Source organism: Dothidotthia symphoricarpi (assembly GCF_010015815.1).
Source record: "Dothidotthia symphoricarpi CBS 119687 unplaced genomic scaffold P153scaffold_25, whole genome shotgun sequence".
Taxonomy (NCBI): Eukaryota; Fungi; Ascomycota; class Dothideomycetes; order Pleosporales; family Dothidotthiaceae; genus Dothidotthia; species Dothidotthia symphoricarpi.
Genome location: NW_022985032.1, coordinates 1 through 129,013, shown reverse-complemented (window position 1 = coordinate 129,013; position 129,013 = coordinate 1). Strand labels below are relative to the sequence as shown.

The 129,013-nt window shown below is 45.4% G+C and overlaps 47 protein-coding genes across 47 annotated transcripts; 19 read left to right on the top strand and 28 right to left on the bottom strand.

The window, feature by feature from the left end:
• The first annotated feature begins 19,393 nt into the window (after nucleotides 1–19,393).
• P153DRAFT_401441 (peptidase S10, serine carboxypeptidase) lies at nucleotides 19,394–21,218 on the top strand. Its single transcript, XM_033671904.1, has 2 exons — nucleotides 19,394–20,074; nucleotides 20,131–21,218. Exons 1-2 carry the CDS (start codon nucleotides 19,446–19,448, stop codon nucleotides 21,086–21,088), a joined length of 1,587 nt encoding a protein of 528 aa, XP_033518268.1. The 5' UTR covers nucleotides 19,394–19,445; the 3' UTR covers nucleotides 21,089–21,218.
• A 519-nt stretch (nucleotides 21,219–21,737) lies between these two features.
• P153DRAFT_390919 (DUF1212-domain-containing protein) lies at nucleotides 21,738–24,801 on the bottom strand (the record flags this gene model as incomplete). The annotated part of the gene is made up of 4 exons (XM_033670987.1): nucleotides 21,738–22,068; nucleotides 22,191–22,714; nucleotides 22,782–23,481; nucleotides 23,588–24,801. 4 exons carry the CDS (start codon nucleotides 24,799–24,801, stop codon nucleotides 21,738–21,740), a joined length of 2,769 nt encoding a protein of 922 aa, XP_033518267.1.
• A 4,560-nt stretch (nucleotides 24,802–29,361) lies between these two features.
• P153DRAFT_351381 (uncharacterized protein) lies at nucleotides 29,362–31,294 on the bottom strand. The gene is made up of 2 exons (XM_033666339.1): nucleotides 31,179–31,294; nucleotides 29,362–31,130 (listed from the first exon to the last, which is right to left on the bottom strand). Exons 1-2 carry the CDS (start codon nucleotides 31,255–31,257, stop codon nucleotides 29,497–29,499), a joined length of 1,713 nt encoding a protein of 570 aa, XP_033518266.1. The 5' UTR covers nucleotides 31,258–31,294; the 3' UTR covers nucleotides 29,362–29,496.
• A 129-nt stretch (nucleotides 31,295–31,423) lies between these two features.
• Nucleotides 31,424–32,872, top strand: P153DRAFT_327557 (N-terminal nucleophile aminohydrolase). Its single transcript, XM_033665332.1, has 4 exons — nucleotides 31,424–31,527; nucleotides 31,584–31,768; nucleotides 31,819–32,237; nucleotides 32,289–32,872. The coding sequence occupies exons 1-4, from the start codon at nucleotides 31,504–31,506 to the stop codon at nucleotides 32,420–32,422; spliced, it is 762 nt and encodes a 253-aa protein (XP_033518265.1). The 5' UTR covers nucleotides 31,424–31,503; the 3' UTR covers nucleotides 32,423–32,872.
• P153DRAFT_140433 (uncharacterized protein) lies at nucleotides 32,599–34,226 on the top strand. Its single transcript, XM_033662102.1, has 2 exons — nucleotides 32,599–33,456; nucleotides 33,507–34,226. The coding sequence occupies exons 1-2, from the start codon at nucleotides 32,775–32,777 to the stop codon at nucleotides 34,109–34,111; spliced, it is 1,287 nt and encodes a 428-aa protein (XP_033518264.1). The 5' UTR covers nucleotides 32,599–32,774; the 3' UTR covers nucleotides 34,112–34,226.
• Nucleotides 34,227–36,306: 2,080 nt separating this feature from the next.
• Nucleotides 36,307–37,374, bottom strand: P153DRAFT_255290 (uncharacterized protein; the record flags this gene model as incomplete). Its single annotated transcript, XM_033662768.1, has 2 exons — nucleotides 36,307–36,805; nucleotides 37,178–37,374. Coding segments are annotated over 2 exons (696 nt in total), but the record flags the coding sequence as incomplete, so codon positions are not given.
• Nucleotides 37,375–38,040: 666 nt separating this feature from the next.
• P153DRAFT_140394 (uncharacterized protein) lies at nucleotides 38,041–38,803 on the bottom strand. The gene has a single exon (XM_033662101.1). It carries the CDS (start codon nucleotides 38,662–38,664, stop codon nucleotides 38,197–38,199), a length of 468 nt encoding a protein of 155 aa, XP_033518262.1. The 5' UTR covers nucleotides 38,665–38,803; the 3' UTR covers nucleotides 38,041–38,196.
• Nucleotides 38,804–41,971: 3,168 nt separating this feature from the next.
• P153DRAFT_426761 (uncharacterized protein) lies at nucleotides 41,972–45,027 on the bottom strand (the record flags this gene model as incomplete). The annotated part of the gene is made up of 3 exons (XM_033672620.1): nucleotides 44,642–45,027; nucleotides 43,932–44,554; nucleotides 41,972–43,873 (listed from the first exon to the last, which is right to left on the bottom strand). The coding sequence occupies exons 1-3, from the start codon at nucleotides 44,646–44,648 to the stop codon at nucleotides 41,972–41,974; spliced, it is 2,532 nt and encodes an 843-aa protein (XP_033518261.1). The 5' UTR covers nucleotides 44,649–45,027.
• A 156-nt stretch (nucleotides 45,028–45,183) lies between these two features.
• P153DRAFT_371194 (uncharacterized protein) lies at nucleotides 45,184–46,100 on the top strand. The gene has a single exon (XM_033669210.1). The coding sequence runs from the start codon at nucleotides 45,268–45,270 to the stop codon at nucleotides 45,988–45,990; it is 723 nt and encodes a 240-aa protein (XP_033518260.1). The 5' UTR covers nucleotides 45,184–45,267; the 3' UTR covers nucleotides 45,991–46,100.
• Nucleotides 46,101–46,247: 147 nt separating this feature from the next.
• Nucleotides 46,248–48,036, top strand: P153DRAFT_351373 (ArfGap-domain-containing protein; the record flags this gene model as incomplete). Its single annotated transcript, XM_033666338.1, has 3 exons — nucleotides 46,248–46,490; nucleotides 46,541–46,857; nucleotides 46,906–48,036. The coding sequence occupies exons 1-3, from the start codon at nucleotides 46,376–46,378 to the stop codon at nucleotides 48,034–48,036; spliced, it is 1,563 nt and encodes a 520-aa protein (XP_033518259.1). The 5' UTR covers nucleotides 46,248–46,375.
• A 58-nt stretch (nucleotides 48,037–48,094) lies between these two features.
• On the bottom strand, nucleotides 48,095–48,812 carry P153DRAFT_371192 (uncharacterized protein). Its single transcript, XM_033669209.1, has 3 exons — nucleotides 48,673–48,812; nucleotides 48,483–48,591; nucleotides 48,095–48,370 (listed from the first exon to the last, which is right to left on the bottom strand). The coding sequence occupies exons 1-3, from the start codon at nucleotides 48,696–48,698 to the stop codon at nucleotides 48,212–48,214; spliced, it is 294 nt and encodes a 97-aa protein (XP_033518258.1). The 5' UTR covers nucleotides 48,699–48,812; the 3' UTR covers nucleotides 48,095–48,211.
• Nucleotides 48,813–53,194: 4,382 nt separating this feature from the next.
• P153DRAFT_371191 (uncharacterized protein) lies at nucleotides 53,195–53,722 on the bottom strand. Its single transcript, XM_033669208.1, has one exon. The coding sequence runs from the start codon at nucleotides 53,700–53,702 to the stop codon at nucleotides 53,418–53,420; it is 285 nt and encodes a 94-aa protein (XP_033518257.1). The 5' UTR covers nucleotides 53,703–53,722; the 3' UTR covers nucleotides 53,195–53,417.
• An 893-nt stretch (nucleotides 53,723–54,615) lies between these two features.
• On the bottom strand, nucleotides 54,616–55,307 carry P153DRAFT_435511 (uncharacterized protein; the record flags this gene model as incomplete). The annotated part of the gene is made up of 1 exon (XM_033673154.1): nucleotides 54,616–55,307. The coding sequence occupies exon 1, from the start codon at nucleotides 55,249–55,251 to the stop codon at nucleotides 54,616–54,618; it is 636 nt and encodes a 211-aa protein (XP_033518256.1). The 5' UTR covers nucleotides 55,252–55,307.
• Nucleotides 55,308–56,174: 867 nt separating this feature from the next.
• On the top strand, nucleotides 56,175–56,726 carry P153DRAFT_412104 (uncharacterized protein; the record flags this gene model as incomplete). The annotated part of the gene is made up of 1 exon (XM_033672099.1): nucleotides 56,175–56,726. The coding sequence occupies one exon, from the start codon at nucleotides 56,175–56,177 to the stop codon at nucleotides 56,724–56,726; it is 552 nt and encodes a 183-aa protein (XP_033518255.1).
• A 173-nt stretch (nucleotides 56,727–56,899) lies between these two features.
• Nucleotides 56,900–58,877, bottom strand: P153DRAFT_327540 (5'-nucleotidase precursor). Its single transcript, XM_033665331.1, has 3 exons — nucleotides 58,674–58,877; nucleotides 58,130–58,620; nucleotides 56,900–58,077 (listed from the first exon to the last, which is right to left on the bottom strand). Exons 1-3 carry the CDS (start codon nucleotides 58,807–58,809, stop codon nucleotides 56,941–56,943), a joined length of 1,764 nt encoding a protein of 587 aa, XP_033518254.1. The 5' UTR covers nucleotides 58,810–58,877; the 3' UTR covers nucleotides 56,900–56,940.
• Nucleotides 58,878–60,621: 1,744 nt separating this feature from the next.
• On the bottom strand, nucleotides 60,622–63,922 carry P153DRAFT_303056 (cysteine proteinase; the record flags this gene model as incomplete). The annotated part of the gene is made up of 3 exons (XM_033664487.1): nucleotides 60,622–63,212; nucleotides 63,266–63,452; nucleotides 63,503–63,922. The coding sequence occupies 3 exons, from the start codon at nucleotides 63,920–63,922 to the stop codon at nucleotides 60,622–60,624; spliced, it is 3,198 nt and encodes a 1,065-aa protein (XP_033518253.1).
• A 3,160-nt stretch (nucleotides 63,923–67,082) lies between these two features.
• Nucleotides 67,083–69,005, top strand: P153DRAFT_361508 (uncharacterized protein; the record flags this gene model as incomplete). The annotated part of the gene is made up of 1 exon (XM_033666991.1): nucleotides 67,083–69,005. The coding sequence occupies one exon, from the start codon at nucleotides 67,083–67,085 to the stop codon at nucleotides 69,003–69,005; it is 1,923 nt and encodes a 640-aa protein (XP_033518252.1).
• A 349-nt stretch (nucleotides 69,006–69,354) lies between these two features.
• Nucleotides 69,355–70,882, top strand: P153DRAFT_327535 (uncharacterized protein). The gene is made up of 3 exons (XM_033665330.1): nucleotides 69,355–69,739; nucleotides 69,950–70,130; nucleotides 70,183–70,882. Exons 1-3 carry the CDS (start codon nucleotides 69,669–69,671, stop codon nucleotides 70,732–70,734), a joined length of 804 nt encoding a protein of 267 aa, XP_033518251.1. The 5' UTR covers nucleotides 69,355–69,668; the 3' UTR covers nucleotides 70,735–70,882.
• Nucleotides 70,883–71,980: 1,098 nt separating this feature from the next.
• Nucleotides 71,981–72,719, top strand: P153DRAFT_361506 (uncharacterized protein; the record flags this gene model as incomplete). The annotated part of the gene is made up of 2 exons (XM_033666990.1): nucleotides 71,981–72,635; nucleotides 72,682–72,719. The coding sequence occupies 2 exons, from the start codon at nucleotides 71,981–71,983 to the stop codon at nucleotides 72,717–72,719; spliced, it is 693 nt and encodes a 230-aa protein (XP_033518250.1).
• A 151-nt stretch (nucleotides 72,720–72,870) lies between these two features.
• On the bottom strand, nucleotides 72,871–73,718 carry P153DRAFT_361505 (uncharacterized protein; the record flags this gene model as incomplete). Its single annotated transcript, XM_033666989.1, has 2 exons — nucleotides 72,871–73,021; nucleotides 73,108–73,718. The coding sequence occupies 2 exons, from the start codon at nucleotides 73,716–73,718 to the stop codon at nucleotides 72,871–72,873; spliced, it is 762 nt and encodes a 253-aa protein (XP_033518249.1).
• A 1,088-nt stretch (nucleotides 73,719–74,806) lies between these two features.
• P153DRAFT_351354 (uncharacterized protein) lies at nucleotides 74,807–76,139 on the top strand (the record flags this gene model as incomplete). The annotated part of the gene is made up of 3 exons (XM_033666337.1): nucleotides 74,807–75,443; nucleotides 75,503–75,752; nucleotides 75,818–76,139. The coding sequence occupies exons 1-3, from the start codon at nucleotides 75,170–75,172 to the stop codon at nucleotides 76,137–76,139; spliced, it is 846 nt and encodes a 281-aa protein (XP_033518248.1). The 5' UTR covers nucleotides 74,807–75,169.
• P153DRAFT_371186 (kinase-like protein) lies at nucleotides 76,135–77,617 on the bottom strand. Its single transcript, XM_033669207.1, has 2 exons — nucleotides 77,403–77,617; nucleotides 76,135–77,349 (listed from the first exon to the last, which is right to left on the bottom strand). Exon 2 carries the CDS (start codon nucleotides 77,133–77,135, stop codon nucleotides 76,215–76,217), a length of 921 nt encoding a protein of 306 aa, XP_033518247.1. The 5' UTR covers nucleotides 77,136–77,349; nucleotides 77,403–77,617; the 3' UTR covers nucleotides 76,135–76,214.
• Nucleotides 77,618–79,081: 1,464 nt separating this feature from the next.
• On the bottom strand, nucleotides 79,082–80,966 carry P153DRAFT_412094 (FAD-binding domain-containing protein). Its single transcript, XM_033672098.1, has 3 exons — nucleotides 80,817–80,966; nucleotides 79,847–80,772; nucleotides 79,082–79,786 (listed from the first exon to the last, which is right to left on the bottom strand). The coding sequence occupies exons 1-3, from the start codon at nucleotides 80,925–80,927 to the stop codon at nucleotides 79,294–79,296; spliced, it is 1,530 nt and encodes a 509-aa protein (XP_033518246.1). The 5' UTR covers nucleotides 80,928–80,966; the 3' UTR covers nucleotides 79,082–79,293.
• Nucleotides 80,967–81,927: 961 nt separating this feature from the next.
• P153DRAFT_258812 (uncharacterized protein) lies at nucleotides 81,928–83,182 on the top strand (the record flags this gene model as incomplete). Its single annotated transcript, XM_033662807.1, has 7 exons — nucleotides 81,928–82,102; nucleotides 82,155–82,174; nucleotides 82,245–82,278; nucleotides 82,344–82,417; nucleotides 82,474–82,850; nucleotides 82,901–82,996; nucleotides 83,092–83,182. Coding segments are annotated over 7 exons (867 nt in total), but the record flags the coding sequence as incomplete, so codon positions are not given.
• A 1,128-nt stretch (nucleotides 83,183–84,310) lies between these two features.
• On the bottom strand, nucleotides 84,311–84,776 carry P153DRAFT_390899 (uncharacterized protein; the record flags this gene model as incomplete). Its single annotated transcript, XM_033670986.1, has 2 exons — nucleotides 84,311–84,432; nucleotides 84,593–84,776. 2 exons carry the CDS (start codon nucleotides 84,774–84,776, stop codon nucleotides 84,311–84,313), a joined length of 306 nt encoding a protein of 101 aa, XP_033518244.1.
• Nucleotides 84,777–85,572: 796 nt separating this feature from the next.
• On the bottom strand, nucleotides 85,573–87,428 carry P153DRAFT_351347 (phosphoglycerate dehydrogenase; the record flags this gene model as incomplete). Its single annotated transcript, XM_033666336.1, has 3 exons — nucleotides 85,573–86,867; nucleotides 86,917–87,045; nucleotides 87,092–87,428. The coding sequence occupies 3 exons, from the start codon at nucleotides 87,426–87,428 to the stop codon at nucleotides 85,573–85,575; spliced, it is 1,761 nt and encodes a 586-aa protein (XP_033518243.1).
• An 89-nt stretch (nucleotides 87,429–87,517) lies between these two features.
• On the bottom strand, nucleotides 87,518–89,380 carry P153DRAFT_371185 (glyoxylase I). Its single transcript, XM_033669206.1, has 4 exons — nucleotides 89,000–89,380; nucleotides 88,486–88,951; nucleotides 88,043–88,436; nucleotides 87,518–87,989 (listed from the first exon to the last, which is right to left on the bottom strand). Exons 1-4 carry the CDS (start codon nucleotides 89,038–89,040, stop codon nucleotides 87,925–87,927), a joined length of 966 nt encoding a protein of 321 aa, XP_033518242.1. The 5' UTR covers nucleotides 89,041–89,380; the 3' UTR covers nucleotides 87,518–87,924.
• A 286-nt stretch (nucleotides 89,381–89,666) lies between these two features.
• P153DRAFT_140187 (uncharacterized protein) lies at nucleotides 89,667–90,651 on the top strand. The gene is made up of 2 exons (XM_033662100.1): nucleotides 89,667–89,920; nucleotides 89,967–90,651. The coding sequence occupies exons 1-2, from the start codon at nucleotides 89,829–89,831 to the stop codon at nucleotides 90,520–90,522; spliced, it is 648 nt and encodes a 215-aa protein (XP_033518241.1). The 5' UTR covers nucleotides 89,667–89,828; the 3' UTR covers nucleotides 90,523–90,651.
• A 1,004-nt stretch (nucleotides 90,652–91,655) lies between these two features.
• Nucleotides 91,656–93,194, bottom strand: P153DRAFT_303454 (uncharacterized protein; the record flags this gene model as incomplete). The annotated part of the gene is made up of 2 exons (XM_033664515.1): nucleotides 91,656–92,396; nucleotides 92,454–93,194. The coding sequence occupies 2 exons, from the start codon at nucleotides 93,192–93,194 to the stop codon at nucleotides 91,656–91,658; spliced, it is 1,482 nt and encodes a 493-aa protein (XP_033518240.1).
• Nucleotides 93,195–94,027: 833 nt separating this feature from the next.
• Nucleotides 94,028–94,333, bottom strand: P153DRAFT_303226 (uncharacterized protein; the record flags this gene model as incomplete). Its single annotated transcript, XM_033664498.1, has 1 exon — nucleotides 94,028–94,333. The coding sequence occupies one exon, from the start codon at nucleotides 94,331–94,333 to the stop codon at nucleotides 94,028–94,030; it is 306 nt and encodes a 101-aa protein (XP_033518239.1).
• On the bottom strand, nucleotides 94,284–95,967 carry P153DRAFT_140156 (uncharacterized protein). Its single transcript, XM_033662099.1, has one exon. The coding sequence runs from the start codon at nucleotides 95,737–95,739 to the stop codon at nucleotides 94,540–94,542; it is 1,200 nt and encodes a 399-aa protein (XP_033518238.1). The 5' UTR covers nucleotides 95,740–95,967; the 3' UTR covers nucleotides 94,284–94,539.
• Nucleotides 95,849–96,745, bottom strand: P153DRAFT_371182 (uncharacterized protein). Its single transcript, XM_033669205.1, has one exon. The coding sequence runs from the start codon at nucleotides 96,602–96,604 to the stop codon at nucleotides 96,197–96,199; it is 408 nt and encodes a 135-aa protein (XP_033518237.1). The 5' UTR covers nucleotides 96,605–96,745; the 3' UTR covers nucleotides 95,849–96,196.
• A 500-nt stretch (nucleotides 96,746–97,245) lies between these two features.
• Nucleotides 97,246–98,285, top strand: P153DRAFT_401416 (uncharacterized protein; the record flags this gene model as incomplete). Its single annotated transcript, XM_033671903.1, has 2 exons — nucleotides 97,246–97,290; nucleotides 97,421–98,285. The coding sequence occupies 2 exons, from the start codon at nucleotides 97,246–97,248 to the stop codon at nucleotides 97,844–97,846; spliced, it is 471 nt and encodes a 156-aa protein (XP_033518236.1). The 3' UTR covers nucleotides 97,847–98,285.
• Nucleotides 97,977–99,392, bottom strand: P153DRAFT_371180 (NAD dependent epimerase/dehydratase family protein). The gene is made up of 5 exons (XM_033669204.1): nucleotides 99,342–99,392; nucleotides 99,177–99,271; nucleotides 98,934–99,127; nucleotides 98,336–98,871; nucleotides 97,977–98,284 (listed from the first exon to the last, which is right to left on the bottom strand). Exons 2-5 carry the CDS (start codon nucleotides 99,206–99,208, stop codon nucleotides 98,027–98,029), a joined length of 1,020 nt encoding a protein of 339 aa, XP_033518235.1. The 5' UTR covers nucleotides 99,209–99,271; nucleotides 99,342–99,392; the 3' UTR covers nucleotides 97,977–98,026.
• Nucleotides 99,393–99,451: 59 nt separating this feature from the next.
• Nucleotides 99,452–101,822, top strand: P153DRAFT_361492 (uncharacterized protein; the record flags this gene model as incomplete). Its single annotated transcript, XM_033666988.1, has 3 exons — nucleotides 99,452–99,707; nucleotides 99,759–100,657; nucleotides 100,710–101,822. The coding sequence occupies 3 exons, from the start codon at nucleotides 99,452–99,454 to the stop codon at nucleotides 101,820–101,822; spliced, it is 2,268 nt and encodes a 755-aa protein (XP_033518234.1).
• Nucleotides 101,765–103,202, bottom strand: P153DRAFT_351327 (FMN-dependent dehydrogenase; the record flags this gene model as incomplete). Its single annotated transcript, XM_033666335.1, has 4 exons — nucleotides 101,765–102,054; nucleotides 102,103–102,608; nucleotides 102,679–103,016; nucleotides 103,075–103,202. 4 exons carry the CDS (start codon nucleotides 103,200–103,202, stop codon nucleotides 101,902–101,904), a joined length of 1,125 nt encoding a protein of 374 aa, XP_033518233.1. The 3' UTR covers nucleotides 101,765–101,901.
• Nucleotides 103,203–103,747: 545 nt separating this feature from the next.
• P153DRAFT_351323 (dihydrodipicolinate synthase/N-acetylneuraminate lyase) lies at nucleotides 103,748–104,653 on the top strand (the record flags this gene model as incomplete). The annotated part of the gene is made up of 1 exon (XM_033666334.1): nucleotides 103,748–104,653. The coding sequence occupies one exon, from the start codon at nucleotides 103,748–103,750 to the stop codon at nucleotides 104,651–104,653; it is 906 nt and encodes a 301-aa protein (XP_033518232.1).
• A 94-nt stretch (nucleotides 104,654–104,747) lies between these two features.
• On the bottom strand, nucleotides 104,748–106,751 carry P153DRAFT_435491 (aldehyde dehydrogenase). Its single transcript, XM_033673153.1, has 2 exons — nucleotides 106,116–106,751; nucleotides 104,748–106,066 (listed from the first exon to the last, which is right to left on the bottom strand). Exons 1-2 carry the CDS (start codon nucleotides 106,444–106,446, stop codon nucleotides 104,898–104,900), a joined length of 1,500 nt encoding a protein of 499 aa, XP_033518231.1. The 5' UTR covers nucleotides 106,447–106,751; the 3' UTR covers nucleotides 104,748–104,897.
• Nucleotides 106,752–109,714: 2,963 nt separating this feature from the next.
• P153DRAFT_351318 (uncharacterized protein) lies at nucleotides 109,715–111,346 on the bottom strand. The gene is made up of 4 exons (XM_033666333.1): nucleotides 110,959–111,346; nucleotides 110,676–110,885; nucleotides 110,119–110,569; nucleotides 109,715–110,058 (listed from the first exon to the last, which is right to left on the bottom strand). The coding sequence occupies exons 1-4, from the start codon at nucleotides 110,989–110,991 to the stop codon at nucleotides 109,898–109,900; spliced, it is 855 nt and encodes a 284-aa protein (XP_033518230.1). The 5' UTR covers nucleotides 110,992–111,346; the 3' UTR covers nucleotides 109,715–109,897.
• A 1,084-nt stretch (nucleotides 111,347–112,430) lies between these two features.
• Nucleotides 112,431–114,141, bottom strand: P153DRAFT_351315 (uncharacterized protein). Its single transcript, XM_033666332.1, has 5 exons — nucleotides 113,825–114,141; nucleotides 113,521–113,754; nucleotides 113,170–113,464; nucleotides 112,957–113,112; nucleotides 112,431–112,898 (listed from the first exon to the last, which is right to left on the bottom strand). The coding sequence occupies exons 1-5, from the start codon at nucleotides 113,855–113,857 to the stop codon at nucleotides 112,549–112,551; spliced, it is 1,068 nt and encodes a 355-aa protein (XP_033518229.1). The 5' UTR covers nucleotides 113,858–114,141; the 3' UTR covers nucleotides 112,431–112,548.
• Nucleotides 114,142–114,923: 782 nt separating this feature from the next.
• P153DRAFT_327489 (uncharacterized protein) lies at nucleotides 114,924–116,131 on the top strand. The gene has a single exon (XM_033665329.1). The coding sequence runs from the start codon at nucleotides 115,378–115,380 to the stop codon at nucleotides 116,038–116,040; it is 663 nt and encodes a 220-aa protein (XP_033518228.1). The 5' UTR covers nucleotides 114,924–115,377; the 3' UTR covers nucleotides 116,041–116,131.
• Nucleotides 116,132–116,386: 255 nt separating this feature from the next.
• Nucleotides 116,387–117,250, top strand: P153DRAFT_303129 (uncharacterized protein; the record flags this gene model as incomplete). Its single annotated transcript, XM_033664490.1, has 1 exon — nucleotides 116,387–117,250. One exon carries the CDS (start codon nucleotides 116,387–116,389, stop codon nucleotides 117,248–117,250), a length of 864 nt encoding a protein of 287 aa, XP_033518227.1.
• A 35-nt stretch (nucleotides 117,251–117,285) lies between these two features.
• Nucleotides 117,286–117,939, bottom strand: P153DRAFT_401406 (uncharacterized protein). The gene is made up of 2 exons (XM_033671902.1): nucleotides 117,922–117,939; nucleotides 117,286–117,864 (listed from the first exon to the last, which is right to left on the bottom strand). Exon 2 carries the CDS (start codon nucleotides 117,816–117,818, stop codon nucleotides 117,570–117,572), a length of 249 nt encoding a protein of 82 aa, XP_033518226.1. The 5' UTR covers nucleotides 117,819–117,864; nucleotides 117,922–117,939; the 3' UTR covers nucleotides 117,286–117,569.
• A 277-nt stretch (nucleotides 117,940–118,216) lies between these two features.
• On the top strand, nucleotides 118,217–119,721 carry P153DRAFT_401405 (uncharacterized protein; the record flags this gene model as incomplete). The annotated part of the gene is made up of 2 exons (XM_033671901.1): nucleotides 118,217–119,017; nucleotides 119,104–119,721. 2 exons carry the CDS (start codon nucleotides 118,217–118,219, stop codon nucleotides 119,674–119,676), a joined length of 1,374 nt encoding a protein of 457 aa, XP_033518225.1. The 3' UTR covers nucleotides 119,677–119,721.
• Nucleotides 119,722–120,160: 439 nt separating this feature from the next.
• On the top strand, nucleotides 120,161–121,818 carry P153DRAFT_303483 (cytochrome P450; the record flags this gene model as incomplete). The annotated part of the gene is made up of 4 exons (XM_033664518.1): nucleotides 120,161–120,442; nucleotides 120,516–121,212; nucleotides 121,314–121,551; nucleotides 121,629–121,818. 4 exons carry the CDS (start codon nucleotides 120,161–120,163, stop codon nucleotides 121,816–121,818), a joined length of 1,407 nt encoding a protein of 468 aa, XP_033518224.1.
• A 1,254-nt stretch (nucleotides 121,819–123,072) lies between these two features.
• Nucleotides 123,073–123,948, bottom strand: P153DRAFT_361483 (GroES-like protein; the record flags this gene model as incomplete). Its single annotated transcript, XM_033666987.1, has 3 exons — nucleotides 123,073–123,080; nucleotides 123,123–123,699; nucleotides 123,757–123,948. 3 exons carry the CDS (start codon nucleotides 123,946–123,948, stop codon nucleotides 123,073–123,075), a joined length of 777 nt encoding a protein of 258 aa, XP_033518223.1.
• A 487-nt stretch (nucleotides 123,949–124,435) lies between these two features.
• Nucleotides 124,436–125,351, bottom strand: P153DRAFT_351308 (uncharacterized protein; the record flags this gene model as incomplete). The annotated part of the gene is made up of 2 exons (XM_033666331.1): nucleotides 124,436–125,009; nucleotides 125,068–125,351. 2 exons carry the CDS (start codon nucleotides 125,349–125,351, stop codon nucleotides 124,436–124,438), a joined length of 858 nt encoding a protein of 285 aa, XP_033518222.1.
• Nucleotides 125,352–129,013: the final 3,662 nt, after the last annotated feature.

Sequence of the window (129,013 nt, the reverse complement as noted above, 5' to 3'; positions counted from 1 at the left end):
ATATTACTACTAGGTAGATAAACTATATACTTCTATTTTTAAATTTTTCTAGATATTTATAATAACTCTATTTATTTAGTTTTACTAACTTTTAGTTTAGAGTAGTTACTAAGGTAAGTAGTACTTATTATATAAAATAAAATACCTATATAGTACTATTACTACTTTAAAGTAGTTTACTATATACTTTAAAATATTTATAACTTAACTAATCTATTTAGTAGCCTTTTTATTATTACTAGTAGTAATTTTATATAAATTCTTTTAATTATTTACTAAAGTTAGTAGCCTACTATTATTAATATATATCTTTAATAATTAACTATTATATAGCTATATTTAACTATTTTATATTTTTATTAGAATATATAAGTACTTCTTAGTCTTAAAAATACTTATTTTATAGACTAAATATATATATTAGCTACTTTATAAACTAACAGTCTAGTTCTATTACTTACTTAAATAAAAGTATTTTATAGTTTAAATAAGTTTTTATTTTATATATACTTTTTATAAATAGTTATAGCTACTATTACTAACTATTAGGCTTTAAGTAGTTAAGCTATTTTAGCTATATAAAATAATAAAATAGCTACTATTAATAGTTTAATACTTATAGCTTTTTTTAATAACTTTATTAAGCTAATTATAATAGATTCTATAGCTATAAAAGATAATACTATATAAGATATACCTTTTATAAAAGTTTTATAGTTTTTTAAGCCTTTAAGTTTACTACCTTTATACCTATTACTAAAAGTTAGTATTCTAGTTATACTTTTATAAAACTTATACCTTAAGTAAAATCTTTATAATAGTACTTACTTAACTATTATATATATTAATACTTAGGTAGTTAAAGTATATATTCTCTTAAGTAAATTTATAAGTTAACTTTAATTAATATTATATATTAAACTTATATTTATAAATAGTAAGCTACTATTTATTATTATATAAGTCTAGTTTCTAACCAATTTTCCTTTTATAATTACTATTAATAAGTTTTAAAGATGATTACTATTTATTATAAGTATAGTACTCTATTATATAGTCTTTATATATAGTTAGCTTTATATTACTTTATTTTATATAACTACTATTATAGGTTTCTTTATTCTATTATCTTTTATATTTATAATTATAAGAAAGACTTACTTTATTATAAATATTATATATCTAAAGGTCTTACTAGCGTAAATTAACTAAATATTATCTATTTTTAGTTTTTTTATTACTTATTTTTTTATTTATATATAGTTACTGCCTTTATTATTTACTTACTTTACTTACTTACTATAACTTACTTTTACTTTAAGTTTTTAGCGCCTTTTATAGCTTAGTAGCTTACTTATATAAAAGCTACTTTTTTTTTAAACTTTTTTATTCTTCTTTTATTAACCTACTTATTAGCTTACTTACTAGTACTACTAGTATTACTACTAGTAAGTTACTACTCTATCTTTAGTTTCTTATAGGCTTTTATTAATTAATTTATAGTATTTACTTTTACTTATATATTTATAATAATAAGTTTTATAGTCTATTTTATAGTTTTTATTCTTTTTTTTAGCTATTACTAACTTATTTATAGTTTATAACTAGTAGTAATAGCTTTAAAGCTAATTTTAACCTTTTTTTTAATAAAAATAGTAGCTATAATATAAACTATAGTAGTAATAATTTTTTACTTACTCTAAAAAAAAAACTTATTAGGCCTATATTTAAGCTTCTAAAGCTAAAAACTACTAAAACTAATACTAGTAAACTTACTATAGTTTATAAATATAATACTTACTAAATTAATAAACTTTATAAAATACTAATTAAATAGGCTATTATCTTTTACTTAAAAGCTTTTTATAACTTTATTAGTTAGTTTTTATACTTATTATAGGCCTTAATAGTCTAGTTTACTAACTATAATACTTATAGCTTAAGACTAAAATATTAAAGCTACTTTAATTTAGACTATAAAAAAGGTTTATAAAACTAGCTATTTTTTTTATAATAAAGGTTTTAGTTTATTTATAGCTTATACTTCTATTAAAGATACTTATAAAAAAAAGTATAGAAATTATTATTATAGTAGTAAAAGTATCTACTATAGCTTCTAAAGTCTATTTACTATTTTATTTAAGCTTATTTACTAGTATTTACTAACTATTTTATAGATAACTATAATATAAAGTACCTATTAAAGAAAGTAAAAATAAAAAAGATAACTAAAAAAAAAAAGAAATAAACTACTAAAAGTATAAAAAGTAGTTAAAGTAAAAAGGCTATAGCTTATAAATAAGTAGTTATTAATAAAGTTAATAATTCTAATAATAAGTTTAAAAAGTTTAGTAATAAGTCTAAAGAGTTTTTATTTATAAAAAAGCTAAAACTATTTATAAAAAAGACTAAAAAGCTTATTAAAGGTAGTAAGACTTTTAGTTATAAAACTTTAACTAGTATATATTAAGTAAGTGTAGAGTAATAGGCAGTTTACGTACTATTACACTAGCTCTAGCCTCTTAGCTTATACATACAGATAAAAGTACCTTATAAAGAAATATAGGTCTCTTAGTAATTTATCTTATTATATATTAAATACTATTCTTTTATCTTTACTATACTATATTACTACTATAACTAAGTCTTATATTTAAATTACTCCTAATATATAGTAGCCTAGAATAGTAAGAATATTAGGTAAATTATCTACTTATAGGTTTAGATGTAATATAAGGACTTCTATACCTTAATTAAAACAGGATATACTACTATAATTTCTAATTAGTAGTAATAACCTATAGTAATAGAGTACTCCCTCTATTAAAGGTTAAGAATACCTAATTAGGCTAATTATAGATAACTTAATTCTACTACCTATAATTAAGAAATAAATATAATAGAAGCTGTAAGCTCTACTTATATAAAAGAAAACCTAAGTAGATAAGCTATAAATTAGGTAGCTATAGAATCTTAAAGCTAGATATAAGGCTAAAGATCTTATAGTAGTATTAGAGTTACTTTCTAATATAGGTATAATACTATATACTATAGCAGTGCTAAGAGTAAACCTACTAAGGCCTAAACTACTATATATATTTAATAAAGATAATAAGTAGAGCTATAATAGATAAAAGAAAGACTATAAAAGCTATTACTTTTATAACTCTACTAAGTTTACTATAGAAGTAGGAAAGGTAGACTTTAAAGTAATATATATATTAAAGATATATAAAATAATCTAGAAATCTTATATAAAGAAATAGAAGTATAATTATCTTTTATAAGAGCTAACTTAGGCTAATTTAAAGCTTAAGATACTTAATACTCTTAGAATACCTAATAAATACTATTAAAATACCTATAATATAGTAAAGAACTATAAGTAATACTATAGATAGAGCTTTACAGAACTATTAAACTACCTATATTTATTATAGGTAGAATTAGCTACTTTACTCTTAATATAGATACTAAAGTTTACTATATCTCTAGAGAAATAGATCTAGTATAACCTACTACTTTTACCTATAGATAGATATAATAACTTAGTATTAATTAAAAAATATACTAATACTATCTACTAGCGCCTAAGACTAGATAAGAAGACCTATAAACTTAAGAAAAGTAGAAATAAAAGACTTTTATTAAAGAATAATTAAAGAGATTTACCTCTTCTTAAAAAGAGTAATATAACTCCTTCTACTTATAAAAAGAAGAAGAAACCCTCTAATAAGGTAAAGGTAGGAAAATTCTCTAATAAAAAGAAGATTACTTATTACTACTATAATAAGCTAAGCTACTATATAAATAAATACTAGAAAAAGGCTAATAATAAGTCTAAGGAGATTATTAAGGAAAATTTAGAAAAAAGAAAAAGTTAATAGAAGTAAGCTCTCTTCTAGTAGCTTATATATAAGCTCTTAAAAAGTATAAGAAGCTAGAAATACTAAAGTCCTACTTCTTCTTTAAACTAGCTTAACTCCTTACTATATAAGCTAAATTAGGCTAATTAGAGGCTATAAAAGCCTTTTTAGATAGAGGTATATAACTTAACTTTATTAATATAAAGTTAGCTAAGAAATAAGACTTAGAGGTTATTCTACTTCTAAGTTTAATTATAGAAGCTATAAATAGTAGTAAAATTACACTATATAGTATAATAATTATAGGTATTACTATAATAGACTTAAGAGAGAAAGAATAGTACTATAATATACTATTTATTATAGCTAACCTAAAAAGGTACCTAATCTACCTTAGTTTTTTTTAGATTAATATATATAATCTAAAGCTAAGGTATCTTAGTAGGCGTATATATTTTTATAGTATAAAAGCTAAGTATATAATACTATATACTTATATTATACTTAAAAAGGTAGATAAGTTTAATTATACTATAAGGAGTCTAAAGATAGATATCTATATATATATAGTAAATTTTATAGAAAAAGTAGTCTTTATTATAGTCTAAAATACTTTACTACCTTTATAATATATAGATCTAGCTAATACTATATTAAAATTAGTAGTAGATATTCTACTAAACTATAGCTTCTAAGATCTTACTATAGATATAGAAGAAGAAGCTATAGTATCTTTAAGGCTACTATATAACTTTTTAGTATATAAACTAGAAGTATTAAAAAAATATATTATAAATTACTTTAAAAAGGGCTAGATTAGAAGGTCTAAGTTACTAGTAGGTATACCTATTCTTTTTAGAAAGAAAAAGAATAGGACCTTACAGCTCTATATAGACTATAGAGGCCTTAATAAGGTTACTATTAAGAATAGATACTCTTTACTTTTTATTTTAGAATTATTAGATAAATTAGCTAAGGCTAAGTTTTATATAAAACTAGATATTAAGAATACTTACTATAAAATTAGGATAAAAGAAGAAAATAAATAAAAGACTATATTTTAAATAAAATATAGTTATTTTAAGTATACTATTATACTCTTTAGCTTTATAAATACGCCTATATAGTTCTAAGCTTATATTAACTAAGCTCTTAAAGAGCTAGTAGATAAATTATATATAGTATATCTTAATAATATCTTAATCTTCTTAGATACTAAAGAGGAATATAAAGTATATATTTATAAAGTATTAAAAAGATTATATAAAGCTAAGCTATTTATAAAGCTAAGTAAGTATAAATAGTATAAAAGAGAAACTAAATTCCTAAAGTATATAGTATACCTATAAGAAGTAAAAGTTAATATTAGTAAAGTATAAACTATTTAAGAGTAGCTACTTTTATAAATAGTATATAATATTTATATTTTTATTAGCTTTATAAACTACTATTAGAGGTTTATTAAAAGATTCTTATAGGTAGTACTCTTTTTAATAAAATTAAGTTAAAAAGGCCTAAATATAGCTAAGAAAGGCTATACGTAATAAAAAAAGAAGAGTTAAAGTCTTAATATTAAAGATAATAGTTAAAAAGCCTTTTAAGAGCTTAAGAATACCTTTTTTAAAGTACTAATTCTAACCTACTTTAAGTAGAACTAACTTATATATATAAAGGTTAATATATTTAGTAAAGTAGTATCTAGAATACTAAGCTAGTTATCTACCTAAAAGAGAGGTAACTTAGTTTAGAAACTAGTAGACTTTTTCTTAAAAAAGTTAAACTAAACTAAGTTTAGATATAATACTTATAATAAAAAACTACTAGTAATAGTAGTAAGTTTAGAATACTAAAGGTATTACTTATAAAGTATATTCTTTAAACTTCTAATAGACTACTATAACTTTAAATAGTTTATAGATACTATTATAGGTATTTCTATCTAAGCTCCTGTTAGCCTACCTTTAGTAGACCTCTAGGCTAAGGGCGTAAGGCCCTTAAAGCTCTAGTATATAGTACTTATAAATCCCTAGGGCTTATACCCTAAGGATTTATCTAATCTTTTAATAAATACTTATTTATTCTATATCTTAATTACCTATTTACAGTACCTTTATAATTTAAATTCTTTATACTCCTCCTTAGAAAGAGTAGTTAATTTAAGATAAATAAGAGCTATTTTCTTTAATAGAAAAATAATACCTTCTTAAAAAAAATAAAATATTATACCTAAAAAAGGCCTAATAGTATCCTTATCTAGAACTAAAAGCAATCTAGCCCTAAAGTAAGGCTTAGCTGCCTATATTAAAGATATAGAGAGCCTAGATAAAGAAGAAGAAACTTTTAAGTAAAAAGTAACTTACTTTTTAATAAAGAACTAGCTACTTAAGGAGATACGTAAAAGCCCTTTAAGATAACTCTTAATTAAGGAAATAAGCTATACACTTTCTTCTAGAATATAGCTAAGAAGTAGTATTAATAAAGTTTTAGAAGTAATTTACTAGTTTAGTATTTTATAACCTTCTTAAGAATTACTTTTAAAGGTCTATATATAAGTAGCCCTACTAAGTAGTAAGTAGTATATTTAATTAATTTTAGATAGGCTTCTAAAAGAATAACTTTAAGGTACTAGCTTAGAATATATTATAATTCTAGAAAGATACCTCTAAGTTACTTTATAATACTTAGGCTTAAGATACTCTACTACCTTAGTAAAGCCTTTCTAGTTAGTATCTAACATAGTAGGAAAGCTAATTAGAGTACTTAATATAATAAACCCTAAGCCTAAATTAGGTATAGAATCCTATATCTCTACTCTCTAATAAGTAGATTAGTAGGTTAAAAATATAGATATAGTATTTAAGTATACTTAGGTACTAAAGGACTCTATAACTAGAACTTACTAGGTAATAGGTACTATCTAATATAAAGTATACTAAGAATTAATTTAATAAAAAATTAATAAGAAGGTAATTTATACCTAGGCTAACGTCTATATAGAGGAGTAAAAGCTAGTATAAGACCTAGTTCTTATATAGTATAAAAACTACTTAAAGTTTTAAAACTTTAAGTAGTATACTAATAACTTAGTTAATATATTTTTACTATACCTAAACTATAAAGAATTTCTACTTTATTAAAGCTTCTTTAAGCTTATAAATAGTAGTATAAATAATAAGTTAAAGATCTCTTTAGTATAAGTAAAGGCCTCTAAGGCTTACTAATAAAAGATTTAGTATAATAGAGTATTAGAAACTATTACTAAATAATTAAAGTTTAAGTAGGCTCTCTGTAATATAGAAACTGCTATAGGTATAAAGATAGAGTTAAAACTATTAAACTTTATAAAGCCTAAATAAATAGCTACCTTCCTAACTTAAGGTAGCTATAAGAAAAGATATAACTCTAAACTCTTAAAATAGTACTAGAACTAATCTACTAATATCTTACTCTAGGCCTAGAACTAGAGTAGTAAGTAAGTAGTAAATACTAGTAATAATTAAAATAATAAAGAAAAGAGTTAGCAGAAACTAAATTAAAAAACTAATACTAACTAACTCTAAGACTTAAAGAGCTAAGGCCTAAAAAAAGAAAAGCTCTAATTATAAATCTTTCCTAATTATAGCTAAGGCTAAAGTTAAAAGGGAAATAAACCTATATTAAAGTTACTATAATTCTATAAGGGTCTAATAAGTCTATAATACTCCTTTATATACTATATAACTTAGGTATAGAAATTAATATTATTAACTAATATATAGTTAAGGAGAAGAATCTCCTCTATAGTTTATTTTATTAGAAGCTAGTAGTTAGCTTTATTAATAGTAACTATTTAAATATTCTTAAACTATATAAACTTATACTCTTATATAGTAATATAAGAAGAACTACTAAAGAAGTAGGCCCTTAGATATTTTAGGTAGTAAACTTTATAGGTTATAACTTTATACTAAGGTACCTTTAGCTATAAGAGGTAGATCTAAAGATCTACTTCTTAATAAGTAAGTTTAAATAGTAGGTAGATAATACTAATAGAATTTAGTTACTTTCTATAAAATAACTACTAGATAATATAAGTTTAGAAGAAAGAGTATATATTCTCTATCCTAATAATCTAGCGTATAAGCTTCTACCTAGTAGCTAGAAAGCCCTATATAAGAAACTTCTATAGAGAGACCTTAGAACGCCTATACCTATAGGTAGAGTATAACTAGGAGAGAATATAGTTTAAGATATAGAGTACTATTACTAAAAAAGAATTCTCTAGTTAAAGAATAAGTTCTTAAAGATTATTAATTATCTTTATTACTATATATAGAACTATCTAGACTTAGCCTAGCTACTAGAAATAGTAGCCTATTAAATAGTTACTAGTATATATAATAAGAACCCTAATTAGGCTAGACTACCTCTAGGCATAGCCTATATCCTAACTAATAATATTAAGATAAATACTCTATATCTAGTAGTTAAAGATAATATACCTAATTTAAATAAATTAAAATTTATACTAAAAAAGCTATACTATAAGTAGCTTATATTTAGTAAGTATTAAGTAGGTATACTTTAACCTAATAAGAAGTATAATTACTTTATTAACTTAAAGCTAGAAACTAAAGTCCTAAATCTCCTTATCTATAACCTCTTTAGCTATAAGCTAAAAATCCTATAGAACTACCTTAATATAGCTTAGAAAAAGAGATAGATCTATTCTAGTAAATTACTTATAGGTACTCTAATCCTCTTTATACTAAAAGCTAATAAAATAATAAGACTTTACATAGACTATTATAAACTAAATAAAGTTATAATTAAGAATTAATACTCTATTTTACTTATAGGTAAGATATTAGATTAATTATTAAAGGTAGCTATCTTCTTTAAGCTTAACCTCTATAAAGCCTATTATAGGCTATAAGTTAGAAAGAGTAATAAGTAGAAGATAGCTTTTAAAATAAGATATAGCTATTTTAAGTACCTAGTTATACCTTTTAGATTAGTAAATGTACTAGTAATATTCTAATCCTATATCTATAAAGCCTTAGGTAGCCTAGTAGATTATACCTATATAGTATATCTAGATAATATCTTAATCTACTTTAAGAATAAGGAAGATTATAATACCTATATTAAGAAAATCCTTAATAGGCTTATTAAGTAGAGCTTATACTATAAGGTAAGTAAATATATCTTTTTAATAAAATCTATAAAGTTTCTAGGCTTTATAGTTACTTCTAGTAGTATAGTTATAGACCTAGTAAGGGTATAAACTATTAGAGAGTAGCTAGAGCCTAAAAGATATAAAAATATCTAAGTATTTTTAGGTTTTATAAACTTTTATAGAAGATTTATCTATAACTACTTTAGTATTATATATTTACTAGTAGACTATATAATAGCTGCCTAGTTTCTAGTACTAGCCTCTATAGGAGCTAGCGCAGATAGAAAAGAAAAGAAAAACCTAAAGAAAACTTAAAAGAGTCTAATAAAATAGTATTAACTATAAAGTTAGCCTAATAAGGTTTATAAGGCCTTTTTCTTTATCTAATTAAAGTTTATAGAAGCCTCTATACTCTAGTACTTTAATTTAGTAAAGCTAGTAATAGTTTTAACTAATATATTAGACTTTACTATAGTAGTAATCTTACTTTAGCCCTAAATATCTAAGCTAGTAACTAACTTTTATTAAAAGCTAGTAGCGTTCTAGAGCTATAAGTTTACTAGCCTATTAATTTAATAGTATATATATAATAAGGAACTTTCTATAATTATAGAATTATTTAGGTAGATAAAATACTACCTTAAATACGCTCTATTAATAATTTAAGTCCTCTCTAATTATAATAACCTTTAGTACTTTATAACTATAAAGGAACTCTCCTCTAAATAAGTATATTAGGTAGAAAAGCTAGCTTAATTTAACTTTAAAGTTAAATATAAGTTAGGACTAAAGAACTTAGCTAATAGTTCCTTAAGATACCCTAACTATATATAAGGCTTTATAGTTAGAGAATAATAGGTACTTTATAATATAATATTACCTATACTTTAATAAAAGCTTTAAATATAAACTTTTTAAAAGTCTAAGGCTTAACTAATTAATTAGGTAATTTTAGTAAAAGACTACTTTAGAGGTAGGCTAGTATAGCTTTATTAACCCTTTAAAACAGTCTCTAAATAGAAATTTCTTAATAGTAGTTTAGCTACTAGTAGTATACTACCCTTAGCTCTTAATAGCCCTTTTATAAGCTATAATAGTTAGGGTTAATCTAAATTATTTAAAGCTTAAGAGTAGAACTTTAATATAGCTATAGTATTAGACTATATACTTAATAATTAGGTTCTAGCCTTTATATACCTTATAAATAAAGCTGTATAAAGAGAAAATACTTATATACTAGAAATTCTAGAATAGCTCTTTAATTTTATTAAATAGGTTTAAGAATAAGATAAGGCCTATCCTATAAATAAAGCGCTAGTAATATAGAGAAATAGTAGAGTAATTAAGAGTACTACCTTATAGAAAGTTAATCCTAGTAGTATCCTACGTAGAAGTAAGAAAGTATAAATTCCTAATAATATTACTCTATGCTAAAATATACTTATAAGGAACTATAATAATCCTATAAAGAGTTACTATAGAGTTAAAAAGACTAGAGATCTCCTTATAAGAAAGTATTACTAGCTATACTTTAAACTAGATATCTATAAATATATTAAAAGGTATACTACTTACTAGTTAAATAAGATTTAATAGTATAAGCTATAAAGGATACTAATACTTCTTTCTATACCTAATATAGTATAGTAATATTACTTCTTAGACTTTATTACTAACTTACCTAAGTTAAAAGATAACTTAAAGAATATATATAATTTAATTCTAGTATTAGTAGATAGGTTTAGTAAGTATATTTACTACCTCTTTATAACTAAAATAATCTTATTCTAGAGAGTAGCTAAACTACTTCTTAAATAAGTATTCTTAAAATAAGGACTTTTAGATACCTTACTATTAAATTATAGCTTAGTATTTACTAGTTAATTCTAGTTAGATATATACTACTACTTTAAAATTAATTATTACCTAAGTATAGTATTCTACCCCTAGACTAATAGTTAGACTAAAAGGCTAAACTAGAAACTTAAAATATACCTATATATCTATATAAACTATAAGTAGGATTACTAGGTTCTATTATTACTATATACTAAATATATATATAACTTTAAAGTGTACTCTATATATAAAGAATACCCTATTAAGGTAGTATTTAAGTTAAACCTAAAAGGCTTTAATAAAATTTTAAATAAGTACTAGTTAAGGTAACCTCCTAAAGTTTAAAATAAGGATATAAAGGTACTAGAGCTCTACTAGTAAGTTACTAAGAAACTTACTTAATAGTAAGAAATATAGAAAGAGGTAAAGTAGAGCCTTAAGTATACTTAGAAAGGTATAATAAAATAGTATAATACTAAGTACTTTAAGAAATACTATACTAAAGGTAAGTAAGTACTTCTTTAAGTAAAAAATATTACTACTAGGCAGCCTTTAAAGAAATTTAATGCTAGGTACCTTAGGCTCTTTATAATTATAAAGTATATTAGGAAATTAGCCTATAAACTAGTACTACTACCTTTTATAGAGTATATATATTTAGTATTTAATATATTATTACTTAAACTATAGTAGGAACCTTTTACTAAGAAAGGCTTCTAGCTAAAGCCTATATAACTTCTAAAGAATACTTTACCTAAAGATAGGTATAAAGTTAAAGAAATTATAAAATACTATAATACTACTACTTAAAAGTAAAAGTATAGAGTAAAGTAGCTAGGTTAGTCTAATAAAAATACTACCTAGAAACTACTTAAGAATCTTAATTACTATAATAAGATTTTTTAAGACTATCTAGTAAACCTATAAGATACATCTTAGAGTATCTATAGGCTACCTAGAAAATATAGGTAGAAGGTAAAGGCCCTACTAGATCTAGAAGTTAATAATCTACTAAGGTAGAAATAAGGATATTCTAGAAAGAATGTTTAAAAGAAAGAAAAAGAAGAAAGCTAGAGCTATAGTATAGTAATTACCTTTAAAACTAAAATTATAAACTAGTATAGAATAATATAGGCCTTAGTAAAGATAGAAAATTATAATTATTATTTCTTATACTATCTAAAGAAACTAAAATATATATCTACTAAAGAAACTTTTATAGTTACCTATTAGAATACTATAAAGTTAGAACTAATACTACTAAAGTTATACTTAGCTATTAAAAAACTAGAGGAGCTAGTAGTAAAAGCTTTTCTAGAAGTACTACTAGCTACCTTTTAACTAGAAGTATAGGGAGCTATTAAATAAAGATACTTCTAAAGTAATAGTAAGAATAAGATCTTCTTCTTCTTAGTATTAAGAATATTAGTACTATAGTAGTAAAAGTGCTAGTTAATATTCTTAAAAGTACTATTATATAGGAAGTAAGCCTTTATAAAAGTGTAAATAATAATATTATTAGAATAACGTAGGCTAGTAGTACTAAGACCTAACTAAAATAGATTAGTAATAGAAAGATACTAAAATAATAGTAAATTAACCTTATATTACTTTAAGTTATACTAAGTAGAAACTTAATAAGCCTAACTAAAAGCTATAGTAGAGAGACTACTATTAGTAATAGTATAGTACTTAGTATAATTATACTTAAGAAAACTCTTATAATAAGCCTTAGTATAGGTATAAGTATTTACTTAGTTAACCTATACCTAGTTATCTATAAAAAGTATATTAGAGTTAGTAGTAGATATAAAGCTAGTAAACTTCTAAGTCTTACGTAAGGTATACTTAAGGTAGTAGTTAAGGACATTAATAGTATAATAAAACTTAGGTAAGATCTATTAAGGTTAGTAATAAATAAGGTATAAATAAAATAAAATAAAAAACTTACCTTAGTATAACCTTTAGTTTTAGTATTAGAATAACTGCTATAAATACCCTAACTAGCCTTATATTTATAGTATAGCTTATTACCCTACTATAGCTTAAAAAATAATATAATAGTACTATTAGAAAGGCACTTTTAGAAGGTAGTAGTAAGAAAGTTAATATAGCTTATATACTAAAAGTAAGTAAGAGTAGGCTAAGAGGCTATACTAGTAAAGAGCTAGTAGATCTACTTAGGTAAAGGCGTATTACTAATATAAAAAGGTAGAAGCATAGTAAGTTAATAAAAAGAAGGTTATTATAGTAATATTAAAGTTATAAGGTAATATATAGGTATTTTATACCTATCTAGTATATGCGTATAGGCCCTTTAGAACTACTGTAATACTATACTACTTTACCTTACTTTATATATACTAATAACTATAAAAAGTTATTATAATATAAATAAATAATAAATACTACTTAAAATACTAAGACTATACCTAGTAAACTACTTATAAAGAGCTAATAGACTTTTATAAAAGAACTATAGTTATAAACCTTATAAAGAGTATAATAAGTACTAATATTAAAGTAAGTACTACCTATATAGAATAAACCTTTAAGGAGGCTACTAGTAATATACCTTATAAGAATAATACTAGCCTATAAATAATTACGTAAGTTAGTATAAATACTAACTATAATAATAAAGTAAGTAAATAATAAATTATTATAAGTAAACTTTATATTAAGCTCTTACTTTATATAATTATGTATTATAAAGCTCCTAAAATAGGGCTAGAAAAGTAATAGAGCCTAATAAACTATCTATATAGTTAATAGGTACCTAATAAGGTAAAACTTATAAACGTAAAGTTACTAATAATAATAAATAGTAAGTATAACTATACTTCTAAGAATTATAATTTAGGAATAATAGTAAATAGGACTCTTTATAGAGGCCTAGTAGTTACCTATAATAAACTAGGCTATACTTACTAAAGTTATAAAGACTTAGTAATAAGGACGTAGGCCTAGCGTAGTAGGCCCTTAGGCTAGATCTAAAGACTAGCCTAAGAAAAACTTAAATAATTTAGTACTAAATTTCTTCTAAACTATTTTTCCTTTATAGAAGGTTTTTATAAAGTTTAATTAAGGTAACTATATAAATTAAATACCTATTTATTTACTTTAAAAATTCTAGCAGTTTAAAATAAACTATAAGAAGAAGGAGAGCTTTATTATAGGTATTTCTATCTAAGCTCCTGTTAGCTTACCTTTAGTAAACCTCTAGGCTAAGAGTATAAGGCCTTTAAAGCTCTAGTATATAGTACTTATAAATCCCTAGGGCTTATACCCTAAGAATTTATCTAATCTCTTAATAAATACCTATTTGTCCTATATCTTAATTACCTATTTATAGTGCCCTTACAGATACTAAGGTTTTAAACTAAAAATAGATTTACTTCTACTAAAAGCTAATAGAATATAACTTTATTATTAAATATTAACTAAGAGTAATAAACCTAGCTAATAAACTATTAAGAAGGCTAGACTATATAGTAGTAACTTAAGATCTAGACTAGAAATATAATAAAGCCTTTATAGATCTAATAAAGAACTTATTAACTAGAGTAGAAATTAATAGACTCTTATTAATCTACTCTATTACTATATAAAGCTAATATATTAGAAAGAACTATTAAGAACTTTAATATATAAATAGGTTAGTAAGATAGAATAGTAGGCCTAGACTAAAGCTCTAATTAATAAAATCTAATTTAGAAGGTTTAAATTTAGAATCTTCTAACTTATCTAATAATTTAGATACTAAAGTAGCCTAAATTAGTATATAAGAGCTAGAATTAGAACTAGAAAAGGTTATAATCCTTATAATACTAGAATTAAAGTTATTAGTACTAAAAGAATATTATAATAATCTAATAGTAGGCTATTTTAGCTAGAAGAAGATACTAAAGAAGCTTTAGTATAAGTACTAGTAAATAAATATATTAAAAGATATAGTAAACTACTATATAAACTATAACTACTATAAGAGGTTAGTTATACTAAAATACTAACTATATAAGCTTCTTTAACCTCTAAAACTACTTTTAGAACTATAGAAAGATATAATAATAGACTTTATTATAAAACTACCTACTAGTAAATATCTAAGGTAGGTATATAACTTAATTCTAGTAGTTATATATAAACTTACTAAGATATCCTACTATATTCTAGTAAGAGTAGATTAGACTAAAGTAGACCTAGCCTATATATAAGTAAAGAAAATTATTTAACTTTATAAAGTACCTAAGACTATAATTTCTAACTAAGGTTCTTTAATAAATTTAAAGTTATAAGATATATTTAACTACTACCTAAACTTTAAAAAGATCTTAACCTTTACTTATTACTTATAAATAAATAGTTAGATAAAAAGGTAGAACTAAATACTAAAGTAGTACCTTTAGTACTTCTATTATCTAAAATAAAATAATTAAGTACTATAAATCCTAATTATAGTATTTACTTATAATAATAGTATATATATAATAATTAGAGTTACTCTATTCTAAGCCTACTATAGGGTATACCTAAGAGCCCCTAATTAGCCTAATTAACTCTTTAAAGAAGGTAAAGCTCCTCTAAAGAATAAATTAGTAGTAAAAGTAATAGTACTATAAGTAAAGTATAAAAAGAAAATTCTAGTTTTAAATAAATACTAGAAAAAATATACTAATAAAAAAAGACTTTACTATAAATTTAAAGTAGAAAATAAAGTTTTTATATCTAATTAATATATAAAGTCTACTAGACTAAAAAAGAAGCTTAATTAAAAGATATTAGAACTTAGAAAGATTATAGGCTAAATTAGCTCTACTATATTTAAAGTTAATCTTTTAGAAGTAAATAATACTTATCTAGTATACTATATATCTCTATTAGAATTCTATATAAGAAGAGAGATAATTTTATATAATAAACTCCTACTTATAAATATACTTTATAAAATAAAAGATAATATCTATAATATAAAGAAAGTAGTTAATAGAAGATAAAATAGTATAGGTATATAGAAATATCTAGTAAAGTAGAATAGCTACTTAGAAAATAAGAACTCTTAGAAACTTAAAATAAATCTAAGTAAAGAAATACTTATAGTATTCTAGAATAAGGTTAAAGTAGTCCTAAGATATATTAAAAGAAAGAATAGGCTATTATAAGTATAATTTTAAGATAAACTTCTTAAAAGAAGAAAGATAGAACTATAAAAAAATAGCTATATAGCTACTTTTTTCTATTTTTATCTACTTAGTAGGATTTTTATAAAGTTTAATAGTACTATACCTAGTAGTTAGAATTCTTAGGAAAAAGTCTAAGAAAATAACTTTAAAAGTAAATATAAAAAATTACTAAGTTAATTAAAATACTCTAAGTTACTATATAATATTAAAATATAGGTAAGAAATTAGAATAAATTAGTATAAGTTAACTATAATTATTATTTATAAAGCCTATATAAGGCTAAAAAGTAACTCTTTTAGTATATAATACTAGAAATATATATATAGCTATATCTTAGCTCTACTACTACTAATCTAAGTTAATTTATACTAATTAGTACCTAAGTATACTTATTCTTATTCTTATTCTTTTTATAGGTCTTAGTAGCTTTCTTAGTAGATATAAAGTACTTATTAGTAGTAGTAAAATCTACCTTAGTAGTTTAAAAAGTAATAGTAGCTATAGTAGCCTTTTTCTTCTCTTTAGTAACTACTTTAACTAAAGTCTTACTAAAACTATATATACTAAACTAATTCTAGATAGTTAGTACTAATTTATACTAATAAAGCTTATAAGTAGCTACTTACCTTTTTATAAAGAGTAAGATCTAGGTCTTTATTATTAGAGGCCTTAAAAGCTTACTTTTTAGCTATAGCCTTTTTTTAAAAGCTAGCTTTAAACTAATTATAACTCTTAATATAAATACTAGACTTAGTAGACTTATTAATCTTAGTTATACCTATATAGACTATAAGAGACTTATAATAAAGAGAGTACTTACTATTATAAATAATTAAATACTATTAGAGCTAATTATTACTAATTTTAACTACTTACTTATAAATTAAGCTAATAATCTTATTAGTAAGATTAATAACCTTTACCTTAAATATAATATATAAAGAGAGTATATATAGAATATAATTATACTATATAAGCTTACCTTCTTCTATAGCTTCTATAACTATATCTTTACTAGATAAGTAGTAAGTAAGTTACTTTTTAAGCTTAATAAAGTACTTATAGTAAGTATTAAAGAGCTAGAAGAGTTAATTAGTTATAACTTATACTAATTAAAGCTAATAAATATACTCTAAAATAGTTCTAGCTAAGTTAGGTATAATAATAATACTATATACCTTAATAGTTACTATTATAGAACTTACTTTATAAATTAATATTAGTACTAAAGAAGTAGATTAAATTATTTATAGTAAAGTTACTATTAGCTAAAAGGTTTAGGTAGTATATATAAAGAACTTTAGTTTAGTAACTAGTATCTTTATAGTCTTTAAGGTACTAAGCTTTTATTAAAGTAACTATCTTAATTATATTAAAAGTAAAGTAAGTTAGGTAGTTATTAAAAGAGTTTTACTAAGATAGTTAACTAATATCTAATACTTACTAAGCCTATTAAACCTAAATTCTACTAATTAGTACTAATTAGAGCTAATTAATACTTTCTACCTTTCTACTAAAAATATACCTAGAGCTTAGAAACTTCTAAAAATTAGAAGTAAAAAGGAGGTAGAGTATAGAAAACTAAAAAAGAGCCTTTATTATATACTTAGGTAAGGCCCTTAGAGCTTAGGCTACCTTCTAAGTAAGTAAATAGTAAAAGAAGTAAAAATAAGTACCTATTTCTTTTACTCTAAACTAAGATTTTAGTTATAATATACTTTAGAAGTATCTTAATTAGGCTAAATTAGCTTAATTTAGCTATCTACCTAAATAGTTACTCTAATATACCTATAATATACTTAATATTACTAAATATAAGTAATAGAAGATATAGTCTACTAGATTAAGATAATTATACCTAAAAAGAGGGATATTATTAAGTAAGTATAAAGTAATAAGTAGTTTATATACTATTATACTAGCTCTAGCCTCTTAGCTTATATATATAGATAAAAGTACCTTATAAAGGGATATAAGTTCCTTAGTAATTTATCTTATTATATATTTAATACTATTCTTCTATCTTTACTATACTATATTACTACTATAACTAAGTCTTATAGTATATTTTACTTATTTACTACTTATAAATAGTTTATTAACTTTTATAGAACTTTATAAAATAGTTTATAAACTTTACTATTTTATTTTAAAAATTAAGCTATAGCTAAATAAGATTAAGTTAAAGTAGTTTATAAGTATAAAGTTATAGTTTAGTTAATTCTTTATATAGTTTATAAGTATAAAATATAGTTTATCTAGCTTATTATATAAGTATTAGGCTTTAATACTTAGTTTTATAGGCTATTATAGCTTTTTAGAATAAAATTTTATTTTATAAAATTTAATTTATAGGCTAATTTATATACTTACGTAATTTTTACTACTAATTATTAATTTATATTTACCTTCTACCCTGTTTTTCTGCTAATATATACCTGTAGACTTTGCTTTGCTAGCCTATATATTAGTATCCTGCAACAGCAACTGTTTTTGTAGCATTATTTCTGCCTATTTTATCTTCGTTGTTGATTGCTTAAGAGATCTGGCATGCATGCATGTCGGATGGTTGATGACGTCATCTTAGGACAATGCTTGTAGGTGCATGTTTACGCTGGAAAGGAAGCCGCTTTCACCATTGTGCCGGGGATTTGCTAAAGTTATTGACAAGTCTCCCATACATCTCCGTCAGCGAAAGGATCAAGATCCGTCGGGATCGTTTATTGACAGCCAATTCTGGATGAAGATCGCAATGAAGTTGGTACGTTATACGAAACATGACAACCTTGAAGACTTTCAAAGACACCTTCCTGTAAAGGTTAGTGGTAAAATGTCGGCATCCTTCCGTGCACAACAGTTACACCTCCCGGTCTTACATGTTTTACAGGACGTTCACCATATTTCAACCCTGTGTTGCTGCTGATCCTGAGAGTTTCGGCTTCCAAATCAAAGCGATGCCTGAGTCTTATCTTCTTGATGTTGCACGCACACCAATTCCTGTCCATGTTACAAGAAGGTGCTACTCAACGAAAACATCTCCATGCTACCCAACACTTCTTATCGCGAGTCTTCCCCGTCTCGAACCGTTACTCGTACAACGGTCGGGGATATAGCGAGTCAAGCCCAGACGATCCTAGCATCTTGATTTCATGCATGGCCTTGTCACTGGTGACTGAATTACCGAGTGCTGTGTTTCGTTTGGACGGGTAACGCAGCTGCCTGATTAGGTATAGACACTGCAGAAGTTGAGTGGTTGAGCGACATACCGATGCTGAAGCGGACAAGAATGACGACCGATGTGCAGATCGAACCGCTGATATTCTTATAAAGCGTCAAACAGCGAACCCGAGAGGATTGGCAAGCATTTTTCTTCCTCTTATTCACATAAGCTTTCTGTCATGGCGCGTCTCGCTCGTCTTGTGGCTGTCTTGGCAGCCATCTCTCTCAGCAGTGCACGCAGGACAGCTCCTATGCGGCGTGGACCTCCCGCATACCCCACAAATGTCACGACCATAACCTCACCGCAGGGCGCAAAGATCACATATAAGCAGCCTGGAAAGCAGGGGATCTGCGAAACAAAGGAGGGCGTCGACGACTATGCAGGGTACATCAGTCTCAGCCCTACGCAAAACATGTTCTTCTGGTTCTTCGAGGCACGAGAGAACCCTTCCGAGAAACCACTCACATTATGGCTCAACGGCGGCCCTGGAAGCGATTCCATGATTGGGCTGTTGCAAGAACATGGGCCATGCAATGTCACGGAGGACCTGAAGACGCAATGGAATCCGTACTCATGGAATGAGCATAGCAACATGCTATATTTGAGTCAGCCAGTTGGTGTTGGCTTCTCGTACGAGACGCTGGAAGAGGATGCAGACGGAAGATACTCACTCGTTAGCCCCAACACCACAAACACAACAGAAGCTGCTGCCATCGGTGCATGGCATATCCTGCAAGCGTTCCTGGACCTTTCACCGCAGCTTGATCCTGATATCCAGAACTTCACATTCAATTTGTGGACCGAGAGGTGAGTACTCCGTTTTTACTTATTTTCAGAGCCCATTCGCTGATACGAAGGAACAGCTACGGTGGGCATTACGGCCCCGGCTTCTACAACTATTTCTACAAGCAGAATGAGGCCATTCGTAACAGCTCAGTCAAAGGTGTGGAGCTTCAGATGGACACTCTTGGCATCATCAACGGCATCGTCGACGAACAAATCCAGGCACCGTACTATCCCGAGTTCGCTGTGAACAACACATACGGAATCAAGGCTGTCAACGACTCCACTTATGAAATGATGAAGGAGGCTTACTACGGTCCCAACGGTTGCCGTGATCAAGTCCAAGCTTGCAAAGAAGCTGATCGATCTACTGCCGCTGGAAAGGCCGTCTGCAGAGCAGCAACTAGCGTATGCCGCGGCGACGTCGAAGGCCCATACTACTCCGAGGACGGCAGAGGCGTCTACGATGTCCGCCATCCATACGACGACCCCACCCCACCACCATATTTCAGTGCTTTTCTCAACCTGGCTTCCACACAGGAGGCTCTTGGCGTCAGTGTCAATTACACGTCAAGCAGCTCCCTTGACGTCTATTATGGGTTCGAGTCGACTGGTGACTTTGTCTATCCCAATTTCAAGGAAGACCTCGAGGAAATTCTGGGCTACGGTGTTCGTGTTGCACTGATATACGGAGATGCTGACTACATCTGCAACTGGTTCGGAGGCGAAGCGGTCTCCCTCGCTCTCGACTATGCCAACAGTGACAAGTTCCGGGCTGCTGGCTACACTCCCTTCCTGGTCGATGGCGTGGAGTATGGTGAGGTTCGCGAGTATGGCAACCTTAGCTTCACGAGGGTCTACGAAGCGGGTCATGAGGTGCCGTACTACCAGCCTGTGGCGAGTCTAGAGCTTTTCAAGCGTGTGCTTGACCATGTCACCATTGCAGATGGAAGCATGGTTGTCACGGGTAACTACAGCACGAATGGCACTGCGAAGGCCACGCACACAGAGTCGTACGTAGCGCTTCCTACCAAGTAGAGTTCGATTGTTCGTTGGGAGTAGAGGTCGAACGTGAAATGTGCTGTGGCTAGAGTTTAGATAGTTCTTGGTTCTGTATCGGCAGCGTTCTTGTTCCCTCTACATCTATGATTCTGCAAGACTTTCTGCGACGTTTTTCGTAACAATTATAAGTAAACGGCATGCGTATAAAAAATTTCAAATCACCAGGTGTGAGGTCAATATACGTGTCACTGACTTAAGGCATGACTTGGGATGTGCGTGTCGCTAATCGTATCCAATCACAAACTGGTATATCCAATGGTGGTGAGAATTCAAAATGAGCGAGACCTTCTGCCTCAGAGTCCCCCAGGACACAATGTCATTATCCACATGACGCGACTACTATCAAAACATCGTTGCTTCCTACAAAGCTTTCCCAACGCCCGAAAATGCTTGATCCCAAACTCCGCGCAATGCATGTCTATCCTTTGCTCTCCCATGTCAATAAAGAGCTGTGTATCCATGACTCAGTTCCTTCAAATGCAAACCCTGTCCTGGTATCCTCAAGATTTCCCAGGGATCCCAGCGCAGAGCGCAACCGCCCCAGCAAAGATCGCTGAAAATCTCTAGGATGCCTGATGATATCGCAATCCACTACCCTAAGCGCCCGCACACATGTAAAATCTATCTAGAAGCTGAACAACCCAGACCTCCTCTTCCCCAGAGGGTAAACTAGTAGCGCAGCTAAGAACAATCCCACTGTGATACCTATGGCGATCTGCACAACCGAGAATCCGACATTCAGTGCAATGGAATTGAGACTGTTACTAGTGGTGGAATCCACTGTGCTGATAACTGTGGCATTGCCCGTGCTGTTGCGTGTAATCGAATCGGCGGAAGCGAGGCCAGATACAAGGGAGCCCTGTACACTGAGACCCGATGGGACCTGGACGAAGATCGCTGGTAGCATAGCGGCTGCGGCGAGACCGTAGCCGATTTTGCGTGCATGTGGTGTGAAGCTAGTAGATATTAGTAAGGCTCACGTGAGGTGGTGTGATAGTAGTTCGAGGCTTCCAAAGTGCCAGCTGGTCTGCATAACACAGTGGGGTTCTCTAGGTTCTATCATGGAATTTTCACTTACTCGCTGATCGAACTGGCTGAGGAGCCTGGATGGCTGCCATTGTGGGTACTGCTGTACTCGGAGCGCTCGAGCTTCGAGGCTGAACGCTGGGATCCGTGGCGGTTTCGCCTCCACATCTTCTGGAACTTGATGAAGTGAGGGCGCAGCGTGTTCTCCCAGGTATCTAGGCACCAGTTCTCCACATAACGACCGAACCGAGCGTGTACATTAGCTGCAATGCCGATTGCCAGAGCGCCAACGGTGTTACTGATCTGCGCGTTGTTCTTGAAGTACTTGGAACTGTGGAAGTTGACGACCCATCCAATGAAAGCAATGACAGTCATGGAGGGCATTTGTTTGTACTTGGCTTGGTTGACGATCTGGAGGCAGATGGCGAAAGCGGGAACGAAAAGGTAGTAGTAATTTGATGACATCGGCTCATGACATGTCGTTCTTGACGTGGCGTTGCTGTCCATCATGCCGTACAATACGGTACCTATGGTGATTCCGAAGCCAAGGATTAGGGAATAGATGATGGCATATACCTGAAGAGTGTAAGCGGGGAACAAGATATAAGAATCTAGAGCTCATGAGACTCTGATCAGTGCTTACCATGCGTACAGAGCCGGCTACGATATGCCTGCTCTGAAGCTCAAGCGACGCGCAGAGAACCATGAAACCAGGTAGGATGAGCGCAATACTGGCCTGTGCCATCGCACTAAAACACAACAATTCCGTGCCGTTATGCCTGATCGATCCTAGAGCACGTGCGATGAAGCTCGTGATGACAGCAGCGGCGATCTCGAATACGTTACTGATCAAGTCATTTCCAGGGGCCACAACAAGTTGCAGCCACCCAATGATGCAACCTAGCAGAAAGCAGAACGGCAAATCGATCCATCGAGCATTGAAAGCGAATGGAGCAACAGTAGCGGATGCTAGTCCGTATACCGGGACTCTCAACCAGCGGTTGTACTTGTCTTTGCGTGTCATGATGGCGTCCAGCCGAGGTGTCGCTTCTTCGACGCCAACGCGATCATGTACGACTTCTTTGTAGATCTCATGCACATCGCGCAGCTTACCAAGGTCGACACCCTGATTTGTCCGGACGAGCTTAACCTCACTGGTGTGGACCGAAGAGTCGTCAAAAGCGATGATCATGCATCCTGGCATGTATAGAAATTGTGCTTCGATCTCCAGTACGCGAGCCGACATGTTCATGTACTCTTCCAGTCGATGTGTGGGCGCTCCGTACATCATCAGGGCCTTGCAGAGCTTGCGAAGGTAGTTCTGCCTTGCCAATGTGCCAGCACTATGGTGATAAGTCAGTCTGGTGTACTTCCAAATACTGGTGAATGGCTCTTGACATCGCCACAGCAACCCAGACTATCCGAGCACTATCATGAGGGTTGACTTACAGGTGGATCTTGATCTTCATGTCATGCTCGCGGCGTTTGCTGGCCTTCTTGAACCCCAAGACCGATTCGTCAGACTTTGCTCGCTTGCCCATACCCGGACGAGCTTTTTTGTACTGCTCTTCGAATTCATTGCCCAACTCTCGTTGCGCAGGTCGCGCGAGAGAGTTAGCAGATGATCCAACCAGCTGTCCAATGGAAGAGGCAGAGTTACTGCTTTGGAGGCGACCAAACCAGGGTTTTCCGGGTGTGCGGGGAGTTGAGTAACCTGATGCTGGAGGTGACGAGCTGGGTGTATTACCAACCGTTGATGCGCCGCTGAAGGTGCCATTGCTGAAGTTTCGAATGTGACTAGGCCGTGTGGGAGCTTGGGCGGCGTTGTTTACTTGTAGAAGCGTTCCGAGCACGCCTGTTCGATACTTGATGGGTCTTGTGACGTGCTCATCTTCAACCTCAAGGTCACGAGGTGTCACCTGTCCAGAGCGGAGTGGCGCTTCGGTGTGATAAAAGTCTTCAGGGTTGAGTGTGGGGGCCGTATGGGCGTGAACTGTATGCTGGCGAAGAATCATAGACGCGCGCTTCATGAACTGCGGATCATCGTCTGCATCGTCGACGGGCTTCGCTTCGGCTTTGTAGTGCGGTATATTCTGTAGTTCAATCGATGGTGACATTGGTGACGTTGGTGACATCGGGGACATGATTTCTTGTGAGTTGCGACGAGATATTGGAGCTGAGTAGGTGCCAACCGACTTGGATAGCTTTGCTGCTCGTCGCTGAGCTTCAAGCCCAGACCTCTCCTTAGCATGGGCTCCAACGGATGGCGTGCTGGACATCTCATCGTCGAAAGGGTTAGGCTCATCGTTCAGAAAGAACTCCGGGGGTGTGCGTCCAGCTTTCCGTATTGCAGGCCGAGGTTTCTGAACATCGCGTAACGGCACAACGGGTGGTTGAGGGCTTTGAGGGTACTCATCACCGAGTGCTAGTCGAATGGACTCTCCTAACCGATGAAGCTCATCCTGTGATACGTCCGATCTTTGGAGGGGAGTGTTGTGGCCATTCGAGCCTGTATCCTGCTGCTCAGGAGAATGCACATTTACAGGTCGGGTTACTGGTGCTTCTGCAGTAAAACCAACGCGTTTTCGTCCTGGAGTGGAAGACATGAGGTCGTCGTGGTGGGCTTGCAATCCGGACGGAGCGGGATCTTGAAAGGGGTCCATGTCGGTATTATACCGTCTGGCAACTACCAGATAGCTCAGTATGTGTGTGGGAAAGCCTCTTGGCAGCCAGAAACCGGAATCGTAGGATGTCAACGGACCACTCTAGAACGAAGGCGTCCGTGACTCGCAGGACCAGACACTGCACGTGGATCGTGGCAGGAACGCCTCAATGTGGATGAAAAGTCTCAAGATGGTTTGACTTCAGTCGTTCCCGGCACCTAGCGTCAGACCTCCGTTGGTGGTAGGGATGCAAGGGGCAATCCGTGAGCTGCGTTCGGGTATCAATGGATCCTTTGGGCGCGTGAACAGGAAATTAGATGAATTCTACTGGCCAACTGATAAGTAAAATTGTTGTTGAGGGAGGTGATGGAGTCAGAATAGAGCGTCTCGCGAGTGATAAGTCGCAGTTTTCAAGGTAATGACGGAATTCGTAGTGATGTTACAGGAGCTTCCTTGCGTGCTCGCGCGGGATTGATAAGGTGACGCTAGCGCGGGAGTACTGCATGCGATCCGAATAAACGAACAAAAAGATCAAGGGGGGTTGTTGTCAAAGTCTGCGGTAGAGCTACGTGCCCCGGTTTTTGAGTGCGGGTATCAGTGGCCAGAAGGTTCGATAAGTTGTTCTTCAGCTTGAACAAAGAGAGAGTGGAGAACCAAGACACGGAGCATGTAGGCAAACGAACGTCAGAAAAATTCGACAGGCACCAAATGAGAGACGCTTTGGCTCGGGAAGCGCGCGGGAGTGGCGTCGAGTAGTATTCTTAGATCCGCGACGGCCGAAATCGAAGAGCCGCAAGTGTGCCGAAGATGCTGGAACGAGCTGGCCGTAAGTTTGCCGGTGCCAGAGAAGTATAGGAATTTTGCAACCAACGAACAGCATATGGTCACCTATAAAATGCCTTGGAACACCGGTTATACGAAATCCTTGTCTGGCGATACACTCAGGAGAGGGAGGTCCATGATGGGCGGGATTTGCATATTGCGTACACCTATTCCATGCGCGGTAGTCAGAGCGCAAGAAAAGTGGACAAGTCGTGCCAGAGGAATGGCACATCTGGTTATGGAAATCCGAGATAAGCAGATAGTGGGTATAACTGGGTCAACCAAGCCTCCTACCTACGCGTCCTCCAATAATGGCCAAGAACAGCGGGAACATGTCGCAATGAATCATGATAAGGATCGTGTGGACCTGTGTAGTAGTGTTACCATGACATGATAAAGACCGTGAACGCCACATTGCCATGGCATTGTCCTGAGTCGAAAAGGCAAGCGGTGAGAGTTCTTCTCTGCGCATGTAGTGATAGGCAGGTTACTCGGGTGATAAAAAAAACGGCTTTGCCGTAGTTGATCGTGGCGATGTTGCGGCTGAAAACCCTGAAAAGCTTGTTCGACGCTAGTCGGTGGATTGGCCCGAGCGTGCCTGTGCATCCGACGCACATTCCCAACAGGCGCAACACGAGCTGGCGACTGTTTCGCGTCGCTCTCACATGTTTGTGCCGTGTGGGGGTCAGTGGATATGTTGTCTCTGCGTGACGTAGTGTCAGTGGTCCTATTTTCTAAGAGGGGCACGCGTTGCTACGACAGTGCGAGAAGTCAAACTCAAGACGCGTCGTCCATATCCACCTTGTTGCTATACTTACAGCGAGCAGCGTCAACCACTCGCCAATGTATTTCGATCATCGTCGATCTCCTTTTATTATTACACTGACACTCATAGGACGAGCTCAACAGTCCGAAACACAAAACATAGCGAAGATCAACAAGGATAATCAGTGCTCAGGAACATCATCAGGATACGACCGGAAACAGAATTTCTGACTCGCGGCATACGTCATATCCTGGTCGCCTGTCACTTTGTTGTTCCCACTTCCTTCACTAACATCATGGCGTGCAGCAAGATCCGCTGCAAATGTGGGCCATGTATGAGCTGTCCCCGCGCTGCTGCAAGGAAGGAATTCTGCCAAAATCAGTCTGGAGAGCGATACCCGCCCCCGAGGGGAGATGTCATGGAGCCCCACCCTCGATCGATCACACCTGGAGAATGAGGAGGGGAAAGTCGATCCAAGATCGACCGGAGTCGTCGAAGAGTATGAAAAGTTGGAAATCGAAGAGAGAGCAGCGATGGGAGAACAAGGACGAACTCGAAACGGTCTGTCTGACTATTCGTTGAGAGCAAGTACACAGGTATCAAGAGCATGTCGCAGACACCCATGAGGACAACAGCTTCCCCTCCTGTAGTTCAGACAAAGACAAAAAACCATCGCCACGGATTGGCCTTAGACTAGAGGCCTGTATTACACTACTCTATCACGCAGAAAGAGCAAGGACGATCACTGCCAAACATCATACCCTCACCAAGACACTATCAAAGTAGTCTGGACGCTAAAAAGCAATCATATTTAGCACATGGCATGGATGCGATAACCAAGCACCTTTTGTCGGACTAAGCTAATAACCCTCCGTACGAGGACAAATCGGCCCGCTCATAGAACAATAACGAGAAAACATGCACTTATATCAGTACAAGACAAGCCAACTTCACCCCTCAGTTTGAGTAAACAAACGCTCGGAGGAGAATATAACAGAGCAGCTTAAATGGTTGAGGCACATCTCTAATACTGAGGTAGATATGCATGCAGGAGCATGGCGGACAGGTATGAGTGGATATTCACTCATAAATGCTTCGAGACAAGCCGACATTTCTAGACAGTGCTTTTTATCCAAGGTAGTCAGTACTAGTATTGACAAAACAGAGCGCCTCTTGACAACTAGCGAGTCGACTTAGCAACACAAGTACACGCGAATAAAAATTTTGGTCCTCCTATTTTCGACCATGGAAACTCGTCAACCGGCTCTCGATATCGAGCTGTAAGTACACAACTACGAGGTATAATAGCACGATCTCATTTCTGTCTCTTGTCAAGTTCTTGCAAAATCAAACTCATCTAATCGCAAAACATTTCACATTCATTCCTATCTCTTCATACTCTCACAATTCTACACCCACCTACTCCCTCTCCTTCTCCCCATCTCCGTCTCCGTATCCCACATCGTCCCTTTCCCTTCAACCACACCCACACCCACGTCCCCCTTCCTCCCAACCCTCACAGGCACAACCCCCGCCAAAATCAGCGCACCAAGCACCACGCCCGCCAAACTCAAAAAAAGTACCACGCCCATAACGATGCGACAAGTTCGCGTGCGCAGGAGGGGGCGTCGGAGACGGACGGGCAGGTCCGCAGAGGGTTTCGGCTGCGGGGGGTGTAGATTAATTTCTGTCAGGGTATGGATGGGGATTTGGGGGTGGTGGGGGGGCATTGCTTCGTCTGGGTTCGTGTATGTGAGATTTGAGGTGGAGATGTGCTGTGCTGTGCTGTGCTATGCTATGTATGTTGTGCTGTGTTGAACAGGGGGGTAGGTTATATCAAGGGGGTTTTATCAACGGGGAAGAGTTGTGAAGACGATGGGTGGACAAAGAAAGTTGTACGCATGGGGATACAATGTCTTGTCTTGAGGGTTGAGACAAGCGTAATGTGTACTTTTGGTTGTTTGGGCTGACTGGCTGGGACTGAGAAACGGTGCCTTGGGGGTACGTGGATGAACAGGAGAGGCTGATACACAGCTCAATACTAAATGATGCTACTGTGCTACACATGAAGCAGCAGTAAAGGGGGAGTCGTAAGCCAATTCCACACTCACCTCTAATTCCTTACGCCAAAGCACGAACAGCACACCCCCACACTTGGTACTCCACCTCTCCACCGTTCATACAGCCTCGCATTTCCCCCTCATTACCCACCATCCGGAGACAAGACACCCCCTTCCTTTGATATCCCTACCCCAATCACTACTGTCATATCCAGACGTCTCCCCACACTCCCAATCCCGTGACAAGTTTTCGTATCCGCGTCCCGCTTCCCCAACACGCCCGCGACCACCAGGATAACAGCCATTAGTGCGATTAGTATGCCAATGTTATGCAGAACTCGTTTGTGTAGGAGGAGCGGTTTGGGGGATGGGTTTCGATGTCGGGCATTGAGGAGGGGCGCACGGGCAGATTTGCTGGCTGTAAGACGGGGGGAGGGGGATGCATTGGGATGGAAGTAAGTGATGATGGGATGGTGGTGTGGTAGATGGTGGTGAGATTGTACATATACACAGTTCTCATTTCGATGTGTGGGAGTGAAGTGAAGTGAGGGGCTTACTGGCTTTGGTGGTTGTGGTGTGGAATGTGTTTACTGGGGAGTGCTGCCGGGTCAGGTCAGACTCGATCGGATTTGTTGGGTATGCGGTGGAATGAAATGGAAAGGATCGAGAGGGCGGGTGAGGCGTTTATCGCAGGCGGATCATGAAGAAGCGAGGATCGTGCGTTGGGGAAGTAGAATGAACGGTAGGATATGAGATACGGCAGATCATATGTAGACACTGAGCTTCTTTCCCTCGGATCTCATGGCATTGGACGGGAGTGGGTGTGAGTTCGGGAATGGACGTGGCGGAACTGAGCGAAGTAAACATAGTAGAACAGAACAAGGGCGTTGGATAGGCAAGTAAATTGATTTACGCCTATCAGTCAGCAAAATGACACACTAATGTCTAGCTTTGCGTGTATTACAAACGGGTATCGTTCACTTCCACGTCCCCTGAAACCCCTCAATTTTCATCCATACCACAACTCATATTAGCGAATAATTACATCTACGCATTCAAATGCCCCCGCAGCCCCTCTTTCCCCACTCTCATCGCGCGCTCAATCTCCGCTTCTTCTTCGCGCAGTCGCCCCTTGCCAAACGCCAGGTCCCGCTCCTGCCGCCTCTTCTCCTCCTGCACACGGCGCTCACGGTCCGCGAGCGCTTTTTCTCTGCGTTCCCTTTCTGCACGCTTCTTCGCGCGCTCGGCTTCTTCTTCCGCGGACAACGCCGCGCCCTCGGGGGCTGGGGGCAGGGTCGAGATGTACGTCTCGATGAGGGAGTCGCGGGTCGAAGGTGGGAGGGAGATGTATTTCAGGTCGGTGAGGATAGACGAGGGGAGGGTGTCGATCGTGGTTGAGCGATGGAGAGCGGCGAGGGGTTGGGCTTTGAGGAGGGCGGACAGATCGGATTTGAGGTCCGAGTGGCGCATGCCCAGTCGTTTGATGTGGTCGCGGTACAGCTTTTCCTTGTCTTTATCGGAGAGCTTGCCGTCTTTCATCTCAGGCTCCTTTTTGAATTTGCGGCGGAACTCGGGCCAGTAGAGCTTTGGTGTTGCGTGCTTGTCGAGGAGGGCGAGGTATGGTATCCGTGGGTCGCGCTTTTGCTGTGTGGCTTTTTCTTCTTTGAGGAATTGCACTTTGTCACGCGCCCATTCATTGAAACAGTCTTTGCGCGCGTTCATGTTTGGCAGGGCTTTGTAGCGTTCGTCGTCGTATAGGACGCCTTGGTCTAGGATCTTGTCCCAAGGCGTGAAGGGACTTGTTCGTGTGTCGTCTAGCAGCTCTTTGAACAAGGCTTTGCAGTCTTCTTCGGTCAATGCAGGGACTTCGTCGTCGTATTCCTCTTCATATTCGTCGCCCATTTCCATCTCTTCCATCTGCGCGAGCTGCCATGCTAGATCGTCGTCTTCTTCTTGGGTAGGGTTTCCAGTCGGTTCCTCCGTTCGTTGGCGCTTAGATGCGTTCTCTGCTCCTTCTCCCTCATCATCTGTGACCTCAACTTCCTCATACTCCTCATCATTCTCCATGCCCTCCTCGCCATCAACCTCGACTATCTCGACCTCCTCTTCGGCCGCCGCAAGTTCTGCCTCGATGTCTGCCATGGCGGTGTCCTCTTCGACGTCGCTTGGCTCCCCTCGTTCCTTGCGTTCCTTCTTCTCGCGCTCTCTTCGATCAAACTCGACCACAGCCTTCATCACGTTGGGCGGGAACTTCCAGAAACTCTCGTTCGTGTCCTTGTTCCACACAAACCTCCTTCCCAGCTTCGTTTTGACCAGCACCCAGGGCGCGCAGTTTGGTATGTCCTGGCGGTGCTTTGGCCTGTCTTCCTGCGGTCGCTTTCTCTCGACATAGTTGTTGTGCCCTCCACGAAAACCTCCACGATGTCCGCCTCGTCCCTGGTGCTGGGGTCCGCTATGTTGAAAAGCTTGTCTTGGCGCGCTCCCAAATATGAGGTTCTGCATCTGCTGCTGTGGATTGAAAGCATTTTGGGCAGGCTGAGCGTTGTGGATGTTGTAGTTGGGTGTCGCATCGAACGTGGACGGTGCTGATGGTGGAGGATGGTTGTAAAACTGCGGTGTTTCGGCTACAGGGCGAGTATACGTGGATTTCTTCGTCTCCTTGTTGTAGAAGTACGTGTGTCCTGTGATGTCTTAGCATTGGGTGTGATGTAGATGTGAGCTATAGCTACCTGAAGGTGCCTTGTGCTCGGTCCAGCCCGCAGGAAGCGGCGGTGCTGGCGCGGGCGGTCGCGTGGGTATATCCGACATTGTAAAGCTCGAAACGCGTCCTAAGACCAGAGTAGGCGCGAAGGATGATGCAAAGTTGAGGCTGCTGGGTCAATGTCCAAAAGTCATCGGGGCTTGGCATGTGGAATCGCCGACATACGCGTTGGAAGCTTGCCTGAAGCTCCATCAACACCAACCCACGCCCCAGTTCCCCCGCCATAGTCTGTTACTGTCGCCTCTCCAATCACCCTCGTCGACTGCTCTGACTACCTCGAACAAACCGCCACCATGTCCCGGAGATATGATTCTCGGGCAAGCGCCCCGCCCCAACTGCTCCCCACGGCTTCACCACTAACACATGTTTGCAGACGACCATCTTCTCGCCCGAAGGACGTCTTTACCAGGTCGAATACGCCCTCGAGGCCATCTCCCACGCAGGAACAGCACTCGGCATACTGGCCCAGGATGGCATTGTCTTGGCAGCAGAGCGCAAGGTCACCAGCAAGTTGTTGGAGCAGGACACATCGGCCGAGAAGCTGTACATCCTGAACGAGTGTGTCCCGCCTCCACCCAGCCATTCTTGGTGATGCTGATGATTCGTAGCAACATGATCTGCGCCGTCGCGGGCATGACGGCCGACGCTAACATCCTCATCAACTACGCCCGTCAAGCCGCCCAGCGCTACCTCCTGACCTACAACGAAGACATTCCCTGCGAGCAGCTCGTGCGTCGTCTGTGCGATCTCAAGCAGGGCTACACGCAACACGGTGGTCTGCGACCTTTTGGCGTGTCCTTCATCTACGCAGGCTGGGACCCGCAGCGCCAGTTCCAGCTCTACCAGAGCAACCCCAGTGGCAACTATGGCGGCTGGAAGGCGACGAGCGTCGGTGCAAACAACGCCTCTGCCCAGAGCTTGTTGAAGCAGGACTATAAGGAGGACTGCGACTTGAAGGAGGCATGTGGGTTGGCCGTCAAGGTGCTCAGCAAGACTATGGACTCGACCAAGTTGAGCAGTGAGAAGAGTGCGCATCACCAGAGTCATCCCATCCATGTCACGTGCTAACATTTTGCAGTCGAATTCGCAACAGTAGGAAAGACCAAGAGCGGCAAGATCTACCACCACCTTTGGAGCGCGGATGAGATCGATGCTCTGCTCAAGGAGCATGGGCTGGCCAAGCCAGAGGACACTGAGATGTCCGAGACATGAGACCACGACGACTGAATGACACGATCTGACTTGGTGTAACGAACGAGTCTGCAAAATGATAGACCAGGTTCGTAGTATGCCCTATAGGTGAGAACCACGCGACATTTGATAGCCAATTCCACCTCATGATGACGATTCGTTTTTTTGTGTCTGTTTGACTGCTCGTTCCTTCCTGATTTGTCCCCCACACCTCATACTTTTGACGCAACTGCACCTTCCTCACCCACGTCATATCTTTTTCGCGTAGCGCCAATCTCATCATTTCCTCGCCCCTCTCCTCCAACATCTCGCCAGACTCTATGCTCTACTGCATTGCTTATACTGCATCGTTGCTTGAGCATTTCTTACCAGTATGACCACTCCCCTGCGTCCGTCAAACGACGCCTATCTCACCAACAATGGCCCACCGGGGTCTTTCCTCCAACACCTGCTCGACGAGATCAATGGCGCGACTACTCCTACTGTCCTTCGTAATAGAGGCACCTCGAAGAGCACTCCGCAATCTCAGCCTAGTACCAGCAGGCCGTCGTCTTCAGTCTGGGTCGGTGGCTCTTCCGCTGCTCAAGACGCCCGCGACAAGTTACGAGCGGCCGATGAAGCACGTGTTTGTAGGAAACTTCTTAGTACCGTTGACGGCGCGTCAGGAAGCCATGCACCGCCGTTGTGTCTGCGTGTCTCACCTCATACACAGCCTCCCTCACCCGACGTCAGCTCGAGCGGGGATAACTGGACATGCACCGACACATCAAATCACAACCTGACTACAGGCTACATGACGACCAGTAGCGTACGATCTACTGTGGGCGGTTTGCGCCTGGCTACTTCTTCCCTCGACTTACACCCACCCTTTCCCTGCAACGACGTCGCACAATATCACTCACCACTCATCTTCAGCGACGTGAATTTGAACGACATCTTCTCGAGTTCTTCCCCGACCGAGGCACCCACATCGGCGGGAACCGACGTACCGACCTCATTGACGAGCATGACACTTGAGCAGCGTACAACGCCCAGTGATCCTGGGAGTGTCAGCTGTATGTTGAACTTTACTGCAGGCTCTCCGATACTGACATGATATTGATAGCTGGCAAAAGAGAGCTCAGCCCTTCACCCTCGCCCGAGAAGATGTCCAAGAGAACACGTACAGAGGCTCTATCAGAACCACAATGCCGCTTCCTCTTCCAAACGGACACAGATCCTTTTCAAGCATTCGGAGGCGCCGGCAGTGACAACAATTGTCTATCTCGAACGTCGACCTTCACCGAGAGAGGTCCAGATGTATGCAACCGCGCAGCGCGCCACTCCATCCCCTCACTCTCCTCCTTCAGACCCGAATCCGCAAACTCTCAAGGCCAGCCTCAGCCCCAACTCCGGTCCCAGCCCTCCACTCCAGTCCGAACTGCAGCACGTACATCTTCCTCGCGCCGCCAGCGCGCAAGTCCCGCTCAGTCAGAGACACCGCCATGGGCGCGATCAATGCATCTGGTCGACACCGACGACAACTACCTGTCAATCTACAAGAACGTGCATGGAGACGAGCAAACGGACTCGCCGCTTTGCCTGTACTGTTTTCGCCACAAGGGCAGCTTCAATCGGGTGCGGACGCATGGCTATGAGGTGTGCGGACGCGAGGAGGCGCTGCGGAGTCATTACTGGGAATTGAATGTTCCATCGTGGGTGGATCGGTGAGTATTTCGGGGTTGGGACTGAGATGTTGTTTTGGAATGTGGTTGTTTTGAAACAGTGGGGTATTGCTAGGCTTTTTTGTTTTGTGTTCTCGTTTCTTTGTTTCTTGTCTAGATTGGAGTTCCTTTTTTCTGCATCCTTGTTGGGGGACTCGTTGTCTTGTTTTCTGTGCTGGTGGGAGTTATTTCTTTGGACGTCTTTGTCGTATTGTATTATAGGTGTTTTAGTGCTTGCTATCCTGTTATTTCCACTGCTTGGCAAGTTTTTGTCCTATAGATGGGTTGAATTTGATCCTGTCTTTTCTGACCGCTTGTATGTGCTTTACGCCTGATTCGCCGTACATGAGACAGAACTGAGACTGAGACGCAACTGGAAGTTTTATCAAAACTGCATTGAATCCCATCTCAAGTCAACACAGGAATATCGCCACTAAAGCCATGAGTTCCCCTTCTCCATGTCATCCACATACCTCACCATCACGTCACTTCTCACAATCGCATCGAGCAGTCTCAACTCGTGTGATACGATTTCCTTTACATCGAGATATATCGAGCAACGTCAAGAGTGCGTGCTTTGTGAAGTCTTGTCTTGTTGTTGTGAGATGTTGGGATATTGGATTTGTTTCGAGTTTGGGACTTCTGGGATGGGAGAGTTGAGTAACGAGGTGGGGTCGATAGATAGATAGATAGATAGATAGTGAGTGGTTGGTTCGACACGAAAGGACATGAAGAGATAGGATTTAGTAACACAATCAATCAATCCTGGGAAATCGGATTTCAATGACTGACCTGGAAAATTCAAACTAATCCATAACTATCACATAATTGTACTCATGGTCAGATATCAGTCATGGCAAACAAGACAAGTCACGTGTAGATCAAGTTTGAAGCATGTAGCACATGAGATTTATATTAAGGAAATCCGATTACACACTAGGAAATATATACAAGAAGAGGAACACAAAGAAACTCGACATATCCCAGATCATCATAACAACCCTCAACTCTCTACAACATCATAGCCGCGAAAGCAGCAACGACAATAGCACCACCAGCAGACAGGGCGTTGGCCGCACCAGTGAACTGGGGAACATTGTAGCCGGTCTGGGAAGGCACCGAACCAGTGCTGAAGGACAGGGTGCTGTTGGCCTTGGGGGACTGGGGCACACCTGTGCCGACGGCAGGAGTGGCCATGGACTTCTTGTCGTCACCGCAGCCGTAGCCGTTGCAAGCAGACTGGGTGCTGGCAAGGGTCTGGACGAGCGGTGTGCCGACCATGGCGGTCTCGCTGGCGGGGTAGGCCATGCTGGGGGTGCCGACCATGGCGGTGTCAGGGACGGGGACCTTGGTGTAGGTCACAACCTTGGTCTGGTAGACGGAGGTGGCGGTGTTCTCGCAGTCGTAGCCGTTGCAGGCGGGCTTGGAGCTGGCAATGGTCTGGACGAGAGGAGTGCCAACAACAGCGGTCTCGCTGGATGGGTATTGGATCAGGGGAGTTCCGACCATGGCGGTGGCAGAGGACTTGTTGTCGTCACCGCAGTCGTAGCCGTTGCAGGCAGGCTTCATGGAGCTGGCGGGCATCATAGAGCTGGCGGGGTATTGGATCAATGGTGTTCCAACCATCGCGGTCTCGCTGGCTGGGTACTGGATCAAGGGAGTTCCAACCATGGCGGTGGCGGATGACTTGCACTCCCAACCGTTGCAGAGGAGCTTCATGGAGCTGGCGGGGTACTGAATCAAGGGTGTGCCGACCATAGCAGTCTCGCTGGCAGGGTACTGGATGAGGGGTGTTCCAACCATGGCAGTCTCCTTGCCGGGGTACTGGATCAGGGGAGTTCCAACCATGGCAGTAGCAGAAGACATCTTGCTGTCGTCGTTGCAGTCGTAACCGTTGCAGGCGGGCTTCATGGAGCTGGCGGGCATCATGGAGCTGGCAGGGTACTGGTTGAGGGGAGTTCCAACCATGGCGGTCTCCTTGGTTGGGTACTGGCTGAGAGGAGTACCGACCATGGCAGTAGCGGAGGACATCTTACCACCCTCGTGGCAGTCGTATCCGTTGCATGCGGGCTTGGAGCTAGCGGGGTGGCCAACAGATGGTGTTCCGACGGGGTATCCAGCGGAGGGAGTACCAACGGGGTAGCCAGCTGAGGGAGTACCGACGGGGTATCCAGCTGATGGCTTAGCAGAGGACTTCATGCCCTCGCCATGGCAGTCGTATCCATTGCATGCGGGCTTGGAGCTAGCAGGGTAGCCGACCGATGGCGTACCAACAGGGTATCCAGCTGAGGACGAGCCAACTGGGTAACCGACGGATGAAGTGCCAACGGGGTAGCCGACGGAAGGAGTGCCAACGGGGTAGCCGGCGGAAGGAGTGCCAACGGGGTAGCCGGCGGAAGGAGTAGCAGAGGACTTCTTGCCCTCGTCGTGGCAATCGTAACCATTGCAAGCTGACTTAGAGCTGGCAGGGTACCCTACGGATGGGGTGCCAACAGGGTAACCGACAGACGATGTGCCGACTGGGTAACCGACTGAGGGTGTACCGACTGGGTAGCCAGCGGAGGGTGTACCGACGGGGTAGCCAGCTGAAGACGAACCGACGGGGTAACCGACAGAAGGCGTACCGACGGGGTAGCCGACGGAGGACTTCTTGCCATCGTCGTGGCAATGGTCTCCAACGCAAGCAGACTTAGTGGGGTAGCTGGGCACATCGGTCGTCTTGTGGGGGATGGTCACAGTGACGGTCATGGGGTAGTCGCCGCAGCCCTTGTTGCACGCCTTGGTGGTGGTGTCGTAGCTTGGGGGAGGAACCGTGGTGTACTCCTCTGGGCAGTAGGTAGTGGAGTACATCTCGGTCTTGGTCGTGTAGCCGTTCTCGCAAACATCGACGTAGGTCACGGGGTAGGTTGTGGTGATGTACTTCTTGGGTGTCTCGTATGACTTGATCGAAGCAGCCGGAGTTGTGGCTGGGTAGGCGGGCACAGTGCTGTAGCCGCTGTTCATGCCCTTGCTGTGCTCGTACTCCTCGTCATCGCCGCCAGTCTTGTAGCCACCATCCTGCTTGCCGCTGTACGGGGTCGCGGAGGGCTTGCTTGGGTAGCCACCGTCGTGCTTGGCACCGTACGGGGTAGCAGAAGACTGGCTGGGGTAGCCACCGTCATGCTCACCGGCATAAGGGGTAGCAGAGGACTTGGTTGGGTAGCCGCCATCGTGCTTGCCGTCGTAGGGAGTGGCAGTGGAGTGGCTTGGGTAGCCGCTAGTCTTGACGCCCTCCTCAGTGCAGGACGACGTAGCAGAGCTGGCGCTGTACTCGCCACCGTGGGGGTAGGTGTTGGTGTAAGCAGCCGGGGTGGAGGAAGACTTGCTGTCGTATCCGTAGCCGTGGTCACCACCGTTGGGGTAGGTCTTGGTGTTCACGGAAGGAACAGACGAAGACTTTCCGTAGCCGTAGCCGTTTCCGTTGTCGTGAACGGGAGTGGCGGCAGGGTACTTGGACTCGACAGCAGCAGACGAAGCCGGGTACTTGTTGTCATAGGCGGCAGACGAGGCTGGGTACTTGTTCTCGTACACAGCAGATGAAGCTGGGTACCCGGTGTCGTAGACGGGAGTCTTGACAGTCTTGGTGTCGTAAGACGGAACCGAAGACGAAGACGAACCATAACCGTAACCGTTGTCACCGTCGTAGTTCACGCTGGAACCAGTGTCGTACGAGCCGTAGTTGACGGCCGCAGCGAAAGCAGTAGGGGTCAGAGTGGACAAAAGTCCGACTCCGAGAAAGATGGATGAGGAAGGCATGATGAGTATTAAGTTTAAAGAATGGCTAGCCCTATAAGAGCAAACGGAGATAAAAGAGAGGCTGTAGAAAAAGATCTACCGGTTGAACTGACAAGCTGAGAGATGTTGATGAGAAAATATTGAGAGGCTCTTGACCTGCTATCTATACTTGTCCTGCCATGCCCCTGAAATGGGCTTCGACCTACGCCTAGCTGAGGTACCTGTAGATCGCTGGCCAGTTCGTCAAGCCAAAGACAGAAGCTTCTGCAGGAACGCGCCCTGTGTATTTGCTTTACTATTGAACTTGGCTGGACAAAGTTAGCATGGGCGGTTTATTTTTCGACTATCCACCGCGGCGTCGTGTCCGGACGTAGGCGCAACCGTCGCGCGGTCCATTATCTGGCTGGGTTGTGGGTGGCTTTGCGCCGCGAACTCGAGTGTGGATGTTAGTAGTCGATTTCGACTAAGCCTTTTTGTGCCAAGCGTCCGTGGCGTTGTGTCAGGGGTAGGTAGATCCATAATACTAGGTGAAAAGCGAGCAACTAAGTCCGGGCCTGGGGCCCCCCGCAGTTTATATTTGGCGCACAATAGCGTAAAGAATGACTGTTTCGAAGTTTGTGCTGACGATCTTGAATGCAATACTCCAAGGCTGGCTAACAGCTTGCAGTACATAGAATCGCCGTAAGGGCCATAGGAGAAAGAGCCGTGTCGCAGTGATGCGTGTTGATTTTCCCGACCGATCCGGACACGGGGTCCAAAAAAGGAGATATAGATATATCGGGCCATCGGTCGATCGGCTAGCTCGATTGGACGGTAGGTACCAGCTGCTGCCACTGTCACGAGAAAAACAGTACTTACCCTTATGAACGGCGATACAACACGACAGAAGGGTCTGGAGAGTTGTCAGTTCATCGTTTTCCATGCTGCAACGTTTGGATGTCGGTGTTGGAGATGAGGATCCTCAGCCTTAGACGCTCGATCTCATCAGCCGTATACGGAGGTCTAATTCTGGGACACGACCTTTCAGCAACCCAAGTCCAACCGGACCCTTACGCGTTATCAGCATGCCCTCTCGAAATCAGACCCAACCCGCTCAATCCACACTGGCGAAGCATCCGTCCAGCACCCGACTCTTAGACATGGCATTAGTGCACCTAGGACTCCGGCACAGATTGCGCGATACGAACGCTGAGACTTATCGAGGGCTATTCTGGTCTCGGTGAGGCGAGGTGAGGTCACAAAAGAGTCATTGGCTGACTAACAAACTGGCCGATCCACAACAACATCCGACACCGGTCCATCGGCGAGTATGACCGCTCGCCTAGACTTCATTCTCGTCGGATGCATTCATTTTCTCACGGCATACACCTTGTGCATTGAGTGTTGTCAATTCTTCAAATCGTTTGGTTGCAAACATTAACCACACCCATCCTCGACACGTTTGGACGTTCTGCGCGAAAGACGTGACAAATGTGACCTGCATGTCAATTCCAAACACGATACTCTTTTCAATCTGCGGAACGCGATCCTAAAAGACTGGAATAGTAAAGTCACACTTGTGCTTCTTACTGTTGTCATGCAGACCGTAAGACGGATATTATAACTTCAGCCCGACATACCCCTTTTACATCTGCTTGAACTTTCCTCTGTCCTGCCCCCGACAGCAAACAGAATTTAGACAAAAGTATTCAACAGAACTCGACTTCCATTATCCCTTTCCTTCCCACTCCACACCACGATCAACTACCTCCACCGCGAAACAAACCTAAACTATCTCGCCCCACGTACCTCCAGATCATGATACTGTGGTATCCAGGGTAAGTTTTAGCACTTTGCCACCCTAAGGATACGTGGTCTAGTAAACCTCTGCAAAAGTGGCGAAGTGCTAAAACTTACCCTGAATACCACAGTGAGCCTGAACTCCAGCGTCCCATCGCGCCACGTAGTATACTCTGTTTCCGAACAAACCCACCAACGCACTCACTCAACAGACGTCCTGATTCCCGTTAATATCGCGGTACACTCAAACCCAACACAGACGTAACCAGACACTTCCCAATATTATCAAATCTCATCATCACAGAGCAATAAAGGCACCACAACACAAGCTCTTCGCATACAACGATACTTACATCGGTCTGAGTATGCAGTGTCGGCGGTGTGCGTTCTGACTACACTACACTGCGCTTTTCCATCTCCATCTCCCTGTCGAAACGCGATGGATACCGTGTAGATAGCTGGATTGTAATACTCGCATAAATCAGTGTATTGCACATCAGGCCGCTGGGGATGGACACTATGGTATATACCGACGTGTCTACTGATAGCCCGCGTCTGTTATGTCTTTAAAACACATCTTCATTTTCATCTGCATCTTCATTGTCTAGTCTCAGCTATCCATCCAGTATGGGCCAAGTAAACGTACAACACTAACTTTAAAATTAACTGTAACTCTCAACGCGCACGTGCATGTATCTCAATCTCCGCAGCGAAGCAATAACCCATAACCCATCCTATACAGAGCGTAAGGAAACAAGACTATCCGCCCCCCGGCCACCATCAACATATTAACCAGCTGTTTCTCTATCTATCCATCCCGATCTAGTCTAACTAACTTAAGTACTCCGTACGATGTAGCAGATTTTCCCGGACATACCAATGCTAGGTAGGTAGGTAGGTTGCCAAGTCACTAAGTTTCCAAAAACACTGCACGTACATCCCTTCCAGAACGTCTAGTCCTCTTTGTGTTCTGCTTAATAGGTAGGGGTTTTTTATATAGTGGCTTTGAGATTGAAAAGGAGTGGAATGAAATCAATGCTGGGGTACGATTCGTTTAGTGACGTGTAGAGAAACGTTAAGTTGTATGTAAGGATTCTTGATGTTGGGATATATATGTGAATGCTGTTTTTGGTTTTTGTTATTGTTGTAAGGAATTGCGGAACCGTGGAATTAGCTGGGTAATAGGTACGCACAGCGGTTTGAGTGGGAATTAAGGTTTATTATTTGGATTGGTAGATAGGTATATTCTGTACATTTCTACTTCTAGTCTTGATTTGGTGGGAGAGAAGGACTGATGGAGAAGATACGCATGGGGGATGGATGTGAGGCAAGACATTTACATCTATAGCAGTACACGTACTCTCAATTCGCATTCATTGGATGAGAAACAGATAATAGTCATCGTAGTAATTGTATAACAAATGCAATAAGGGGAACGAAATGAAATGAAATATGAGCGGAATATGTATACTGATAACTTGGAGCATATGTTTGCAGAACACAAAACACCTCATCTCTACGTCAACACTCCTAGAGTGCAGAGTATTGTATATTTTACTTTCTGATAATTATAACAAACCTACTCCCCACCATTGCTACGAAGCTAAACCAAGTCAATCCATTATTTACAAACCCCCAGTCCAAGCTAAACATGAATTCAGTACACACAACCTAACGTACTATAAAACAGAGTGGAATGTAACGAGCACTGCCTAACAAAAATTTGGATACATCAACAGAGTAAGCTCCATCTCTACTGAGCTTTTTCTAAGCCGCTGCCGGGGTGCTGAGGGGATATGCATCTCTATCTACATCTCCCTCTCCTGTCTCCAGATCGTTCCGAGGTGAAGCGTAATATAACATCCCAAAAATTACAATCTGAAGTAATTCCTCTACTGTACTTTACTCTACTCCACTCTACTCCGCACAACTAAAATAAAAAAGCAGGCATTACTCTTTCATCGCGTTAGTAAATCTGATAGTCAGTCTGGATCCTTTCAGATAGCATGTGTGGGGACTACATAATAGCACGCTTAGTCCAAAACACAGCACAGTACAACACAGAACAAAACAAAGTACGAGATGGAGACGAACAAGATGAAGACAAGCACACAACTGAAAATATGCGACACGAACATCTACCCCAGCCCACCCTGCCCTAACCCACCCTACGCAAAAACGATCCAGAACCCCCACAAAGAAGACTGCAAAAAAAAAAAAAAAAACAGCACATAACCACCAGCGCAAAGACACAAAAAGCCCCCCCCATCCCCTCCCCACCCCCCATCCCCCCCCCTCTCCCCCCCTATCTCACTCACTCCCCCCTCCCCCTCAAATGCCCACTAAGCACCCCAACATCCGCCCTCGCCTCCGGAACCTTCTCAAGAATATGCCTTAAATTCTCCATTTGAGTAACACTAACCGCTTGATTAAGCGCTATACTATTCCCCAAGATCTGGATAATAACCGGCGCGTCGATGAACGGGCCTAGGATCTCTCTGGCTTGGGGGATCAGGTGGTGTGGTGGTGGCGGGGGAGAGAGTTGGGGGAGCATGGAGGGCGCGGGGGCGGCGCCGCTGTTTGTCGCGAAGGGGTTTCCGTAGGCGCCTTGCTGCTGTTGTGGTGTGTTTGTATTAGTGTGGGGGTTGGGAGCGAACATGGGACTATACTGCATAGCCGCGACGGGACTCGGACTCGGAGCATTAGCAGGCAGCATCTGCGCGACCGGCATATCGAAGTGCATTGTCTGCGCTATCAGCGGTGGTTTATCCTCCGGCAGCTTAGCAACCAAAACGAGCAGCATGAGGTGTTCCTTGCGCGGAGTCTCAATGGTGCAGTAATCCAGCATATCGATAAACGAGGGCAGATTGCTTGGGCCGGCCTCGACAGGGATGACGTAAAGATCACGCATGACGTCGTTTCCGAGGTTATCGACGGGGACGACGCCCCATTTCGCGCGCTCGTGGAAGTACGTGTAGAGGTTGTCCATTTTGTCGCGGGCGTCGGGGGTGGTGGGGCTGACGGCTAGGATGGCGACGTCGTGGCTTTCCGAGGTGCCGATTGTGCGGATGTAGTCGTTTCCCTTGACGCCTTCGATGCGGCCTTGGATGGAGAGGGATTTGGATATGAGTTTCTCCCAGGGGATTACTTGGCCGAAGTCGCCGCCTGCGACGAAGCGCGCGACGGCGTCGAAGGCTTCTGCTGATTGGGATTGCATGCCGATGGTGCCCTGCCAGCAGACTGTGGGATCGGCCGAGTACCCTGACATTTCGACATCGTTGTCTTCGTCTTTTAGCAGGCGATCGACATCTGCATCGTCGACGGGACCCTGCGGTTTCTCCTGCCGCATCGAGCTTCGGCGGCGGTGCAGGAAGGAATGCTGGTCGTTTTGAGGTGAGCGCACCTTGTCGAAAACAGAGTTGATGTCGAAGTTCGTCGATGGCCGTCGTACGAGATCAGGCTGGGCATTGGACATGTCGACGGAACCCGCATCCGCCGGGCTGTCTGCAGGGCGATCGTATGGCAGGGGTGGCAGGGGATGGTCGTCTGATATGCTCTCCCTCTCTCGTAGTTGGGGCTGTCTGAACTCGGTGTTGTCGTTGGCATTGTCGTCGTCGACCACCTCCTCGCCCTTGTGGGTTTTGCGCAGACGGGGTCCGGTTTCCTCGGTCAAGATCATCTGCTTCTCGGCGGCCTCTCTCATGGCGGCGTACTGGCGTTGGGCGTCTTCGCTCGCCATCTCCTCGGTGGGCATTGTCGCGAGCTCCTGTGCCTTTAGACTTCCAGAGAGTAGGCGGTCCACAAGGAGGGAGTTTTTCTTGACGTTGAACATGATAGCGCGGAAGCGATCCGAGTACGGCGAGGCTGCTCCCGTCGGCTCGCCAAACTGCTCCAGGCTGGCCAGGGCGATGTGCAGGGAGAAGCGCGCGGCGAGTGATGTTGCCGTCTCGCCGTCGGGGATGCGATAGCCCCTGGCGTCAGAGGCAGATTTAATCAGCGGAATGAGGATGTCGCGCAGCTTCCCTGCCAGCGTCTTCTGCATCTCGGGGAGCGCGTCGATATCGACAATCTCTGAAGGCTGCGCTGTGGTCTTGTCCTGGTGCTGGGACGACCTCCTGCGCTTCTTGCTCGCATTGGCCTTTTCGGCCGTGTCGTCATGACGCCGTTTCTCGCCCACGGGCGACTGGGGCTGACTCTTGGGCGCCTCCTTCTTGATCTGCTGGCGGGGTCAGTCGGGGTGCAGTGGGTGGGGTGAGTGAAGTGGGAGCACGCACCTTTGGCTCGCTGTGGCCGTTGCGGACTTCAGCGGTGACGGGTGCAGGCGAGGGAGACGGCGCCTCGACGGGGGTTGGGTCAGCAGCGAGGGGCGGCGACTGCTGGGGCGTCTTGGTCTTCTCGGGGGCAGAGTCCTGCCTGACGTCGCTGGGACGGGCCTTTGGCTTGGAGCCCTTCTTGCGCGCCCACGGCTTCTCGCCGCGGCTCATGGCGGCCAGCAGCTCGCCGTGGTCCTCGGGACGGCACACCTCGCAGTGGTAGGTGGCGTCTTCGGCGTCCCAGTGGTCGCCCTCCTGCAGTCCCAAACACTTGACGTGCTGCCAGGCCTCGCACTGGTCGCAGCAGATCATCTGGCGGCCGCGGATGTCGCGCTGGTCGCCGCACACGCAGCGGATGATGGCATCGTCCTCGCCGTCCTGGTCGCCCGACTGCTCGGAGCCGGCGCGCGACTCGTCCTGCGTCTGCGTCTGCGTCTGGGCGGGCGCCGGGGCCTGCGACTGGGCCTTCTTGTCGCCCTTGGGCTTGGTCGTCTTGGACTTGGTGGCCACAACGGGCTCGTCGAGGGCGTCCTGCGTCTTGGAGTGGTGGCCCTTGTTGGCGCGGCCGGAGCGGCGTATGTCCTCTGCCATGGCATCGTCAGCGCTGGTAGCAATGCGTCGTGTTGTGGCTCTGGACACATCGCTGGGCGCATGGGATGGAGTGTGCTTACCGGCCATGGTGTGTCACGGAGAGATGGGCTCAATACAGAGGTACACGGCTTATGCTACGGGCTCAAAGGGTTCAAAAATCTCTACAGATAGCCCCGGGCTGATGACAGCCGACGGCGGACAAAGAACAACGACAGAGACGACCTTCTAACTAGAAAACCAGCGCGACCGATCCCTCGCGTCACTTGCGCAGGCAGCCGAAACAATGCGATGCGCAACCGTCGCAACTTCCTCTTGCGCGTCGGGCCTTGTCTAGCTCAGTAGTTGTCGGGGGCGGGATATGAAGAGACGTCAGCGGGTGCGCGCAGCTTGAGTGCGAACCTGCACGTCTTGTGAAGATGGCGGGCGGGCGTGGCGTGTGAGTGTGCGTGGGAGTGGGAGTGCTCGTGTGGGAGTGAAGTGAGGAGAAGGTAGGAGCTCTGGCCCATCGTTTTGCCGATGGGAATGGTGCCTTGGCGCTATGCTGCTTCGGGGCCTTTGCGCATTCCATCCAGAAGCATCCAGCATCTAAACATCCAACATTCACCATCTCGCAAATACTCAACAATCACCATCTCGCAATACACGACACTGTTCGCTTCATATATACACCCACGCGTCACGCCTTACACCTCCAACCCCACACACCATGGCAGACGTACGGTCGATGCTCCGGCAGCAGCGCGCAGCCCGTCAACAAGCCTCGCGGCCCCAGAAGACGTCGGCAGCTCCCTCGACAGCCCCGACGTCGAAGAAGCGCAAGGCAGCCGACATCTCCGTCGAGGAGGAGCGCAAGCGAACACGCACAGAAGAGGATGCAGGCGTCCCAGCCGGTTTCTTCGACGCCGGGGCCACCAACGAGGAGGTCGAGGAAGCCCCACAACCTGCAGTGCCAGCCCAGGACAGCGAACCCCAACCAGAGCCTGCCAAGGTCGCGCCCCCGCCCGTCGACGCAGCAGAGGAGGCAGAACTCGATGCGTTCCTGAATGAGATGAAGCAGGAGCGCCCACCCGCACAGCCCACACGATACTCTGGCGCCGTCATAGAAGCAGCCCCCATGACGGCTGCCGAGATTGCTGCACAGGCGCGGGAAGATCAGAACGCACAGCGAGCGAGGCGCGACGAGGAGGTCGAGGGCGAGAAGGAGGATGCTGCGCGGGCACTTGAGGATGAATTCGACGAGATGGAGGGACTGGAGGAGAGGGTGAAGAGGTTGCGGGAGCAGAGAGAGGCGGTGCGGTCGATATCGGGGCAGCATATGGCGGTGGAAAGTAATGTGTCAGCAGCTCCGCAGATGGAGGTGGATGAGGAAGATGGGGAGAGCGAGTCGGAGGATGAGGATTGGGATGACTGGAGGTTCCGGCCTGCTTGATTTGTGGATGTCGAGGAGACGTCGTGTACTATATGCAGCCTTTTTGATAGATACCCGCAAGCGTCTGTAGTGATTAATGGAGTCGTAGTAATAGCCACTCGTCTTCACCATAATGTCATAGCAAATTCATATTCACTCTGACGAGTATGTTTGTGGACATGGACCAACTCGCTGACTGGGACGATGATGATAGCGCCAAGCAATGACGGACACTCGGTCGAGGAAACGTCTAAGAACGATTCAGGCACGAGCTAGACTCTCGCAACACAACTCCCACTCCCGTTCCTCGACTCTCTCACACGCCTGCGGCTGCTACCCCTCACACACACACCAACTCACACCGCACCACCGGCGACGTCGTCCCAACACGCACACAACCCCCACCATGTCGCGGCGGCCCAATCCCGCGGCTGATCGCGCAGAGCAGAACCGCACCACGCTCAAGAACCTCGTCAAGCTCGAAGGCAACAAGACATGTTCCGACTGCAAGCGGAACAAGCGTGCGCCCTACCGTCCCCCACACTCCCCCCACTTGTTAATGAGGAAATAGACCCCCGCTGGGCCAGCTGGAACCTGGGCGTCTTCATATGCATCCGCTGCTCGGGCATCCACCGCGGCATGGGCACCCACATCAGCCGCGTCAAGTCGGTCGACCTCGACACGTGGACCGACGAGCAGCTGCAGAGCGTGCTTCGCTGGGGAAACGCCCGCGCCAACAAGTACTGGGAGGCCAAGCTGGCGCCGGGCCATGTCCCGTCCGAGGCCAAGATCGAGAACTTTATCCGCACAAAGTACGAGAGCAAGCGCTGGGTCATGGACGGGCCGCTGCCTGACCCCTCGACACTGGATGTGGATGACGACGATATGGTGCGTGGGTTGGCGAGAAAGTAGTGGAGCAGTGCTGACATGACATAGCCGTTGAAGAAGGTGCAGGAGAAGGTGCAGCTGGAGCGCTCGACGTCGCAACGCCTGGCGGGCGGTTCCACCCAACTCCCTCCCCCGCAAGCCAGGCAGCAGCCGGTTATCGACCTCTTCGGCGACGAGACGCCTGCCCCGCCCCGACCAAACACACAGCCGCCCGTGGGAGTACGATCCACACCGTCCAGGGCAGAAGCAGCACCCCCCAAGCCGACAAACTCGGCGTTGCTGGGCATGGACTTTCTCGGTGGTGCCTCCTCGCAGCCTGCACGCCCCGCCAGCACAGGGCCCGCCTCGGCCGCGTCGTCGAGACCAGACCTCAAGCAGTCTATCCTCTCGCTGTACGCCTCTGCACCCAAACCAGCACAGCCCCAGCAGCAACAACACGCCCGACAGGAGTCTTTTGGCAGTCTCGCGCAGACGTCGCCCCAACAATCCTCCTTTGGCGGCATGAACGACGCTTTTAGCAGTCTATCCTTCGCCGCCCAACCCGCAGCGAAGCCCTCACCCTTCTCCGGCCTCGACAGCTTCTCGAGCACAAAATCCCCCTCCACGACATCGTCCTCGAACATGTTCGGCGGCGGAGGAAACTTTTTCGACGCAAAGCCCAAGTCGCCCCCCGCCACGCAGACCCGGACCATGAGCCCAGGGAACTTCTCGGCCTTCTCCACCCCCGCGCCATCCAAGCCAGCGGCGGCCCCTGTCTCCAACATGATGAACGACCTCCTCGACTTGTCCATGGCCGCACCCCCCGCGCAAAGTGCTGCGGCTTTCAACCTTTCGCCAGCTGCCCCGACGCCCGCCCCGGCCCCCGCTCCAGCGCCCTCCGGTTTCTCCAACTTCTCCAGCATGGACGCTTGGGGTAGTAGCAGTAATGATGTCTGGGGCTCGTCGGCGCCCGCCCAGCCCGCTCACTCAACGAACACAACTAACACCGTGCATGCAGCGCCCAAGAGCCCGGGCTGGGGCGCTCCGGCGGTTGCGCAGGATGATGACTTTGGGGGGTGGAGTAGCGCCGCGCCGACTCATGGCAATACTTCGACGGCGACGGGGGGGAATGCTGGGGCGGCGGGTAAGAGTGGGGGGTTTGGAGGCGGGGATGATTTGTTCTCGAATGTTTGGGAGTAGGGGGTTGGGGGTATAGGGGGGTGGGTAGATATAATGATATGAGTTGATGGATGGTATTTTGTTTGTGACATGCATGATCGTGATGAAATTTGATAAATATGGTACACCGCAACGCCCCCTAGTATATTATGGAACCTCAACCTGAAACATCCCCTCTCAAAATAATAGCCCAACCCTAAAAGAAAAAACTCCCCACCCAATATATCACAACAACCCCCCCTATCAGCATCCCAGCTAACTTCAACACCGCAACCCGGTTCCCAGACGCTGCCATCCGGGTTAATCGCGTTGCGGATCCGCGGAGTGAGGTGCTGAGGGAGGAGAACGTCTCGCTCTGTAACGTTTACATTAGCATCTGCTTTCAATCTTTCGTTCGCTTTCTCCCCTTTTTCTATGGGGGATTTCTATGGGGGATATGGGGATAAGGGCAGGAGCGTTAAACGGACCGTGGAATCAATAACCCCCTGGTCCCTTGCACTATCATAGATATCGATTGTTACGCCGCGTAAAGCGGAGACTTTCGAGGCGAGGTCGGAGAGGTGCGCGTTGTTCTGTCTTTTTATGGGGTGGTTAGTTGGGTGGGAAGACAGGGGGGGTAGATGGGATAAATAGGAAAGGGGGGGGGAATATTTGTACTGTTCGCGCTCGTAGGCTTGGGACATTTTGTCTCTTGGATTTGGTTGGGGTGGGTTTATGATGGGTTCGAGGGCTGGACGGGGGCGCGGAGAAGCTTCGTTTGGTTTGGGTTGGAGCGGGGTTGTTTCGGATGGAGTATTCTGCGTTTGTTCTACGTCGTAGTTGGTAGGTAGACGGGTGCTGTAGGTGGGTCTGTTTACGCGTTTCGAACTGGATGCGCGCGATAGAGGTGTGGAATCAACGGATAGTCTCCGGACAGTACGATTGAAAAGTACAGTTAGAGATTAGATAGAATACTAGATGTAGATTAGCTATTTTTTTTATAAACAACAGTTTTAATTAGAATGTTTAGTACTACTTAACCTATATAAATTATTTACTACTTAACTGTTTAAGTTATCCTAATTATTATAAATTTATATTATTATTATTAATCTCTTACTAAAATATTAAAATTATTGCCTATTATTATCCCTAGTAGTTCTATTAATCTACCTAATCTTAAGCTTAATAAGCTACCTATATATACCCTAATTATTATACCTATAGCTAAACGCCTCTATTAAGCCTATATAAAGTTATATAAATAGCTACCCTAGTACTTAGGCTATAGTATTATAGATACCCCTTATAGCTATAGTATTATAGGTAATACGCTTACCTACTAATTTATCCTATCTTATCTACTACTATTAATACCTATTACTATTACTATTAATAATAATAGCAGTAATATATATTGCCTAATAAGTCTACTTTAGCTTAAATTACTATTACTATTATTATTACCTTTGCTATAGCTATATTAGGTACTAGATTATTACTTATATCCTAATCTTATAGTATATATTAGCTATATAATTAATAAGCTACCTGCAGCTTATTTATATATACCTATAGATAGGAAATAGTTTAATACATTTAATAAGGCCTTTAAGTAGGTATAGAATTATGCGTTTTATTATAGTTTTATTATTATTATTAAGTTATAATTAACGTGTTAAAATAAGAAGAGGGTAATTTTATAGTATAAAATATACTATTAAAGTACTTATAACACTTAAAAGCTTAATCTAATTACTATAATAAAGAGTAATTATACTTATAATATAATAAAAGTATACTAGATAGGCTATAAGTATTCTATACGCGTTGCCTATAAAAAAATAGAGTATTCTAGTACTACGTAAGCTTAGTTTATTAAAGTTAGTTTTTTAGACTATAACTATTAAATAGCTCTAAATCTACTAAGTTTTTTAGCTTACTAGCGCTATATACCTAGGTACTATAAGGTAGTATAAATTGCGTAGGGCTTATAGGTAATATATAAATTATTTACTACTATAAGGAGGTAATTAAATGTATATAAGCTTAAGGTTTTATAGAAGTTCTACTATAACCTTAGCTACAGCTAGCTTAAAATACCTAATAGGATTATTAGCTAAGACTATACTTTAAAAGGCCTTAAATATACCTTCTATAGTACTAGATTTTAGTATAGAAGTTACTATACTTATACTATTAATAAGTCTAGTTAAGCTATTACGTAAAACCTTTAGTAAATTATATTCTAGCTAAAGGAATAATAGGCGTTTATAGAGTAATTTATAGTAGACTTTTTATATTAAATTAATACTATATTTAATATAAATTATAACTAATTACTTCTAAGTATAGTAATAGCTATTTTAAGCACTAGCTAAAGCTTCTCTACTTACTTTATATTTATTAAGAGTAAAAGTAAAAAGGATATAAAGTTCTTTATAAAAGTTAGTATTAATAATATATAGGCAGCTTAGCTAGAACTTATAATTAGGGACTTTAGTAGAGGGCTTAAAGCTGTACTTTATAACCTTATAATCCTACTATAGTACTATTAGTAGTATACTACTAAGGTAATAAAGAAATATATTAATAAAGGTATATAAACTTAAGCTTAGAGTAGTAGTTATACTGCTAATAAGAGGAGCTAGTTAAAAGTATTATAGTAGCCTTACCTTAAAGCTACTAGTACTAATATTCTTAATAAGTATTACGCAGTAATTCTTAACTACCTATATAATATTAATTAAGCTTAGTTCTAGAGTATATATATAACCTATAAGAAGTAGTTAATAGCTATATATATTAGTTAGCTCCCTAACCTTAGTGCTATAGCTACTTAATAAGGGGAAAGTATAAACGCTAGGTTAAAGGCCTTTATATACTACTAAATATTAATTAAGACCTCTATTAGTATAATCTAATTATAGATTAGTATAAAGATAAGAAAGCTTATAGCTAAAGAGGCTACCTCTAAGGCCTTACTACTATATCTAATTATACTTAATTTTATATAGAAATACTTTACTATAATTACTAGTAAAGTAATATACTATACGCTATTATAGATACTCTAGAGTATATAGTTAGCTATTATAATAATACTAAAAAAGACTTAGATTTAGGCTTAAAAATAGTAGTAATATAGTAATTATAGGTATAAAGATCTAGTATAATTTAGGCTACCTTATTACTATATACTAGTATATCTATACTACTAGAAGAAGCTAATTCTGCTTATACTTATATACCTATAATAGCTACTTATAAGAGCTATTAATACCTTAGGTAGCTTATAGAAGCTAAGTTATATAGGTATACTTATATACTCTAATATATAAGATCCTACCTCTAAAATAACTATATAATTATAACTATTATTATTATAGCTAATTTAGTTTATAAAGTCTTTTTTACCTAATAATACAGCTATACTTACCTTACGTATAAAGAGCTTCTTTAAGAGCCTCTATAATAAGGCTTCTTACTACGCTACTATATAATTACTACTATTTACTATATTATTTAAGGTACCTAAAGCCCTTTAGTAGTAGCCTTCTTTAGTTAAAATATATAGTAAAGTAAACTAAAGGAGGCTTATAAGTATAAAAGTAGTAGAATAAGTAGCTAATACTTTACTATATAAGGTTATATAACTATTAAGTAATAAAACTAATAATAGTATATTATTTAGTACAGTATATAATACGCTATAAGGTTTATAAGAGCTTATATATAATAGTAAGGCTATTAAGATAAAGCTACCTAAGTAAGTACTTATACCTAAGCCTATACCTAAGTCTACGCTAAAGCTTATACTAGAGCCTACACCTAAGCTTACTTAGAGCTCTACTTAAGAAATATATAAGTTTATAAAGTAATACTAAAGGCTTTAGTAGAGGCCTTATTAAATATATATAATACTTACTTACAGTAACTTTAATAAGCTTAAGGGGGCTATAAGTAAAGTAGTACTACTAAAGAAGTATAGGTAGCCTACTAAAATACTTAAAATAATACCTCTAGAGTTATTTAAAATACCTACTAAATAGTATATAAAGGGTAAGTAAGTTATATATAAGATTAATAAGGCTATATATAAGTTATATAATAAATAGATAGTAGTTAGGCTAGTAATTATAGTACTAAACTTACTACCTCCTATAGCTATATTATAACTCTTAATAATATAATTTTGCTATTCTAATACTAGAAGGTATTTTAGTATACCTATTTTAGTAATTATATAATATAAAATTCTAATTTTTCTAGTATTATAGTATTAAAGTTTATAAGTAGTAGTTCCTTTAAATTATTCTAAATATCTTATTCTTCTACCTATTTAACTCCTATTTTTACCTTACTATTACTGTAATGCCTATAATACTAGGCTACTCTATATAGCTTATTTAGTATTATTTTATATATACTATATTTAGTAATCTATTTATTAATCTACTAGGTAGTTTATATATATATATATAATAAAGATTACTACTAATTATTATTAAAACTTTAATCTTAATTATATAAAAGTAGTATCTCTAGTAAAGCTAATTAGCTAAAAAGGGTCTCCTTATAGGCTAGAGAGAGAAAAAGTAATAGCTTAAGCTAGGTATTTTACCTATAAGAGAGTTATACTTAGGATAAGAGGTAAGGCTATATATTTTTAGAGTTTTTTTTTATAGGTTAAAAGTTTAAATCTAGGTTAAAGTAATTTATTAATTCTTATTAATTCTTATAAGTTAGTATTAAAAATATAGTATAAAATTAATTTTTAGAGGAGTAAAGGAAGATTTAGTAGTAATAGCCTATATAAATAATTCCTATTACGTAGATTCTTAAGATTACATAGATGTTGCGCTAGTACTTAAAATAGAAGCCTATCTAAACTGTACTTTTTAATTGTACTGTCCGGAGACTATCTAGTGGAATCAAGGGAGTGACGTGACGTTTAGCGCCAAGACTTGCTCTGGACCCTGCATAGTGGGCTAGCGTGGGTCGTAGTGTAGGGCTGAGAGGATCGAGGTGTGGGGAATGGATGACAGGGAATATCATGGACGTTGATTTTCGGTATGGAAGAGGAGGAGATGGGTATATGGCGGTTGGTTCTATGTTGAAATATTACAGAAGTCGGATGGGTTGGAGATTATCTGTTTACATTCATACAGAGTTATTTCGTTACCGTTAAACTGGTTCCGGCATGCTAATAATCTTCGGTTTCTGATTGCTGTGCAGCTGCGCCCGCGTACTCTTTCTCTCTCTCTAAGATTCCCCATAGAAACCTCCGCATAGTCCCCCGCCCGCTGGACTGCACCCTCGCTTCCTCGCCACGCCTTGACTTTCCTCGAGCGTCCCGTCCATAACCGCCCCCAACGCACATTTTCCATCCCAGAAATCTGCGTCGCAACGCGTCAAAGCTACTAAACTTGATGTTGAATTCCGGAGTACGTCGTGGCGAAGTTCGTGCTGTTGGTGTGGTTGTTCACGCTCGGCGTGCCCATTGAGTCTGCACGATTGCGGCGTCGGGCCTGTGCTTTTGTCTTGTGGGGAATGGGATTTGAGTGCTGCGCGGAGTGGGGTGCTTTGTTTGATTGTGTTGTGGGGGTTGAGGCTTCGCGCGGTGGGGACTTGGTGGGCGGTTGCTGAGATGATGAGTGGTGGAGGGCTGAGCTGGTGCTTGCTACGTCGATTTCGAGGGGGGTCATTGTCGATGAAGTGATGGCGTGGTTCTTGGAATGGGTTGGATGTGGATTGATGTGGAATATGTAAGGGCGGTCAGAGCCTGCAAATATATACTTCAGCACTTCTGCGTTGCTTACCAGGCCCTGAGATGGTGGTCTTATGGCTGCCTTGTTTCTGCCTTGCTACGAGGACAGTTTGTTGAGATAGATATGCATCGTACGAAAGGCACAGGTGTCACCAAGTCATGCCAAAAATGTGTTAGATTGGATATGTAGTATTCCGTGTTCGTGTGGTCGCTCCGGGTTTAGCTGCCTTGAAGTAGTATATGGAGATTGGCAGTGTTAGTGATGCGAGTGTTGACAACGCGGGCTCTCCTCAAAACTGCTTGAGCCTTGATGAATGTTGGTGATATTGATCCATTTTACGCAAATTATTGATGTGATGGCATTGTGAGTTGACGGAATCATATAATGAGCTGTCGTGATGGAGGATGTGCTATCATTGTTTTTACATCCACCCAATATCACACACATAGCTTATATCAATCTCGTATTAGTGTTTTGAAATCTGCATTTTTTGTTCGTCTATCAGTCTCCACACGCGATATTGGGAGTGCCTGGACCATGGATAAGGAAGAAGGAGTTGTTGTGTCCTTCATCACTTCATTTTGTTGCTCACAGAGCTTGATATTCAGATACTCAACATACCCCTTTGCGATGAAGTCTCTTTGATGACGATTCATGGCTTTCAAGGATAACGTGTACCCTTAGAGGCTAGGACTCTACGTTACTTACTGCTGGCTCACATCCCTCCAGACTCTTTGAATACACGTGTTGATTGGTAGTCATGCGTCTGAAGCGTCTTAATTCCTAGGATAATCACTCAGGGATGACCGAATCCATAGAGTGATCATCCTCCACAATTATACCCAAGTATTCAACGCCCACCATTCAGCATGTCCCACTTCTCCGAAGCACTCTTGGAGTGTAATGTGGCTATTACACAACCCTTACGAGCCTTCTTGCGACGAGCCCGGTACGCCTTGACTGCCTTCTGAACTTCACTGGGTGCTGCCACCTTCGCCTTCTTGCTTGGACGTTCGACAACTTCCTCCTCATCCACCTCCTGAACCCCATCGAAAACATTGTTTCCATCCACATCCAGTCCAACTTCCTCTCCCGCGTTCTCCACCCCACTCTTCGCCATAACCTCGGCCTCCACTTCCACCCCATACGCCTTCCGAAACTGCTCATCCAACATGCGCTTCACTGCTGCGGGATCGATGTGCATCATCTTGCATGTCGGGAAGATGGCAATTTCAAGCTGCTTGGCGAGCTTTCCGAGCAACCAACTATCCACCATATCGCGTTCAATCTGTGGAGTCTCATTCCGGATTTGTCCGATCAGATTGTGTTGTTCAGAGGTGTTGAGACCCGCACGTTTGTAGTCTTCGTATGTGAAGTCGGTGACGGCGGGTTTGGGTGGGATGGCAGTGGCGGCAGGTGGAGGCGTGAGAGGTGTGGGACGTATAGGCCCGCTGACATGAACTTTCAGTTTCTCGTGGCTTGACATGATAGGGTGCGACTCGTTGGGTGATTTGTTTGTGTCACAGCGGTTGGGCAGAGCAGTTGTGCGGTGTTAGTCAAGTCAAAAGCAAGAGTTGCGAGTGCGTTGTGGAGGGTGCGTTTGTAACTTATTCGTAGCGCGTCATGCATGCTTTCACTGTTGCGGATCGTCGGTCACTCTCGATTGTTGCCTAGGCATTCACTGCTGAACACCATGTAATGCCTCAGCCATCCCAATTACCTTGGGCATATGGTTCGGCCTTATGTCTCGATTACTTGTTCAATCAACCATATCAATCGTTAACTATCGCTCCTCTGAGGCTCTATGCAATATGCATGTCGGAGAATGATTGTGGAAAATTCATGAACCAATTTGTAGATACAGCCTTTTGCAGGGAAACCTTCACCAACTGTACTTACGGCCACGTGTTTTATCTATCCATTTCTACACGATATTACAATACACCTCTCATGACAGCAATTTGATAAACGTACTCCTTGCGTATGAAACAATGCCGCACTCGGCGACAAGATACGTCGTCCAAGTACAGTGACCAAAGCCTAAACAACGAGAAAACCACAAAGCTGCGTCTAGGCTACCACTCCTGACATGTTTCATCCATAGACAACCCATCCATCCGAGTCGTTTTCGCAACACTAGCTACCAACAGTCGAATTCTACACACGGACCACCATGACGGCGAGAAACATCTTGATACTGGATGTTTCAACCTCCGACGCGTCAAATTGATCGAGTCGTGTTTCTATGTATGCTCGAAATCTATAAATATTCTTGAAGTTTTTGATGGCTCACTCAGAGCGACAAAACATCCATCCAATCGAGTAAGTACAGAATTAGACTCAATAGCACAAGCAGACATCCACGAGAAAAAATTCCCAGATCACATACCCTCTACCTCTTAACGAACAATGAACGAGACCATACGCCAAAGCCTCATGACTATGTTCCACTGGGGCGCCACGTGTCCAAAAAGTCGACGCGTCGAACTCTTCATCAGTGAAGAATTGAACAAGATCCAAGTAGCCGTTATGCAAAACTTCAGAAACCAACACCAAGAGGGAATAACTAAGCCATTGCCAGTATACTTCGACGACATCGTTTGCTGGTATCTTCGAGGAATGTTTCTCCTAGGCTCCAGCATCCCAGAGTGCGCGTTTCTCGATCAACGCGTCGCGGCTAGCCTGGAGGGTGTTCTCACTGCCGTTTTGTGGGTGGCACGGAGTCGATCGGCTGAGAAACTTACTACGGCAGATATCTACGGTGATTTGTTTGTAGAGGATGATGCTGAAAGCGGAAAGAAACTGTCAGGGTTTAGCGTTCCCGATGTGTCCGATATACTGTGCTTTGCGAAAGCTGTTATGGAGGTGTTGGTTGAGCTTTCCTGTAGCATGTTGTTGTTCATCGGTAGGCTTTGTATTGTCAGCATTCCGGTGCTGATTCTCTCTCGCTGGCTCGTTTGAGCTCGGAAGAGCCGGTTGATATCATATCAAATCTGTATGTTGGTATTTGAGCATGGCATATAGATGCGGTAAGTAGTCTCAGTCATGTAGATTGGAACATCAAGGCACGCGTTTTGATTAGCCAATACAACTCATAGCAAAAGACTTGCAGGATGATATGTAGGTCGTTCATTCCTCATAATGTACATTTTCATTTCACGTTCGTCATCTCCATTTACAGCATAAACAGACCCGCAAGCACGGCAAAGATGCTAGCACCCGCGATGCCAGATCCCAAACGCGCAGCAGCACCAGTCGACTCTGGAAGAGAGCTACGCGTAGGCGAAGGCGAACTAGTGCCGTTTCCAGTTGTTGCGTTCACCGCCGAGATACGGCCATCCAACTTGATGTTGACAGGCGTTTGAGCCTGGATATATCGAACCAGCACTTCGTCCTGGGTGTCCAGGGAGGCAAACTCATCGATAGGCTCGAAAAAGTTGTCACCACCTCCAGCGAGGAAATCCAACGTGACGACATTGTAGGTCGTGTCGTTGTTCAAAGGCTGCCCGCCAATAGTGACAGAAATAAGCTTCGTGTTGTTTGCGTTTCTGGGGTTGTACTCGATCTTGATTCCCGTGCTGACCTGGGCGAACGAGGTAACAGCCTTACCGTTGTTGACGTTGATGCCGGTGTAGATGCCCTCCAGGGTTTCCCAGATGGTTTTTCCACTGAGCGCAACCTGGACGATGGCGTTGCCGAAGGGGAAGGAAGTGAGAACTTCACCACGGGTGATGTCGCCGCTGTCGATGGTTGCGCGGACACCACCACCGTTGATCAGAGCAAAGTCCACGTTGCTGGTGGCATTCTTGCGGTCAGCAAGCATGGCGTCGGCCATGAAGTCGCCGAGCAAGCACTCTTGCGTTCTGCAGGTGGTCTGGTCGAGCTCTACCTCTGAAGTACCAAGGACCTGGGCGCCGAACTCTTCAAACGGACCGCGCCATTGCTTGATCTGAGCTTGGAGATCAGTATCCTGCCCGGTCGCGTTGGTGAGGTGAATGGGTGCGCCGGTGTACGCGAGGATTTTGCCCTCGGAATCGTAGGTCACGTCGATGTGGCCAACGTACTCGCCCCATCGGTAGGCAGTCACGATGAAGACCTCATCACCATCCTTGTTGTTGACGATGGTGGGGTACTTGCCCTCGGCATTTGCCATGTCGCCGAGAAGGGTATGGCTGTGACCACCCATGATGAGTTGAAGACCACTGACAGCTGCAGCAAGCTTCTGGTCCTCCTCGTAACCAATGTGAGTGATGGCAGCAATCCTGGTGATGTTGGTAGTTGCCTTAATTTCGTCGATGGCGTTTTGTACGGCCTGGTACCAGATGATCAGTCGTTGTTAAGAAAGCATAAATGAGAAAGCTTACCTCAACAACATTTGAGAAGACAGTGGAATCGTCAGGGCTACTGATGCTGGGTACTGTATCCGTGGTAACACCAATCAAAGCCAAGCCCTTGTCCTCGAAAATGGTATACTTCTGAACCGTCTTGTTGATCTTCTCGTTCTGCGTGTGCAAGTTTGCGCAAACAATGGGAAAGGTCAAGTTTTGCAGAAAATCTCCCAGCTTCTCCTCGCCGCCATCGAATTCATGGTTGCCAAGAGTCATGGCATCAAAGCCGACTTGGTTGATGGTCTCAGCGATCTTCTCACCGCCGTAAAAGGTGTAGAACAGTGTGCCTTGGAATTCATCGCCAACGTTCAGCCAAAGACTGTCGTTGACCAGTGCGCGCTGTTCGTCAACGACGTTCTTGATACGAGCGTAGCCTCCAAAGCATCCTCGGGTAGGGTCGGTACAGTCGGCTCCAGAAGATCTGAACTCGTCAAGATGGGCATGGACATCATTGACGTGGAAGAACGCTGCAGTCACGTGAGCCAGCTGTCACCTCTATCACTACTTGAATGTTACTTACAGATGTTGTAGTTGCCATCAGCGTCAATTCCACGCTTCGTCATACGTCGGCTGTGGAGGACATCCTCCGCTTGAGCAACGGCCGACAGCGCCGAGAGCGCAATGAAGGGCGCACTAGCACGCGTCGAGAATTTCATCTTGACTTCTTCCGTGGAGTGACAGGCGAGGAGTCAGAAGGGCACGCGGACGACGACCAACGTCCGTCTCCGGACCCAACAGTTCTTATGCTGTCGTTGTAAGCGGTTTCCGCCGCGGATCCCGTGTTGACTTGGCTTAACGCATTGGCGCCAAGGGCGCCTTTCTTGGAATCTTTTTATAACTGCCTCTTCGAGTCTGGCGACATCCTGTTCCTGATAACAAACCGCCAATCAGAAGCACACGTGTGACAAACGCAGCAAGTTTAAGGGTTCGAGGGCGAACCAGGATGTTGAAGTTCCGCTGCTACGAAAACGTGGAGACATTCACGATGCACATGGGCTTAGTACGAGCGGGTACCTCGTTCGATGAGCGGCCTCGAGAGGACAACTCACAACAACCCATCCGGCTCGTCGGTAGCGAACGCAGCAAATCATACGAGTGAGCCATGAAGGCGTAGGTGGCGCCGAACCTCGGAGGAATCAACCAAGTTTCCCCAGCATCGCTCGGCCAACTTCCACCCTGATGGGAGATAGCACTGAGGTACCGCGTCGGGGTAATTTACACCGGCACTAGGTAATTTACACCAGAGAATTGGGTAAATTTACCCTTTTACACGACAACAAAAAAAAACTGTAATAATAGGTTTTTAAGGTATAAATAAAGATTTCCTACCTTCCTTTATATATCTATATAGAGAGATCAGATTATTTCTTAAGATAGAAATTTTTTATTTTTTTTATTTTAGCGTTTACTGCTAAGCCTCTTTCTTGCTACCCTCCTCCTGCAACAAAACTTTAACGTATCTTTTTTATTATTAGCTAGAACCTGCTAAATAGGCAAAGTTTAGGTAGGAGGAGTATCTCTTGTACTAGGCGTATATATATGTGTATAGGTATATAGGTGCGTACGTAGGTAGTAGAGGGAGTAGACTTAGAGGTTTATCTACTTTAGAAATAAGAAGCTTACGTAAGCTTGTTCTATAATACACTGTATCTTCTATATACGCTAAAGGGCGGTGTAAAACACACAGAAGAAAGACCGTGTTTTACACTGCAACAGGGTGTAAAGTGGCGGGGTAAATTACCTGATTTTGTACCTCAGTGTAGGACAGCTCTGTAATCTAGCCCGCGTTTTGATGCTAGAGTTATAACAAGAGCAAGCCCCGAGCGGAGGTCAGGTCATGAGCCGACACTAATGATGGGTAGCCCCTCCTTGTTCGACGATGCAGGTTTTGGAGATCCTGTGGAGTTGCGAGCGTACCCCAGATTTTGGCCGATCTTTTCCTCAATCGACTTCGTCCCAAAGTTTGGAAGAACAAATCCGTTCCTGATGGACACCACGGTGAGATGAAAGTAGCTGAACACGAACCTTTCGCAAGAATTGGGTAAGCAGACTCTGTATTCATCTGTTCTCACGCGTTGTTTTAATTTTTCGAATCGAGACTCCACCATCATCCGCAAATCGCACCTTGAATAAATGTAGAACTCGTAAGTTTAAAGTTAGCATTGAAACTATCACGGAAGTTCGGAGAGCAATAACATTTCTCACAACCATGCGTCCCAAAACGATGAGATACGATGTAGCAAGCTAGACAGGCTTATGACATACCATCTTTTGAGATCGAGACAACTATTGCAAAGTCTAGAAAGTGAGGAGAATGTACATCCCTTTACCCAGCTCAACCCAGCGCGACAAAAAGCCAAAAACACCATGCTCGCTAAGAATACCTCTATCACAGCAATTTGCCACCACGAATCAGACTGTAAATAACATCATATCTTATCAAACCAACTCCATGAAAGACTCCACACTCAGGACAACGTCCCCTGTCTGTCTCTCTCAACGCCGGCCGGCTGCATGCCAACCTGTGCCACCAGCTTCTCTTCCGCGTCCCTCTTCGCTTTTCCCTTGAGCTCTTCCTCGCCATTACCCCTCGTGCGAAGCGGACTAGTAGCATCTGCCGCGCTATCATCAACGTCGAGTTCCTTCTCTTTCCTCCTGCCACTCCCACCTGCTACACTCTCCCCATCGGTATCTCTCTTCTTCTCACCATCCCCATTCTGCACTTCGATGGTGACATCAGTGTCTTTGGAGAAGACACGCAAGCCGAGGACACACACAGCGTTCCAGGGGTCGCGCTCGAACTCGGATTCGTCGCTAATATGCGGGTAGTGGTGGCTATGGTTGTGCGCGTGATGCAGAAGGTCATGTTCCGCTTCGGAGTCAGAAAGATCGGAGTCCAGAGAGTCTGGGCCGTCGATCTCAGAGTCCCAGGACGAGTCTTCGGATAGCGCGTCGGGGGACTCCATGCCGTGTTGCGCGCGGCGAGAGAATATACTCATACTCCGATTGCGGTGGATTTGGATGCCTGGTCGCACGCCGGGGATAGGCGAGAGGGTTGTGCGACGGGAAGGTGGGTGTGAACGGCGATCTGTACGTGGACTGTAGGGCAGTGAGGCAATGCTGGGGCCAAACTCTTCTAACTGCGGGGTGGGGAGCGGAGTAGGAATCGGAGTAGGAATCGGGGAGTCGGTGATTTGCGTTTCGTTGTATCCATCTCTTCCATTGTATCCGTCCCTACCATTGTATCCGTCTCTCCCATTATACCCATCTCGGCCGTTGTACCCGTCACGACCTTGATAAGTGCCGGGGAGCTCAGCGTTGTAGCCACCCCGGCCCTGGAGCTCACCAGGCATGTTCTGATTGTAACCTCCTCGGCCTTCGAATGCGCCAGGCAAGTTTTGGTTGTACCCGCCACGGCCCTGGTAACCATGTGAGGTCGGAGGGGTCTGGTTGCCTTGATTATACCCACCACGACCCTGCAGTATCAACGATTCAGCGACACCAGGACCATAAGAATCTCGATTATAGCCACCGCGGCCTTGGAGCGCTCCAGGAAGGGCAGCGCTTGCGCCATCGCGAACACGATTGTACCCTCCTCGCCCACCGTATCCACCGCCATTTGGACTAGATGAACGTTCGGCAATTGCTCCGTCGGTCGACGCACGTTTGTGTGTCGGACGAGCTGATTGAACAGGCTTGGACTCATCGTCACCAGATGGACGGTTCTCGTCGTCAACACCAATACCAAGGCCGGGAAGGTTTCGAAGCCTTTTCTCGACTTCCCGCAATTCTCTCGGCGGGTTCATCTTGAGAGTTTCCTTGGCAGCCTTCTTCTGATCACGAAGCTTGGCTTTTCTGCGAAGCTTCTTGCGCTGCTCATGAGAGCGTTTCATATCGGCTTTCTTTCGCTCGACCTTCTCTTCTTGCCTGCGACGTATTTTTTCTTGTTCTTGCTCCCTGAACTGGCCCTTGGCATGAGCGAGATCGTACGACAGACCAATGGACAGAAGTTTCTCGCGTCGCTTCGTGCACGTCGCTCGGATGACATCGTCCGGGGTAGGATTTGGTTGCCTTGTGGCTTTAATCTTCAGGAGAACCGTATAGTTTCCTGCATCCAGAGAAAGTTCGGTCGACACCGAGCGTTTCATGTAGTATGTTCCATTACTGCGTACAATATATTCTTCCTCGTCGTCCTTGTGGAGGCGAAACTGAAGGTTGAACTCATACTGCCCCTCCAGGCCTTGATAGTAACGCTCGTCGAGCTGGCTGAGAACAATGACGACGGGACTGGGTTTCTCAAGGTGTATTTTGAACTTGGTATCCAGATAGTCGACGCTCCAAGGGACATTGACGCTGGTCCATTGCTGAGACACCGTCCATTCTGGTCCAAAGAGCCTGGTTCGGTCGAAGTGCTGGTAGTTTCGTAGCAGATCCCTGTAAGATATCCAGAATACACCGTCATCGCCGAACTTATGGTTCAGTTTGTGCATCCAATCTGGTGTCCACTCCTCAGACCCATCGCTCCACCGGCCGTTCCATTCGGTTCGACCCCAGGGATTGCGTAGCTTGCACAAACGTTCGCCATCGATCTCGCGGGCTTCCATGATGGAGTATGCGTGCTTCTCCTGGATACCTTTACGCTCGCCGTAAGCGCCGCCCATCTGGCCACACCCAAACAGAAACTCCTCGTTGACATGCATGAGCTCTTCTCGCCAGAACTTATCTTTGTCCAAGATGTCGGTTGCAAATATCTCGGAGGTGACACCGCCAGTGAGGTCTTCTATGCCCTCACCAACGAAGCCTCCGTCAATGGCTGAATAGTCGCCATGAGCCTTGGCAAACGCCTTCTCCAGCAGCGGCAGCCACGTCTCATTGGAGTCACTGCACTGTGCGAAATACAGTGCCCTGGAGCCTGTCTGCATGACGGTGCGATATTCCTCCTCCGGGCTCTTACGGTTTTGCAACTCGAGCCACTGGTAGCGCTCAATCTTGGCTTCGTCAAAGTCCTCCTTGATCAGGTACAGCTTGTCGTCGATGACTGCTGATATCCACTCGCCGTCTGTATCATGTCAACACTTGGCTGGGTGCACACACTCATGCTCGTCTGCCTACCTCTGTGAAACACGAAGCCGTACACACCGACCTGCTCGTCGCGCGCAACGCACACTCTCTGTATCAGCCCGTCCTTGTTGCTTATGGTGGCGAGGGCGGCCATGAACCAGCAGTCGCCGTCGTTGCCCTGCCGCACATCGTTTGCACTCGCGCCGTCTATGAAAAATTGTGGGCGGTCGAAAATGTCCTGTCGCATTTGGTCAGCTATGCGCATGGCTCTGAGACCTGGTGCACTACCTCTACTCGCTTCACAGACAAGGGATGGTAGTCGGTCTTTTCCTTATCCAGTCCAATTAGGCAGTCGGGCGGTGTGTCTGCCAAAGCTTGGGCACGCTTGAAGTCCGCTTCAATGTCGAAATGAGGGTCGCGGTACTTCTGGTTCAAGCGTCGGCATTCTTGTACGATTTTCGCCACTTTCTTCCTGCACGACTCGACAGCCTCATCGTAGGACGCGAGTGCGTTGATGCCCGGTATCGATCCTTTTGGCGTGTGTGCTGCAGCTCGCTTTGCATACAGATTGTCGGGCAGGATGGTAAATATCTTGCCAGGGTGCTTGGTGGTGAACTTTTCCCAGAACTCGTCAATGTTCTTTTGTGGCACCCGTTTCCGGATAGGTGGGCGTGGCCCGGCTGCAAGAGCAAAAGTTTCTTGGTTCATGCTGGGGTCTTTTGATTGGGGCAGAGTGACGTTGATGAAGTCGTGGGTTCCCTGGGAATCCATGGTCAATTCTTATCCACGGCGCTAGAGGGCGCGGAACGTTGCTGGAAGGTCATGGCGTCCATTGGGGGCAAAACTGTTCCTAATAAATGCCTGCGTGTGGTCAAGGCGCTTTCAGCCCCAGCCCAGCTCGACAATCTCATGTCTGTGGAGAGTGGTATTTGGGGTGCTGTAAGAAAAGAAGCGGGGCGGGGCCAGCGTCCAGGCGCGTTCGGCAGAGCCAATCAGCCTTTAGCAGACACACCAAACACCAAACACATCGGAGAGGCGTCACGTTCTACAGAGGGATGCGACCTCAGCATGGCCGAGCTGCAGGAGCGTTCACTGACTCACTCTAAGGGCGAATGATACTGACGGAACAGAAGATGCATCGCATTGAGCTTGTCGTTCGTCCGAGGCGTAACGAAGCTGTGCACCATGCTAGATTTGCTTGGGGGCGGTTGACCGAGATACCGATGCCAGGCTGACCGACTTCTCGTCTTCTCGTACCGTTGTGCGAACGTCGACTGGCAGTCGCTTTGGAGGTGAGTGACTCTGGTCGACGACGCATACATGCATCTGCTGCTGGCTGCTGTGTGGTGCCGCTGCAACGCTATCACATCCCATGGTAGGGGTGCCGAGCGCACTAGTTAGTAAACATTGTGCATGTCGAAATGGTGGGCAGCAAAGCTGTCGTCTAACCAATTTGTAGCCGAGAACTACGTCTCACCGCCGAGAGATGACCAGTTCACGCTCCATTCAAGGACACGCTATCATGTGCGTTCAACGTAAACTTTGCAAAGTAGCAAACCGCTGGTGAACAAACGCAGATGATCGTCATGTTCTGGCCCTCTCCATGCGAGCTCAGACGCGGACGTGCAGCTTTGGTGGCGGTTGTGGCTCGCTTGACGCGTCGGTGGCGGACAGGGTTCAATTCTAGGTATTCTCGTGGCTTACCTCAGTGTTAGCCGTCGACCCAGAGGTACCAGAATGTCTCATTCTGCCCAAAGCGCTGGGTACCGGGTCGGTAGGCCGTGGCTGTGGAGTCTATCCCCTTCCGGTCCTGTCCCATTGCCCTGGGTACTCGTACAGGCACTGCCCTGGACCGCAAATAGAGATGCGAAACGCCTCGCCATGTTGGTAGCTTGCCAGGTCGCGACCCAAAGTAGTTGCCGTTGAATAAAGTTGTTGAGCCACGGTCTTCAGCCCTGTGGAATGGTGACTGCAGAAGCATGTGCAATCTTCTAAGCCATCCTCACTTGACATCTCACCGTCCTTCTGCAGCTTTTGACCAGTCGGCATGCTTGGAACGCCAAAGTACTGTGGTAAGAGCCGGTTGCATAATCATTGCCACGAACGACTGAAAAGCGAATAGCAGACTGTGACAGAGCAAGGAGAGCGCACGAATGACGATCATCGAATTGTAAAGAACGATGTTGTCGGCCCAGCCTTGCCCTAAAATCTCACCGACTGTTTTTCGCCCCAAGCTAATCAGGCAGCGAGATGAGCTGACTGTTGGAAGTGATACAGGAGCGCGAAATCATTGGAGAGCAAGCGTCTGAGCAAGGGCCGACCCGAAATAGGGTTGCAGCACATGTGCGCACCCACGCTGACGTTGACTCCCACACGGTAACCAAGCGGCGAAGGCGACCCCCGAACTAAACTTCGGATATGCAAACACTTCCGGCAGGGTCCGTAGGATAGTCCGAGGCCCGTGGGGGAGCATACGGTGAGTGTTTGGTGGATGTAGGCCAGGTCAGCGGGAAAGCACTTTCCTTGTTGAATGCCCATGATGTCACCACAACAACACGTCGCGTTCACGTCGCGATCACATCTTTACCTCCAACACAACGTCAGCCTGTGTGTAACGATCTTACTCATTGCCAATAAGCGATTCCAGGCAGCTATCACATCCGCATATACACCCGGTTCATCATAATGCGATGAGATTGTACACAAATGCGGTATCATGGGTTCAGACGCCCAACGTATCGACAGTCAAAGGGGTGTCATATACTCGCTCATCCAAACCCAGATCTATGTAACGCCGGCCTAGGTTACATATTCATCATCTACGAACAAGAGCACAGAATCTCAGGACCTCTCCACCCACCATTTCCCACTCTTTCATTGTGTCCTTGTTCTCCCATATGATCAATCGTGCCACGGCCTCCCCAATGCTAACAATCCACTCGTTGACCAGACAAACAACCACTGGATTCTTCTGCACAAATACTGTCGCACAGTACAACATGCTAAGTACTACTCGCTGAAGTATTGGTGCCAGAATCAGAATCGCGTGCTCGTATTGCGTGATCGTGAATATGTGGAGGTTGTGAAAAGCTGATAAGAAGTTCGGAAAGTAGTGCGCGATATAGTGTCGTAGCAGATCAAAAGTGATACGGAGGGCAATATGCGTGTGAACCAGGATATTGAGGATCGTCCTGAATGAAGGCTCGTGAAGCAAAATGGCGAGAGTGCCGACAGTGAGGAGGAGCTTTCGGAGCTTGGGGAAGATATGCATTGTTGTGAGTGCTGGACACGGCGTACGTGAGGTTGTGCACCACTGTATCTTTTTTGGATATCGGATTAGAATGGCCAGGGGCTGGAATATCGCTTCGGAGATGCTGAGATTGTGAGTTGCAGTGTGGAAGTTGGTGACGGTGTCTTGGGTCCGCCTGTATGAAGCAGTTGCACGGTGACTGGGTTCCCACTGGCTTTCTTCGAGAAAGACATCATATACGACAGGAAATGCACGAGTTTCTAGTATGCAAACTACTTATATCGTCATTTTCATTGAATTGTCCTCTACGAGATCGATGTCTGGCTGCGCACGAGTATGCAGTATCGTGATATGATGGAGAGTACACAACTCCAATCAAACAAGATACATGTTAATAACCGGGCGTGCACAGTGAAAGACCCTTTGGCCGTGACACGTCATTTTAGTCCCAACATTCAAGCGCTGTGAAAGCTAATGTAAAGAACTTCCACGGAACCAGGCACCAGAGGACCAAGCCGCGTCCAATAAAGCGCTCACTCACATATTTGCATCTTCGCATCACACGCAATCACTGTCAACTTCTAGCAATCAACTAGACCTCGACGAATTACTAAGAAGATGTCTACTCCACCTAGACGCGCTTCAACGGCTCCTATTCGGAGAAGGTTGGATGATCTACCACCACGATACACACCTCAAGCATCAGATTTCTATACACCAATACGTGCGCAGTACACAGACTACGCATCACCACAAGATGCTAGAGAGCAATCCACGTCAATGGTTATACGGTCGTCACCACCGCCCACTTCTTCTGGCGGCAGATATGTACCGTCGCATCGCCGGATCTCATCGCACTCTGGATATCTGAGTTCTGATAAACACTTGGGTCGGTCAGAATATCCGTTTTCCAGTCCTCTACTGCCATCGAGAGCGCTGTCGCGTATAGAAGAGCGTCGTCGTGCCGGTCTGTCATCTTCAGTGACGACCAGCCCATCTACGATCGCGCAACCAAACCCCAACTATGTACCTAGCAAGCGCGCACCTGAGCGAAGTCCCGAAGAGCAGACACCGATCACCAAGGCGCAGAGCTTGCTTACGCCCAATCGTTCAGAGACATCCGGTTCGCACATACCTCGACCTGGACGCAATCGTGCTGAGTCGTGGCGAAGTTCAGGAAGAAAGTCTATCGTCGTTCCAACGGATGAATGGGAGGACGCCGGCACTTCAGAAGTAAACAAGGCGAGCGATACACGAGCGGGGTTTGTGTCAAAGTTCAAGCATGCGCTGAGTTTGAATTCAGAAGAAGCTCCTTCTCAACGTGGATCGGCCGCTTCTTTCGATGCCCCAGAGCCTCTATCTACTGGTCAAATCATATCGCGACGTGATAGTAAGAGAAATGTATCACCTGCAGAGACGGCTCTGCGGAGAAGTCTTGAGAATGATCTTGGCAAGAAGACGCTTAGCCATAGGAAGAGTTTCGCTGGAAGTCTACGGAGACTTTGTCAACCAGAAGTCCTCAGCTATCGAGCAAAACCATCAGTTGTATCCAACGAAAGCGAGTCAGACTTTGGATACATCGAACCGCGTGTCTTACAAGAATTGCCTAGCAATATTCTTGTACGTGTCCGCGCTCGGAAAACTGATAACTCGCCACAATACCAGAACCTTCCCACATGGGAGCCGATCAAGCAGACCGATGATTTCAAGGACAGATACACCAATGAACGTGCCAGCTACGATCGGGTGCCGGCATATCGCATGGAAGTCAGTTCGCCTCTCCAAGGTTCGATGAGTTCGACTCAAGGTTTTTCCAGCCCTACAAATGCCATGATTCCCAATCATCAGTTCAGAAAATGCGCCTCGTTATCCTCATCACCATCATCGTTCGTTGCTCAGAAGCTGGTACGGCTACAGGATGTGACTTCACGGGAGCCAGTGGAGCTAGAGCAAACGAAAACGCTCTCAGCAGTAATCGATCAAGCCTCTGCTGTAGCAATGCCCCCTACACATGTCGCAAATTGCGCGAGTCAGGCTTCGGTGCGTATCGGAAATGGCATCTCGCTCATGCCGCCAACCACCATAGTTGATCAGGAGCCTATGGTGACTTCTCAATCTTTCTCGATCACTTCGCCATCATCTACTTTCACTCATTCTTCAACAGTTCCAAACTACAACCTCGCGCTACAGCCACCGACGGAAGTGTTCTCCCAGCAGCCTATCGGTCAATCTCCACGGCAAGGTCTCATCTTTGCGGAGGCAAGTGCCATCATCTACCTCCTCATCGCTTACGTCGCGGTATGGCTACTCCTCAGCAACTCGGAAGAGACGATGAATACGGTAGATACAGCCAACCAAATGGGTATGACCTTGCTGGCGGGCGCCATTTTGTGCCTCCTTTTGCATTGTGCTATGGGCGGTCGTGTTACACGAGTTCCAAGGAGTGTTTTGCGAGCAATATGGGGCCCTTCGCTATGTTTTGTGGTATTCTGGGGTTATAGATGGTTCGGTGAACGGCAGTCATTCTCGTATCCTGTTTGAGAGCTAGTTCCGGATTGTATCATCCTACTACAATCGCGAGAGTTGGTATTTTCTTGCCTTGCAAGTTTATCCATGCCGGAAAAGGTAGGGAGAGTTTGAGGACACCATGAAGTTTCATTTAGAAAAGTAACGAGAGGGATAAGAAACATGATTGCCTTATCGTAGCGAGACCTATCTGCGTGCTGCCATTTGGTAAATCGAAGAGCAAGTTGGCAAGATGGCAAGACGGAAATCAACATCGTGACCCACTTATGATACGTGTCATCTAGCCAATCAACATTGAGTTAGCCCCGCGTCGCACCTTCTCTAATGGTTCTCCAAAGCTAACCCCACATCTCCACAGCACCAGCGCCAACCTCACGCCATCGTACTTCCTTCTACAAAGTGAATTGCAATACACGCACTCCCTTACTCGGCAACCCAAAGAGTACGCAGCAAAGCGACGGGAAACTATTTCTGAGGGCGCCATATCTCCGATGTCGGCCGCAGATTGCCCAATCAGAACCCAAAGCATATCATTTGTGAACCATACTACATCTATCCACGTGCGTTCGGGCAGTATATAAACGGAAAGCACGACTTGTGTCGTGTTGCATCTTGATATCGCCTCTACGCTGTGCATTACCCATCCCCGTTCGAACGAAAGCAATACACGCACGCACGATGGGTGTGTATTATGAGACCATACCGGATAGCCTGGTGCCGTGGATCCAGAATCAGAAGATGCTTTGGGTGTAGGTCTACGTCTTTGTTCTTCTTGTCTTTCGAGATGGTTTGGTTCTCGTTTGGAACAATTTACGCGTCGTCATTTTGGATAGATGTTCCTATATTATATACCTTTCCGCATCCTATCAGGCTTCCTATAGTCTGTATCTCCTTATATTCCAAACCAGTCCCATCCGTATCTCCTCTGCCATCGCAAGTCGTAATCTAACACACCCCAGCGGCACCGCCCCCCTCTCTCCTACAGGTCACATCAATGTATCCCCGAAAGGTTCTTCCACAGGCGGAACCCCCTTCGGCGTTCTCTCACCCACAAAATTCTGGTACATTGATCTCACCGGCTCGGGCGTTGAAACACATGCCCATCTCCACGAACCAAACAACGGGCGCATATGCGTCATGGTGCGTCCCACGCCAGTTGCATCCTACCACTACCCTAACCAACGCGCTTTAGTTTGCGGCTTTCACGGGCGCCGCGCAGATCGTTCGCATATGGGGTACCGGTACACCCCTCGAAAACGGCACCCCCGAATTCACTTCTTTCGTTGGCGATCATAAAATCACGCTCATCCCCGGCGCTCGCAGTATCATCCTAATCGACGTGCACCAATGCGCCACATCATGCGGCTGGTCTGTCCCCGAATACGAATTTATCAAGCATCGCACTACCCTGAACGATTTTTACGCGAAGAAAGATGCGAAGTTTCAGTCAGGCAAGACAGAAGAAAGCATGGATCGATACTGGGCGTGGAAGAGTCAATTGAGCATTGATGGCTTGCCGGGTATGAAGAGGGGCGTGAAATACGCCAGGGAGAACGGAGTCAAGCCGTTGAAGAAGATGGTGGGAAGATATGCGCCTGGAGCGCCGAGGACGACCGCGGGGGTGGAGCCGTTGCATTTGCTTCTTGTACTGCTGCTGGGAATTATTATAGGGGGTGCGATGGCGGTCAGTTTCATTACGCCAGAGCAATTGGAAAGCTTGAGAAAGGGGAGGGTGATAATCTGAATACACGTCTTGTGTTGCAAGCACAGTTGGGGCTATACGTTGTATCGAGACGGAACCTCGTTCAGATAAATAGATGATGACAGGATTGTAATCTTCGAAGATTGATATGTTTGGTTGTGCGTGTCACCTATCTGGTCCTCGATTTGAGAAGCCGTGAACAGACCAAGATGCTATGATAGACAAACCATTATAGATGATGTGGGAAGCGATGAAGACCCAGCTGTAGAGCCGCGCGAATGATAAGACCTCCAAGACGTGAGGCAGCGTTCAGGCGAAGCATGAATACGAGAAAAAGCTGCACACTGATTGGAGTCTGCAGAAAATGGATTAGCTTAGGCTGAGATGGGAGCGTCGGAGACTGTCCACTGCATGATAATCGTATCGAATGGCGTGACTGGTCGCGCCGCAATGAAGGACAAAACAATCCGTTACAGTAGCATACTAGCAACACGCGTCACATTAGGCCCCTTGTAGTGACGTAATTTCGAAGGATCTGCAACGACTCAGAGTGTCTCTTCAAATCAGAAATTGAGTCCGACCTGAGTTTTACGAACAGCCAAATGTAAATTCTCTGATCTCTTTTACCATCACCCTTATCGTATCATCAAACCCATGCTTCAAGACTGATATTATAAGCCACCGCTTTCACATCTGCGGCCATCTCTATTTCCTACTTATCTGGATAAATTTAGAAGTTGGTAAGTCCAATAGCATCGTCCATTTTCTGCGCCTCAAGACATGCGAAACTTCTACTTATACATGGCTCGAGTGCGATGATATTTTGAGTCATGGAGGGAATCTCAGAGAGTGTCGAACGTTCCGATAGAAGTTTCGATTCAGAACGGTATCGAAAGTACTTCAAATCCTCTGTCACTAGGCGGCGATCCAGAGAAATGTAAACCAACCAATCGTATAACTACGTTTTCTTTTCAATCTTCGCTCTGCGGTACCGGTAACATCAACGTTTCAGGGAAGAGCTAAAACTTGTTAAAAATATAGTCAAGTCCCATAACACAGAGAGAAAAGTAAAGAAGAAAGCTGATGTGATTTAGCGTTACGGAGTGCAAATACAATACGTGTTTTTGTGTGGCTATATTTAGAATGGGCTATATTTAGTAGCATATCTTTTGTAGGCTCCATGTTGTCATCAGCTCGTATTGTGTGACTCAATCTCTCATTCAAATATCTACTATACCTAATCGCTCGTCCCTTGGACGCAACGCACTACGTGTCTTTTCCTGACGACATGTCTGCTAAGACAGACACCCCTCCCACCCCGCGCCTTGCGTATATTCGCACAATTTTGGAACCCGACGAAACTCGCGAATCGATAGATTCCTCACTAAAAATGTTCGTAAGACAGGAAAGTTCCGAGCTTTCCAATAATCGACCTAAGCATCACTTTCTTTTTGGCGCATCCAACACGTCTGACTCACATATTCTTGATATCTTCCTTTCAAATATCCCAACAAACCATATCTACTATGCTTTCCGCTACCTCCAAAAACTCGACCTCGAACTCCGAATCTCTTATGCTCGGGCTGCTACGGGTACCGGCAAGAACATACTCCAACACTGTATCAATGGAGATATTCGAGTTCTCATCAGTGGCAAAGACGACGAGGAATGTGATGAAATTATGCTCCAGGAATGCGACTACATAATTGATTCAAGGACGACGTACCTGGCGGCTTGGTTTTGGAACTCTGCTAGACCCGGTGTACCACAAGACAGTATGCTCACAAATCCGGATTACAACGTCAACCAGCATGATGTCAGCAGTACACGTCTAAGGAACCGATATAATGCCTATGCATGGAGGCCGAGCTCAGGGGGCTTTCATGGGAATTTTAGGGATTGGCGATGTAGAAAATGTGATGGGAAGTGTAAGAGAGGAAGATGTAAGGAAAATCCAGGTGAAGAGAAGGATGTCTATATACATTCAAGGTTGCCCGAAAGAGGCACCAAAGAATGGCTTGGTTTGACTGCTAATGATGTATTGCAATTATATAATTGGCAAAAAGCAGTCGGGAAACGTTTAGTAGAAGAAAGGCTTTTGCAGAGTATCGATACGTTCAGCGCATGATGCCATATTTGCAGCCTCTACTTAGCGGAGTTGATGGTCTTGCCGCGCTTCTACTCTGAGCGAATAGTCTTGCCACGCTTCTCCGCAGAGCGAACAGTCTTGCCGCGCTTCTCAGAGCGAACAGTCTTGCCACGCTTCTCCGCAGAGCGAACAGTCTTGCCGCGCTTCTCAGAGCGAATAGTCTTGCCGCGGGCTTCTACCCTAGAAAACACCCAAGTCAGCTCAGACATGGAATCAGAAGAACGGGCTGAAGTGAGGCGGAAGGCTAATCTAGACAGCAAACTTACTCAACAGATCGGATCGTCTTGCCACGGGCCTCGACGGGCTCTGCACTCCTCACCGTCTTTCCACGAGCCTCGATAGGCTCAGCGCTCCTGATAGTCTTGCCACGAGCATCCAAAGCAGCCCGGACAGTCTTTCCCCTCTTCTCCTCCGAGCGAACGGTCTTACCACGCGCCCTCAACGACCTGCCACGAGCTCGCACAGTCTTGCCACGAGCCCTGATAGTCTTACCACGAGCCCTAATGGTCTTGCCGCGAGCCTCGACGGACTCTGCGCTTCGAACAGTTTTACCACGGGCATCAAGCGCAGCCCTGACAGTCTTTCCACGCTTCTCTGAGCGGATGGTCTTGCCACGGGGCCTCACGGTTTTACCACGAGCCGCAAGGGACTCTGTACTTCGGATAGTCTTGCCCCGGACTTCCAAAGCGGCTTCGGTTGACCGGATAGTCTTGCCCCTGATTTCCAAGGCAGCTTCGGTAGACCGAATAGTCTTGCCTCGCTTAGCAAGGTCGTTGATAGCCAGACCATTTGGCGCGGCCAATGCCTCCCTGGGCATTACAAGAGCCACGGCGCTGCTGGTGGCGAGCAGTGCCGAGAGGAAAAGGTTTAGCTTCATAGTGGCGGTTTGAGAGAGAAATTTAATAAGAGCTTCAATCGCCGAAAAGGTGAAAGGGGTAGTTGAAGATAAAGTGATGAGTGGTTTGAGATGGAGAGATATCTGGCAATCTTGGGAAAGCTCCAGGCTTATATGCCATCTGTAATCGTCCAGGCTATACCCCTTCTCATAACCCTGATCTCTCCAATGCCTATCTCTGCGTGGAGGGAAGTTGATGCCGCGTATCTGCTCATGGACTGAACTTTCCTGCCATCAACGGCACGCGAGCACTTTCCCCCAGTGGGTAGCCACTATCCACAGTGTTTGGTAGTCTTCTAGTGCTGCACACTAACTGAATGCCTTGCAAGAGGCAGCTAAGCACTAGCTGATCCAACAGCTAAGCACTAACTAATCCCACCTTCTACATCTGGTTCCAAAGTCCACAGTATCGTACTGCATGATGTAAGTGTACTTGTTGTGTATCCCATGATCTCGCAGATCTTATCCTAGCTTTGGGCTAGTATAGAGCGAGGACGAAGAGGAGCTCAAATCTCAGCTTATTAGTAGTACATGGCGGCACCAGCCAAGAATGGCCAAACAATCCCGTTGAGAATGCAAGTTTAATCAATTCTCGTTAGCTTGCATGAAACATATTGAAGTCTGAATTCATACACGCGTTCTTTTGTGACTTGCTCCGATCCTTGTGTTCTCATGATGTAGCGTTATAACGCCATTCTATTGGCCAAAATCCGCGAGTTTATTCCACCGGATCATAAAATAGCGATGACTGCGAAATTCTACTAAGTTCTACATTCACTTCTACCCATTCTCATCTAAGACCAAGTCACGAGAGCTAACATTTATGGAGGGTGGTCGAAGCACTATTTCCCTAATTAGATATAGACTAGTAAGCGATTTGTTTCACGAAGCCTATGCGCTGTCTCTACTAACGCCTCTCAACAATCTGGAGGATCTGCATCGAATTATTAGAAACTATTACATATACAAAACTCTGCCTAATGCTTCCCTTAGTAAACCAGTGCTTTTTTGCGTGGCAATCTAGATTACCTTATCGGTTTCAAAAAAGGCTTAACGCGTTCATGTATGTCAGATAATATTGGGGTTCTGGTGGGTCTTATCTAAGATCCGCTAGCAATCTGGATGCGGGGATAACATCTCACACGGGAACCCGGGTGATCCCTTGTACTAGTCTTAAGCCATACACAGGCTCACCTCCGAACTTGGCAGGGGCCGAAATCCTACGAGCCTGCAAGTCTATCACAATCACCATTGCTGCAGAAAAATGACATACTCGAAGGCCAGGGTTGACTTACGTCTCAGTCTTGCCACTGCTCAGCACGGGATAGTTCCGCGAATTATCCTACCCAGAAGTCGTACTTTCTGCTGGCTTCATACCAGCGCCGCTCAAGTCCTCGGTTCACTCAAAGCAAACCATTTTCATTACAATCACCATGTATTCAGGGTCTGAAGTACTGAAAAACTTCAAAATACGTTACGCTCCTTTGAGTAGTCGCGAAGATGGGCAGAATGCTGAAAATGAATTGGACATCGAGGACTGGCAACCCGCCAAATTCCGTCAGCCAGATCATTCGTGGCGATGGATCCTTCTGAGCAGCTTCCTCGCCATCCTCAATATCTATCAGCTGCTACGTCCGTTCAAGTTTCCCCCCTTTGGTATGGGCCACGCAGGAGATACATTCAGCATGGGCTTCTCCACGGATTTTGGTAGGACAAGCTTCCTGGAGTGGATTGTTCTGTGAACGCACACTGATATACCTTGACAGAGGATGCACGTCAAGTGATTGAGCTTGAACAGCGTAACTTCACCGGCTGGATCGACTACAACACAACTGAAGACGACGTGTACCGTGTACTAGATCCGAGTGAACCCCAGTACTTTGGGCCGCCCTCAAAGGAAATGGATGCTGACTGGGACTATCTCCTTTACGGCCAGTACGTCGCCATGACTGATGAAGAGGCGACTCGCTATCCCGGAATCGTGACGTCCGGAAGAACTGGAAATTACCACATGCAGTGAGTTCTCGTCTTTTTCTTCATGTATAATAGTGATTACCCTAAGCTTATTGATCTCTCGCTAGACCCGACGTCTACCACTCTTTGCATTGTCTCAACTCGATTCGCATGGAACTTGAGCCAGAGTACTACGCAGAACATCCGCGTCCGGACGCCGATGTGCCTGTACCAAAGAGCTGGGACATGGTTCATCGTGACCATTGCCTCGATCAGATAAGACAGTCACTAATGTGTTTCGGCGATTTGAGCCCGGCGCCCTTCGCGGCATGGGATGGATTCCATCTGTCCATTGCCGAAGGAAGGACGCATACTTGCCGCAAGTGGGAGGGCATCAGCGACTGGGTCAGGATCAGAGATCAGCGATCTCCTGCGGTTTCAGGTGATTGAGAAATAATATTGGGATGTGTTCTGCTTTTTACTCGCTCTATGATAGGCCAATGTTTATAGATATCCTTCCAATGTTTAGGTAAATTCAAGTGGCAGGTGTAGCATTCCGGCTTCGTCGACAGCGCATAGCGGGTCGTGTCCAAGCTTACCATCCCACAATTGACGAATCTGATATCGGTTGCTCGGCTCCATGTCCAGCAAAATCAACATTGCCTGCTCAATGTCTGCATCCAAATCTAAGCCGTCAAGCAGAGCGTGTGGATTGTCCAAAAAAGCGTTGAAATACTCGTCCTTGGGGGAGGAATCGTCCCACGGATCATCTTCCAAATACAGACGTAACAGCAGCATGCCCAGCGACCACAGGTCGGCTGCAGCTGCGTCGTAACCTCCAACCTCACCTGCATATAGCTCCGGCGCGATGTATGGCCGCGTGCCAGTGAACGAAGTGGCATTTCCATCCAATGGGACCGCTTCGCCGAAGTCGATCAATTTGACGTGACCACCAGTTGATAAGAGAATGTTTCCCGGTTTCAAATCCCGATGGGCGAAGCCTGAATCATGGAGATCTAGCACCGCCTGCAGTACCTGGGTGAACAGGCAGTGCGTGTCGTCGTGCGTCCAGTATGCACGATCTAGCAAATCTAGCAATGCCAAGGGGACGTGTTCCATGATGAGATGGATTTGGAGACTCTCAGCATCCGTGAGGAGTGCGTAAGAGCGGGCGAATGCTGGGTGGTTGGCCATAGCTGCGCCAACGGAGAATTCATGCTGTATCGCGGCAGCGAAGTCAGGTATAGATTCGCCGTCTGCGGCATGGAAAGCCTTGACAGCGAAGGCCTTGGACGTGACGGGGTGGTGAATCTTGTAAACGGTGCCCATTGATCCACTTTCGATGGTAGTGAGACTGGGGTCTGCGCCTAGAGCTAGCAGCGAGATATGGTTGCAGATGTACTCTGACCGGGCCTGGCAGCAAGAGATCTGGGGGCTAAGATCCATATCGTGTCGAATCAATGGTCTAAGACGGTAAGAAGGACATTGGTAGTGGGGGCTGAAGCTGCACGCAAGAGTGGATGTGGAAAAGGCAAGGAAGCAGATGCAGACAAGGATGATATCTAGCCCCATCCGGAAGTGGCAGGAAGGCTGGCGATGTCGGAGATGTCAAGTAAAGGTGTTGAACAGATTGTTAATGGCTCCTGATCTCTTAAAACCCCTAGAGGAAGGTTAGCATTCTTATTGAATTCCGTTTCACATGCTATGACCCGCCTTGTGGAATAATGAGATCGCCGGTATGCAGTGACACCTTTCTGCCGTCTTTTCTCGAAGACCGTCAGCTTGGGGAGGGGCAATTTATACCTCAACAGAAACAGCGGGAGAACCAGGATATGACAACAAGATGTTATTGATACCTGTAAGGTAAGAAAGGCAATAGACTTTAAGAAGTCGTGGCACAGCTATAACAAGGCTATGTAGGTAGCAAGATATCAAGACTAGCGTGTAATAGGAGTCTTAGTAAACAGAGTATAAAAAACCGAACTGGAAGAAATATAAGAAATTCGAAACAGTGTTATTAGTTTATTTCCGGATCTTATCGAGTGGGGCCCGATTGCATCATACCAGGGTATCAATAAGTTGGCCCTAAGACCACGATTAAGCGAGTCACTCAATTGGAGCAATCGAGGAATGCCTAGGTCTGTATCCAGATCTTTTCCTTTGTACAAAAATTCCACAAGCTTGCGCTGTCGACACCATGGATGAAGCTGTGGGTTGATTTGGCTTACGGGAAATTTTCTAGGAGAAGTTAGGCGTTAGAATTGCTGACACCAGTGTTCTTCACAGACCCTTCTAGAACTGATTCTTCCAGCGTTTGCCATGTTACTCGACGGCGATTCACGGCTGAGGGATGAGTCGCATCATCGCCAGGATGATGAATTAAGATAGTATTAGCGTACTCGAGTCCGAGCCTGTTTACTGGCCTTCGCCGAGTCGATTGCTTCTTTGAAGCTGCTCGGGTTCTTTTTGAATCCGGTGGCAATCTTGGTCGTGACAAGGACTTGGTTGCGAGGTTTGCCAGTGATTCGAATGGCTTTCCCAAGCTCTTTCCCATTCACGTGCGCGGTATCGATCATGTGACATCCTGCCGCAAGCCCTCGGTCGATGTAATCAACGCATTCGAAACCTTTGCTTTTGTCGGTTTCAGGTGCTATGCGCGAAGTTCAAATGGCAACATTGAAAAGCATCAATCAACAACGACGGTTGCCGAGGGGGTTTGGGATTGTAACGGTAGGAGAGTAGTTTGATGAGTAGATCTAAGGGGGCTTGGTGTGTTGATGGAGCGAGTTGACCAGTCGAGGCGCAGATACCCCGCAATGTCGCATAGAACAGCCGGCTATTTCGAAGATATGTTTTGTATCAGCGGCTTCACGTGGAAACATGTCTCAAACGCTTACTTCGCGTCGCGCATAGAATGCATGTCGTTGGAGTAATCGACGCATTGAACACGAAGAAGCATTGACTGCTGCTCGCTTCCCTATCTGGATCGGCACGAAGGAGCGTTCCGATTGGCCCAGGTATTCGCCGAGTAACATCATATCCGAGGCCCGGTGCTACACAACACGGTTCTGTACTGACGACAACCGACTTAAAAACTTTCTCATGCTTATCTATGCTCAACCCACCTTTTCCAGACTGCGCGGTCATCTCACTGACAGGTGCGGCACTCCATAGCACGTGAGGTTCACCGTAGTGAAGTCTTAACGGTATAGCCAGGCATTCCTGAGTTGCGCATTAGTACCTCGGACGGTGGTTGCGAGTAATATAGTTTGCAAGTCGACATCTTGAAGCAGCTCTGTATGGGCATACTCGAGCGCATCGATGGGATGTTGGGCATTAGCGGGATGTCGTCGAGATCGCGCTATGATGACGTGAACAAAGGTTCACTATCATTCTGATGTCTCGACGTAGTATTTGGACCAAAACACTACCAGAGACCACGAACGCCGTGCCTGAAGAAGACATTGATGAATTTCGCAAGACGCTCCTGCAAGTTTGTGCTTATTTATCTCAAGTCTGCTAAAGATATATACCTATCAAGCGAACCGTGCAATAAAAAAAGAAATTCATTCCATGAATTCCTTTGTCTGATATACATCGCTTCTTACACATTAGGTATCTTGAATCCTCCTGGGAGTAAATTCTGGTAGATACCCGAAGGATCATACTTCCGTGCGACCGTTCTCATAAACTTCACTTTATCAGCGCCATAAGCGGAAAGGGGATCTTGGTCCTTATCAGCATAGTTGAGGTAGAGATAGTCCACTGCAGTGCCCTTGCTAGAAGCAAACTTCTGGATGCCGTCGGTCAATGCCAGGCCTTGGTTGATAAAAAGTTCATCGTCCTTAGCCTCGGACCAAGAGAGATATGACTGATACATAATGAAGTTTTCAGTATAGCGCTCCATACCGAGCACGTTGCCCCCCTTGTACATGCTGTTCGCGGTGTAGCGTGTGGACCATACTTGATGAAGACAGGAAACGCGCCACTGGCCGGATGCCTTGGCTTGAAGCTCTGTGATCATAATTTTATACAGGCGGGCAGTCTCTTGAAGGGTAGCTAGGTCGATTTTGAACGAAAGAGTGCGGAATTGGACCCTACAAAGTTCTTTAAGTCAGCAACAGGCTCTTGATGACAATGAACATAAAGAAACCCACCTCTTAGTTGTGTCACTGCCGAACTCTGCAGCGACTGCGCTCATTGGTTGAACCTTTGTGGTGTCGCTGATGTTGTTGGCGACGGCAAAGAATTCCTTGTAGGCATCTGGGCGAGGCACAGGTTTCGTGTAATCGAAAGCTGCCCGTACGACATCTGTGGGGCTGGCAGTCGAATACCCTTGGAAGACAATCAAGGCGGCACTGGGGTCTCTTTTCGGGTTCAGGCCAAAGTTGACAAGAGCCTTGAAATGCTGATCGGCGGTCGATGCGGGATAGGTGACGATGCCTCCCCATAGATTTTCGTTCTGGAAAGTCTCCATATCGTATCGTGTCACGATACCAAAGTTGCTGCTACCGCCCTTGAGAGCGGTGAAAAGGTCAGCACTTTTGTTCTTGTTGCTATTCACGATACGGCCATCAGCAAGGACAACCTGGAAGTTGACCACGTTGTCGCAAGACAGTCCAACACGGGCGGCGTAGTGTGATATTCCACCACCCAGAAGAAAGCCTCCAACACCAACAGTAGAGCCACGACCGCCAGCTACCATGCGTCCTAATGGTTCAAGGGTTTGGTAGACGGAGCCCCATCGTGCAGCTGGTGAGATGCTTGCTATTTTGGTGCCAGTGTCGTATGTGGTACTATTCATGTAAAGTAGGTCGATGGTCACGCCGTCGTCGACATTGTTGGAGCCCGGGATTGGAGTATGACCACCAGAGCGTACGGCAAACTGGCAAGGCTTCAGAAGGCTTGCGGCCGTGAGGACCTTCACAGTTATGGACACTTCCTCAGCGGCCTTTGGTTGCACGATACAGTTGGGCGTTAACCTGCTTTTGCCATCAAAGTAGGAACCAAGACTAGCCTCGTATGCACTTTGTCCAGGGTAAGTGACACGCATAGATACAGGACTGAGTGTCAAGGCAGTGCACTGAAGGAGGTTAGAAGAGCTATGCAGTGCTGAGAGCAACTTACACAGTAATTTGGAAAAAGAAACTGAACTGTAGATTCAATCTTGGTTTCATTCTGAGCATGTGACAAGTTGAGGAGTGCTGCAACAAGCAGGGTAAGGCTGAGACAAAACATAACGAGCAGGTTCCTAACAAGATTGGCAGTAAGCGATTGTCAACACAGAGGGTCGTTCGATTTCTTGGCTTCCTAAAAGCATCCTACGCCTTTTAATAACAAAGGTATTGGACGACTGTCGAACCACCTGGAATTGGTCCTTGCACCGAAAGCACGATCCTAAGGAAAGTGGCTCCAGACTTGTCCCACACGTCACAGTGATTGTCAATCGAAGAATGCGACCGCTTTGACCGTCTCATCAAGCTAGACGTTCTGATCCAGTCTCGTGGCCATTCATAGTACCTGCAGAAGCGGCTGCAGTTATCCTTGCCCCACAACCCGGTAAGCTTCGCTTCCTTCGGTTTGCCTCATTTTCACAACCCTAGCCCGAAGGATGAAGCCCCACTATTTATACGTTTCCACCGTTCACAAACCACGGTATACTTAGTGTAAGAAGACAATAACGTTGAAGATTGTGTTATTGCTTGGCTCATGTTTGGCTCATGCTTGCTCATCTTGATAAGGCCTACGGCTTTATGAGTCGGCATTTTGTTTTCTTCTGGGTGGTCCGTTGTTATACAGAAACCTTTCCCCAGGCTGCAAGCAAAATACAGTGGAGACTTATAGTAGCTAGAAAGACTCTTGATTTAGACAGGACATGAATAAGGCTCCATGCATACACTCAAGCGAGGCGACCTTGAGTTTGTGTAAGCCAATGTATCAAGATCTCGCCCATAGTCAACAAGAGAAAATATCCGGGACACCGGGATTTACTGTGCCTCATTGTCAAACTTCCCTTCGGAGATACGACACACGTATTGGCTGAACAGATGACCCTACATCGCTTCGGCGGATTGTCACATGTGCAGCAATTTCTTATTCAATCGTCTGTTTCGAAATTTATGAAGCCAATTCAACATGATGCAAACTCCCCATTTTCTAGTGTTACAATCTACAATTTTCCTGTCCTTGAAAGCTTTTTGATAGCATACTCGCTCGCGCCATGATGACCGACCTCAACGAGCCCATCGTGCCTGCGCCGGCCCATTATGCCGTAGACCTTGAGCACCCGCAACGACGCGGTGAGGCCATCATCACTTGGATTGGAATCGCGGGAATTGTCATTGCTACGGCGCTATTAGTCATTCGAGCGTACACGAAGGTGGTGCTAGTCAAAAAAGTCGCTTCCGATGATTGTGAGTCTCCACTCCAAGAAACTGTGGTGAAAATGTCTAACACATCTGGTAGGGTGTATTTTGCTCGCGTGGGTAGGTGCTCAGAGAAGCTTTGGATCACCCGTATCTTCTTGACTGACATATTACGATTGCCCTGGTACAGATCTTCTCCATACCTGTACAATCGCTTATTGTTTGTCAGTCCTCATTAACACAATTGGTACGCTGCGGGAGCGACCGTAAGCTAACGACTGCGCTGCAGATAGAGCTCTTGCTGGCTTGATTGGCATACATGCTTGGGAGCTTACCGGTCATCAACTCAACACAGTTACTAGAGTCAGTTTACTGCAATGAATATGTTCCACTATGCTTGCTGACCGCCATCACTGTAGATAACTTTGGCAACTACAGTGTTGTACTCGCCAGCTCTGGCCTTCGCCAAATTATCATTCCTCTGTTTCTATCTGAACTTGAACCCCGAGAAAGGCTTCCGCACCAGCGTCTATCTGACCATGTTCGTCGTAGTTGGATCCTGCGTCGGCATTGTCGTGTCCCTGCTTGCAGCCTGCAGACCATTTGCAAAGAATACCGATGTCACGGTAAGGGAAGGACAATGTCTGAACAAGGCGGCATTGTATATCGCTACTGGGGTGCTCAACATCATTACAGACATCATGGTATTGATTTTGCCCATTCCCATGGTCTTGGGATTGCAGATGCTCAGGTCGCGGAAGATCATGTTGATCATGCTCTTCAGCGCCGGCTCTATGTAAGGTTTCACCGCAAGCTATTACTCCCATCGACTGATAAGTGAACTAGTACATGCATTACGAGTGCTGTACGCATCGCATTACTTCCTCCAATGCTCACCTCGGAAGATTCACCTTGGGACACTGTTTACCCTAGTCTGTGGATGTATGCTCCCGCTTTCCTTTTGGCACTCAATCAACCTCCTTCTTTTTGAACCTTACCCATGGCTTTTTGTACATCTTTCTGATCTTTTTTGCTAGCCTGATCGAAGCCAGTTTCATGATCATCACTGGTACGCTCCCAACTATGCGGCTGTTCTTGCGACACGTCGCACCCACATTGATTGGTGACTCAGAGCCTACCCGCACATTGGCGACACATCGTGAAACCGGCTGGGAGCTACAACATCAGGGAACCCACGATTCCTATGACATTGGCGATGAGTCCTCTGAGAGGGGGATTTGCCCCACCAAAAGTGATGTATATTAATGTCAACAACAGCCTCTTTGCCATTCATCTGCAGAAAGATATTTTATAGATTTAGTATAGCCCGAGACTAGAATCTTTAATCAAAATATTCAGCTCTGCTATCTCTTGTCGTCAGGCTTTAACAGAGTTGCCTCAATAACCTATAGATTAGTGTGGTTTGTATCGATTAACATACTGTTGAGTGATCCAATTCATCTTGCTGTCAGCTTGCTACTGAAATATCTATATCAACTCCCCTCACTCAAAATCTCTGTTTTGTAGTTCACACAGCGAGGTCAGCTTTCTTGATATGTTGATTCTCTTGCTATTTGTATTCCTGTGTTTTGAGACGTATTCCTCGATGTCTTTACTTTATCTAATCAACGTCGGTTCTTCTTCATTACCAACGCTGGAGCCAAAGACTTACCTCCAGGGGTATTGAAGCTAAATCGAGGCGAGCACTCTCTGTCATCACGATTGGATGCCTCAAAACTTAGCAACAAACAGCACAGAATTACCATGCCACGGAAAATTGGCATGCCAAAACCCTATATGCAACTGAACACTCCGCACCCTTCAAAATGGCCTGACGGGATCATGTAACATCATTTCGTGCAGAATTTGCTGGCGATTGAGAGAACAATGCAGCACGTGAAATTCCGAGACGTCGAAATGCAACTTTAGGGACAGGAGCAAATCAGCATCGACAAAAAGACGTTGATAGCGGAAACTTGCATAATGGCGGCTCTGCATGTGCATGGTATCATATCAGATTCGTTAGCCATGTTACACCTGTGATACTTTCTCAATCCTCCTCTCGCCGTCGAGTCATTTTCAGCTTCCAATCACTGCTCCTCACAGGCCTTTCGTACCTCTTTCCAGGTCTCAGCCTGCAGCTTCTTCCTCCGGTCGCTGGTGACCATCTCACTGGGGCTGCTGGGCGTTGGAATATTTGGTTGTTGAAGAACTGATTTTACAGACCTACTCATCAAACGTGTCGTTGAACCAGAATCATGTATGACCAATCTTACCGAGAAGTGTGGCGCTGACCAGCTCGCGGCCTCCCTGCTCAACCGTGCGTCCGACGAACACTTGCATTAGCTTTGTCGGCATTGCGAGATACCATGGGACCTCTTGCCCAAGCTCAGTAATGCAATAGCCGGGGCAGGCAGCATTCATAAAGACATCAATGTTCTCTTGCGCTCACTAAACCCTGTTGGGTGCATTGTGTGACCAGTTCGATCAACCCATAGGTCTTCCCAGCATTGAAAGCAGCCAGTTCGTTTAGCTTACCGACCAAGGTTTGGCCAACCTTGATTTCGGCATCTGCAGGCGTGATGTACTTGTCGGCGAAGCTGCACTTCGCCGCGTTGTGCTTCAACGTGGGAAGTACTAACATGGCGAAGAACAAAGTTGAGAGAACATTGACCTGCGATGCAGCTTCGTAGCCAGTCTTCTCGGTCGTGGACTTGGTCATATTTGCTGGAAACTTCGGCGGCAAACGCCTTGACAGACGTGCAATCGCTCATATCAAGCTTGGCAGCCCGTTTCTGCGACAATATCGCGTTTCGTTTCCTCACCCTTCGAGAGAGTACGCACGGCCAAGATTACCTTGCAAGCTCCATTGGCAGCGAACTTGGTGGCGGAAGGTAGTCCGATTCCAGTGTTTGGGCCGTGATGATGACTCACTTTCCGGCGGGAGAGAGCTTCGGATCCTTGGGTGGGTTCTGCTTGGCCCATTTCATCAACGCCATCTGTTCAACCTTGAACAGAGGTCAGTGGGTCAGCACCAGTGAGTAATCGGACTTAAACTTCGGTTCACATGCTGAGTTTTGCTTGTAGACGGAAGAACTTGATGGAGATATATGGTGGAGAAGATAATAGCATAGAGTCTAGAAATCCCCAGCCTGTTTGGGGGCATCTTTCTTTTCGCACGCAGAACTGCGAGAAAGACAGTCGCGAGTCACTCACCTTATGCTGCATAAGGGCAGAATTGTTCATTATTAGTTCTGGACCGGCAGTGCACTATCATGTCCGCTTTTCGTTTGCCACATGCTCGGGGCGTCAAGCTTCAGAAGAGACAATATCAAAGCATTGTTCCCACATATTTCTATAGTAAGACTATATGGTCTTTGAGTGTGCGTGGGCCGTATCCTCGAGCTTTAGTTCCGACAGCACCACTCAGCTCTCTTGTGCTTCGAAACAGCACTCTGTATGCACAGACATCAAAACGCCTTTGTAGTCTGGCGATCTATCGTTCTTCAAACCCCCCCTCAAAAGTTAACAACACTAGCTTCCAGCACCCCCTCCGGCCCAATCAAGCCCTTCACAACATCCTCGCCCACCATCCGATCAACACCGAGAATCATAAGTGCCTCGTTACTCTTCTGCGCACCGTCTCCATTCAGCCCCACTTCAACCTCCTCATTCAGTGGCGCAACATTCATAAACTCAATATTTACCCCCGCCTTTCCCAGCAAATTCCCCACAAACCCAATCTTCCCACACGAATCGAAGTTACGACAGATCAGCAGCGTACCACGGGGCACGAACTCGCCCTTGAATTTATCGAGGCGCGAGATGAAGGGTTTGTTGCCTGACACAAAGCCTTGTATGACCTGGTCTTCGTAATCCTGGGGTTTCAGGCCGCGGGCCGCGGTGGGTGAGTTTGAGCGTGAGATATCGCTGCGGGCGTGGGAGACGGAGCGGGTTGCGCGAGCGCGAAGCGTGATGAAGGAGGAATAGGGCTTGTCTTCCACGTTTTCGCGGGAACGTTGCTCGTTGATTAGGATACCACGGTCTTTCGCCACAATTTCTGCGTTGACGATGTTGATGTTCAGGCCGTCGCTTGAAGTTATCGGTGTCAGCAGGCCCTTGACGAGCGCGGCGAAGAGCGGTTTTGTGGTGTTGAGGCTGGCCAATTTGCCTTCGTAGGTGATGTCGAAGGTCGTGCGGAAAGATTTTATGTTGACCGAGGAGTAGTGTTGGGTATACAATGATCCCATCTTCTCGACGAGACTGACGAACGGTTGGAGCGTGCGGTATTCGTCAGGTAAAATGATGGGCGCGTTGACAGCAGAGCGGGGAAGTTCGCCGGACAGGATTGACACCACTTGTTCGCAGACGTCAATGGACACATTTTCTTGGGCTTCCTTTGTAGAGGCGCCGAGATGGGGTGTTGCGACGACTTTAGCATGCGCGATCAGGCGGCTTGCAGAAGAGTTTGGCTGCGGCGGTTCTGAAGTGAAGACGTCGATACCGGCTCCAGCGATTGTGCCAGCGTCCAATGCCTCCACAAGCGCGTCTTCATCGATCATGCCACCTCTTGCGACGTTCAGAATTCTGGCCGTAGGTTTCATCGAAGCTAGCTCTGCCTTCCCAATCATTCCCTTGGTCGAGGCAATGAGAGGTGTATGCAGAGTCAGAAAATCTGCTTCTTCGAGGAGTTCAGCCAGAGTAGGCCTCAAAGTCACGGATGCAGCTGCAGCCAAGTTTGGATTTGCATAGGGGTCGTAGGCTACAAGTCGCATGCCGAGACCGTTTGCAATTCGAGCTACCGTGAGACCGACTGATGAATGTTAGCTGGGTTTCCAGGACTGTAAACGCAGAGTACTGACCCTTGCCCAATCCTACGATAGCCAGTGTCTTGCCTTTTGCTTCGACCCCAGTAAGTCGACTTCGCTCCCATTTACCAGCCTTTATACTTTGCGAGGCATCCCCAACATTTCGAGCCACAGCCATCAGTACTGCCGACAATCAGAGAATGTAAGTCGAAGAACTTGAGTAACTCACATGCGATTGTATGCTCTGCCGCTGCATTGATGTTACCCGATGGTGAGTTTACAACGATGATGCCATGGGCAGTTGCACTTTGAACGTCGACATTGTCAACACCGACACCAGCTCGCGCGACAACCTTCAGTTTCTTCGCTGCACGGAGCAGATCGGCCGTCACCTGCGTCTCCGAGCGAACAATGAGCGCCTCATAGTCGCCAACGATGCTCTTGAGTTCATCCGCACTCAGCCCTTTCTTTTCGTGCACTTCAAATTGGACTTTGAGTAAGGCCAGACCATCTGGAGAGACCTTTTCTGGGATCAAAATCTTCGGTTTCGTGTTTGAGATGGCCATGATGATCGTAAGAACAATTGTAGATTCAGAAGTATGGAGGGAAACCCCCTCACTTTATTTAGCGGACAACCACTGTTTGAGCCGCTATCGGACCATTCCAGCAGTTTGCTGCAGTAAGTTGCATCTGTGGTGCCCTCGTGCGATGTAAAGCTTACTACTTCGAGTTAGATGTCTACCCCGCCCCCGCACCCCACGTTTTGCGCCACGAATGTTAGATGGCCCTGTCAAGCAATGCGGGGAGATCTTCCGCAGATGATATAATAGTTATGATGCTTGTGAAGGTCGAGACAAGAGACGGAAAACGACAAACAAAGTATGTTCAAGTGTGTTAGATGTATTCCTACCTCACACTGTCATATTCATGTACACGTTTTCAATTGTGAAATGCTGTGGACAGTTGCACCGTACTACTCTCCATGTGGTCTACACTCATTGGAGGATGGACGGCGGAGGTGTAGGATGCGCACCGCCTGCATAGACAGCAGACGTGGCCCGCTTATATATTGCTTCCCTTCTTGAGTTTCTCGTTTTGCACAACCTCAATCCAGTAGTTGTCAGGATCTGTAGCACATGTGAGCCGTTATACAAATAGTGCTTGTCATGATAGTACGTACCCAGGACAAATGCGATATTCTTCATGCGCCCCTCAGTGAGCCTCTTCTTCCAGTTGACCTTCTTCTCCTCGAAGCGGGCACAGGCAGCATCGAGATCATCAACGGAGATGCAAATGTGGCCGAAGCCTTGAGGTTCATCGTTTCCGTTGTGGTACTTGAAGCTTTCGTCCTTCTCAGTGCCGTAGTTCCACGTAAGCTCCAGCAGACCTTCGTGGTCGGCTACCGGGTTGACACCGTTTGCTGTCTTTTCAGAAGCAGCCGCGCCATAGCCGAGGAAGTACAGGTTGAAGCCCGCGCTCTCATTTTCAGATGTACGCTTGAGCTTCATGCCCAAGACGTCTTGGTAGAACTTGAGTGAGGCGTCCTTGTCTTTAACGCGAATCATAGTGTGGTTCTACTGCTGTCAATACTACGGACTCGAAGAGGCTTGATAGGGTACTCACCATTCGGTATGTATCAGTGTCTGTGTCCTTGACGCTTTCGGTCTCCTCCAACGACTTCTGGCCAATGACCTCGACCCAGTAGTCATCAGGATCCAAAACAAATGCGATGTGGCGCATGCGACCGTCGGTGAGCTTCTTCTGGAATTTGTAGCCGGCATCCTCCAGACGTTGGCAAGCAGCCTGCAGGTTGTCTACTGAAATGCAGAGGTGGCCAAAGCCCTTGTGTGGGTCCGTATTGCCATTTGAAACTTTGTAGTTGTCGTCGCTCTCGGTGCCGTAGTTGTGGGTAAGCTCGACAATGCCCTCGCGATCTGTCCAATGGTTTCCATGCGACACCGCTTTCGGGCCGTCGTATGCGAGGAAGTAGAGGTCGAACTTGGCGTCTGGGTTGGCGATCTTGTTAACCTGCTTCATGCCCAGGAACTCGTAAAACTCGACTGATCGCTTGGGATCTTTCACACGGATCCTGCGAATGTCAGGGTTGGACAAACAGAAGGCATATAGGGATGCTCACATGGAATGATGGAGCTTATAGCTCGACGTGTTGGTAGCCATGGTTGCGAGGGTTCTGATCAGACTGATTGGTTTATTGTTGTATTTCAGAAATGGTGTTGTGAGAGGTCTTGTTAGTCTGGATGCTGTCACGAAAGCTGGGCGCAGAGAGAGCATGGATTGGAGAGATGAGGCTGCAAAACTCCTCCAAGGTGGAGAAGCTCTCACATTTCGATGACGTTTGGAGCTGGATCGACCAACTGCCCCGCCAGCAGCCGGACTTAGGACGGAAGTAGCAACGCGGAAAATGTCCGCCTCGCGCCTTAGCTCGAACCGGTGTTCACCATTTCAACGTTACTTTTGGTATTTACGATGCTGTACATTCTAGGAACAGACGCTTCTCTCTGCACGGCAGTGTTACCGTCTGGGAACTTGATTTGGAGATTGCGCAAATTCCGGAACAATATATGATCCGATGAGGTCATAGCTCCCGCGGCAGAGCTGCACTTGACCCTGAACAACAACATGGCCAGGAAGCTTGACGTACCTTCCCGCCTCCCACTTCACTCCATCGACAGCTTCCCTCCTTCTCGTGCTATGTAGCGTACACCTTTAAGCTTTCCTTTTCGAGTGTCTTGATAGGCAAGTGTTGTCGCGCATCATCGTGAAAGTCGGGTAGTGTGCGGAGTCTCTGGGTCCCATTTCCAGCAACCAGGTACGCGGACACATCCACTCATCCTTTCATATTACTTTCCAGTCGCGAGTTCTCTTCACTCTCGCTATCGCAGCACTGCTTCTACGTGCATCTTTACCTCGCTGTCGTCAACACTGTTGCCTTATCAAATCTGACAATGCAAGATTCCTCCCGTGCCATGATCGTCCCCAAGAGGGTGAGCGAACTGCTCACCAAGAACGTCAATGAGCAGCTCTACCCACGACTCTTGTGAGTACAAACCGGTATTCGACCCTGCCAGCGCTGATCACGGCAGTCTGATGACGCCGCACGGCATGCTAATGGGCTACTCAACACCTGTCGATATCAAGGAACTACGCGACCAGGCAGCGGTAGTCTCCATGCTGTGGAACGATACGCGCAATGGCCGTCAGACGGATGAACGCAAGGACTCTATTCAGCCTCAAGCCGGCGCAATACCCTCACCCAAGCCTGCGTTGGAGACGCTCACTATCGAGACGGAATACTGCAACATCATCGCTCGCGCATTACAACCGGAGTTGCTTCTAGTCTTGGTCGGGAACATTGCGCCTCATAAGAAACAAAGTTTCAAGATTACAGCAGAAGAAGTCGGCAATCAACGATATCCTGCAGCGGAGTCCTCGGAAGGTCATGCGGCCGTTACATCAGGGAATGGCATTGGGAAAGGCAAAGCACCCTCCCTGTTGAGCAATATGAGTCAACGAGATAAGGACATCAGACTTGGAGCCCTTCACATCCAACGCAAGAAACTGGACGCACTGGCAGATTACATTGTGGACGACTTCAAGGCCACGGGGTTCGTTCAACCACCAGACTCGTCTCTCAATTAGGATAGGAGATGGACACACTACTCCCACGATTGCGCGTTTCCCGAGCAGCCTCGAAAATATGCGGAATCGGAGGCTGGCCAATGTGGCAAGGCCGTGCTGCCACCTTCAACGGAGATCTCTCGATTCGATAAATCTCAAAATCCACCAGTGAGCGCACGTCCGTCGCGCAACACTCAAGATGCTCTTATCTCCCCAAAGACCACGCCTCATCTTGAAGATCGCCCGGAGTCTTCGAAGGCTGCACTTGACGTGGAAAACATGCGACCTGCCGCCCCACTCCCACTTCCACTACAAGACACTCAACGCGACTCGGGGATCGAGATCACACCCAACGAATCCCATGAACCCCCAACGACAATGAACCCTGCGAACAACTCCCAAAATACCGCGTCGTCGTTTATATCTTACTTAGATTCACAATCCTACGCTGCGAGATATGCCGAATGGTGTCAGAATCTACCAAGTGATGCCGAAGATGATATGGTGTTTAACGATCCTGGTAGTCCGTCCTCTTGGCTGTGGGATCCGATGGATCCCTAGGCCTTGGATATACGACAAACCACTCAAGCTATCACCATCGCTGTTGGAGACATCCGCATCACCTACTGGGCCACGATCGGGGGCTCAACAGGGCTCAACCTATTGACGGCACTCAGTGTTTCAGAGGGGCTAGCAGGGCAGCCGTTGCTTTCGTTGTTTGGAGCAGGCGGATGCGGTGTAAGTAAATACCATGCGCTCATATAGTAATGCTTAATACGATCACACGTTCACCATCCCATACCCCTAATCGCACTGACCTCCAATATTGATGTCCGCAGTGAGCGACCAACTTTTCGCAGCACACGCTCGAGTAAACAGTTTGGTCATCATGGACAGGCCAGAGTAGTGAGATTCATCTAACACTTTCGATCGCACAGCAAACCTCGTCGCGTCAAAGACAACAAACTACCTCCGAAAGTCTACAACTTAGGCAATCAAACAGGAAACCTCCAAACGCTATCCTCCCAACTAAATGAAACACAACCGTCGTTAATCATACCTCATAACGCAATCCCCACTCAAATTCGCAGCATTCAGTCTTTCTCCGAGCCCACAACCCCCTGCACATCCACAATTCCAGCCCATCAAGCCGGTCATCGAATATCCAACCACGCCCCACACAAGCCCCCCATTCCCCTGCTATCCCCCCACCGCTTCAACATCTCCCTCGCAGCCACCATCTCCTCGTCCCCCGGCCCCAGTATGGCCACAACCACGACCGGGAACACACTGCGCATAAAGTCAAACCCAATGGGTCGTGTCGACTCGAGCGACGCGGCGATATGCAGCACCGATTTTGCGCTCTTTGTCGCTTGCTCGATGGCCGCGTCGTCCACGTCGGGGGACTGGGGTGTGAGTGGGTCAACGGGCATGTCCAGTTTGCGCAGCAGCAGTGTGAGAGTGATGAGCGTAGCCTGGTAGGTAGCCGCAGTGAGGGCAAGGAAGCTATGAGGCACGACGAGAGTTTTGGAGTCAGGATGAGTAGCCGTGACGCCGTTGACGCATAGGCTGGCCATATCAGCCGTGATCTCGTGCGGGCTAGGCGAGATGGACGTGAGGTGAGGGAATCTGGCGGCCCAGGCGCGCAGCTCGGCGAGGATGGTGAGCGTGCGCGTCCGGCAGGGCTGGCGGTCTGTGTGTGCGGGGATGGGAGTCGCGAAGAAAGTGCGCAGGCTGCCGCCGCGCGTGTAGCAGAGGCGGATGCAGTGTGGGATATGCAGGATGACTTCGACAAGGTCTTGGTGTGCGTTTCGTGGCATGTTGAGGAATGGGAGCGTCATCCATTCTGGGGAGCAGAAGGTGGAGGGCACGTTGAAGATTAGTGATTTATGTGCCTGGTTGGGGTTAGCACGTTCATGTTGTTTCTATGACAGCTGGGAGGAATGTCTTACATCCGAGACACGCATCGCCTTGAACAGAGGCCATATCACACCCGAGCTGCAGTTTGTTGGCCCGCGCATCTTGATCAGCTCCGCCGCGGCAGCAAGATGGTGCATGACGCTGCTACTAGTCGTACCGACGTAAACTTCGTACAGAGCAAGAACGATAGGGGCAAGGATCTGCTCTTCGTCCGGGATGCTTTCGCCCGTCAGTCTCGCGAGCGACAATCTCTGCGTGCTGAGGCTCACGTTGTACCATCGATACGAGTCTACGAGGATGCTTGGATCGTGGTGGTGTATTGCGTAAAAGGCCATGGAGGCGGCGCGGATCGCAAACTTCATCGTTGCCTTTGTGGCTATGGTGTTTGCGACCGGGAGGTAGGTTAGCCATGGGATCTCGGGACTGTAGGAGCTCACGCCCCTGTTCAGCTCGACGAAGTGCGATAGAAAGGCCATGTCAAGGGCGTCAGTTTGAACCTTGACTGGCTGGTACAAAGAAGGCGGTTTGTACTGGTAGCGTATCGCGACAACGGCTTTTTGTGCATCGATTGACCATGCTGTTGTTCTTGGGGATGTTGGGAAGGGTACATGCACGTTGAACAGTTCGCCATCTCTTTCTGGGGGTTCGGATTTGACACGGATTGGATCTTTTGAGGAGGAGAATAATTGATCATCAAGTTGAACATTTGCATTGGGCGGTAGAGTGACAGGCTTTTTCTTTCGCGCTCTCGGTTTGGCTACTCGATCTGTCATATCGATGATGACGGAGCCGACAATGGGGCCAGAGCATGCCAGTCCAAGCCGTCGGCATTCGTTGCAAAAGCCGGCAGTCTCGTCGCACTACTCCATTCTCAGCGTGTGGGTTGTGATGCGAACCTAGGATCACGCACCTTGACGCGACGTTCACGGCACTGGGGACACGCCCTGCTGCGTTGGGATTTGAAAGGCATCTGGACAGTTTAGTGGTGGATCGGTTTGCATCTGTGGTACAAGGCAGGGCAGGAGAGGATGAGAAGGGAAATATCAGCGACACAGGCGGGACGGTGCAAGTCAAATGCTTGGAATGTGCAGGCATTGCGGGCAGGGGGTTGCTCGCTTACAGATACGTGTTCAGGGGAGGAGCGACCTCTTCCAGACACTTGTCCAGAATAGGTTGGAACTATGTCGAAACGAGATCTCACATGCAGCTGGATGTGCGGCAAACGGTGAGGCGCATCTCAAGCGCCGCTGCTTTGGACATGGTGGAGATGTTGATTAGAATTGAAGATGCATTGTCTCGTCATGATTGCGTTGGGTTGGATCCTTTGAACGGCAGATTTGTGCGTTGTGCAGTGTATGCTGGGATTGCGTGCTGTGTTGGTGTAATATTTCTTTCGAGCTGTTGCAGGATGGCAGGAATGTGAAACGCTCGAATTGTGCCGCAGAGAAAGAGAATCAACGAGGAAACTATGGGAGGTGCGACCAAAAGACAAGTAAGAGCAGTCGTGTAGACTTGAAAGCAGGAATTGATGGCGTTGTGTTGTGTTCTGATGGAGTCGTTGGCGGTCTTGTCCCGCCTTAGACACCGACCTTGGGTATGACCTCATCTATATCTGCCCCTTGTCGCCCATCTCCTTGCCCTCCTTCTGCAGCTCCTTGATATGGCTCCCGTGGTCGTCAACCTCGTGCTTGTCCGCGGCGATGTTGCTTTCGCCGCTGCTGGCGAGCTCCTCCTTCCAGCGGCCCTTGCCCTCTTTCTGCTCCTGTAGCTGGTCTTGCTTGGCCTTTTCGAGTTCTTCGGGCGAGCGGTTGCCGTCCTCTTTGATGCGCAGGGCCGGTGTTGTCCAAAATGTGCGGCGCGCGATTGTAGGCTGGGCGAGGCGCACGAGCGGGGTGTGGAGGACGCGCGTCATTGTGGCGTGTGGTCGTAGATTGGTGGATTCGTACGAAGGGAGTGCGATTGTCGAAGGCGAGGGTGGACGGGGGAGATGAGGGGAGATACTCGGTGAGGAAGCCGCGATAGTTGGACACGGCTCTGACGTCATTCACGATTGCTCACATCGTACGATTTCCGATTTCTCCACGGCTCATGTTCGATATCAATCCAAGCCATGCAGCCCTACCTACCTTCACACGCCTCTCCGTCTCGTTTGGCCAACGCTTCCATCAACACCATATCATACTGCCAGTCGTACACCTCACCCGCTTTCTGAGCCTGAGCCATGCGAATTCTGCATAGCGCAGCCCGTTGCGTATTGGTGAGACCAGGGATGTCGCGTGGATGGGTCCCAACAGCAATTGCTGCTGCTTGAGTTGCCTGCGCTCCCAGGGTAGTGAGTTCGTGCTGCTGCTGATCGACTGTCACGATAGGTTGCTCTTTGCGGTGGTCATCGAGTTGCTGTCGCTCAATGAGGTATTGTGGTCGAACAAGACGGTTCTGCTGCGGCCGTGCGACAGGCCTTTGTTGAGTTGTGTTTGCCAGCAAAGTATTGATGGTGTGTGTGCTCGCCATCTTCTGGATTCGAGCCGTCATGTTCGTGGGAAGGCGTACGGGGCGCGAGACAGCAGCATGGTGGCGTTGTGAGAAGACTGCCTTTCCATTGCTGCTCGCTTGTGGCAGTCGCTCGAAAGAGATATCTCCAGGCGCGCTACGGGGCGACATCACCGCCTCGACAATGGATATGTTATCGAAGCGATCCACCGGATTGTGATCATCACTCACGCGAGAGCGCTTGTCCTGGAGCTGGTCCTCGATGTCCTCATTCCTCTTCCTCTTCCCATTCCCGTTGGACAGTTCTTGTACCTCCATATCCTTCTCAGCTTCCTTCCTTTCCACAACCAACCTCGCCTCCAAAACCCTCCTAGCACTAACCACATCCCCCACCTCAATCTGATCCTTCCCCCTCCGTCCCCATCCCTCCTTCACTTCCCGCCTCGCCTTCTTCGCACTCATACAGGCTGCCATGACCTCATCTCTCCGCTCAGGTACTAGTGCCGCCAGCTCACTCAGCTCACGCAGCAGTTCGATGGGTAGATTTCGCGCATCGATTTCCAGCTTGGTGCCGCGCTTGGGTTTAAGGCCCGTGGGGAACACTGCCAATAGCGTGGTAAGACGCCAGTAGGTACAGATGTCCGCGATATATTGGTTCACAAGGACCTGCTCGTTGGAGGTGAGATCGGCGTAGGGTCCAGATTTGGGCGCCATTGGGAGCTGTGATGTAGTGTTGCGTGATGCTTGGGGTGATGTCGAGACGAGAGGGTGGTCGGTTGGCGATACGGAAGACGAAAAGCCTAGTTCTGAAGGTGTTATTTGATGCATGGGTCGAGTTTGTGTTGTTGGGTTTTGCGAGAGTCTACACTCTCTCTTGCGAGTGTGATGCAATGTTATATGTTACGGTTACAATAAGAAATGATTTATGTACAATAGGATGATGAAAGTGTATGAAGGGTGCTCATGGTGACCAATGGACAAGCTTGTTTGTTGTTGCGATGTGACTTTCCTGGGGTGAAAGAGGCCTCACAAAGGAATCAAAGAATGCGAGGATTGCTCAAACCGTGAAGAAGGTGTTTGTTAGACTATCAGTAGAACGTCTAAACCAAATGTACTGAGGAATGCTGAAGGGTGTTTCTGAGCAAACATGAATTGCAAGAGAATCTGCAACACAGTATCATCCATACTGTTCTTCTCACAAATAAACAACCCCTTCCTGCTCTACTCCCTACCCCGGACTGCTGTCCACCCGGTGGATCCTACCCCTCCAGTCCATACGCGATGTTCAACCACTCTCCCCACCACCGTTCTTCTGCGCACCCCCGGCCCCACTCGTCTTATCCCTTGGACTTCCACCACTCCCTCCCACACCAGGATCATTCGGCTCGCTCACAGAAGGATTCCCCGGACTAACATTCAGCGTATTGTCCTTGCCGCCAGCCTCATCCTCCGCCGTCGCCTCGGCTGACTCCGGGCTCGTTTTGTCTGGGTTGAAAGCTGCGTCGGACTCGGCAACTTCTTCGTCGGACCCAGATTTGGAGTACTCGGTGGACACGCGCTTGATGGAGTCTTTGTCTTGCGAGTCCTTTGCTGCGAAGACGGCGCGGGAGGTGCTGAGGGGGCGTGCGGTGAGGGGTAAGCGGCGGAGGGAGCGCAGGGGGAGGAGGCGCGCTGTTGGGCGGGTGAAGAGCATTGTCGTAGTCGTTGTGCGTTTGTTTGGTGGTTCGATGTCTTGGTGAAAATTGGTTGTGATGAGTTGATGTGTTGGTGAGAAGAGATGGGTGGGCGGCTGCAATTGAGTAGGTGCTGCAGCTGGCGATGAGCGCGGAGCGTGATAAGAGTGACGTTGAGGTTGGAAAGTTTGGAGCTAGGGATGACGTCACATGACTAGCCGAGGTTCGTGGTACCTATCTCGTTAGTGATGAGCGGTCCTACCAACACCACCACTACTCTCACGCTTCTTTTGAGCAAACAAATTGCCGAGTTGTTTTCTTATAACGCCTTTCATACGTGTTGGGATTGCGACTGGCAATGCTGTAAGCACAGATAAGAAAAGTCTTGCATTGAGCCTGATCAGCTACTCATATCAATCAAATTGACTCTTTGTTTCCTTTGATCTTGGCCATTGACGTTACGATGGGTTTGGTTCGGGGATTACTCATGTGTTTGTTTGTCGCCACAAAGCCCTCTGGATGGAGCAGCATAGTGTTCTCTCTTTTACAACCCCAAACTCACACTCAGTGGGGTTGATCCGTGTGATCACAATCTTGACACCATCAATCTATCTAGAACGCCGTACTGGCTTGTCCAAAGCTGTGGAACCGTCACTTAACGATGTCATACTGCATCTACTTGCAAAAAGTCAAGCGGAACTGGAACGTTGATAGCTTAGGTCAGGGCCTCACCGGCTTCCTTCGGCTCACGACGATGACATACTTCAAGACAAGGCTTTCATACTCCCATTGGCAGAATTATCTAATTTGAGCAAAAACATTTGACTTCTGCGCAGTGTCTGTTTGAGGGATACCGCTATCAGCTGTATGGAAATCTGGACCCGAAAGACATACCAGATACTAGCCGCGAGGACATCAACAATACTGTTGCGGAGATACAGCCACAGTCACAGTCGCGACCGACCCAGATCGCGGAAGAAACTGGAAGTGACTTGAAGTACGGCAATGATGGCCTCAGTCCGTATCTTGTTCCAGACTCAGACCCCTCCAACGACTCTGCACGCCCAAACTCGACGAAATCAGCAATCGAGGAATACCCCACCATACGGCGACTCGCTTGGATGTCAATTTGGTCCTACCCATGTCCTTTCACCTTCGATTCCTCACTAAGATCTGGTCGTTCCTCCGCCCGCGCGCTTCCAACCATCCCTATTGCGCTTACGCAAGCAACGTTGGTGGAAGGCATCTTTCTTCGCGAATAACGATGGATTTTGTACAAAAAACAGGAAATGTACTACGATGCGTTGATATTGAAGAGAAAGGCGAGGTACGAACACGACTGTTTGACGATGAAGTTCAGTGCGAGGAGAAGCTTCGAAATCAACAACTGAAAGATCCTACTCGTTATTCATATTACTTAGTTTCTCTGTATTCTCGTCTTTTCATTTGCTTTTGAGCCCTTTCGACTCACTGCGAACCATATTTGGTATTGTACTGGCCAAAGGTTCCCCGTTTGGAGTCCACCCAAGCTCTTCTCGTGCCTTTGAAGCTTTCGTGCGCGCATTGGTGCCCCAAAGAATCGATGCGTGTCCGCTCAGCGAATCAGCCTCTCCAGCGTCAATGGTCTCCAGGTCCGACTTCGCAATTAAATCTTGTTTGTGCGCTTCTTTTGCAATCAATGTACCCAGTTCTTTGAAGCTCTGCGACCGACATGTCAATATTAATCTCAAGTGCGGGTGCAATAGACTTACCATCTCTCCATTCTCCATATTGTAAACTCCATCCTTGTTCCACAACCCTTCCCTACCCTCTGTAGCTGCTGAGACGAGCAAACAGACAAGATTGGCTAGATCTGACACATGGACATTGCTCCAGATGTTTTCGCCGTCGTTCAACTTGAAGCCCCGACCTCGCTGCAGTGTACTTTTCGTGATCTCGGGCGCTTGGATGCTGCGCTGATTGACTGGACCTTTTCCATGACCATAGATGAGAGGGGCTATTATCAACCCCGTCCTTACTGTTTCAGATGTTTGCGAGAGCACTGTGTTCTCGACTACGCGCTTGGGGTTACTCCGGATGATGTCAAGCACCTGTTCACAATCCTTAACATCGTCGTAGGTGGTGTCCGTCGCGAAGCCGAAGCGTCCAGACGCAATTTCGTCCGTAGCAAAGAGAGTGGCGCCAGAGATTTGTATCCAATACCCAGGCTTTTGTGTTGCTTTTTGCCGTGCCTGCAGACCCTGGGCTATGGCTTGCGCACTGGGGATGTGGTTTGTAGACGCGAAGTCTGGGTACTCATCAGTTTCGGTTCCATCTACCGAATTGCTGTGTTGGAAGAGTATGACGCACGTAGCACAATGTCTGCGCCTTCTGCTTCGCGTCTCACCAGGTCGACGTCGTCGAGATCACCTAGGATAGTCTGGATGGCTGGATACGCTGCCTGCACTTGCCCTGCCTTTGCAGAATCTCTCACTAGGCAGGCAATGTACAGGCTACTGATGTTGGAGTTTGTCAAGATGTGTAGGAGTTCTCCACCCACGTATCTTTGTGTAGTGTTAGTATGGGCATGCGATTCATGGCGAGTTGGCTTACCCGGTAGCTCCTGTCAGGAGTATTCTCGGCATGGCGATGTAATTTGATTTGAATGTGAGTTGTGCCTAAGTGTAAAACGTGTTAAGAGAAATCTCCTTCATCAGATCAGCGTAAGCAACAAGAATGATCGAAGTGTATTTGTTGGTGATGCTCGGAATCACCTACCCGAACCGGCTAGACTAGCCCCGCTGTCTGTTTATGCGAGTGAAGTCATCGAGTCTTGAGTTACGTCTTGGACAGCTAGATTCAGTGCGTGGAATTAATCGAAAATTGTCATGCCACCCAAGAGCGGCCGAGGCGCAGCGCGGAAACACCAACAGCGGCGACGCACACACAATCTCGGAGGATGCTCAACATGCCGTCGTCGACATGTCAAATGCGATCGCACCCAACCCCAATGCACAACTTGCCACAATGCCCGCTTGACATGTGAGGGGTTTCTTTCTCCGATTAGGTGGGCGTCGTTGTCATATCCGCCCACGAGGAACTCCAGAGCACAAGATGATGCGAATCTGTCGCGACCATCATCGGGTTTGTAGCCCTTGATAAGAACATTCAGTACCTGTGCTAATCGTTCAGTAGGCTCATCAAACTATTTGGCCATACATAATTACACCTCCCTCTACGCTGCTCATCCTGGCGAGCCTCAACGTGATGGAGAATTATCCGCTTTGTCTCTTGATAATACGCTCGCTGAGGGAAGTGACGTAAATCAGGCACTGATAAACCCATCTGCTCCCGATATTGATGTTCACATAAGCTTCGATTCCAACGACTCTGAGCTCCCCTACCACCCTTCGGCAAGCTCGCTGACCGATTTCGAGTCCTTGTTCGATACATCTAGCGGCTTGGTTTGGAATGACTTATTCGACCCAACATTTGATCCTTCAATAACCATAAGCCAAGATCCGACTTACCAAGAGTCGCTTAGTTCACCTGCTATCGCCATGAATCAACCTCAAGGCAGAAGATCAACGCCGCCACAGGAGCAGTCTCGCGCCGAGCACAGTATTGAGTCTACAACAACTGCAATCGATTCCCAGCCTCCGCCCTGTGCTATGAAAGAGATTGACGAATCTGAACTACTTGAAGATGCAGGAACCCTTCTGAAACACTTCAGAGACGTCGTAGTCCCCCAGTTCTCCCCTCTCCCTACCAATTCAAAGTGTCCATGGGAAGTGCTGAACTGGAACGCTGCTGTTCGTTCTCTTGCCGATATGACATATCTTGAAAGCAGCGATGTCAGGCACGCAAACAAGGCCAATCTTTTCGCTATTTTAGGTTGCGCAGCACATGATATCGCGAAAACACACGTGGCTGCCGGCTTGATCTCTTCTGAGAAAGGGACGCGGATATTGGAATACGCGTCTAAGAGAGCGAAAAGTCATATGCAAGAATCTTTGAGCCTAGAAACTTCTGGTTCATCAAAAGCCAAATACAAAGATCAGCTTATGGCAATCTTTAGTTTGATTGCTCTTGCTGTATGGATGTCGTTGTTGTTGCTGCTGGACACTCAAGACTGACCATCTCCAGACTCTATGCGGCAATGCAACCGATGCAAGGTGCTACTTGATCGATGCTGAACGCCTTCTGAGACTGCGGGGGCTTGCGAAACGAGAGGTGTCTCGCAAAGTTCGGCTCTTACATCATGTCTATACATGGCTGAGAATCATCGGCGAAAGCACGTTCATCTTGCATGACCATCACAGCTCTGGTCTCCAAGGCATGATTGAGAAAACCTTCAAAAGCAACTACGGTGCGCCTAGTACTCTGCCGCTTCTTGAGGAACAAATCACAACTGGCATTGAGTGTGTTCAGCTAGACGACTTTCTTCGAGTCAAATCATATGGCACAGATTGCGAAGATGACGTTGATACCTTGAAAGATCAAGAATCTGGTCTTCGTGACATTCATCTCGAAGACTCACGCCCATGGTCAAACACACTATATATGGATATCTACGGTATTCCAGAAATTTGGCTCAGCTTGGTCTCCCAGACGACAAGGGTTGCCAACATTGTGGACTTCATAGGCCGCGCATCAGTGAACGTACCGCGAACCTTTACAGAGTCACTTCATAGAAAGATTACACGACTCGAACACATGATTTGCTCTTTCGCGTCGCAGCAGAGCATTTTGATGGCCCCATTGCCACCTCACCAGGGCCCTCATCAGTCCAGCACTGCCACTTCCAAATCTTCTCCAGCAAGTCGAGCGATGTTGCGTGCTCTTATCTCAGCTCTCGTCATACTGTTTTATCGTAGGATTCATAATGTTCATCCATGGATATTGCAAACACATGTCAATGACGTAATAACCGCATTGAATGACTTCGATCTCATGGGAGATGCCGACAGCATCAATACGCCAGGCACACCTTGGCCTGCTTTTGTTGCCGGATGTGAGGCAATCTCATCGACGTCTCGTGAATGGCTGATGGGTTGGATGCAGAAAGGCGCAAACCAATCTACCTTCAATGGCTACACGTCCTCTCAGCATGTCATGCGACAAGTATGGGAGCGACGGGATTCGGCAGGCAAATGTGGCGTTTTGAACAGCCAAACAGGCTCTGACTCTAGGAGTGGAGAGGTATACTCATGGGTGGACGTTTTGAAAGAACGTAAACTCTGGCTTATGCTATACTAGGCTTAGAGGCACCAACACAAGCCCACTCCTCCCATCTGCAAGTTACCCTTTCCAGTATCAGATATTGGCGTTCAGGGCATCAAAGCTTCGAGAGAATTCCATTATTTTCTAGGATACACAAATGGCTCGAGGTGATTTCGTTCACTGACCGGCAGCCAGCCAAAGCCATCGTCGATCGGAACTCCTCGAGCAGGATCCGGATGCCGAGTTCTACGCCGCTTTGGCCTTTGTACTGTGACGGATTTAGCGAAGTCACGACTCATCATCGTTGCATACTTACAGCCAATCCCCAGATAGCTATCCTCCCAAGAAAGCAAAATTCTGCTCCAAGAGCGATAGCTTTGAAGATATCGGAGCCTCGTCGTATTCCTCCATCAACAGCAATTCGGACTCGGCCCTTCGCAATTGGCGCACATTGGCGAAGGGCATCCAAAGTTGCAGGAACTCCATCCAATTGTCGTCCTCCATGATTTGAAATGATTACACCGTCTACACCTGCTGCTACCGCTTGCTCGACGTCTTCTGGAGAGAGTATTCCTTTCAGCCATATTTGCATGCTGGTGTGCTTTCTCAACCACGGAACAATTTCTTCCCATTCCAAGGTGTCGTCAAAAGCCTGTGGACCGTTCACCTTAGCATCTGCATTGAGAAATTCGTCTGCACCATTTGAAAGAAGGTTAGGGAAAGATAAGTTTTCTGGTAGGACGAAATTGGTTCGCATTTCCCCAAGCCGGCGGCCCAGAACTGGAACGTCCACAGAGAGGAATAGGGCTTGGTAACCAGCTTCTAGAACATGGTCAACAAAGTTTGCTCTCTTGCCGCATTGGTGAAAGATGCACGTGTTGCCGCTACTCACGTTCTGCCCTACTCAGCAGCTGGAGGGTGATGTTCCTGTCTTTCACTATGCACATCTGCATCATGTACGGGTTGCCATTGCCTTGTGCCTTGACATCTTCCAACGATGTCGTTGAGTATGAAGACAACGCCAACGGTATGCTCATTTTTGCGGCTGCTCTTGATGTAGCAAGCTCTCCGTCCGGGTGCGCCAACCGATGCATTGCCGATGGACTGAGACCGCACGGAAAAGTGATCTTGGTGCCAAAGATCTCGGCACTTGTATCAAGACTAGATACATTTCGGAGAACGCGTGGACAGATTTTGTATCTATCGTAAGCGGACACGTTGTCTCGCAGCCTGCAAGCATGAGATTTTGAATGATGCAAAATGGTATGGCGAACCTGCAAACACGTACGTTACCATGTCCATCGCTCCACCGTTGAAGTAGTCGCGGTACTCCGCTTGAAGGTGTTTTGTGCCTATTTCTTCGAGGTCACGAATGGAAAACACATGTGAATCTAGGTTTATTGGTCGATTTGCCATTCTCTATAAATTTTGAGCTGGTAGTTATTCGAATGCGAGATGAAACAGTGGTTGAGACACGAGCGTGTAATGAGGTGTAACTCTATGTATGTTATGACTTGATGATTTCTGGCAAGACTATCTCTGGAGGAGATGTGGTTGACGTGCAATTGGATATATGGGTCCCGCATGACGAGGTCCAAGGCTGTTCACTATCAGGTTCCGGCTAGCACCTTTCGGAAAGGATGCCATGTATCGGATGAGTGGGGTCTTTCCGTTATCTGAAGATTGTTTCGCGAACTTTCCGAAAAGTGCAGCAAAAGGTATCCAATTGACATGACTCCAAGAGCTTACTGACTACTTTCCGCATGTGGCAAGTCATTCCGCAGTACTTTCGATATCTTTGGAACAGCTCGTTGAACCAACCAAGCGTTACTGTTCTTATATTACCTGTTATTTCGGATAGCTCGAGTTCTTCCCAATCTTAACGCTACCTCAAACGTCGCTGCAGCTGTTCAAAGCATTCCTACCTCTGCCATCAACCAACACGACCACTCTTAGGAACAATGGCTCTTCAGAACTTACACGGTATTCTTGTGGCATTGGTCACCCCGTTTACCGATGGTGGAGAAGCCGTTCATGAGGGAAGACTCAAAGCACACGTCAATCGTATGATTGATGCTGGTGTCCACGGACTTGTCCCACTTGGCACAACAGGGGAGTTCACTGCCATGACGATCGAAGAGCGAAAAAACGTCACAGAACTCTGCATCGAGTATGCAGCCGGCCGCGTGCCTGTTGTCGCTGGCGTGGGCGCGCTATCAACACGGGAATGCATCGACCTGGCTAAGCATGCCGCAAATGCTGGAGCCGCGGCATTAATGGTCGTCCCGCCGTTTTACGATCCTGTTAATCACGAACAGCTACGGGAGCTGCTGAAGGAGATTCACGAGGCATCAAACCTGTCCATCCTGTATTACAACATCCCCTCAGCTAGCGGTATCACATTGTCACCAAAAGAGCTAGCTGCCTTGTCCGAAGTCGGGGTTCACTACATGAAAGATACTTCGGGCAACGCTCCAGCATTGACTGAACTGCTATTTGAACTTGATGACAAGATCACCGCGTTCAATGGTTGGGATACACTCACATTCTATGGGCTGGCTGCAGGCGCGAAGGGTTCCGTGTGGGGGGCGACCAACATCATTCCGGAGCTTTCGGTGGAGCTATGGAATACGCTTGCTGTAAAAAAGGACTTGTTCACAGCGCAAAAGCTTTGGAGAGATATTTTTCCTATTTGCAAGTTTCTCGAGTCACATAATTATCCTTCAGCTGTGAAGACAGGTATGGAGTTACGAGGATGGGAGACAGGAGGTCTTCGGAAGCCGTTCTCTCTGCTGAGTAAAGATTTGGCGGACGAGTTGTCGGCCTTGCTTCTTGCTGCAGACTCACTATCGGGGAAAGCGAAGTAGAGTCCCAACAAAATGTAAAAGTTTGTGTATGAGGTATCAACGCAGCGGTCAACGAGCAACCAATTTGCATCCCGTTTACACATCATAATGCGATATCCGGTCATCTACCTGGCCATGATCAGTCATGTTGGATCAAGTTTGTAGCACAACGGGTCACTTTTCGTGTCAAAGTTTCAAGAGAAACCTGATCTCGCATTGACTAGAACTACGCAAAATCCAGGATTGTCGCTTTCTTGCCAGATTTTCACAACTTGTTACCCAAATTCACATGTACAGCCTTGATCTGAGAGTAAGCCTCCAATCCTGCTTCGCCTAGCTCGCGCCCTATCCCGGATTGTTTCACGCCTCCGAACGGTACTCTGTAGTCACAATCCTGACTGCTGTTGACCCAGACCATTCCTGCTTCAATCTCCGCAGAAACACGATGAGCTCTTTCAAGGTCTTTGGTGAAGATTGCAGCTCCGAGACCGTAGATTGAATCGTTAGCCATATCGATGGCTTCTTCTTCGCTTGAAAAGGTAGCGATGACCACAAACGGTCCGAAGACTTCTTCTTTGTAAATTCGCATGCTTGGTGAAACCTCAGTGAATACCGTTGGCTTGACGTAGAAGCCACTTCCTGGACAGGCCTCTCCCCCTTCAACCAATTTGGCTCCTTCAGATTTGCCGATCTCAATATATGACAGAATTCTCTCATACTGTTGTTTGGTCACTTGAGGACCTTGAAAGGTTTCTTCGCTCCATTGGTCACCTATGACAGACATTGTCTTGGTTTGTTCACGGAATTGGGAAAGAAATCGTTCATACACGGACTCTTGGACCAAGATGCGGGACGTGGCCGTGCATATCTGTCCCTGGTTGGACATCACACCATAGTGTGACCAGCGGACGGCTTGCTCCATGTCTGCGTCGTCAAACACGATCAACGGCGATTTGCCCCCAGTTTCAAGAGTCACGTTCTTCAGCCCCACAGCAGCGATCTTCATGATCTGACTAGCAGTAGGTGTAGATCCCGTGAAGGCGATCTTGTCGACTAATGGATGTTGTACCAAAGCAGCCCCGGCCTCCTTTCCGAGCCCGTTGATGATATTGACAACTCCAGGTGGGAATCCGGCTTGTTTAATGAGTCTTGCCAAGACGAGAATGGACAAGGGCGTTTGCTCAGCCGCTTTCAAGACAATCGTGTTTCCGCATGCCAGCGCTGGGCCGAGCTTCCAACAAGCCATAGAGAGAGGGTAGTTCCAGGGGATGATCTGGGCGATGACTCCAAGGGGCTGCCGGATTGTATATGCAAACTTCTGTGGAGTCGTGCCTATCGTCTGACCGGAGATCTTGTCGGCCCATCCGCCATAGTAACGCATCGTTGAGAATGCTTCTGGAATATCGTCGGTCATGGCTACATTGTACGGTTTGCCTGGTATGATCAGAATGTACCTTTTGTTGTGATCGCTAGTTATACATACCATTGTCCCAAGCATCTATAGTTGCCAGAATCTCTTTGTTCTCCTCTATCAAGTCGGCGAGTTTGAACATCAATCTTCCACGATCTGTATTAGATAACAGCTTCCATTCTGGACTCTTCAGGGCTTTCTTTGCTGCCCTTACCGCGCGATCCACATCTTGAGAAGTCGCAGCCTGAACCAGAGCAATTTCTTCTTCTGTTGCAGGGTCTATGGAGGAGATGGTATTGGCCGGATCGGATGAATCAACAAACTCATTGTCGATGAACAGCCCTGTTGGTTGTTCCCACTCTCTACCATTGGGTGCTTTCAGTTTGAGAGTCTTAGAAGCCATTGGGACAGACAAGGTTGAGATTCAGAAGAGGTTGAGTTGGAGATGGTGATATTCGGGCGTAGAAAACGTTCTGTTATCTCTTCCTCCGGCGCATGAAACCCTCAAACTCCGCCACTAGAAAAGGCGTCATACGAGGATTGGAGTTGAAGTGTGGGTCTGAGCGCCAGAGCCTCAACACATTGACGTTATTTGATGGGATAATATCTTGCCTGAACCTGTCGGGTTCCTTGCGCTGGACGAAGAACCAGCGACACGGGCCGCACCGCAGCTAGAATTTGCGGACTCGGAGCAAAGCGACTGTTGACCCCGCTCTGCTGATATTCGCCAAGAGTCATGTTGGAGAGCGTAATCGGAGCTGATTTCGGAATGACATACCGCTCTGGGGAACTTACGTCAGCCACGCTGCTGATTGGCTACGTCATAGCCCCGCTTGGATAATGCAAAGCGGGACACTTTGGATGGGTAATTTCATGAGGTTACTAATTCAAAAGGCCACAGAGATTGACCAATCTATCTAAGTACAGAACTCACCTTGATGAATATATGAGAAACATTTGTAGTTAAACATTCCACGAGAATCGCCATAAATCCCTTAAAACTTGAGCCTTCGAGAAAGTGACACTTGTATGTAGATCGCCTTCCTCGTCTGCGTTCATTCCTATGGAAGCTAACACAGAGCCTGCTGGCAAGATGATTGCTGTTTTCAGTTCTGGGAGGATATTTGGAACCTTTCGTCGATTTTCCTGCCGTTTACAACGAAGGCGGCACTCGCGAATTTCGCTATCTCGCTGGGATAGTCGGTCCATGTGAAGGTTTAGGGTCCTGCACCTGGATAAAGGTTCCCCACTGGCCGTTGCTGATATCTTTCGAGTCACTGTCAGTTAAGCCTTCAGGACCCTCACATTGCAATTTTAACCTGGTGACTGTCGGCGGCGACACGATCTCTCAGCCATTCAAGTTCAAGGATCATATGAACTCTTCAGAAGAGTGCGTGGGAGGTCTCTGACGTGGTAGAGATCGTGGCTGTGTATGTATATGATATGATGATAGACCTCTTGATCTCGTCTCCGAGTTGTTGATCGGAGGGTGGGCCATTTCTGGTTTGACAGATCTCGAGGAAGATCTCACTGGACAGAGTTTCTCGATACTCGGATTCACAACGTTTATCTTGTCTACACTTCTTACAATCAGCAGAATGCTCGTTTCTGGAATCCTCGCCTTCGATGATGATGTTCACTGCAACAGTGTTTGGATCCCTGGGTTCCAAGAGAGCAAACGGCACGTATCACATCCAGGGCTAGGCAAAATCACCGATCACAAGACCGAACTACCAGATCGAAACCATAACAAGATTGCGATGCCTGATCCTACTTTATATTCTAAGGTATGTAATGTTTGACTACGCGTTACCTGCTCAAGATGCTGACTTGGAGGCGCGGGGTTTCAAAAGGTCTCTTAAGTGCTTTGTTAGAGGCAATTGGCGCGTTTGTTTCGTCCAATGCAATCGTCACGGACATCAATCATACGGCCCTTATATGTAAGACTAGAGGCACCCTAACTGCCTGTATCAAAGTTTATGGTTCACCTGTTGCAACCAATCCCAGAAAGAGTGATTGAAGATTCTTTACGCTGTGCAATGAGACTTGACATACCGTACCTTGGGGTCGATCGTTGTTGTATCAACCCAGTTGAGTTCGTTTTGAATACTTCGAGGCAGCTTCTCATTCAAAACATGAACAAGATCTACTTGTCTGCCGCACTCACGATCATCAACGCGGGGGAAGACAATGGTTTACCTGGCTTATCAACGACCTCGCGGGCTTCATCGCTTGCAGCGGTGATATATGGACGGAGAGTAGCACAGGTATTAAAGTCGTAAGATCAGATATCCAATAGTACATGGCCTACTCGAGAATGAACATATCAAGAAGGCATGCTGGCTTGAAGGCGCCTGGTGTTTTCTGATACGCAAGTTCACTTCCAATACAATCAAATTCATTGACTTGAGGCGATATTGAGGATGTTCGAATCATATCAAGATCGGGAGCCACAGGTAAACGAAGTCGGGGCTTGTTCAAAAACACAAGCCTTTCCATCTTCCACCGAGGGATCGTCCACCTGTATAGCTACGGAGCTTTGCAACGCATATTCAGTGCAAAATCTGAGTATGACAATGATGCTCTAAAAACCTGCATGGGAGTCTTTTCCTGATTATGGAGGGGTCCTACACCTGTTTATTAATTTTGGGGTTTGCCATTCTGTGCAAAAGCTGATGCCATATTTTTAGAATCTCTTTTCTGGAATTTCGATTCCCTTCAAGGTGCTCTATCATTGATCCAAAGAAGTGGCCTACCTCCAAGAAGCTTGGTGACTTGGAAGAAATGCTTGAGGTTCCACACTTGCATTAGATTTGGGAACACTGGAATTCCACAAACCGCTGTTAAGGTTGAGGTGCAGCACACGACTTGAGAGAAAGACTTTACCGTTAGGGACTATGTTGTAACTATTAATGACGGTGGAATTTCGGAGACTGGTGTCCGCACTTAATCTTCGCTGGATGGCTTTTCACTCTACGCATATGGCCTGTAATCCTCGACCCGCTAATCCTTCCCTGTTTTCTGGAAAATAGGTTAGAAGTCTATAGGGAGAGTCAGGTTAGTACCCAGGCAGTTGAATACAAGCTTGGAAGAGAGCGTTAAGTTGCTTTCCTCAAGACCGTGGCATGTTATACTAGTCGCACATCGGAGTGGTTGATTTCACGGCATAATCCTCCTTCCCCATGGCTCAGCTACGAACTATAAATACGAGCAATTGAGAACATGTAAGCTGTTTTGCTACCCTGAAGTGATTTGATAAGACTAGTGTAGGTCGTATACTAATGTGTGCGACGAAAGACTCGATGTTGCACACTAATTAACATGCAAAGAACGAACTATCCATCTTGTCTGACAGTTTACTTGTTAATACAATGCTTATCTTATCAAGATATGTTAGCGAAAATCAATGTTCGACTGAGATGACATTATATTGTGTCGAGAGAAAAGCACCAACATAATGGTTTATCTGTCTACGAGTGATACAGTTTCTCTATTGAGGAAAGCCTAGAGTTCTACTACGCAGTAACTGATTTGCAGAGACGAGCGGTAACTTATCTTCTGCCTATTCGGCATAACACTAACGATAGCTAAACAGAAAGAAATGTATTAAAAGCATCTTAAGCGATGACTCGATCTTTTACTCGGTGCCAGCTATACATCTATTAAAGTTTCACGATAGAACCTTCTAGACAACTCATAGTGAGACTTGCAATATGCCTTTTCAGATTATTACTCTTTACAATAAAAGTCAAGCTCAACATGATTCTGCGAGGAAGAATCCCTATTTATTAATCTGGTATGGAGTTTTGATATCCTTTAAATGCTCCCAACTTTCGTCAAATGTTCATACATCCTTATACTGAGTGGTCTTTCGGCTGCTCGATGTATTGTTCTGTCTCGTTCGTGCCAGCAGTAGAGTTGTTTTTTCCATTGCCAGAGGACCCTAGGAGTGGCTTCAGTCCGGGTAGGGAGACGACAATGATAGAAAGAGCCATCTCGACCATGCTGAGGGGATCTACGAGAGGGTTGTGTCAGCTATACTGCTGTAGCAATTTACCGAAACACGACAACTTACAAACAAGGTTCTCTTGGCCAGTACCCACGTTGAGGCAAATGAAGCGCACAACTCCTGACATGATGGTAAGGGCTCCCAACACGAAGGTGAGATTGACACCAGCCGAAGCCTTGAGGACGCCTTGGATCAGGAGGACGAGAGGTACTGCGTAAACGATGAAATAACAAGCCAGATTTAGCGTGAAGTTCAGAATGAAGGGCTCCGGGGCATAGAACACGGAACAGGCGCCCTCCTCCTGAGACCATTGCACCGAAACGTCCTTGCCACAGAAAAACGTGTCATCGAATAGAATAGTCAGATAGCATGCGACAACAAAGACGGCCATGACCCAAAGTATCTTCCGCATCGCCGGTCGAGTTTTGAGGTCGAAGAAGGTCCAGTAAAAGGCCAGCATACTGAGCTTGGGAAACCCCATTCCAAAATCGTAGAAGTAATTAGAGGAATATGAGATCTGTGCATGGCTAGTGTGAGTAGTTGCTTCCAAATCGCCCACGAACAAGATGAGGAACAAAGTTGCTCTGTATGAGTTGGAGTAAGTTTACGAATAAGATTCGTACCTTGGATAGCTTCTCTGACGTTTCGTACTCGTCCATTACGCCCATTTGAAATGTGAGAGTGTCACAAATGATCAAACCCAAGGCATCGAGGGCGGAGGCAATCAGCAGGTAGTCGGACCAGTCTAGTCTCTCACGGAGACGGAACAGGCGCGCGTATATGCGTGCGCCGACAAACAAGTAGGCAAGTACCAAGAGAATCCATTCCGAGACCTGTCGCGGGGCATGCTGTTAGATAACTCTTTCGAGCAACGACGCCCAGAAGGTAATTTTCATAGGAACGCACCATGCAATCTTTGCCATCAATATAGTGCACCATCGTGTCGACCTCAGATAAGGGGGTAGAGAGTATGAGTAACGATAAAACGAGCAGTGATGGCGTATTAATTTCTTGCTTGAGTTGGGTGGAACAGGCAGTACGTATATTGTATGCTCAAGGGTGATGGAGGGGGAAGTTCTTAGTTTCGGTGGCTTTGAGGTGGTTCCTTTCAACGGTTGGAACGTGCTTGTCACGGAAACTCGGCCGGGACATGCTACAGATTGAGAAGACAGGGTACATATCGTACCACAGCAGACTTTGTACGAGAAGATAGGAAGACGACTGGCGATCTCGAAAGTCGGGAAGATGGCGCGAACATGCAACACAGGTGTTCAAGGTTCACGATCCTCGCAGGATCAGCCAAAGTAACATATTCTGATATCTACCACTTATATTGAGTCGCCCGGGTATACGCGCGGAAAGGTACTCCCCACTAATATACGGGGCAGTCCAGGTGGCGTGTTTGGTGGGCAGATACCAACAGTAATCCTGGTCCCGGAGCGGCTAGAGTTGCGTGGACTCGGTATGGGCTTGAACTGGAAGGTACCCGCCGATCGCATTTCTCTCACCTCCATCTTTGTCATTACCTTACAATAAGTGTTCCTTTTGTTGGATGCGTTCTTGTCAATTGAGTATGACGTCGATGTGCAAGTCAAGTAGCCGCGCAAGCGACCTTTCGTACTTGTTAGTATGTGCTCGAGCGACAATTGCCCAAATCCTTGACATGGGAGTTGATATCATCAAGTCTTATTTTTCGCGAGTGTAAGTAGCGCAACTTCACAAACGCGATAAGCGGCCTAGACCTACTGCGTACTTACCCTACACTTCTAGCTTACTCGAGGGGATATGGAACAAGACTGTTCATCACTAGTATCAATGTAAAGCGATAAAGCTTGCACTCAGCATTAATTAGATATCTTACGCTGCCTACTCTCTTGCTGAGTCCCGCCCACGGCATGTCCAGATATGAGATCTTCCAAATTCAATCTTGCATTCGTTTGTTGCCCAGCTGCAATTTTGACATGTCTACGCCCCGCTGAGTTCTCGCCCCACATTAGCGCACGACCTATATGTGCTCCATGCTCCTGAGCTTGAGGTAATTAGTTATATGCATGGCCGGAAGCGGCCCGCAGTCCGTCTGGAGAAACGTTGAAGTAAAACTCAAGACACTAATTGTTATTTTCCTATCATGCAATCTGCTCCAGCCGTTCTCATATTTCAGAATCAAGCAGCTTTGCAGTATTTGAATCTGTATCCTAACATTCACGCGCAGATTTCCACAATTCATCAAGGCTTCCAGAACCTGACGCAGCAGTTATATGCTTGCTAGGTATGCCTGGTTTATTCCACTTCGTCGGATTATGGATATATGTTGTGGTATTTGCACAATTGATTATACGGTGCCAGCGATTATAACCATGTTGAGTTCTTTGATTGTTGTACTACCCTAGTCCAGTATGCCAGATAGTACGCCCGAAAGCTGTGTCCAACCAAAGGGGAATAGGGTCAAACCAGATTGTAGCGTGATCGACCATTCATCAGATCCCCGCACTGCAATTATGCAATCTCTTCGGGGCGTTGTGCTTTGTCGTCTAGCGAGTTTGAGAATTGCACACTGATTCGGCGAGTCTCATAGATGACGTCCTTCCTTCCTATAGAATTGAGCTCTACTTCACTTCCTGAATCTTCTTCTAGATGCACACGAGCGTCGTGCTTGGCCCTGCTGGATGAGATCGTGAAGCGATTAGACCCTGATGTCAACTTTCGATGATTGTTTTCGGTACGGGAAGATGAAGACCCAAATGTTTTCATAGATGAAAATATGCCGCCGCGTCGCAGGGAAGACCTCATTGACGGTAGTGATACTACCATTATAGCAGCAGCCATCTCAGCCATGGAAAGTACAACTATACATGCGTTAGCACTTGGAGTTCAAAAATGATTTCTCAAGAACTAGCTACTTACAGACATTGGTCCACGCGTGTATAATCTCTATCGTTGCAAAGCGTACTATGCTTACGGCTATAGTTATAGCACCAAGTGAAAATGTTGCGATAAGACCCCACATTTGACCTCGATTGACTTGTAATTGGCGGAGAAGAGGAAAAGGCAGCATACAGACTGTTGAGAGATAATTAGTATCTGGTCACATTATCACAGTCGGGATGTGTCACTTACTGAGCAAGTCTGTCACCACGTTTGTCACCCAGTCGATTCTAAAAACCTCTTTGGAATCAAACGTATTACAAGCACCTTCTGCTGGAGACCAGTTGAGGGTTACCTGGCGGCCACACCAGAAGGTATCCAAGAAACAAGTCATTGTCATGGCGCAGCCAGTAGAAACGGTGACTGTGTAAAGTGCCTTTCGTGACCATGGCATCGTCGGAGGTATGAGTTTGTAGTAGAGGGCTAAGATTGCTAGCTTTGGTAGATAAATTCCTGTGTCATAAAAATAGCTTCCCGCAAATTGTACCTAGTGGTGTAACAGTCAGCTTTCTGTTCACCTCGATATATTGTCTGGAACATTACTTTCTTCAGAGCAACAACATGAGCTATCGATGGCTCTGGTGCATCTGGATCATCTTCGGCCATACCACCCCATTTGTACGTCATGACATCGGTGATGAATAGTGCGATAGCATTGATGATAGCTGCTATCAGGAAGCTGTCGCTTATAGTAGGATATTGTCGCTGCAAGAACCGCGGAATGAGGCGGCCAGAAGCTAAGAGTATAGCAAGAGCTAATAGAAAAGCTTCGATGGGCTTTGTACTTGAACATTAGCATCAGGGAGGTAGAAGACCAAAAATATAATCTTCTTGATAGGATACATACTATGACAGCCTCTGGGGCAACGCCTCCTGCCATGGTCGTGAGTTATCAATCGATGCCTCTTGAAATGAAAATTGCAACAGCCAAAAATGTCTTGAACGACGCAAAGTTTGAGGCGAAGACGTCAGTATTATCATTGTTAAGGCCGCTCCAAAATTCGCAAGCTAATCCATCGGTGTAATACCCATCGGGAATGCGGCATCCCAAGGTGTCAGCCGTACCATTCTGACAACATCGACCCTGTAGGGTGAATGGTGATGGTTGTCGGGATATCCTCGCCGCATTGGTATCGTGTATTGTCAGCTGAGATCTTAGTTCCGGTTCTGCAGGAACTACCCAATGTCCTGGTAATCTTGTTGGTAACCACCATCGTGTTTGACAGCCAGTGTCCTAGTATCTGCAGGCCGGCCTAGTTCTGCGGGATAACCTAGGTCCACAAGTCGCTACCCTGGTTATTTGCTTTACATGAGATTTGGCCTATCAAGCTGATATCAATTGGTGACGACTTACCGGTAGCTTGGAGATTGGACAAGCACGATATGCAACGGTTGTCGTTTTGGGTACATTAATGCGGTGCAGCGCGGCAGAGTGCAGTCCGCTTTTTTTGATCTCGCTCTTGTTGCCTGAAAAAGACTTTGCCACAAGTTGAAATTCTGGGGAGTAGATGTATGTTCGCGTTACATAGTATATGCAGCTTACTGTGCTATGCGCTCACTGGTAGATTGGGTATGTACGTATCGTTAATGGCTGTATTGGATTCCAAACATGTGGTTCTGGAATTTATTTTTATTCGCTCACTATCAAAAGTATTTGCCCCAGAACTGATGTGCCAACAGCCGCGCAGTTACTATGAAAGATTGGAAGAGGACAAGCACTGTGTGGATTGTTCAAAACTTCGAATAAATGCATAGTTACAAAACATGCTGACATACCCGATCATGTACGCGTTCTGCCAGAGAAACGTTCAGAGAAGATTCTGAGCAAGCCAGTGTTGTTATCCACGGCAGCAGGGTGAACGTCACGCCATCTGTGGGTTCGCCAGCCCCGTCGGAACTGGGCACAGAACGAGATGTTCAGACCGACATGGCTCCTCCACTCCACCGAACCACGAGCTACCGGATAGCGCACGAACGTATGCATGGAGGGATGCAGGATGGCGCCTAATTTGTGTTTTTTCCCGACTTTAAATTTGCAGCTCCTTTCGCTGCCGCGACTGCCGGACACGCTGCATCGCTGCACGAGCGGGTGCAGCCACACAGAGGAGCTGCAACCGCTTATTTCCACCTACAGAGGCGATATGAATGCTTGGATTTGTGTGCGAAACGCCCACCAAAACTAGCGATGCTTTTGCACCCTCATATAGTGGAGTTTCCAACGAGCCCGATAACAAAGCACCCTTCCTTCGCAGACTTTGCTCGCCCTCCTGGCAACCTCACGGAGTTGGTGGCCTGACCAACTCTGCCCGTATAAACAAAGGCGCTAGGAATGAGCCGCAGCGTGGTTTTCTGTCTTAAGCGCCCGAATTCGTGCCCCTCGCCGTGTTCGTACAGGCAACCATGGCTCTACCAATCCCTCCACGTTCGAAACCTCTGCCGATAATTCACATCAATGGATTCCCTGGAACCGGCAAATTGACGATTGCACGAGAGGTCGTCACTATTTTACAGGGGCACTTTGCAGCCTCTGAATCGGGAGAACAGGTCAAGCTCGTACACAATCATCTGATGATAAATCCCGCCGATGCTGTCTTGCATAGAACGCAACCAGGCTATCAAATACTCCGCAAAGCGCTGCGGGATGCAGTATTCTCGACATTGAAGAGCGAACCAGCCACGTTCACCACGGCCTACCTGTTCACCGACTGGCAAAGTGGTGATGACATTGGCACGGAAGTGTGCAAGGATTTCCAATTTACAGCGCATGAGCGAGGTTGTGATTTCATTCCCATTGTCATCACCTGCGAGCAAACGGAAAACATCGCCAGACTTCGCAATAGTGATCGAGAATCCTGGCACAAGATCACCGACGCTGAACTTCTGGTGCAATTTCGAGAGCAATTACACCCACCGCCGGTCTATCAATTCGAGAATGTGGAAACGCGCTTGGAACTTGATGTTACAAAGCTTAGTGCCCAGCAAGCAGCAAAATGTATTATGCGGCATGTACTTACATGTCTGTCGAACGGCGTAAACAGAGCTGTTTACAATTTCAAACAATAACGATGTATATAGCTATTCTATACCAAAGCACTAGCACGTTATTGACTAGCACTGCTGCTGTATAAGAACCCGCCCCCCCCCCACCCTTTTCCCTCACCGTTGGACCTATATTTCTCCTCATCTCATCCAAGTCCGCATGCTCATCTGTTTGAGGGGTACTATACATCTAAACCTCGCAATCGCAGTGAGCAAGAGTCTTTTCCAATCCTCCAGTCGCTCGTTCTTGAGCCTCCCTCTTCACCACCACCGTGCCCAGTCCACCCAGACCGCCCCTGCCATGGCGCAACTACTTACAGACGCGGAAAAAGCCCGCGTTCGGGCTTACATGGATCATCTTCACAAGGCTATGGCCATCATCACAGAATCAGAGTTCGATCCCGACAAGGTCAATGCTGCTCACGAGGCAGCTGCCAGGGCGCATCCCGTTAGCAAGGAATTGTTCCAGGCCTATAGGGACGAGTTCTTGACAGAAACGCCTGACCTCCTGAAGGTGTTGAACGACTTATTTGATATCCTCAAACCAGACGCGCCTTGGGGTCTGGCCGTGTACCGTGCCTCGTACAACGACGATGCGGCTTGGCATCGTATACTCTCTGTACTCCGCCAAGAGATCGAGTCAGCACTAGCAGTTCATCAGGCTCAACCAGGCATTGTCGCAAGACATAAGTTGGTCGTAATGGATGATCAGTCTAAATTTGAAGGAGCAGGTCCCGAAAAGATCCGCGAGCATTTCAACAGCTGGGCTGTAGATGAACTACAGCGTAACTGGCGTGCCGACCTTGAGCCTGCAACTAAGGACACAATAACTGGCGCAGCTGGCAGCACAGATCATCTGCGCTATGCTGGATCTCGCTACAACTTCTGTCTTCTTGTTGACAACATCTGCCTTGAATCAATCAAGATGATGAACAAGCCTGTGTTTAAGCTTGTTAAGAGGGACTGGGCGCCTGATAGCGAAGAAGACGAAGCTGAGGAAGACGAAGAAGACGAGAAGTTTGCCTGGGAGGGTGGAGAAACAGATAATGAGTATGAAGATGTTGGTTGGATGTACGTCGACGCTAGTGACTACATTGATGTTCAGGATCAGTTGCAGGAGGATGATTTCTGGCCGGAATTGTATGTAAGGCCGCCGCTTATGCGTTGGGAGGAAGATTTCAACAGGGCGCCTGGTTTCTGGCGACGGAACGCATCTTCTGTAGAGATAGAATAAGACTACTTATCGTAGCTTAGTTAGCTTATATATCCCTCTTACTAAGTTCGATCAAAGAATAATTCTGATAGCAACACTAGTCGCTTAGCGATATAACGAGCACAGGATCTTTGTTGAATTTAGTATGTCGCCGATATGTGTGTTAGTGTTTGTTAGCGTCATATCTGTTGACAAGCGGATGGGCTGCCCTCATCCGCAAGGTTGCCCTTGGCGCCTGAGACAAAGTACAGCTTATACCTATGTGCATGTTACGTATGGTTCTCCTCCAGTGTTATTCTGAAGATGTTGTTGAGTTTCCGATCCTCCCACGCTTCTATGCTCAATTCCGGCGCCTTCTGAGCAGGCTGGGGTGTTGGGTCATTGCTTCGTGGCTGCATGGCTTTGATGGTGATGCACTTTTTGGGGGGCTCGTCGGTCTTAACACCCAACTAGGAGAATGGATTTGGGGACGACATGAGCTCAGTTTGGGGCTTCGGCGGTGGTGGTACTTGTGATTGGGTAGGCTTGGGCGATGAAGTGCTCGATGATGCGGCTTCGGGAGTGGTTGAAGGTGGCCGTGAGGGAGCATTTGAAGCCGCAGGACCGCCTAGCTTTGCAAGGCGCTTTGCACGGATCTAAGAGATGTCGTCGTCAGCGTGTCTTTTAGACGGGTGACTAGCAGGTGGGCTCACCTTATCGGCATCGGACATGGCATCGGGAGCAGCGGCAGGCGCAGGCACAGGCGCGCTGCATCAGGCATTGCGCTCTCTTGTTGGTCAGACATGAGACTGTTTTCCTGGTCTGTGACTCGCATGTCAGCCACAACACTAAGTAGGTTCATCTATCGGTGGCTGTGCCTAGCGAATACAGTACCTAGGCACTGTAACACTATACAAGATAAAAGAGATGGGTATTCTTTTGACTGCGAGATACATTAGCATTGTCTTCCGTTGGTAGACCAGCAAACCGACCACGCAGACACCAGACATGCCGCCACCGCCAGTCGAACTCAGCACGACGCTGAGTGACTTGTACTCGCTCGACGGCGGCGATGCCAACGACATAGCCTTATGTTACACAATCCCTGCGCCATCTAGGCGTGCACTCTCCCTCTCATGCCCGCTCTCGCAGAAATACGCATACCAGAGCCCAAGGAGTACGAAAGTGGGACCCGACACGACCGCTCGATTCGTCCTGGGATGCATGTCTCAGTTCTACGGCTTCGTCGCTGGGCCGATGGACCTCCATCTGTTCGACATCGACGCGACCAAGATGGAGCGGGCATACCAGACCTTCAGTTGGACGGCAGCCGAGCGATCGCATCGCCAGGACGCCCGCCGCACGTACGAACGCGTGCAGGCTTCGCAGCGACCTAATCTGCACTCCATCGAGACGCCCGGGCAGGCGGTGGAGCTGGGTAAGACCAAGAAACTCGCCACGGCGTCGCCCATAGATTTCCTCAACCACGACCCCCAGATCACCGTGGTGCCGCAGGAAGCGCACTGGAAGATGCTGAGCAAGCGCACCTTGGCAGAATCCGGACTCCCGACGCCGCCGACGCAGATCATCGAGTCGCAGTTGGTCGCGCTGAGCAATGGCGCCGCCGTCGATCCCGTCAACAACCCTTTCTACCAGAGAGGCCTCTCCGACCCTTACGCCAATGTCGACTATGTCCCGGACAAGGACTCTGACAAGGAAACCACGCGGATGATGGCGGCACTTGTGGACCGTCCGTTGCCCTTCGTCGTCAAACTGCCTCATGGCTACGGCGGACATGCTGTCTTCGTTGTGCGCGACGAACAACAGCGCCAGCACTGTCTCGACACCCTTCGCGAACAGCTGCCCGATTCCTTCCCACGTGCTTGCTTGTGCAGGATCTTCTCCCAGGCAAATCCATCGCCGTGTCTTTCTTCGTCACCAAAGCCGGCCGTGCCGTATTCGTGAGCGCCTCCGAAGAAGTCCACAACGAAGCGGGTTCGTGGACCGGTGCACTGATGGACTACGCCGCCCAGGACGCGCTGTCAGTCCAGTCCAACGACATCATCAACACGGTCGCCGCGTATGTCTACGAGAAGGGCTTCTACGGCCCCATGGGCGTGGACGTCATGACTGATGACCAGGGCAAAATCTACGTGATTGACTTGAACGTGCGACACACTGGTAGCTACTCCCTGGGGCTGATGAAGAAGCACTTCCTCGAAAACCAGAAATTGCCCTTCGGCGGATTGCTCGCGCCAATACCGATCATGGGAGATCGAGATGCATTCGAACGCAGATTTGCAGACGAAATCGAGAGCGGCAGACTGGTCATCACTGCTTGGTGTCATAGCAAGGTTGCGGGTGGTCTGGTTACTTACAATGCCGCTGGCATGATTGCTGGCGCCGAGACTCGTGAGCAGTTTCTGGAATTCATGGACCGCTTGAATGCGATCACCATCAAGAGGTAGGGTATTATCGTTTTTCGTGGATAGATCGTAGTAATGTTAATGCACAATGTATGTATGTATGCGTGCACCTTTCCAGGTCATGATGTCCGTGTAGGCGTTTTTGTCACTTGCTTTCTGGCTGACGTCTAGACACTTATACTGCATGGAAGTCAGCCACAGCCCGCTGGGAAGTCGACACCCAAGTCAGCTAACATGATCGAGCGGGGTGGCTTTTCCTGGCTGTCTACCTACATGTATATCACCTTTCAAGACTGTCGAACGAACGAGATGCTCACTAGATCATAGCGCCCATCCGATGCGGCCCATCATGTTTTCTGGCTTGGACGATGTGGTAACTAACCTGAAAGGCCACAATCCTGTTACGCTGCTATCCCTCTCTGCGATAGCATGTATAATCCTATCATACGCCGTCCGGTGGCTCATCACAGCACAACGCGACCGGGCCTTCGCATCCAAGCATGGATGTAATCCCGCGGGGTCTGTGATGCCAAAAGCCACCGACTTCTGGCTCTCGATCAAGGACATTGCCAACAAAACCTATCTCGAAACCGCGGTAAAACGATACGCCAAATGGTCTACAACTTACGAGGCGACGGCGCCGTCTTTCGCGAAACAAGTCTTCACCATCGATCCAGAGAATATGAAGACGATTCTTCCGACGGACTTTGAGCGGTGGGAGCTTGGAGATAGGCGCAGGGTTATGTTACAAGACTTGATCCAGAACTCCATTTTTGTTGTTGATGGGAAAGCTTGGGAACACTCGCGGGTGAGTAAAACAATTCAATTTGCACACACACAGTCCGAAGATAACGATCTAAGCTAACAATATCTACATCCAGGCCCTCCTCCGCCCCAGCTTCAAAAAAGTCAACACAGAAGACACCGGTTTCTTCGAGGCCCACTTCCAAGAGCTCCTCCAAGTCCTGCCCACCATCAACTCGTTCTCCGGTCTCATCGATGTCGACCTACAACCTCTCTTCCTCCGCATGACCCTCGACTCCGCGACGGAACTCCTCCTAGGCAAATCCTTCCACGCTCAACTGTCGCATTCCGAGCCCCAAACGAAAGCCTTCGTCGAAACCTTCGATTTTGCCACAAGGAACGTGTACAAATATGATACCTTACGCAACGGCTTCCTCTCCCCACTGGGAATGCTCAACTGGGCTTTCCGCGGCGGCGGCAAAGACAAATTCACAAAGTCCTGCGAGGCGGTTCACCGGGCCATCGACGATAGGATCACACAACGACTGCAGGAGGGTTTCAGTAGTGCCGCGGATATCAAGAGGTATATTTTCTTGGAGGGTTTGTCGCAGGAGACGAACGACAAGACGCAGATCCGCGACGAGATCCTCAGCGTTCTGTTCGCGGGCCGTGATTCCACTGGTTCTTTGCTCAGCAACGCCATATTCATGCTGGCCCGGAAACCTGAGGTTTGGAACACGCTGCGTGAGGAAGTTATGAGGGTAACGCAGGGATGTTTGCCGGACGCTTCGATGCTTCGTCAGATGAAGTTTTTGCGCAATGTTCTGAACGAAAGTACGTATGATGCTTTCGCTCTTGATCACGCCCTTTAGCGATCTCTGGAATGCCAGAAACATACAACAAGCGCTTATCGTTACTGATTCTTTTCCTCACAGCCCTCCGACTCTTCCCACCAATCCCAGTGAACGCCCGTGTTGCAAACGTCAACACCACCCTCCCACGCGGCGGCGGTCCCACTGGCCAAGATCCCTTATTCGTCGCAGCCGGAACTCGAGTCCAATACCACTGTTACGCAGCTCACCGATCATTCGAAACGTACGGCCCGACTGCCCTCGAGTGGGACCCCTCACGTTGGGACGATGCCTCCTTCAAACCGGGCTGGGGTTATTTGCCGTGAGTAATACCCAACTCCATGCAAGATTTAAAAACTTGAAGGATCGATCAGACGAGCTGACACGATTGGTGCACAGTTTCAACGGCGGTCCCCGAATCTGTCCCGGCCAAGTCTTCTCGACCTTCGAGTTTACGTATATCCTCGTGAGGATGGCGCAGGAGTTCAAGTCGGTAGAGAGACGCGAGCCGAAGATGGAGTACGAGTCTAGTATTGGGCTTTCTACGCTGAATCGGTTGGGGACTAAGGTTGCTCTGGCGAAGGCTTGAGTTGGGGGGTGTTGATCGAGGTTGCGGTATTGAGGTGATAGTTGATGGAATAGTGTACGGATGGGTGATTGTGGTTGTAGTCACTCATATAATGATCCTAAGATTCTTGTTACATTGCCTAGAGCTTCGACGTTGTACTACCTTAGGACACCGAGTGTCTCGGAAACGTGTGTGCCTAGCGATCAGATTTCAATACATGCTCTACACTTGCTGCGTACTACCTTCGAAGCCCGAGTCTATTCGAGTGTATCATACCAGAGAGAAGATAACACGCGGTTGATTCTCATCTGTACCTCTCATCTGCCTCGTTATCAGTATGTCCTTCCATCGTAAGCCGTTGTAAAACCTTGCTTTACGTGGTTATCGTATCTGCCGGTTGTCCGGGTCTCAATCCATTCGTCAACGATAGTTTAGTTTGTCCATTCAATCAAAAAACGAGTCCAGACGACTAGAAGTCTATCAGACAATTAATCACCATGTAACGAGATTTTATGTTTCTGGATGTAAGCAAGTGAGTACCTTACCCCAACCCTGACCCTAAACTCTCAAGACGCATTCGATCAGACTCTTATTTGTCCCCAAGATTCACGACCTCTCCCAAAGTCACGCGTTTAGGAAAACCCTCCCAAACGTATACACATGCACCAAGTGCGACGACGACGACAATGTCTTCAACAGAACGCGCGCGCGGTAGCGGTGAAGAGCCAGGATGGACAAAGTTCGCGAGGAATAGATTGCATCACTGGAGCATACCGAAGACACCTCCAAAGCTCTGCCTATGGACATCACCTACCACGAATGCGGAGACTCTTATACCATCAATTGGCTCACCAATTGAGCTGGTAGTCGACACGGCTAGCCGCCAGCCGTCAATGGTCAATTGTGCGTCGCAGACATCAAGTCCACTGGCAAATGAAAGTGCAAAAGTCTGTACGAGAGTGGTCAAATGCACGTGTATTATTGGTACAAAAGTATTGCAACATAGAAAAAACAAAAAGGCTGCTACCTGGAACGTCGCCCTACCCCGTCACACCAACCGTTGGCGCAAGAGGCTGCGCATCCATCGCCGCCGCAGTCACCGGCACAGACTCCACCTCAAGCTTTCGATCAGCAGTCTGGTAAACAAGTTTCTGACCCTTGGTCTTGCCCTGCCTGATCAGCTTGACGCCGTCAATCAGGCCGTCGAACCCACCCGACTCTATTTGCGGCGTCGGGCAGCGGTTCGAGGCCAACGTTTGTTGTTTGGATCAGCCATCATTGCGCTGTTGAGAGGACGGTCTAGGTTTGATGACAGGTTGACTTACACTTCCCTCCGCAGCGCCCAATCGCTCGGTAGCAGATCTTAACACTGCTCTCCGTGGTGATGCAGTCGAGGGCGTAATCCAGAGCATTACCCGTGTAGCTTCGGATATCGTCACCACAACTCGCCTCGTTGTAGTCGAAGCACTTGTCTGCACCGTAGCTCTCAACCATCGCCATGCTACCCGTAGAGCACCTGGTGATGATATTTACACCGCAGCGACTCAGCAACTGGATGGCAGCCGTTCCGGTGTTCGTCGCTCCTCCGTACACCAGCACCGTCAGCTTGTCTTTGGTGGTGGGGCTCTGGAGCAGCTCCGAGGGCACCTCGAGGGAGCCGAAGAGCGCCATGCAAGCCGTGACGATGCGTAAAGGCATGCTGGCGCCCTCCGCAAGAGTCATGCCCGGTGGCATCTTGAAGCACATGCCTCCGTCCACCGACACATACTCGGCGAAAGCACCGCTTTGTGGGCGGAGACCTTCCATGCCGTCGGCCAGGCCGGCAACGCGGTCGCCGCATTTGATCCGTCCCTGTACTTCCACTTCTGGCGAGACGGCGACTACGATTCCGGCGCAGTCGGTCTGGTGTTGATGTTAACAAAAATGCGTGCTCGGAGGGAAATGGTGGAGACAACATACACAGTAGCTAGCCCCTTCCATGGCAAAAGGGCCTATCATCTTGGTGTCGACAGGATTCAGGCCGACTGTCACTGTCTTGATCAATACGCGGCCGGCTGTCAACTCAGGCATTGGAGCATTGTCGCGGATCTCGTAGGTGAGTTTGTCGTTGGCGAGGATTGCCCTTTGCACCTTCGGTAGTGATGAAGTCATCCTGGTATGTTGAATTGTGTAGTACTGACCGTGACAATTGCTGCTTGGTGTGCGTGTAGGTAGTTTTGTAGAAGACTCGAGTCGTGAAGACCCTCCACGTGACTTGATGTCAGCTGTCAAGCCGTAAGATTTACCGCAAAAAGGCAATGCGATGGCTGGCAGAGTAGGACAAGGAAGTGCAAACACCGGGGAACTGTTGCCACCGCAGTGTCAGCAGTGGTGATTAGTTATGGACTAAGGCCGAATCTCACACTGGCTGACTACTCCCAAGGATAAGCCACACATGACTTCTGGTGGCTTGGATTCAAATTGCTCGATCTGTTCGACTTACTACTACTTGATCGATGGTTCTGTGGTGACATACATGTACTGGCACGCTACTGAAAGTAAAACAAGCCCAGTCTGCGCTGAGAGCAGCTTTGCAGACTTGGCCATATTCGCTATAATCCGCTGCAACCGGCCAATTGAACCACCCCAAAACGGCCCTTCACGGGGTTACCCTTCTCCTCAATTGATGCCTCTCAGGTGGTCCCTGACCCGATGGCGGCTCACTGCGAGACGCAGAGCTACTCAGCTCAAGATGCCCCTCGCCGCCTGTATTTTTGCTCTCTTGGGGAAGAGGCTCGACCCCCCGTATACACCAGATCGACACAGTGATGATGACGACCTCTGGGATCAAGATCATAAATAGGTACACAAAGCCGTTCCCCACAACCTGGTTCCAGAACAGATCGCTGGTGCCGACGAAGATCAACGGTTCAACGTGTCGAATCAACAGCGGCAAAATGCAGATGGCGGGCGCGAGCAGTAGGCGATCCTCAATTTGGGAGTAGAGGTGGCGTGATTTTGCGAGCCAGAACCAGATGAACAGACCGATGGTGTAGCAGAAGACAAAGGCAACGACCACGCTGCTTGCGATTGTCCAGCCGGTCGGGATGAGGACGTTGTCTTTTCTACCGGCCATGGTCACATAGCCGCCTATTGACAGGCCAATGTCGAAGAGCATGAAGATGCTGACGGCGCGGAAGTACCACTTGCTCAGGAGCGGGACTGTCTGATTGCTGAACAGCTAGTCAGATGGATTGTATGGCCATGGAGTTGCGGGGGCGAGGCACTTACATTCGTTTCGGGAACTCCAAATAGAGGAAAGTGAGCAGGATGATACCCAGCGACTCACACACAAAGTTCGTCGTGCGCAGCGAAGAAGAGTCACTGCTGAGTGAAGCCAGTTTCGTGCTGGCTCCTACGACTCTGAGAATCGAGAAGACGCCTATGCAGAAGGAGCCAATGCGGCCAGTGCTCCGGAATGACCAGACGTAGAGGATGGCTGGAGAGAAACAAACGAGCTGTGCGATGGCGAGGCCATGGCGGAACCCAAACGTGTCACCGCTGCCGCTTGACATTATTATCGCGAGCAGACGATGCGAGTCCAAGAGAAAGTGGTCGGATCTGTCGTGATAGTGAGGAGTGTGTTACGGGCCACGTACCAGTGTGGGCGGTAATCGGATTATAAGGATCACTGAGGTACTGCGGCGTAGTAATTTACACTGGCATTAGGTGATACACTACGGTTAACAAGTCCCCGGTTGTAGAGGAATAGTTACCCCCTAGTACAGACGCTGTTTCTGTTCTTAATTAGGGGGATAGAAAGCTTATTCTATAATACTATATGTAACAGGCTAGGCCCGGTAGAACCTTAGCAAGTAAAGCCTTAGAGCTTAGCTACCCTAACTACTAACGCCTACTAGAAACAGCTAGCACACTACTAGAAGGACTATAAGTAGAGAGAAACTAGTACTATAGATCCTTAGTAAATTTATCTAATTTATACTAGTAACTACTCTTAGAGTTAGCCTCTTATATTTAAATTTACTTATAAAAACCCTTCTAAGAATTAGAAGAGTTCTAGAAAACTACTAGTAGTATATCTATTAAAAAAGATACTATAGTTACTAAGCTAAAAGCAGAAGCTTTATAGCTAGTAGAGATAGGCTTTATATAAAAAGTAATTAAGATACGCCTCTAAACTATAGCTAGATAGAACCTAAAGAAATAAAAAATATAGCTAAAACTTTAACTAGTTTCCTAAAGTCTCTAAAAGAATAAATAATAAATAATAAAGTTTATAAATATACTAATCTTAATAGCTAGCCTATTATTAGTAGTAGCTAGTAAATAACTAGTTAATAAACCTAATAAATAACTCTCTTTAGAAGAATTATAAAACGCATTATAAATACTTACCTAGAAAATAAATATTTTTAAGAATAATATACTACTACTACTTACCTCTACTAAATAAAAAGTATAATAATTAGAAAAAGAGGTATATAGACTAAAGGTAGTCCTAAAACTAGTTTTCTCTATAGTACCTATTAGGACCTATATAAAAAACTTTAAGATACTAGATTTTAACTACTTTAATAGTAACTAAAAGAACTATTAGAAGTTTAAAACCTAGATAAACTATAAGCTAAAATATAATATTAAAAAACTAGAATTAAGCTCTAGGTATATCTTTAACTAATTAAAAGAGCCTATAGCTAATATTACTCTATTATAAATAAATTATAATAAAATAAGTACTATAAAAGGCCTATAAATATTCTTAGATAAATAATTTATAAATAACTTATATACTAAGAAAGCTAGGTAGAAACTTTAAACCTTTTAGTAAAGAAAGCTTTTCTTATAATACTTTAATATAAAATTTATAAGGCTAGCCTTTAAAGTAGAAAAAAAGAGTAATACTAATAACCTAAAAATAAAGTATCTTAGCACTTTACAGCCTAACCTATAAGACTAAATAATATCTATAAAAGTACTAAGTAACTAAACTATCTAGTTACTAATAACTTAAGTAGTTACTATTAAGAAAAATCTTTTTAGAGCTAAGATTAGATCTACCTTCTTATATATAAGGTCTTTCTAAAATAACTTTATAAACTAGAAACTCTTAAAAGCTTACTTTAGTTAAGTAATTAAAGTAATAGGTAAAACCTAAAATAGAGCTAAATAGGTTTCTAAAGAAGAGTACTCTCTCTATAAAAAAAAAAACCTATATCTATATTATAAAAAACCTAAGTACTATACTAATAAGTACTTTCTAGTACTAGTTAATTATCTAGCTTAAGCTACTCTTATAGTAACTTATAACCTAAAAGAGTTCTTAAATAAGAAAATAGTAGGTTTAGAAAACTAGAAACCTCTATATATAGATATAAGTAGAAGTATAAGAAACTAAATTAAGAAGAAGAGTAGTTCTTATTATTTTAGTAGAACTAGCTAAATAGAAAACTATTAACTATTTATATAATTATAAATAATATAGCTATAGTATCTACCTTAATTAATACTAGCTACTTAACTTATTTAGTTATCTTCTCTATATTTATAAGAAATAATTATCTAAAGTATACTATAATTATATAGAAACCTATTATTAGAGTAGAAGAGAAGTTTTCTTAAATAGAAGTAGCTATCTAAATATAAATAGATATAAATAGCTATAAAGAAGAAATATAGGCCTATAAGCTAAAAAGAAATAAAGAGTATAACCTTATTTTAAAAAGACTTTAGATAGATAGATACTAGGTAATACTAGTACTAGTAAAGAAATCTATATTTATCTATAGTAGCTAGACTAAAATATAGAGCTAAGAAGGTAGAATACTTATAAAAGTTTCTAAAGCTATTAGTATATAGGTATATTTAGCCTAGGCTAAATAATTTTAGAAAAATAAATAAATCTAACTATACTCTACTTCTATAGCAGATATTAAAAAAGTACTAAAAAAAAAGAAAATAGTTAACCTTTAAAAAAAGCTACTAAGCTATTTATAAAGTAAGTTTAGAACTTTTCTAAAAGAAAAAGCTAATAAGCTTATACTACTAAAAAAAGCTACTATTAACTACTCTATTAAAATTATAAAGAAAAATAGTAAGCTAGTAGAAATTCTATAAAGGCTACTATATAATATATTAAGAAAAGAACTACTAGTATTATAGAAGAAACTTATATTATACCTAAACTATAAGTTTATTTAGGTAAGTAAATCTAGTACTGCTACTTCTATTCTATTTATAAAGAAACCTAAAAGAAGGCTATAATTCTACATAGACTACTAAGCTTTAAATACTATTATATATAAAAATAAATATTTTCTTTTACTTATCTATAAAACACTATTCTAAATTACTAAAGTAAAATAATTTATAAAGGTAAATATTATCTAAGCCTTCTACTAGATATACGTAGTAGAAAGAGATAAATAAAAAATAGTATTCTATACCTAATTTAGGTTATATAAATAACTAGTTACTCTATTTAGCCTTACTAATACTCCTAGTATATTCTATTATACCCCTTTAGGTTATAGACACCTCTGAAATTCGGTAGAATATAGCGAAAATTAAAATATAAATAGAGGTCTAATAGTAATAACATTATAGTTAGAACTTAGATTTATAATACTATACTACTACTATTATATACATCCTACTCTGTACTCTCTTTTGTAAAAGTTTTAATATAATATCTCTTAATTTTAAAGAGTTATTTAATATTTTATATCTAGAGACAGTTAGATAAAGCTAATCTTAATTAGGAAGTTTTAAGCTAACGCTAAATTAAAATAGGAAGTTTTAAGCTAACGCTAAATTAGAATAGGTAGTTTTAAGCTAATACTAAATATAAGTATAAAGCCTTAAAGAAAGAGAGGTAGAAAGTAACACTAGTTATATATTTAGTATTAGCTAGTAGTAAAAATTAGGTAGCTATATAGAGGCTAATAATACACTTCTTTCTATATAATAAAATATAACCCTTTTATTTTTAAGTATTACTACCTATCTACTAACCCTAACCTGCTAGTAGGCTTAGAGGACTAGTAGAAGAACTAGTTTAGAAGTAGAGGTAGTTAATACGTAGTTACTAGTAAGTGTTTCTAGTAACTATGTACTAACTATACCTACTAGCAGGCTTAGAGGACTAGTAGGAGAACTAGTCTAGAAGCAGAGGTAGTTAATATATAGTTACTAGTAAGTATTTCTAGTAACTATATAT

Coding starts and splice junctions, on each gene's coding strand:
- P153DRAFT_401441 (XM_033671904.1), top strand. CDS start 19,446: ATGGCGCGTCTCGCTCGTCTTGTGGCTGTCTTGGCAGCCATCTCTCTC. Junction 20,075..20,130: donor TTCAATTTGTGGACCGAGAG/GTGAGTACTCCG, acceptor ACGAAGGAACAG/CTACGGTGGGCATTACGGCC.
- P153DRAFT_351381 (XM_033666339.1), bottom strand. CDS start 31,257: ATGTCGGATATACCCACGCGACCGCCCGCGCCAGCACCGCCGCTTCCT. Junction 31,131..31,178: donor CGAGCACAAGGCACCTTCAG/GTAGCTATAGCT, acceptor AAGACATCACAG/GACACACGTACTTCTACAAC.
- P153DRAFT_327557 (XM_033665332.1), top strand. CDS start 31,504: ATGTCCCGGAGATATGATTCTCGG. Junction 31,528..31,583: donor CCCGGAGATATGATTCTCGG/GCAAGCGCCCCG, acceptor ACATGTTTGCAG/ACGACCATCTTCTCGCCCGA. Junction 31,769..31,818: donor AAGCTGTACATCCTGAACGA/GTGTGTCCCGCC, acceptor GATGATTCGTAG/CAACATGATCTGCGCCGTCG.
- P153DRAFT_140433 (XM_033662102.1), top strand. CDS start 32,775: ATGACCACTCCCCTGCGTCCGTCAAACGACGCCTATCTCACCAACAAT. Junction 33,457..33,506: donor TGATCCTGGGAGTGTCAGCT/GTATGTTGAACT, acceptor TGATATTGATAG/CTGGCAAAAGAGAGCTCAGC.
- P153DRAFT_140394 (XM_033662101.1), bottom strand. CDS start 38,664: ATGGCCCGATATATCTATATCTCCTTTTTTGGACCCCGTGTCCGGATC.
- P153DRAFT_371194 (XM_033669210.1), top strand. CDS start 45,268: ATGGCAGACGTACGGTCGATGCTCCGGCAGCAGCGCGCAGCCCGTCAA.
- P153DRAFT_371192 (XM_033669209.1), bottom strand. CDS start 48,698: ATGTCCCAAGCCTACGAGCGCGAACA. Junction 48,592..48,672: donor CAAGCCTACGAGCGCGAACA/GTACAAATATTC, acceptor CCCCATAAAAAG/ACAGAACAACGCGCACCTCT. Junction 48,371..48,482: donor AGGGGGTTATTGATTCCACG/GTCCGTTTAACG, acceptor TAAACGTTACAG/AGCGAGACGTTCTCCTCCCT.
- P153DRAFT_371191 (XM_033669208.1), bottom strand. CDS start 53,702: ATGACCCCCCTCGAAATCGACGTAGCAAGCACCAGCTCAGCCCTCCAC.
- P153DRAFT_327540 (XM_033665331.1), bottom strand. CDS start 58,809: ATGAAATTCTCGACGCGTGCTAGTGCGCCCTTCATTGCGCTCTCGGCG. Junction 58,621..58,673: donor TGATGGCAACTACAACATCT/GTAAGTAACATT, acceptor ACGTGACTGCAG/CGTTCTTCCACGTCAATGAT. Junction 58,078..58,129: donor TCTTCTCAAATGTTGTTGAG/GTAAGCTTTCTC, acceptor ATCTGGTACCAG/GCCGTACAAAACGCCATCGA.
- P153DRAFT_327535 (XM_033665330.1), top strand. CDS start 69,669: ATGGGTGTGTATTATGAGACCATACCGGATAGCCTGGTGCCGTGGATC. Junction 69,740..69,949: donor AATCAGAAGATGCTTTGGGT/GTAGGTCTACGT, acceptor AACACACCCCAG/CGGCACCGCCCCCCTCTCTC. Junction 70,131..70,182: donor ACGGGCGCATATGCGTCATG/GTGCGTCCCACG, acceptor AACGCGCTTTAG/TTTGCGGCTTTCACGGGCGC.
- P153DRAFT_371186 (XM_033669207.1), bottom strand. CDS start 77,135: ATGGATCTTAGCCCCCAGATCTCTTGCTGCCAGGCCCGGTCAGAGTAC.
- P153DRAFT_412094 (XM_033672098.1), bottom strand. CDS start 80,927: ATGTTTTGTCTCAGCCTTACCCTGCTTGTTGCAGCACTCCTCAACTTG. Junction 80,773..80,816: donor TTCTTTTTCCAAATTACTGT/GTAAGTTGCTCT, acceptor AACCTCCTTCAG/TGCACTGCCTTGACACTCAG. Junction 79,787..79,846: donor GGCAGTGACACAACTAAGAG/GTGGGTTTCTTT, acceptor AGAACTTTGTAG/GGTCCAATTCCGCACTCTTT.
- P153DRAFT_371185 (XM_033669206.1), bottom strand. CDS start 89,040: ATGGCTACCAACACGTCGAGCTATAAGCTCCATCATTCCAT. Junction 88,952..88,999: donor TATAAGCTCCATCATTCCAT/GTGAGCATCCCT, acceptor TGACATTCGCAG/GATCCGTGTGAAAGATCCCA. Junction 87,990..88,042: donor GAATATCGCATTTGTCCTGG/GTACGTACTATC, acceptor CATGTGCTACAG/ATCCTGACAACTACTGGATT.
- P153DRAFT_140187 (XM_033662100.1), top strand. CDS start 89,829: ATGCAAGATTCCTCCCGTGCCATGATCGTCCCCAAGAGGGTGAGCGAA. Junction 89,921..89,966: donor CAGCTCTACCCACGACTCTT/GTGAGTACAAAC, acceptor TGATCACGGCAG/TCTGATGACGCCGCACGGCA.
- P153DRAFT_140156 (XM_033662099.1), bottom strand. CDS start 95,739: ATGCATCAAATAACACCTTCAGAACTAGGCTTTTCGTCTTCCGTATCG.
- P153DRAFT_371182 (XM_033669205.1), bottom strand. CDS start 96,604: ATGCTCTTCACCCGCCCAACAGCGCGCCTCCTCCCCCTGCGCTCCCTC.
- P153DRAFT_371180 (XM_033669204.1), bottom strand. CDS start 99,208: ATGCCGAGAATACTCCTGACAGGAGCTACCGG. Junction 99,128..99,176: donor CTCCTGACAGGAGCTACCGG/GTAAGCCAACTC, acceptor CACTACACAAAG/ATACGTGGGTGGAGAACTCC. Junction 98,285..98,335: donor ATATGGAGAATGGAGAGATG/GTAAGTCTATTG, acceptor TGTCGGTCGCAG/AGCTTCAAAGAACTGGGTAC.
- P153DRAFT_435491 (XM_033673153.1), bottom strand. CDS start 106,446: ATGGCTTCTAAGACTCTCAAACTGAAAGCACCCAATGGTAGAGAGTGG. Junction 106,067..106,115: donor TATAGATGCTTGGGACAATG/GTATGTATAACT, acceptor TGATCATACCAG/GCAAACCGTACAATGTAGCC.
- P153DRAFT_351318 (XM_033666333.1), bottom strand. CDS start 110,991: ATGGTGCACTATATTGATGGCAAAGATTGCATG. Junction 110,886..110,958: donor TTGATGGCAAAGATTGCATG/GTGCGTTCCTAT, acceptor GCCCCGCGACAG/GTCTCGGAATGGATTCTCTT. Junction 110,059..110,118: donor TGGCCAAGAGAACCTTGTTT/GTAAGTTGTCGT, acceptor ACCCTCTCGTAG/ATCCCCTCAGCATGGTCGAG.
- P153DRAFT_351315 (XM_033666332.1), bottom strand. CDS start 113,857: ATGGCAGGAGGCGTTGCCCCAGAGGCTGTCATA. Junction 113,465..113,520: donor ATGTTGTTGCTCTGAAGAAA/GTAATGTTCCAG, acceptor TTACACCACTAG/GTACAATTTGCGGGAAGCTA. Junction 113,113..113,169: donor CGTGGTGACAGACTTGCTCA/GTAAGTGACACA, acceptor ATCTCTCAACAG/TCTGTATGCTGCCTTTTCCT.
- P153DRAFT_327489 (XM_033665329.1), top strand. CDS start 115,378: ATGGCTCTACCAATCCCTCCACGTTCGAAACCTCTGCCGATAATTCAC.
- P153DRAFT_401406 (XM_033671902.1), bottom strand. CDS start 117,818: ATGCTCCCTCACGGCCACCTTCAACCACTCCCGAAGCCGCATCATCGA.